At 40.9% G+C, this 144,179-nt stretch overlaps 1 protein-coding gene, 2 long non-coding RNA genes and 3 pseudogenes across 3 annotated transcripts; 2 read left to right on the forward strand and 4 right to left on the reverse strand.

The window, feature by feature from the left end:
- Positions 1–4,176: 4,176 nt before the first annotated feature.
- Positions 4,177–5,344, reverse strand: LOC139466607 (uncharacterized; annotated as a pseudogene).
- A 1,321-nt stretch (positions 5,345–6,665) lies between these two features.
- LOC139466634 (glutamate carboxypeptidase 2-like) lies at positions 6,666–15,702 on the forward strand (annotated as a pseudogene).
- Positions 15,703–27,954: 12,252 nt separating this feature from the next.
- LOC139467175 (N-acetylated-alpha-linked acidic dipeptidase 2-like) lies at positions 27,955–49,751 on the forward strand. The gene is made up of 18 exons (XM_071248897.1): positions 27,955–28,160; positions 29,606–29,759; positions 30,161–30,292; positions 34,594–34,716; positions 34,841–35,018; positions 35,829–35,925; positions 36,900–36,986; positions 37,313–37,398; positions 38,006–38,125; positions 38,389–38,471; positions 39,137–39,200; positions 41,624–41,691; positions 42,642–42,727; positions 42,992–43,079; positions 44,490–44,751; positions 47,145–47,226; positions 47,869–47,961; positions 49,577–49,751. The coding sequence occupies exons 1-18, from the start codon at positions 27,955–27,957 to the stop codon at positions 49,749–49,751; spliced, it is 2,184 nt and encodes a 727-aa protein (XP_071104998.1).
- A 6,733-nt stretch (positions 49,752–56,484) lies between these two features.
- On the reverse strand, positions 56,485–60,654 carry LOC139466599 (uncharacterized). Its single transcript, XR_011653617.1, has 3 exons — positions 60,601–60,654; positions 59,686–59,733; positions 56,485–56,713 (listed from the first exon to the last, which is right to left on the reverse strand). It is a non-coding gene; the product is annotated as an uncharacterized lncRNA (long non-coding RNA).
- A 6,331-nt stretch (positions 60,655–66,985) lies between these two features.
- Positions 66,986–109,866, reverse strand: LOC139467176 (uncharacterized). The gene is made up of 3 exons (XR_011653645.1): positions 109,773–109,866; positions 109,315–109,362; positions 66,986–67,122 (listed from the first exon to the last, which is right to left on the reverse strand). It is a non-coding gene; the product is annotated as an uncharacterized lncRNA (long non-coding RNA).
- A 12,274-nt stretch (positions 109,867–122,140) lies between these two features.
- LOC139467177 (autotransporter adhesin BpaC-like) lies at positions 122,141–127,327 on the reverse strand (annotated as a pseudogene).
- Positions 127,328–144,179: the final 16,852 nt, after the last annotated feature.

A 144,179-nucleotide genomic window follows, 5' to 3' on the forward strand; every position in this document is an offset into this window, starting at 1 on the left:
CAGATTGCTCAGACCACATTTTCAAATCATTCTCAGTTGTAAGGGAATCCATAAAAAAAATGTTAGAAATGTTTTGCTGCATGTCACTGTAGATGTCTTGCCATACAGCATAGCAGTACACACTAAGGTTGGGAGGTTTGTCAAACATCAGATTAGCCTGCTCTAACAACCTTTTCACCCAAACTGTTTTCCCTGAGGAAGATCCACCAATCACAGATATGGTGGTAGGTGTTTGTATTGGTAAGAGACACTTACGTTCCATGATCTCACTCTGAGCACAATAATTCAACTGTGACAATACAGCTGAGTTACTTATATTTAAAGAACAAACTCGAATGACTACACTAATTTTTTATTTCATTTTTTTTTTTTTTTTTTTTTTTGGGGGGGGGGGGGGGGTTACACATGTACAGTAGTATGTTACATGACACAGGTATGACAAGATAACAAACAATATCTAAAATAATTACAGATAAACTTTGACACATGCTCATCATTGTTAAAACGGACTTGCACATCAAATATCTGCACAAGGGTTTGAAGGGTAAGTTCTGTTTTGCATTTATACAACAAATGATATAAACAATAATGTCCACAAAGGTTGGATGATCAGGACTGTAACTGTCTTCTGTTGTGCTGGTATTGATTGACATAGGTTTTTAAGTACAAGTCAAAAACGGAATTCACTGGCTCACCCAGACTGTCAAACAGTTCCCCTGTATTTCCTTTGAAGTACATAGCCACCCAGTGACGACCCGGTCTTCCAGATGGTTCAGTATTGACAATGAGATCCACTCCACGTGCAAGCATGACTCTAGTTAGCACAGGTAAAGTATCTTTGTCAAACACACCTAAGACATGGTACTTTAAGATGGAGTCACTTTGAATAGCACATGCAAGGTCAGAGGCTTTCATGTTTTTTACTTCTCTAACACGTTCCTGGTCTTGTCAATTTCGATGAGGGAATTTCTTTCACTCAGAACAACACAACTGAGTGTTTCGGTGAGGGCGGATTTGAACTCGATTTCTAGTCGGGTGCTACCAGATTTCAACAGATTCAGATAGTCGGATTCACTGCATACTTTATCAATGTCGAAGACGAACAGGGCACTCCCGAGCAAAAAGTCGCTCCGAGTGATTCCGTTTCCTGTATTTTCTTTCCACAGACACATCCCATCGAACATCTGCACATAGGACTCAACGCCATCTGCCTGCATGGGACGTCCAGGGACACTGGCACCATTGATGTACAGGCTGATGTTTTTCACCATACTAGATTGGAAGTTGTAGGGGTTACCAGTGTAAGATCCATTCAAGCTGTTGCTGAGTACAAAGCCTACAATGTAACGATTAGCCATAGGATTCGACAGATTGTCAATGGTATGTGTCAGTTGAGTGGTGGGGATGCTTGTCACCTTGACTTCGCTTTTAGTGTAAGGATACAGAGCATTGCTGTCTTGAAACAAGGTGTTGTGTGCCAAAATAAGAGCTGGATTGACTTTCAGTTTACACACCTTCAGGTAGGTATCCAGAATTTCCACCTTGTAATCTTGACCTGTTTTGCCACTCATCAAACAGAACTGGGACGAGGAGCGATACAGCTTCACTGTCAAATCCACTCTATTGACTAAATGTCTGTTCATGTGAAAGATATCTTCATACAATGGCCCCGGCATGGTCAAGACTTTACTAGTATTAATGAAGCCGCCACAAGATTGCACTCCTGTATTGAGACCAGTGTAGGGATCAGTCGATTCCACATCATTGTTGGATTCAGACACATCTTTGTAGAAGAGTTGAGATGACAGCTGTGAAGTTTTAGCTTCTGTTCCATAGTTGAGTAGAGTTTTCATCATGCTCTTGTAAGCATAATGGTTGTTTGTGGAAGATACCAACTGATTCTGCAGATACACTGACACCTGGGAAAAGAAGGCCTGCAGAAACAAGTTGACAGGGACAATATGTTCCTTGTCATCAAGATCAGTGCAATATGTATGTTTCACCTTGAGCTTCACATGTAGGCGGGTACGGTTCCGGTCAATGTAATCACTTCCAGCATTCGTTACTTGAAATTCCAATGGTGAAGAAACATTGATTTGACTGAGTGGTCACACTTCATCAAAATAATGTTGATGGATGCTGGTCTGGTATGGTGGTAAAATAAACAGATTGAGAGAGGGCGGTATCAGTTCCTCAAAGTCTTTATCATTCAATAGTGACATGATTAACTGAAAACGTCGTTTTCTCGAACAGGGGTACACTGGAGAACCTTAGCGGTCTTTGATGGAATGTTATCTGTCTGACGGATCTTCTTTGGAGTGGTGATTTGGTCACCTGCAGCTCGTTTTAAAGATTTCTGTCGCTTTTCTTTGGCATTGGCTCTCTCAACAATATTCTGCGTCTCTGATGTTACTTCCAGTTTGATCTTGGGTTCTTCAGTCTTCACTTGAAGTCGTGTCGGGATCACTTTCACCTGTGGTTTACCATTCACTAAGGCAGATGTTCCTTTCATGTGTTTCTTGAAATAGTGGGTCCATTTGACATAATCGGGGACATACAAAGGTGTGGACTTCATGGTTAATCAACGAAGGGATACCCGTCTCAAGTGCAGTGTCACATATGTCACTTCCTTTAGAAATGAGTGCGACATGCCGTTACTGGCCTTTATACGCACCTCTATGTGTGGAGATTCTTTGACTTTAATCGTAATATTGTATTCATAGGCAAAGCTATAGTAAGGACCTTGTCTGAGATCAAGCCGTCTCAATAAAGGCAACTGCTGTTCACCTGCCAAAGAACTATCACACAGATTGCATAACACGTCCACACATGGATCATTCATGTTGGTGATGTCAAGTTTACCAAAATTAATCTCCGTTAAAGACACAACACAGAATCCATCAAAATTCAACCTTTGATTTAGTTTGACACGAAAATGATAAGGCGTATTCTCGTTAAAATCAGATTGTTTGGAGTCTGAGCTTTTCAGAAATATGTACCTTTCCATCAGATATCTTTCAGTTCACTTTCCTCCACATAAGAATCGAAGGAACTCGGCCAACCCATGCCAACCACCTCACTAACAGGTAGGTCTTCCCTTTCACACGTTTTCTCTTTAAAATCTTTTCTACCTGCCACAAGACATTTTCCTTTTTCTCCACCTTTTGTAACTCGTTGACATAAAACGTACCTTCTATCAGTTTATCATGAAAGTCTTTGATCTTATACTGTGCTATCTCTTGTCTCTTGTATCGTCTAGTCACCTTAAACAGCTCTTGAGTCCACTTCAGATCAAGTTCCTTACTGAAAGGTCTCCAGAGGTATGGAATGCGAACAAGATCCCCTACTTTAAATACAAATGCCTTTGACCTGTTGTGTTTGGAGCTTGGGCAGTGCATCTAAATAATACTTGGTGTTATTATGGGTCAAGTAACGTGTAATAAGTGATTTAAGTGTTCTGTTGAATCGTTCCACATAATTACTTTTGATATTTTCATTATGTGCAACAGTCAGAGTGATATTGTGTTTTTCTAAAAAATCTTTAAATACTCCTTTAAACTCTGATCACCATCCACACGCACTTTCATTGGATTTCGTTCCTGAATTATTTCTTTGAAAGCTGTCAGTACTGTCTCTGGTCTCTTATTTGTTAAAGGCAGGGCGAAAGCAAACCTACTTGGTATGTCAATAGCCACCAGTAAATAACGCACGCCATTATTCACCTTGCTGTAACGAGTCATGTCGGTCAAATCTACATCAAACATTTCATTTATAGAATTCACTCGAACTCTCAGCCTTTTGAATCTCTGTTTGGGTGGCTTGTGTAAACTGTAGGCGTCCTGTTTGTTCAGAAAACGTTTCACAGTGCTCAGTCTGAGATCTGGTTGACGAGCTAATTTCAGAACGCTATGAAGTTTCTCAGGACCATAAAATAGTAACTTTCTAACATCTTCTCCTGTTTTCTTTGTCAGCACCTTTCTCTGTTGTGGCTTCATGTTGAAATGAGAGAAGCACTGTAAACAGACACCTATTAAAGAACAACCATTTGATAACTATCAAAAGAAGACAGACAAAGATGTAAGCATAATTTATGTTTTATTCATAGTGTGAATATTGCTAAAGTACACACACACATTTCATTTTGGTACTGATAAAATAATATGACATGGAAACAGTCTACAAGCGTTTTTGCAACTTCAACATTTTTACAACGCATTGCTTCAAACCAGTCACCCATTCAGGTGATTTGAATGTATTGTCATGATAGTCCGTACACTGGTAAGGTACTAAATGGAAAGCAGGCATTGAGCACAGATGAGGATCATCAGTCACAAGTTTCATCCATTTTCCTATTACCGGTTCATTGTCCGTATTCTCAAGTGCCACGTTGAAGTATTTATTCACCTGCTCCAGCTCCGACATGCAACAAGAATGTTCTCCCAAAAAGATTGGATCACCTTCTTCATTAAACAAACAAGGAATACACATTTCACACACGAGCTGGCTGATCATTATACTCACTTCTAAAGAGTAACTCAACGTGAGAAGATCCTCTGCTTGTTTCAGTTTTGTAGCCATATCTACTTCATCAGCGTTGAGTGGTAAGGTTTTCATCTTCTTGATAATGACTCTCTTTGTTGTCTTGTATTAATCTTTAAATTTTCTCTTTGCATCTTTTGGGCATTCTTCCCTATCTTGAAACCACTCAGGCGATCGTGTTATGACTGGCTCATTTAGAGTGTGTGGCATCCGCATGACCTGCTTCCACGAGTAGAATGTAGTTTTCTTCCCTCTGTTCAAAATAGCAAGTTACATCACTGTAACACATTTAAAGCCATCAGTTTTCACTTGGCACTGTGTTCATTATTTCATTTCTAACCATCATTAAGATCTGACCAAGTCTATTACTGCCTTTCCATTTAGATGGATTAAGAATATTAGGGTCATGCAGTGATAGACCCATACCCCACACACGATCATATGAACTCGCTTCTACCAAGATCTTGGGAAAAGTGTCTACCAGTTGTTTCTTCAGAAAAACAGACTGTGTGAATTTAGCTGAAGATGCTGCATACACCACAATGGAACTCATAACATCCCATTGGCGTTGATTAAAACATCTCACACTTCTACCTAAACGTCTTTGTTCAGCAGCAGAAAAACACTTTAAAATCTTATGCGCAGTTTCCCAATCTCTGAACATACAAGCTTTTTTATACATGTAATACTGCTCAGCACAATTAAATGCTATTCCTTCGATAACAATCTCAGTAGAAAAATGTTGACTTAACACTGAAGTTCTGGTGTAAAAAAATACATACTTGTCAGTTGTTCGGGTTCCCATGATCAGATTCAAGATGTATACTGGCGTGAAGATTTCGTCTTGTTGACAAGATCGCTGTTTAAGCTCGAATGAAAGCTTCAACAGTTAAACACTGCTTAACTTCCATAAAGTTGAATTTCATTGGTGTACTTTGACTTCCTTTAGCGTGTCATTGGTTACTGAGTATTCACCATACATTCTATGAGTGGATGAAACGTTGATCCTGGAATGTTATTGTTAACTTCTATTGTGTGGTAGGTATTGACTGGCCTCTGTCGTATGCTTCACAAGAATGCTTTTGTTTGTTTATTTACTCTACGATCCATAGGAATGCTGCTCCACAGGAATGCTTTTGATGGAAATTCAACACTCCACAGGAATGCTTTTGTTGGAAATTCGACGCTCCACGCGAATGCTTTTGTGGGAAATTCTATGCTCCACAGGACTGTTTTTGTTGGAAATTCCTTGCTCCACAGGAATGCTTTGTTGGAAATTCCACGCTCCACAGGACTGCTTTTGTCCGGAAGGTAACAGGAATGCTTTTGTTGGAAATTCTTTGCTCCACAGGAATGCTTTTGTTGGAAATTCCATGCTCCACAGGAATTTGTTGGAAATTCTATGCTCTACAGGAATGCTTTTGTTGGTGCTCCACGCTCCACAGGAATGCTTTTGTCCGAAAGGTATTACTTTCTCTCTACCTAATATGTAGTCCAGTGTTTGGAGAGCATCTGGTTACTGGACCATATGTATCCGCACGTCCTGATTCAAAGCTGCTGTATTTTCCGTCTAATAGAGGCCCTACTTATGCTTGCTCAACCTGAGGTGTTGTTTGACATCAAACTGTCTGTACGTTAATGTACACAGAGATGTGTTAGCATAACGCTGATGCAAACAAACCAGTTTCACCGACGTCGGTGTTGAACAATGCTTCATATCATATCGAGAGTCTCCGCCAAATACCACAGTAGGTCTTTTTCTTCTCGTTGTCACATATATTCAGGACTGTTTTCCATTTCATCGTTCATCACCTTGACCATCAGAAGTATATGCAAATATATGCAGTTATCGTATTCGACTAAACTTGCAAATAGCTTTGAGAAAACCTGGTATCATCTTTATTTGACAGTGTGTCATAAACCACTATATGACCGTGTTTCATAAACACATGCTCATGATATCATCGGGGTGGTACAATCGATATTATTTATGAATGTGGAAAGTGTTTATCGCTTTTATTTGTGTTATGGGGGCAGTGCATCTCATATACTTTTTGCACCACTCTCTGATGATTGTTTAACCATGAATCATGTGATATTTTCGGTAACCTTTCCATTAATCAGCCATGCAGACTGTGGGAAAACGTTGGGTTCTTTTGGCCGCGGTGGCAGGGGTCGTGGCTTTTGTCACTGGCCTACTCATTGGGCTATATGCTCCGGCGAGAACTACGACTGAACATGGACCGGAGCCGGATAGGATGCTACTCAAACTATGCGTGCTGCTGACGCTGGTGTCAGTGAGAGACTCATCAGAGACATCGACCCTGCAAACATCGACATACATCTCCGGTGATGAGTTACATTCAGATGTGTGTTTGTTATTTAACGCCGCACTCATCAGTATAACAGCAGTATGACGGCGGTCTGTAGATAATCGAATCTAGACCAGACAATCCAGTGATTGACATCATGAGCATCGATCCACGCAATTGAGATACGATGACATGCATCAACCAAGTCAGCGAGCCTGATCAGACGGGGTGGTCACACGAGATACTGAGTTCAGCGCAACCTTGTGGCCTTATGTGACATGACAATGAACGGTTGTCAATGCCATTGTACAACAACAACATGTGACTATCGAGTGCCTAAATTTCATATTTGTATCTATGATATTAAATTAAATATGTCGACTTTATTAGGTACAATAAATTTACTAAAAATCGCAATTTTCTTGAAGAGTGTATCTGAACGACTAAGTAAATGTTATGGTATCTTAATAGGCTGGCACTATAAAATCGGCATCAGTCCGGACTAGTACAAGCAGCCACATGCGCACACGTGCCTGCATGTCGCTCTATAAGTGCAATAATCTTGGATGCGACGTTAAACCCCATCTCACATCACTTCACTCGTTTTCACGTACTATCGGAGGGAAAATGTGTGAATTAGAAGACTGCACAGTGGTATTGTCTGGCCACATCTGGCTGGCATGCCGGGTAATTTCCGTACGGCAGAGTACGTCAGGGATCAGTGGCTCGAACAAGGATATGACGTTCATATGGTGCCGTATAACGTACTTCTGTCATACCCGGATGACGATCACAACAACACGGTAAGTCTACGTTACATATGTTATGGAACATCTTCGATATATGTATATAAAATCCACATCCAGCGATACATCTTGATAAAACTATAGATAGTACAATATTCCCTTTGACTCAGAGTTCGAATAGATAAAGGGACCTTCTTCTATCCGTTTTAAAGAGGACTAACCTCGGCTTTTTTAATTCACGTACGTTAAATAACATCATAATAGTGTCTTGCACTACTTGTTCAAGGCGACTATGCTTGTCGTAGAAGACGACTAACGGGATTGGCTGATCAGGCTCGCTGACTTGGTTAATACATGTCATCGTATCCCAATTTCAGTGGATCGATTCTCATATGTTAATCACTGGACTGTCTGATTCGATTATTTACAGATCGCAGTCAAACAGCTCATATATTGCTGACTGCGCCGTTAAACAACAAACAAACACTACTTGTCATTTTTTATGATGTATGCCAATTTAGCATTTGATGATTACTGTCGTCACAGAGAGGCAGTGAATAAGTTTTCACCAAGGTATTAAATACTATGTCTAGACCAAGGTGAGGGAGGTGACTGCAGTGAATCGCTCCTACATATTGGGATCAGACCATGTGAATGGTTGGTTGGTTGTTTGTTGTTTAACGCCGCTGTCAGAAATATTCCAGCTATATGACGGCAGTCTGTAAATAATCGAGTCTGGATAAGACAATCCAGTGATTAGTATCATGCGCATCGATCCATGCAATTGGGATACGATGACATGCATCAACCAAGTCAGCGAGCCTGTCCACCCGATCCCGTAAGTAGCCTCTTACGACAAGTATGGTCGCCTTTTACGGCAATCATGGGTTGCTGAAGACCTATTCTACCCCGGATGTTCACGGGTGCCATGTGAAGGGATGCCTGAAAATCATGCATGTTGTAAGGACAATATGTCTACTTCTGACTGCTTCCAGGCAAGCCTTATTGCATCAGACAGCAGTGTGTTGTTCCAGTCAACGCCGAGAGAGATCGCCTTCTACGACGAGGAGACACACCCGAAGCAGTTCAACCATACAACGCCTTCTCTCCTAAGGGACAACCGGAGGTGACACATACATGTCGTGCAGCCGTATGGCGAAATATTGTTAAATGCGGGAATAACGTTCCCACAAAGTTATATCACTTTCAGAGGTAATCTCAAGGTTACATACAACCAATTGTTTTCTATAGAATTCTATAGTAACGTTGTATTTTTGTTAAATCACCCAGGAATGTCATACACACGTATGCACAGCCTGGCCATCCAACAGTAATAAAATCATAAAGTTTGGCTAGCTTAGCCAGCTCCTTTTCCAAGTACAAGAAGCGGAACACACCAACCCAAGTTCCGAACCAAATGCCATCTACTTGAACATGTCTTCAGTCACATTCAGCAAAAGTCATCATTTTAGAAATACCTGACTAACTATTGAAAAACATGGTCCAGTACATTACTGGATGGATGTACATTTAAAAAACAGCTTTATCTTATACAATATCATCAAATTACATCTGCCAGGTTTTCACACTGTGCGCTGGCTGGACAACTGATTCTGATTTGGTGTTGCACACTCAGTGTGGTCATGGGTAACAAAAGAATTCAGAAAGGTCAATTTGCTCGCTTACCAACTCAGCGATGTGTGATGCAGAGTTATGTCACGAAATAAACTGTCTTCCATGTCAATTTGAATATATTCGATTAACCTCAGCTGTTGGATGGAAGCAAGGATGACACATTTCTGAGCAACTCCTTTCTCACAATTAAGTCGACTTTTCTGTGCCTGTTCTAACACGGTTATCAAGCAAGTGCTGTACAGAGTATGGATCATAAGCGTATAAACAAGTATGAGGTAGAGTTCATACAGTAGAGTAGATTGGGTTCGGTTACGATGGAGAAGAGAAGCCTGTTATGTGCACATAATGTAAACAATCCCAACAAGTGAAGCCAGTAGTGTTGACAGGAGGATTACGACAAATGGCTGGTAAGCAGGAGGTATGTAATAGCCTTGGTCACGGTTGGTAGATTGGTGGGGCGGTCGGGTAGCCTAGTGGTTAAAGCGTTCGCTCGTCTCGCCGAAGAACTGGGTTCGATTCCCGACATGGGTACAATGTGTGAAGCCCATTTGTGGTGTCCCCCGCCGTGATATTGCTGGAATATTGCTAAAAGCGGCGTAAAACCATACTCACTCACTCACTGGTAGATTGGTGGTTGGAGTATTGTGATGTGGATTGCTTCTTGTAGTTTTCTGATTTTGAATTTTTGAGGGTTGGTTGTAACGGGGGTGTCACATATATGGTCTGATGAAGCTGACTTAGAGTCAACCATGGAAACTGAGCACTCACGTTCTTTAATTCGGGGTTTTAGGTTCCTTGATGTTTCGCCAATATAAGCATGTCCAGGATTATACGAAATGTTGCACAATGGTCCCGATGCATAGGGTTCTTCCTGTTGGTTAGATGGCTGTTTTCCAGTGGTTTTGATGGTGTTTTGAATACATAAGGTATTATTTCTCTTGAAATCTTGAAAAGTACATCAGTGTTGGTTTGTTTCTACAATAGTCTCCACATTTTATGGCTCATTTAGAGAAGGGCTGCTGATTTAGTGTGTGGGAGGGGGTGGGGGATTTCTCGGTTTTCCTCGTGATGCATTATCTGATGCACCAGCTGTTCTGGGGGAGCGGTTGTACTGTGTGAAATGATTCAGTTCACAATATCTGTTCTACCAAGCAACACTTTACCACTGACCCAAATTACCCCAAGTTTCACGGAGTACATTGCTGTAAAGAAGTTCTTCCATATATCTTCTCCTTACCTTATACTCCGACCTCTAAGTGCACAACCTACCCAACGAAGATTTATAATATTAATAATGTGATACTGGTCCTTCAGGCAGAACTTGTATATGCCAACTACGCCCGAGATGTCGACTTTGAGAACCTCACACGACAAGGTGTGAATGTTTCGGGGAAGATCGTCATTGCCCGGTACGGAAAGATATTTCGAGGAAATAAGGTACGATGAGTATCTTTGGTGCTAGTGAGCTGGGAGTAACCCGCTTTTAATCAGTTACACGAATTCGTGACAGATTAACGTCAGACACGACTCGGGTTCCATTCCTAACATGGTTACAATGTGTGGAACCTGTTTCTCACGGTCATATTTCTTAAATAGTTATGAAAGCGACGTAAAATCATACTCTCTCACCAATGTGGGAGGAAAGCCCGAAGTGACATAGGTCCAGAACAGCTTTGATGCTAACAAACCAAGAATGATATTCGAGGCGAATCGAGGATTCGAACCCACAGTCAGCGGTCTGACTCGCCTTACTAACATAACTTTGTACTGTGAATTGCGGTGCCTTGCTGTGGGACCAGATACCTGTATAGGCTGTTACGAGAAACAGCACAGACCACTACAGAAAAAACCCAGGCAAACTCTCGGGTGAAAGGAAGACCTTTATCACAGACCATGATTACCAGAGCGAGTGAATGAAATAACTCATTTGCACTGTTTCTTTGGAGCAAAGACATGTTTAATATGCATTACATGTTTTGTCAGGTCAACTTCGCTCATCAATATGGCGCCGTTGGAATCATCCTCTTCATGGATCCGGGTGATTTTGCCAAGGGAGACAACTTCTATCCTGAGAGCATGTGGCTTCCCCCTACCGGGGTTCAAAGGGGGAACATTGTCCTGATTTAAGGCGACCAGGCTACACCGGGATATCCAGCCACATGTACGTCTTCTTAAAGTGTAATTGAAGCTTCACGTGAACCAGTCTTGCACCAGTAGGATACGTGTGTGTTTGTTTGTTGTTTAACGCAGCACTGAGCAATATTCCAGTTATGTTCCAGCGGTCTGTAAATAATCGGGTCTGGACCAGACAATCCAGTGTTATCAGGAGCATCGATCTATGCAAACTGGGTTTCGCTGACATGCATCTACCAAGTCAGCGAGCCTGACTAACCGATCCCGTTAGACTCTAAACGTCCAGTTTCCACCCTTGCCAAACTGGGCTGGAATTTCTGGGCTCGGTCGTAGCGCCCACCAGTGGCTATTTCGAGCTATGTCCCTGCTATGCCCTTCCTATTGACCAATCAGATTCCACCTCTCATGTCACTTGCATTTGCTTCAAACAAAATGGCGGCTCCCAGTCTCGACGATCAAGAAAAATATTGTAACATAACGGATTTTACCTCGCGAATGTATCAAATCACGTGAGCACTTTATTAAAAACATGAAAATACAGTATTTGAAAAATATCTGTCGGAGTGTCAATTTTCTTAAAGGCCTATCTCTCGAAATATACATGTATGTGATTGATGGGCAGCCTTGTTTCATTACACACTATTAACCATGAATCAGTATCAACGTTTTGATCCTTAGCATATTGAGTAGTATTTGACGTATTTATAGTCTTTAATATGTCAGGGACTTGAGTGAGTGAGTGAGTTGGGTTTAACGCCGGTTTTAACAGTATTCCAGTTATATCACGGCATGTCAGCTTAATGTGGGAGGAAAGCCCTAGCTGATGCAGGTCTCAGACGTTTACCACTTCGGTGAAACCCACGAGCACGGGTATGGTGCTGACAAACCTAGAAACATAATCGGTGCGAACCGGGATTCCAACCCACAATCATAGGTTTCTGGCGTGTCTAGGGGACGCAACTCTGCATAGCGAATCGCGGCGTCTTAGTCGACTGGGCCACCCGTCAGGGATTTGAGAAGAAGTTGTTGAGGAGAGGGATTGGTGAACGCAAAAATAGTCTCTTATGAAGTTAGCAAGCAATCAGAAGCTTAAATTGAATGTCATGGTTTTCGTTAATCTGATAACACATCATTTTCAAAGGTTTGTTCTTGGAAAACCAAACGTTTGCACCTGGTTCTTTGCAAAGAAATCAAATTGCATGAGTCTCGGTTAAGGATTTTACGACCTCTCCCGCAGGGTACACGGCACGGATGAATGACGAGGAGCTGAAGATGAACCTCCCCCAAATCCCCTGCCACCCCATCGGCTACAGCGACGCCTACATGCTGCTCAGGTACCAGCAGCTCTTGTCTCTTCAAGTAGAAGCAATTCTTGTTGTATACGACAAACATTCAAGGGACGTAAAACAATTCGAACAGCTGATGTAAGTGGCAACTGATACATGATTTGTTATGTCTTTTGTCTGAAAGGGAGATGGAGGGAGATACAGCTCCAGCTGACTGGCAGGGAGGACTCAACATCACCTACAGACTTGGCGGGACTATGAAGGATGACAAGTAAGTGTATCACTCAACATCACCTACAGACTTGGCGGGACTATGAAGGATGACAAGTAAGTGTATTACTCAACATCACCTACAGACTTGGCGGGACTATGAAGGATGGCAAGTAAGTGTATCACTCAACATCACCTACAGACTTGGCGGGAGTATGAAGGATGACAAGTAAGTGTATTACTCAACATCACCTACAGACTTGGCGGGACTATGAAGGATGACAAGTAAGTGTATCACTCAACATCACCTACAGACTTGGCGGGACTATGAAGGATGGCTAGTGAGTGTATCACTCAACATCTCCTACAGACTTGGCGGGACTATGAAGGATGACAAGTAAGTGTATCACTCAACATCTCCTACAGACTTGGCGAGAGTATGAAGGATGGTAAGTAAGTGTATTACTCAACATCTCCTACAGACTTGGCAGGAGTATGAAGGATGGCAAGTAAGTGTATCACTCAACATCACCTACAGACTTGGCGGGACTATGAAGGATGGCAAGTAAGTGTATTACTCAACATCTCCTACAGACTTGGCAGGAGTATGAAGGATGACAAGTAAGTGTATCACTCAACATCACCTACAGACTTGGCGGGAGTATGAAGGATGGCAAGTAAGTGTATCACTCAACATCTCCTACAGACTTGGCGGGACTATGAAGGATGGCAAGTAAGTGTATTACTCAACATCTCCTACAGACTTGGCAGGAGTATGAAGGATGACAAGTAAGTGTATCACTCAACATCACCTACAGACTTGGCGGGACTATGAAGGATGGCAAGTAAGTGTAGCACACAACATCTCCTACAGACTTGGCGGGACTATGAAGGATGGCAAGTAAGTGTATCACTCAACATACACCTACAGACTTGGCGGGACTATGAAGGATGGCAAGTGAGTGTATCACTCAACATCACCTACAGACTTTGCGGGACTATGAAGGATGACAAGTAAGTGCATCGCTCAACATCACCTACAGACTTGGCGGGACTATGAAGGATGACAAGTAAGTGTATCACTCAACATCACCTACAGACTTGGCGGGACTATGAAGGATGGCAAGTTACATTGGTAACTGGGGGACATAAAAATTCGGTCGTGTTTCAGCCCTATAGCTGTCCGTGGTGTCAACGACAAGCTGATGACGCTGGAGAAGGCGTTTCAAGTCCACACAGGGCTCCCCAGCAGGAAGGAGTACAAGTGAGTGAAGAACACGTACATTGAATATGTCACTGTATCAGTGCGTGAGTGATGCGATGTGATTTTCTTTAGGCAATTAAGTACAAGTGAGAGAAGAACACGTATATGTCACTGTATCAGTGCGTGAGTGATGCGATGTGATTTTTATTAGGCAATTAAGTACAAGTGAGAGAAGAACATGTATATGTCACTGTATCAGTGCGTGAGTGATGCGATGTGATTTTTATTAGGCAATTAAGTACAAGTGAGAGAAGAACACGTATATGTCACTGTATCAGTGCGTGAGTGATGCGATGTGACTTTTATTAGGCAATTAAGTACAACTGAGAGAAGAACACGTTAATGTCATTGTTAGCGTGTCGTGCCAAACCGGATGCTCGATCGGATCGTCAGCGGACATCCAGCTTCATTGCCAAACCGATAGGAAATATATTCAAGTAACTGAAATATAAACAATCAAATTTATATTTGGAAAGCACTCTACCGGTAAGGTCTCCCTCGAAGTAATGATATATATCCCAGAGACAACAATAACTAATGAACAATGATACAACGTATATCACTTGGTAATTACATTTTCAATTCATAGTTTTCTCACACAAATTAATTACCTTAATGATCATACAACTAAAATGCCGAGGATGAAACAAAACACAAAATTAGATTGTTGTGTACGACTTGTGTTCTGTGTTATGGCATTGCAATGGGATTGTGGTGAATTGACACCATTGTCATATCCATGATAAGTGTTCTTGCCTGTGTTCCTATATTTCATTATCACTGTTCTGCTTGTGACGTACTGTTAAAACTTTTTGTTATTGATTCTGTTCTAATTTGGTTGTTCAGACTGTGATGTCATGTCCATCTGTTCTTGTCCGTGTTCCTTTAGATCATTGTCATTATGTTCTGATTGTTACGTCATTGCGCAATATCTGTTTTAGTTCATATAAACCATTTTCATGTTCTGATTTTGAAGTCATGTCCATACCATATTTTTTTCCGTGTTCCCATAAGTCATTGTCGTTATACCCGTGAAGAGACGGGGTAGAATAGGTCTTCAGCTACCAATGCTTGCCGTAAAAGGCGACTATGCTTGTCGTAAGGGGCGACTAACGGGATCGGGTGGTCAGACTCGTTGACTTAGTTGATGCATGTCATTGCCTTCCGATTGCGTGGATCGATGCTCATGATATCAATCAATGGATTGTCTGGTCCAGTCTCGATTATTTACAGACCGCCGTCATATAGCTAGACTATTGCTGAGTGCGGCGTTAAACAACACACAAACCTTCATTCATTGTCATTATGTTCTGATTGTAAAGTCATCTGTATTTGTCCGTGTTCCTATAGACCATTGTCATTTTTTATGTTCTGATTGTAATGTCATGTCTACGTCTGACCCTGCTTGTGTTCCAGGCACGTGTTGCTCTCCCCCAGCAGCGCCAACTACTACAAAACGACGACGTTCCCAGGGTTGGCTGACCTCCTCTACCAGATCGGGGACAACGCTACACGCTGGCGGGAGGTCAAAATCCACCTTTACCATACAGTCTGCAGCTCACATCTTGATGAGTTAATAATTAATTTAATCCAATTTACGATTTACGTATATTTTCAGATTACAAGCTTTTAATGCTAGTAAGTACTCATAACTTGTGATATCGTCAAAGTCGATATCAATATGTCGAGAATATTTGACTAATTCCCAAATCAGATCAACTGCAATGAAGATATTGAATCAGACAATGATTAAATGAGCTGTTCTCTGTGTTTTTAATATTGAATTTTGTCGTGCTGGACTGGTGGACAAAATGCAGATACAAAGGAAAACTCAATTTCTCCTGCCATGATTTATCCTTGGATTAGTATACATTTAAGGTAAATTAACATGACACATTATCAATATATTCATGGCTTAACAGGGAGTAATGTTCCATGGGTTCGGGCCCATTTCAAGTCTAGTTCTAGAGTGAGTGAGTGAGTGAGTTAGGTTTGACGCCACTTTTAGCAACATTCCAGCAATATCACGGCGGTATAGTCATTGACAGTAATTATTACAGACATGTCCGAACCACATGGTCTCAGGATATATGACAACAGAGTTAATCATTAACTACGAGATGGATATGAAATATAAGGTCGGAGGTTAACGAATGTTCTGCCTCATGACGCAAGACGGCAACAGATGTGCAGGTACAGTTGGTACAGCAGCTACAGTAACTATGCTCTAAGATCCTGAAGCTTCAGCAGAGCGCAATATCTGCTACTGTGTTGCACTATGTAAATAAAGCAACAAAACCTTTCCCAAAATCAAAAGACACACCTGTTAACAGATGCACCCATTGTACGAGACCGTCTATATATATATACTCACATGAGATTTGTTTTGAGATGAGATGTGTTTTAACACACGCCTTTGTTGGTGAGAATATAGCAATGTCTTCTTCATCAAGTCAAAGCCAAATGCCACACGAAGCATATAGACACAAGATTCTTCTACAAATTACATTCAGCAAATCTCTTTTCCGCTTGCAATTTGTCAACAAATCCTCTGCGTGCCCTTGTAACTAGACTATCAATGCTGCCATGATCTGATCATTCTAGAATTGCATTACATTGACACAATTGCAATGGATTGAGGGGTGTTGCTAAGAAGCGCAAATGACAAAGGTGAAGTGAAATGGGATTAACGTCGCGTCCAAGATTATTGCACTTATATAGCGACGTGCAGGCACGTGTGTGTGACTGTATATGGCTGCTTGAACTGGTCCGGACTGATGCCGCTTTATAGTGCTAGGACACTGAGATACCACGCCGCAGTTTACATGAATACCCCACTCAGACACAGTATACTGGCTCCGAGCCGACCACTCCTTGTTTTAGCCCATTAATGCCAAGCGCCAGACTGGGTAACAGCAGGTACCATCTTTTAACGTCTTTTGGTATGACCCCGGAACCTCCCGCTCTCCGGGCGGACGCTCTACCACTAGACCACGGAGGCAGTCCGCAAGTGACAAACGTCCGGTTAAGAATATATTCAGACTTTGAAAAGAAAGATCATTAGTTCCACTACAATATGATATGTCATCATCCTATCTGGTCTCCATTTGGTATATTGCTTGGGTGAGATCACTCGATCTCTCCTAGGAGATATCGCTACAATAATATCGTCACAATCAAATTGCATTACTAATCACTGCTGCTGAAGCTGGGGTGTGCAGCAAAGGCAAATCGGTTGCAAGCGACGAACAGCGATTCTCCTCAAAACGGGGCGCTCACATTCAGTCGCATGCAATCGTATCAATCGCTGACTGAGGTCGCTTCGTTCTCAAGCCAAAATGGCGGCTGAGTTCTACAGCGGAACAAGACATTTTTGACTGGATCAACCGGGAAATGGGCAAAGGAAGCTAATATCCCATCATCCTCAGTCTGTTCCACATCGTCAAAAAATTCATCAGCTCGTCATCGAGCATGTTCCATTATGTTCTTCATAAGAGCAAGGCAACCAAGAGTTAGTTGCGCCACCATTTTGGAAGAGTGCGCAAGCGCTTTGAGGCGTTGCAGACCCCGGGATAACCGATTAATTTGCTTACTCTAAGCGATTCGTGACTTGCAACGCGCCCCTGTTTAGCAGAACGTTTCACACTTCAGACACTGCTTACTGGTATCTGGACGTGAGCCAGTAACCTTGTACAATACATTTCAATAAATATTTCAAAAGAACAGTCTAATATACTGAAAATCAGTGTCTAACTGTGACGTAGCTAAGGCATTTTATAAGTTTTGGCAACTTTGGAGATATAAATTTCGAAACAATTTTGCGAGGGCACGAGGCCTAGCCAAGCGGGATCAGTAACCATATCTGTGCTTGTTGACCTCTGCGGCTTGAAACCGTCTCCACAAATTAAAATAGTTGGATTTGGCCGAAATATGTTTGAATTGTTACCTTGTTTCGTTTTGTCGCTGTGTGTACATCTGACTACACTTCTTAACGTTATGACAGGACAGAACGACTGTCAACAACGTCTGATCGTGGCCGTGACGTCTCATAGACTAGGGTTAAAGTAGCTTCCCTTTAACAAAGGACAGTTACTCTAGCGGACAGACCGATGGATGGCCGCGAAAGGCAATTAAAAAGAAGGATTGTTGTTTTGCGTATATTTTGCTTCGCCACTGTATAAGAAACAGATTTCATTTGGAACTATATTGGCTACTGTCACTGTCCTACTGACACTTCACTTACCCTGTGACGTAATAAATATTAATGCGCGCATTCCAGGAAAACTCGCAATGTTTCGGTAATGTTTGTGAGAGAGGGAAAGCGATTTTCAAGCACAGAATTAAAGAATGACATTATATGATAAAGAGGTTATCACGCTTGTGTGTTTGGGGATGGTAAATATCCTGTATTAGTAACAAACACTATGTATTTAGCTCGCCAAGGCTCGCTAAATACAATGTTTATTCCTAATGCAGGATATTTACCATCCCCAAGCACACTCGCGTGATAACTTCTATCTATTTTTAATATACTGATCACAATTTTTAGCCCATACAATGGTCTTAATCACCGCAGTAAACAACAAAAGCTTCAGTTCGGGTTTTACCTGAGTGGTGCGGATTAGTAAACCGTAAGGGACCAAAAAATCCGGATCAGTTTACCGGGACAATACAACTTGAACATATCCCCCACCAACAAGCGAAGCTACGATCATCTCATAATAGTATCATGATTGTAGGATACAAGTTATTTTGAAGAGTACATTATGTAAAATATGGTAATATGAATTGCTTGTTGCATTAATTGTGTCGCCAATGAAATCAAATCTGTCTTTACGAATCTCATATAAATATAAAATATAGCAAGGGCTTCACTCGTTCACTCGAAAAGCATCATTTCATCTCAGTCTTAGTTAACAGTATGTTCTCGCCGATTTTGTACGTCTAACCAAATAAACGCAAAACAAACTGAAATCAATTCTCAGTATTATTATATTTTTTGAGTTAAAGGGATTAACGGTGATGTGATTGGTTTATTTGCTGCTCACATTGTTAGCGTTCAATTTTTCTACAAACTTCTCAATGTAACGTAACGAAGTATAAAGTTCACCTTTTGACGTTTACACGTTTTTTTGACGGGACTTCTTTTTATAGGGAATCCGGGCGCTCCGGCCTTTACGTGATTTTAACTTGCTCTGCTCAAAGTGTTCACACTCCAGTAAACCAACAAAATATGATATTTCTTAAAAAACACTGCAGGTAATAAGGTAAATAGTCCTGGTAAATATTGGAAAATTCCATCACATCATACTTTTGTAATTCTCATGTCTAGTCAAAATGAAACTATTAAGAAACATCTATTGTTTGTATATCATGCAAGGGAATACAGAGACGCACAGTCTTTAAAATGTTGAGTTCTCATAAAATGGCTCTGTAAATATGCCATAATATTTCAAATGCGAACTTTCCCCAAATCACCAGATGCAGATATTATATCATTACTACCAGGTATGTGTCATTGTATGACATGTCTTGATTTTCGTTGGTCTTAAATCAGGCGAAATATAGAAAGATGGGATGAGATATTTTCAACATCCAATTCAAAGGTACCGGATTATTGTACCAGCAACTGGATCCAGTTGTTTGACCAAGTTGTGGAATACCTCCAGGTGAAGACATACCGTACATGTGTTTGAGCTGCAGCATACCAGAATGTAGAGACTATTAAAGGTTGCTAAAAGGCGTAATTACTGTATTAACAAAAGCACCAACCATTTAACTGTGGTTGGTGGGTTGGTTCTGGATCCAGGTTTCGGTTAGAGTACTGAGTACTGTAGCAAGAAATCCGAATCTTTATACATAGATCTAAATATGTAACAGACGAGGCGGTCTCATTGGTCCCCCATTGTTTCTAGTTCAAGTGGACGTATCAGATCATTGATATACCTGAAGATTACGTTCAAGTTCTTGGCCAACTTACCTTGTTCTGATTTTGTCATATGCATGCGTCGCGGAAACGTTCCCTTGGACGTTAGCACGACCATCAGAGTCGATATGAACCCTTGACTCGCCTGTGGACAGTATACTGTTCCAGTCTGTCCCCTGAGCCTCAGATGCTGTCTACACCAAACCTACACCTAGCGGTGACGTAGAAGCACTATTGGGCGTCGGGGCCGGATAGTGTGCTCCCTCAACTGGCTGCGTACGGTTCTGCCAATAATATGGGGCTCGGATTTTATAATAAAGTGTCCCCAAAATATTTTGACAATAATCATTTTGCTTCAGACCGTTGAAAATAAAAACAATTGACAGCCATAAAAATTACATTGTGTCAAGGTGTTTTTCTTTAACAACTATCAGGCTCATGGTTTTATATTAGAAAAAAATTCTGCTTTTGTAACTGTAGCTGACAGAATATCTAATCTCGGTACAAAACCCCACTTAAGTGGCATGGGTCCAAGAACCACCAACCATGTTAAAGGGTTGCGCAACATTGTCAGCCATCCGAACATTTTAAAGTTTATCGACACTTTTTAAGAGAGAACAACGGCCACACAGGCTGGTTGAAGCAACGTGGACACAATCTGCTCGGATAAGGGCCCTTTTCTTGGACCACGCAAATTGTTAAAAAAATTAGTTAAGGATATTTCTTACATGTTGGTTTGAAAGTTATTGGGTAGCTGCCAGCTAGTCTTGTTTCATTCTTACACATTAATGTTTTGGATTTTTGGTGTTATGGAATTCATTCAAATGGCTTAAATTAATGAAAACTGGTGATTTGTAAAAACTTATCATCATTCATTATCCTGATCCAAGGTTTTACCGTATTTGAACTGTGTTTATCAACATATCTCAAGAGTGAATGAGTGAGTTGGGTAACTTAAACAGTATTCCAGTTATATCACGACGTGTCAGCTTAATTTGGAAGGAAAGCCCGAAGTTATGCAGGTCACAGACGTTTACAACTTCGGTGAAACCCACGAGCACGGGTATGGTGCTGACAAACCTAGAAACATAATCCGGGCGAACCGGGATTCCAACCCACAATCATAGGTTTCTGGCGTGCCTAAGGGACGCAGCTCTGCACAGCGAATCGCGGCGCCACCGCCAACGCCAAGCTCCAGGGGTGTTGCTACGTGCAGTGATTCGAGTTAACAATGTTCGCATGTTTTAAAAATACATTGCAGAGACAATGAGAATGTTTGATCGGCTCATTGTTTATTAAACATAAATTAGGCCACAGTGCGTCGACAGCTACACAAAAGACATGCTGTAGAACTTCATGACAAATAATGTCTGTACGACACTTTTAATTGCTCTGAAATCGCGGCGCCTTAGACGACTGGACCACCAATGTCCCCACATCTCTTAAGAAAATCAGCTTTGACAATAGACTTGATCATGTTCAAATATTACGAATCCCCATTTATTTTATTTGTTTATTAAGCATTTCCTTTACACTTAGTACTAGTCTTGATACATGAAATTATTTAAATAGATATATAATGCGTGTTCATTTGTAAATCTCAACACCTGCTAACTCCCATTACGATTTCTAAATGTTTTGCGATTGTTTTAAATTATGCAGCAAACGCCTCAACCAGTGGACGTCCGTACATATCAGCGACGAAACGAATTCCATTGCCACAAGAAACCTCTGCTAAAAGCAGAGTCCATGGTATGATTCCGACTGTATCACGAGCATGTGTTTTTGAATCACTCTCAAATAGTGATGACACCGGGTGTTCGCTATGAGGGGCAATGTTCCCGTGGATATTTTCGATGTATGAATGATACAAGCGTCAACAGTAAAAAACGTCACGTTATTTTTTTTTAAAGAAGGTAGGAATTGTCAGCTGTCATTCTTCGGTCTGACAGAACCTTAATTGCTGTGACAAGATCACCTTGTTCGGGCTGGATGCATTTCAGAGACATGTATCAGCGTCACTCTTTACTCCTTGTCCCACTTAGAGAAGATCCGGGGTAGAAGAGGTCTTCAGCAACCCATGCTTGCCGTAAAAGGCGACTATGCTTGTGTTAGAGGCGACTAACGGGATCGGATGGTCAGGCTCGCTGACTTGGTTGTTGCATGTCATGGTCTCCCAATTGCGTGGATCAATGTTCATAATGTCAATCACTGGATTGTCTCGGTCAGACCGTCGTCATATAGCTCAAATATTGCTGAGTGAGGCGTTATACAACAAACAAAGGAAGGTATATCTTACGATACTTTGCAAAGTAACCTCATTTCAGATACTATCCTAATACCATAGCGACAGAACGGAGGCCTCTGATTGGTTGAAATGTAGATATTGTCTTATTTCGTTCTCTATCTGTATATGTGTTATGGAACCCCGACCACAATTCCATGATAGACTCGGAGAACATTTGTTACTATGGCAACGGAACGGAGGTTTCTAAATGGTAAAACTTGAGATTTTTATTCGAGTTCCTTCGAAAGTTGATTCACAATATATATCGGGTGGATTACATGGTGAGGTTTGGAAACGCAATGGTTCCAATACAGTGAACACTTGTTTCGTATAAGCATTCTACACTTTTCATGAACAAGTTTATGTTTTATTTGATGGGCATTTAGAAGTATGAAGAACAGGACTACATGACACGCTCTTATGGATAGAAACTTCTATGTATTCATGTTTATGTTTACAAGATGTTGACATTGTGGGATGTTGAGCTCCTGGCATGTTTTACAAGACATAAAGGTGTTGAGTCAAAGACTTTCTTCCTTTTAGCAACAAAACCATTTCCATATTCATAAGAAATATCTGCCCAAAACAGCGTCGATGATACGATTCCGACAATATCATGAGCGTGTGTTTAGGAACAAATAGTGATGATTCACTAAACAGGTGTTCGCGAAAAGGTGAGTATATGCTGCCCAAGAGGTGGCATCATCACAAACACATGCAAAGGTAAGTCAATTGTCACCTGGATAAAAACTCGGGAACATATGGTACAAACCAAAATAAATACATTCATTGAAAATCATTTAGTTACTGATGAGTCAAAGTTGAAAGTGTCCTCCACATGTCTACCATAAAACGTCTTGAAAGCTTTACTAGGCCCTCGATGCCAATCAGGCCTTCAATGCTGATCAAACAACTTCTGAGCAGGATTCGTATGACGTTCTTTCAAATCTAGGTAAAAAGTTCAAGCCCGTTGGTACCTCAAACCTGTGAAAGGTGTCGCCAAGGGTTGGAGCTGCAGGAATATTGCTCGACATGGAGGGAAAGCTGAAGTCATAACTCTTCTCATACAGCCTTGTGGAGACTGTTTTGTCATTTTTTATTTATTTTTTGCATAGATCTAAATATGAAACAGATTTGGCTGTCTCACTGGTCTGTGTCCCTTTATCAGTGCGTGAGTGACGTGATGTGACTATTATTAGGCAAGTCGGTTATACATATTCATGTATATAATTCCTCACTCGTAAAGGTGTACTGCCTGCATCACTTCCAGCTTTGTTCTGACATAAAACTGACACACAGCGGCGTGTATTGAAACCCAAACCTTCCAATCCAGGAAACGGGAATCATATGACGAGATGTATGGATTATCCTTTTGCAACATATCTGTATACATTGGTAGTTAACTATTCTGAAGGCGAAACTTTAACTGTGTTATGATTTCCTCTGCATCAGGTCACTTCGAAATACCTGTATGGTGAGTGAGTGAGTGAGTGAGTGAGTGAGTGAGTGAGTGAGTGAGTTGCGGCGCCTCAGGCGAGTGGACCAACCTCGCCCTAGACTGGTGGTAGTAGTAGCAACAGCAGTAGCAGCAGCTTTTACAGTACTAATAGTAGCAGCATTGGTAACAGCAGTTGTAGCAATTATAGTAGCAGTAGTAGCAGCAGTACTAGCAGTAGTAGAAATAGCAATGGTAGTAGCAGCAGTAGTAACAGTAGTAGTAGCACTAGAAGTGGTAGTAATAGCAGTCGTAACAGTAGTAGTAGTAGTAGTAGAAGAAGAAGCAGTGGCAGTAGCAGTAGTAGCAACAATAGTAGTAGTAGTAGTAGCAGTAGTAGTAGTAGTAGCAGTAGTAGTAGCAGTAGTAGCACTAGCAGTGGTAGTAGTAGTAGTAGTTGTAGTAGTAGTAGTAGTAGCACTAGTAGTGGTAGTCATAGCAGTAGTAGTAGTAGTGGCAGCAGAAGTAGCAGCAATAGTAGTAGTTACAGCAGTAGTAGCAGCAATAGTAGTAGTAACAGCAGTAGTAGCAGCAATAGCAGCAGCAGTAGTAGTAGTAGTAGTAGTAGTAGTAGTAGTGGTGGTAACAGCAGTAGTAGCAGAAGTAGAAGTCATAGAGAGGAACCCCACAAGTATTCTCAATAACCGCTATTATAAACGCAAGTCCCGCCCACAGGTTGGCACAGTGAGCGGTTTTCGTGGGACTGAATTCATCTCCTCTCCCCATTTGTGTCAACGTTATTTAGGAGCCACTGAAAGTAGCGCGAAGTGTCATTGGGAAAGTTTCCGTATCTCACGATCAGGAATACGCAACTGGACATATTTGCAGATACAATTGTAAGTGTTTGTTTCAAATTATGGATGCATGTTAGTATGCTTGATATCAAATGCAGAAATATAACTCGACCAAAGGCGCCCTACGTAGACACAGTTCATTGATACCAAGCCTTGATCTCTGTTGATTGATGGTTTGTGGCGGCGAATGTGGACTGCTTCTGCTAGTGACTGAACTGAAAGAAAACTCAAACAGAAGCAGTCCACATGCGCCGCCACAATCCATCAATCAACAGGGATAGAGGCTATATCATTCCATCCGCCTACTATGAACTCATTAAGCATTTATCAACCCATCACTGTGTACTTGATCCTGTTGAATTGGCTTTGTATTCAAATGGCTTCCTCATCATGTGTTTTCTGTTCATCATGTTGTTACAGTATCATCCTTCTCGTTCTCTGTCCGTCATGTTGTTACAGTATCATCCTTCTCGTTCTCTGTCCGACATGTTGTTACAGTATTATCCTTCTCGTTCTCTGTCCATCATGTTGTTACAGTATTATCCTTCTCGTTCTCTGTACATCATGTTGTTACAGTATTATCCTTCTTGTTCTCTGTACGTCATGTTCTCAGTCCATCGTGTTGTTACAATATTATCCTTCTCGTTCGTTGTCCGTCATGTTCTCTATCCATCATGTTGTTACAGTATCATCCTTCTCGTTCTCTGTCCATCATGTTGTTACAGTATTATCTTTCTCGTTCTCTCTCCGTCATGTTGTTACAGTATTATCCTTCTCGTTCTCTGTTCATCATGTTGTTACAGTATTATCCTTCTTGTTCTCTGTCCGCCATGTTGTTACCGTATTATCCTTCTCGTTCTCTGTCCGTCATCTTGTTACTGTATTATCCTTCTCGTTCTCTGTCCGCCATGTTCTCTGTCCATCGTGTTGTTACAGTATTATCCTTCTCGTTCTCAGTCGATGATGTTGTTACAATATTATCCTTCTGGTTCTCTGTCCATCATGTTGTTACAGTATTATCCTTCTCGTTCTCTGTCCATCATGCTGTTACTGTATTATGCTTCTCGTTCTCTGTCCATCATGTTGTTACAGTGTTATCCTTCTCGTTCTTTGTCAATCATGTTGTTACTGTATTATCCTTCTCGTTCTCTGTCCATCATGTTGTTACTGTATTATCCTTCACGTTCTCTGTCCATCATGTTGTTACAGTATTATCCTTCTCGTTCTCTGTCCCTCATGTTCTCTGTCCATCGTGTTGTTTATAGTATTATCCTTCTCGTGCTCTGTCCATCATGTTCTCTGCCCGTCATGTTGTTACAGTATTATCCTTCTTGTTCTCTGTCCGTCATGTTCTCTGTCCGTCATGTTGTTACAGTATTATCCTTCTCGTTCTCTGTCCGTCATGTTGTTACAGTATTATCCTTCTCGTTCTCTGTCCCTCATGTTCTCTGTCCATCGTGTTGTTACAGTATTATCCTTCTCGTTCTCTGTCCGTCATGTTGTTACTGTATTATCCTTCTTGTTCTCTGTCCGTCATGTTCTCTGTCCGTCATGTTGTTACAGTATTATCCTTCTCGTTCTCTGTCCGTCATGTTGTTACAGTATTATCCTTCTCGTTCTCTGTCCCTCATGTTCTCTGTCCATCGTGTTGTTACAGTATTATCCTTCTCGTTCTCTGTCCGTCATGTTGTTACTGTATTATCCTTCTCGTTCTCTGTCCGTCATGTTGTTACAGTATTATCCTTCTCGTTCTCTGTCCGTCATGTTGTTACTGTATTATCCTTCTCGTTCTCTGTCCGTCATGTTGTTACAGTATTATCCTTCACGTTCTCTGTCCACCATGTTGTTACAGTATTATCCTTCTCGTTCTCTGTCCGTCATGTTGTTACTGTATTATCCTTCTCGTTCTCTGTCAGTCATGTTGTTACTGTATTATCCTTCTCGTTCTCTGTCCATCATGTTGTTACAGTATTGTCCTTCTCGTTTTCTGTCCGTCATGTTGTTACAGTATTATCCTTCTCGTTCTCTGTCCGTCATGTTGTTACTGTATTATCCTTCTCGTTCTCTGTCCGTCATGTTGTTACTGTATTATCCTTCACGTTCTCTGTCCGTCATGTTCTCTGTTCGTCATGTTGTTACAGTATTATCCTTCTTGTTCTCTGTCCGTCATGTTCTCTGTCCATCGTGTTGTTACAGTGTTATTCTTCTCGTTCTCTGTCCATCATGTTGTTACAGTATAATCCTTTTCGTTCTCTGTCCGTAATGTTCTCTGTCCATCATGTTGTTACAGTATTATCCTTCTCGTTCTCTGTCCGTCATATTGTTACGGTATTATCCTTCTCGTTCTCTATCGATCATGTTGTTACAGTATTATCCTTCTCGTTCTCTCTCCGTCATGTTGTTACAGTATTGTCCTTCTCGTTGTCTGTCCGTCATGTTGTTACAGTATTATCCTTCTCGTTGTCTGTCCATCGTGTTGTTACAGCATTATCCTTCTCTTGTTATTTAACCTACCCATGTTAATCTCTCTCATATATGCAATTGCTTGATAAAGGTGTTAGGATCTACACCGAAACGTCGCTCTAATTGTAATAAAGAAGTTGTTCATCCATAGAACTTGTCTTACCTGTATGCAAGTGTTGTTACTATTTAATCCTTTACCTACCATATGCACTCTGTACTATGTTCATTATTCAGCCTTGCTTGACAACGGTATGAGTATCTGTACCGAAACGTCACCATTACAGTAAAATGAAGTAGCTATTATCCATAAATTGTGTCTACTTTGTCACCCGTCAACTTGTAAGAAGGCGCCCTGTCGACAACTTTTTTATTTACCTTTTCGATTTCTGTCATGTTCATCCTTCATTAAAAGGTCTCTTTTATACGACTTAATGAAATGCATGATAGGACTTATGTTCCAATTCACTTTGTGTTAACTACATACAGAATACAGCATCAATAAAACTCTCTGGTTTCCGAGGTGTAACCTTGATTCAAATCTACAAAGCACAAAAAAACAGACTCAACGCATGTCCCTTCGCCCAATACGTTCACGAACAAGAAAAGAGTTCACCTAAAACTTCTCGGGCTCGGTTCCAAATTCAATAAGCGTGGTTAATATACAGATGATCTCGAACTCCACTGAGAACAGCATGTTTATCTTTATCCGAATAGAAAGTACATATTTCACGCTAAAACCTTAAATGTATTCATATCATAACGATATCATAGCGACACATTAATAGTTGTTTACATTTTGGCATAGAATTATTTTGTATTATTATTATGATGAGTGGAATTAATCCTATTCAGACAAAGCCACAGATGAAATCCGTTCTACGGCGATGGGTCCTCGTGGTTGTCTTGGTGGGTGTGTCCTCCTTCGTTATCGGGGCGTTGATCGGGGTGTATGCACCAGCGAGATCCCCGACAGACGAGAAACTCAGGCAGTTGATACAAGAAGCAGATCCTGGCGTCAGCCAGAGACTGATCAGCGGGGTAAACCCTTCACACATTGACACACATCTCAAGTAAGTAGAATAGGTCTTCAGCAACCCATGCGTGCCGCAAAAATGACTTTGCTTGTCGTAAGAGGCGACTAACGGGATCGGGTGGTCAGGCTCGCTGACTTGTATGTTGCATGTCATCGTGTCCCTATTGCGTGGATCGATGATCATGATGTCAATCACTAGATCATCTGGTCCAGACTCGATCATTTACAGACCGCCTTCATATTGCTGGAATATTGCTGAGTGCGCGTTAAACAACAAACCAAGAAACAATCAGGTAATTACTCTGATTTAACGATATCACTTCCTGTAACATAAAGTGGCATGTCAAGGAAGTCGTATTCAATTCTGTACAAGAACGTAATGTGTGAAATATAACTATAGTAATAACAATAATTTATATAATAGTCCACTTGTCATGCGCTTATCCATCTTCTGGACAGTTGCCCACAGCGCTACACAAGAGTTTATTCACACTGCATTCTTTTTAATAGATGTGTTTTGAGATTTGATTTGAATTGATTTTTTGTTGTTTGACGCCGCACACAGCAATATTCCAGCTATATGACGGCGGGATTTGATTTGAAATGTAAGCAACAAAACCATTTCCATTGTCATAGAAGTATATAGTTTATTGTACTATACCGACAATATCATACTATATACTATATCGTAAGAATGTGGTTATAAATCACAATCAAATAGTAATGATACCATGTGTTCGTGAAAGGCTGCGTGAACGTGCCCATGGCACCCGTCACAAACACACGGAAAGGCAAGTCAACTGTTCACCTAAAAAAACACGGACATAAGTCAAATTAAGGCATTTCATCGGACATCAGTTTGGTCAAATTTGGAAATGTCTTCCACATGTCAACCACGAAACATTTTGAAAGCTTTTCAATGATATAGCTATGGAATACTGTAAGGGACATTCTAGCGATCTCGCATTCTCGCGATCTCGACCTTTGGAAACAAGGTAAATATGCCCAAAACACGAGAATGCGAGCGAGATCGCGAGAACGCGAGATTTGGCCAAAATCTCGCGTTCTCGTGATCTCGCATCCTCGTGTTTTTGGTACATAGCACTTTTTGTCAAAAGTCGACAACGCGAGAATGCGACATTTGGGCATGATGCAGATTCTCGCAATCTCGCAGTCTCGACTTGTCAAATTAGGCCACAAAATTACGAAATCGCGAGAATGCGAGATCGCGAGAATGTCCCTTACAGTATTCCATAATATAGCCCAGATAAAAAAAAAAACCGTTTGAGCAAGCGTTCGTGAGACATTTCCCTGGCGTTCACCGCTGTGATACATTGCTGGCTCATTGCTGAAAGTGGCGGAATGCTAAAAACAACCAAGTGCAGGCTATATAAAACTTTCCTTTTCAACAGCATCGCTGTTAATATGTGTGTATGGTCTGCCCTTATCAGCTACATATGCAACTACTGTTATTATTTAAAGGGAGTTGACACAGCATCCTCATCTGGCTGGCATGCCGGGTAATTTCCGTACGGCAGAGTACGTCAGGGATCAGTGGCTCGAACAAGGATATGACGTTCAGATGGTGCCGTATGATGTACTCCTGTCATACCCGGATGACAACCACAACAACACGGTATACTTTCACCAGTGGTATATATGTACTGTAATACCGTTTTGCTGCTCTGTGGTTTCTATGTCCTCTCTTTCCCGGTAAACATAAAAATATAATGTCATTCCAAGAGAATAACCATTCTTGATTATCAGGCGAAACGGATTCCATTTGACGTAAAGGGCATAATAGCTCTCAAAATTATATGAATGGACCACTGAAAATCAGTGATGACACCAGGTGTTCTCTCCTACCGGCAGCGCCCATTATTCACACAATTTGCATAAAAAGTAAGTATTTATTGCCTGACTATTAAAACATTCATTGAATTTTTAGAAGTAAACAACATTCTAAAACGTTTGTGCAATTTATATTAAAATTCCGAAGTTAACAAAGTAACTGAATAAACTTTAACACGCACCAAGGCCAGTCTGACTGCATCAGATGGAAGGGTGTTGTTCCAGTCAACGCCGAGAGAAATCGCCTTCTTCGAAGAGGAGACTCACCCTGAAGCAGTTCAACCATACAACACCTTCTCTCCCAGTGGACAACCAGAGGTGACATAATTCATATCCAGCTCCCTCATACATTTGAGGGGGTACAGGTGGCCTAGTCGTCTAAGACGCCGCGATTCGCTGTGCAGAGTTGCGTCCCTTGGGCACGCCAGAAACCTATGATTGTGGGTTCGAATCCCGGTTCGCCCCGATTATGTTTGTAGGTTTGTCAGCACCATACCCGTGCTCGTGGGTTTCACCGAAGAGGTAAACGTCAGAGACCTGCATCACTTCGGGCTTTCCTCCCAAATTAAGCTGACACATCGTGATATAACTGGAATGGTGTCAAAAGCGGCGTTAAACCCAACTCACTCATTCTTAAGGATGTCCACCTAAACCTTTGTTGTTTTCAATTTTCATTCAAAAACTGGATCGATGGAGCATTGCACACACATTCACGAAACTAATAAACACATAATAAATATGTTTTTACAGCGTGGATGTATCCATTTAGTAGTAGTAGTAGTAGTAGTAGTAGTGGTAGTAGTAGTAGTAGTGGTGGTGGGGGTGGTATTAGTATAAGTAGTAGTAGTAGTAGTAGTGGTGGTGGTATTAGCAGTGGGGATGGTAGTGATGGTAGTTGTAGTAGTAGTAGTAGTAGTAGTAGTAGTAGTAGTAGTAGTAGTGGTTGTGGTGGTGGTGGTAGTAGCAGTAGTGGTAGTAGCCCTCGTTACAAAATATCATGATTAGTCAAGTCTGACAAATAAGAATTTCAAGCTTTCCAACGATACCGAATACACCTTCCTATACCTCCAGACCTGGTCCACATTTTGACACCGGGAACCACTGGTCTATATAGGAAATGACACATCTGAATGTTTTATTGTGTTATTATGATATATAGAGGGCATCTTCACGTGACAGAAAGCCAGCTTTTATCATTTCCTTCATTTGCATGTTTTGGGCTTACATGACATGATCAAGTAGAGCTGAAATGGAAATGCTGACTTTTTGAACATAAGAGAAAGTATGTAAAACCAGATGTGAATGTCAACTCTACATTCCCTTGAAGCTCTCCAGTCGACGGGCACAAAGTCGAAGGACACCCACTAATGAAACTTGCAATAACTGTTTAACGAGTAGGCTTTGCGTATCATTTAAGTTGCGTGTGGTATAAATAAATGCTCAGCTTGCAAAATATCAACACTTTCAGTAGTTTATTTACCTCAAAAAGAAAACATCGCGAGTTAAGAGAGTATCGGCCAAATTTCTCGGCACACAACTTCCAGAAACGGCCATTGTTGACTTTTGGCACTTCACGTTGAGCGGCATGCAGTCCGATATTTTCTTTATAATTTTATCATTTTTCATATATCAATCATAATTTTGTGTTTACTGGCGAACAGAAAACACTCAAGTTCATTAATTTCTAAAAATTGGCAAATTTCTGTGTAATTTATTCAAAAGATCATCGATTGAACGGAACTTGTACGATCATGGCAACGGTGGTAAATATCATTTTGATACATCTAACTAAATGATCAAGAAATATGGACACGGATGTATAAATCTTTGTAAAAAGATATCATTAGATTTCGTTTGATAAACTTTCGGACACATTGACAAGCCGACCAACGTCAGTGACACGTTTGGGCGTGGCCTAACTCGCGATTGTTTAGTTGAACAACAAATACTGCGAATAATGACAAATATTGGATGATACGCAAAATCTGAACTGTTATACGTTCTAGGTAAACCATTCAATAGCAAAATAATGCAGTTTACGAAAAATAATCAAGACACTTGCAATTTTAGCTATCATTTCTAAAACCGGAGACAAGTTCCGCATGTGACACATCGAAGCAAAATATGCAAACGTTGATAAGCTATCAAATAAAAATTCCGAAATAGATACAAATTCAAAAGAAAATACATAATTTTCTATTTTTCGTCAAATAATAACTATTTATTGATCTGGATAGTAGTCTTCACTCCTATTTATTCAACATTTCTTCGTGATTGTCGCCATCAAATTTGTAAGTCTAAATCCGAAACCGTAATGGATTCCACGCTCGATGTTTTTAACATTATTTTCTGAAAACGACGGCAGCGGAGAGCCATATAACATATTGATATGCCATAATACTAACAACATAAAATTGTCATTGGTCTGTCATAGCAAGAAGGACGATTTAGAATATTAAGGATTGTTTTTAAAACGTTTACTCGCCCTCCGCAATCTTCAGAACGGATGAAAGTAGGTACAAGTCGACTGGATGAATGTAGGGCCTATGCGATTTTGTACCCAAAAGAAAATTGTACCCAATGTACTTGGTGATTTTGTACCCAAGAAAACTAAACTACTTCTGTATGATTATATTTTAATTATTTTGTCATGTTTATTGCAAGCAATGAGCAGAACATTATGATAAAACATTTAATCAAGCTCTAATTAACCTAAATGTACGTCGTCCTTGAGTGAAGTCAGTCCACATTGGCACCTCTCAAATTGATTGATTGTGATCAGATAGGAAAGTAAATAAATACATTCTTGTCAACAGAGGCCAGTAAATTGGTAAACCGTAAGTTAATTGTAGCGTTTTGACATCTAAAATTGTTCTAAAATCCAGCTAGAATCGACAAATGTATTATAAAAGGAAAACTATTCCATATTTAAGTAGAAACTTACACTGAAAATATGTATGTAGTATTTTATTAAGATATACATCACGCACCTGCGTATAACCTATCATATTCGTCTACTCACGTATGCTATCTTGAAACACGTTTTGTCACGCCTATTTTTGCGCACCTGTTGTGGAGGGTGATCGTTGCCGATCGACGATATCAATCGACGTTTTGCATGGGACATATTTATTATAGTGAAAACAAAATCACCAGCGTCTACATCGCAGATACATGAATGATATCTCTTTATATTAAACGTAACATCGAATTGTGATCCTTACATATCAACAAAAGTTCAAATAAAAGATACCGAGAAACTTGCATGTGGCGTGTTGATTCAGATCATCCTCTACCGTTTCCGGGTCACGGGAGAAGGCAAGGTCAAACGGATAATATAACTATATCGTCAAAGTCACATTGTTATTTTATAGTAATGATGATTACTGATACTAAGTAGTGATTTGTGTTTATTCTGTATGTGACAGGCGAAATATTTTAAAATTTGCTGTAATTGTTTTGCTACGAAAGATTATCAACAGACTACCCCTGTCTGTGACATCACATCCGGTGACCTTTGCACTTACTGAAATATTGCTACCAGAATTTACGATCTTTATATTGTTTTTCTCTCGTCATATTAAACGGTAAAATGACAATTGAAACATTCTTCGATTGAGAAGATTGTCAACTTTCGCCAAGGCATATATATTAAGGCAACGTAAACTTAGTTGATATTAAAATGGCATTAAGTTATGCAGAAGTCGGGAGAAGCGCGCCATGTTTGATTTTCATACGTCCGCTAACATCATGACACGGGATTTGTATTTTCGTATATCGTCAATATTTAAAGCAAGACACTTGAAATTATTATTGATGAATATGTGTAAGTCATTGTTTCTTTCCTGCAAGCTTTATAACATGACACGTTAGATTAACCCGAATGTTCGTATTTCTGCAACTGACATGATGACCTCGAAAACCATTTTTTGTATCTGCTTAACGTTTGCATAATAAATTTACTGAAATGATTCATAATTTACCAGGGCGTTGTCATTTGCCGATAAAAATATGGATTATATACTCAGTTAAAATTAAGAAATCGGAGATATGATTATTGGAATAAAGTTGCACAAATTTGACGATTTGAACAGGTTCCTTACATGACACACAAACCCCACCTTCAATAACGTAATTCAGGTAAGTTCAAGAAAAAATACAAATGTTGTGTTCGCTTTGGTCTTAACCTTGGTACGATTGAAAACATCAGGATATTTTTATGTAGTAACGTGCAAAATATGTCTTCAATTGGCCCTTGTATAATGAAACACCAACTGTTTTGAAATCGTCCTCCTTCTTGACATAGCCTTATGCTAAAGGAATGCACCAGGCTAAAGGTTATGTCAGCTACCACTACATAATTATATGTAACTGCTTCTCACTGTACTTCTTTTACTAAAACTAACACAATAATATATTTCGTATTCTCAAAAAACATACTTGTGGATTCCAACGTCTTTATTCTTTCAATGCGACGTTTCAGTTCAAATGCAATATTTGCACTGAAATACATATGCAAATAAATATGCTATCTCTTTTTTCCTGGTTTTGAGAATAACAGATAAGCTTTGCGCGTCCGTCGGGGTTGCATTGTTACTGGAAATGTCTTTCTCATTCAGGCTGAACTAGTGTATGTAAACTACGGTCGAGATGTTGACTTCGAGAACCTCACCCGACAAGGTGTGAATGTTTCGGGGAAGATCGTCATTGCTCGGTATGGAAAAGTGTTTCGAGGGAATAAGGTGAGTTTGTGACACTGTTCCAGGAACCATTTAGTTGTAAATCTTTATACACCTAGATCCGCATAATATTTTCATATTTCAAAATGCCACTAAAGCAATGATTCTTAGCATTTAGGGTTTATAGGTATACTTCGCTCATCAATATGGCGCCGTTGGAATCATCCTCTTCATGGATCCGGGTGATTTTGCCAAGGGAGACAACTTCTATCCTGAGAGCATGTGGCTTCCCCCTACCGGGGTTCAAAGGGGGAACATTGTCCTGATTAAAGGCGACCAGGCTACACCGGGATATCCAGCCACATGTACGTCTTCCTACAGTATATCTATTTTCACTCATGAGAATAATTATTCCTGGTGCACTATGATATGAGTAACATTCGAGAGGGACATTATGTTTTGTGTAGTTTAGGTCGCGCTCTCGACTTTAAAAGTATCGCCCTATTACGTGCCCGTTTGTTATGTTATGAATAAACCATCAGTGAGTGATAAAATAAAGTCAGGCAGAAGTTGACGACGATAGTATTGTACACTGATAACATAACATGAATAAAACATACACATTTATCCATTGTTCTTGAGGCTACACGACTGAAGAGTACATACTTGCATCTCGTATCTGAATCTGGTGGAGATTGCAGGGAAGAGATTCTAACTCACCAACTTTGCCATTATATCTTAACTATTACCCAATGGAATTACATTGGTAATGTTATTATAAAACCCAGCAAAGTGTTGTCAGTGTATTGCGACGCACGGTTTTAAATGACAACTAAAATATATACGTCACATCTGACATAATTAACATCGCTAACATCCTGAAACACTATACATGGTGAGGGTAATATCAATATCTGCACTTAACTTATCAAAATTGGATATTCACAAGCCATCATGTTAGACTAAAATAATCAGTTTCATTGCTCTCTTTATTTGAAAATGTAAAAAAATCATCTGGAGTTTGTTTGTTAAAGTCTTTGTTTTAGTATTTGTGTGTTTGTTTATTGGGAAATTAACCTCAGGTGAACATTATAAACATTATTGCTTTTATTATGCCTCCTGTCTCGTGAAAAAATGGAAAATCAAATTGGTCTGTATATTATCACTTCCCGCAGGGTACTCAGCACGGCTGAATGAGCAGGAGCTAAAGATGAAGCTGCCCAAAATCCCCTGCCACCCCATCGGCTACAGCGACGCCTACATGCTGCTTAGGTACCAGTTTCACCCGTCTCTTCAAGTAGAAGAAACAATTCATTGACAAGTCACAGATACACGGACACTTGGGTAGCCTAATGGCTAAAGCCTTTGCTCATCACTCCGAAAGCCCGGATTTTCGATTCTCCACATCAGTACAATGTGTGTGGCACATTCTTGATGCCTCATTATGTTGCTAGGAGCTACAGCGTCATTTAAGTACACTTTCACACTCACAGTTACGTACATGTCTTGCACATCTCAGTAAACCCTTTCTCTTTTCCATGTAAGAACCGAGTTCATTTAACGATTCTGACTATATCATAAGCATAAAAAAAATATTATGTTTATGAATCACTATTAAACAGTGATGATGCCAGGTTTTCGCGAAAATGTGAACATATCCTGCCCCTTGAGTGGCAACGGTGATAAACAGGAAAGTCAAGTGTTAACTTTATATTAACAGTTAGAGCATACGTCAACTTTAGAAATTGGAAATCTATGAGATTTCAAAGAACCTTTGAGACAGAATCGTATGACACTCAAATCTCAAAAGCCGACGAAGGCTGTCATTGTCAACAGTTGACAATGTAAACCTCCAGAGAAAACGCGGCCGAAACTGATTCCTTTAGAGCAAACGGCAAACTAGCGGTCAAATGTATATGAATGTATCACTGAAAATCAGTGATGACACCAGGTGCAAGGACAAAAAGGACAAGCATTTCCTGCATCACAGGTAGCACCCGCACTTACACATCATAATAACCTGCGATTATATAACCGACAAGCTGGTAGCTGTATGGTGAGTCTTGGGAGCTACAATCAGTATACTTACACCTTCATCCACACGTTCCTATATTTGAACAACTTGGTGGGGAGGTGGGGGGGATGTATAAGAAAACGAAACTATTGGTGCATCTTAAAAAAAGTCAAAGTGCTCCTGCATGCATAGTCATTATTCATTCTGTGTTATTGATGTTACACGTTTCCAGGGAGATGCAGGGGGATAGAGCTCCAGCTGACTGGCAGGGAGGACTCAACATCACCTACAGACTTGGCGGGACTATGAAGGATGGCAAGTAAGTGTATTACTCAACATCACCTACAGACTTGGCGGGACTATGAAGGATGGCAAGTAAGTGTATTACTCAACATCACCTACAGACTTGGCGGGACTATGAAGGATGGCAAGTAAGTGTATTACTCAACATCATCTACAGACTTGGCGGGACTATGAAGGATGGCAAGTAAGTGTAGCACACAACATCATCTACAGACTTGGCGGTACTTCACCTACAGACATGGTAAGGATGTCCGGGTTCTCAATGTAATATATACTTACACCATAACCAATGTCAACTAAAACGATGATTGTTATGACCTGAGGTTTTCAATGTATTTCAAGACGTGTCAGACTGGATGTGCGGAATCATCTCAAGACGGTTACAATCTACAACGTCCTGGCTACAATGAAAGGAGCAAGTGAACAAGGTGAGTGTCATCATATCAATGTCGAAGCAGCATTGGAAATCTACATGAAGCCTCCCGTTTACATGAAACAGTGATTGGAAATATTTTGCAATGCAAGGCTATTAAACTGACGTGCACCCATATTTGATGGTGGCTAAAACTCAAACAAAGCAAATGCCCATTCGATTGTGATGTATTTGATAAGAGTATAGTTGGGTTTGTTTTATCTTGCACGTGCAGTATTTTGGCGACTGTTTCAGCCTAGTAACAACTTGATAACGTCTGAAATGTTCTGATCAAATCCAGACTGAAGTGTATACTTTCGTTTATAGTCGATTGACCGATTCCGACTATGTCATGAGCATGTGGGTATGAATCATTATCAATAAACATGATACCAGTGTTCGCGAAAACGTGAGAGTATCCTACCCCACCGATGGCACCTGTCACAAACACATGCAAAGGCAATTCAATTGCTCACTGGTCTAGTGATTCATAAACACATGCTCATGATAGAGTCTTTCAATCGACTCTACTTACCTGATTTTTCTTATGAATATGGAAATGGTTTTGTCACTTTTATTAATCGAACATTCTTTTATTAACATTTTTCATTTAATATTTCCAGACCGTGTTGTGCTGGTTGGTAATCATAGAGATGCATATGTGTATGGTGGAACAGATCCATCCTCCGGAACCGCTGCCCTTTTAGAAATGTCAAGAGTTTACGCTCAGGAAGTGACAAATGGTACGCCTTCTATTTGTTGTGTAATGATATTGTTCATTCAACACGGATATTTGGGTTTTATAAGAATGTACATTAAAATGCTGTATCACTTCTATATCGAAGCTGTAGAATATTGCTTTTAGTTAATGATCCTAAGTATACGTGTTGAGTTATGGACACCTACACAATGAGTTGTTACAATGAGCGGGTTGAACATGTAACTTTCTGTTGTCAAATATTGATTCCAGATGTAACATAAATGCAATATTTTAACTATTGTGCAGGATGGAAGCCTCGACGATCTATCATTTTCTGCAGCTGGGACGCGGAGGAATTTGGTGTTGTTGGGTCGTACGAGTGGGTGGAGGTAAGAATGTTCTGGACAAACCAGGGGAGGTAAGCATGTACTGAACCAGCCTGTAGAGGTAAATATGTCCTGGTGGGGGTCGTACGGGGGAGTAGAGGTAAACAAAAGACTATTTCAATTACCATTAGAAATTTACCACTATAGGAATCTGACTCATTATATGAAAACATGTTCTTTACAAACGTACCCGTGAAGACCCGGGATGTAATAGGTCTTCGGCAACCCATGCTTACCGAAAAAGGCGACTATGCTTGTCGTAAGAATCGACTAAAGGGATCTTTACAAACGGATAAAGGATTTTCAACAACGGGTGCCAGAATTTGGTCATGTGAGGTTGGGTGGTATTTGATCTAGTGGGTGGTGGAGTATGGTCTGGTTTGGTAAGGCAGGTGCCCTGACCCCCAACCTAGCATTCGTCATTGCAATAGATGTGCACAAACAAAAACCAGACCCAAACACTTGTCAGCAGAGCACTGCATCCGCAATTCCAGATTAAAGGACGCAGGTCTTTACTGCCCTTGTTAAAGGGCTTTCTGGTGAGTCTATGTTCAAGGTGGTAGCAGGCTGAGACGGTGAAGAGGACCTGGTTCATTAATATTAATTCTATTGTTTTAGATTTTGTCATTTGCATCTTATTTACCTTACCATCACGCCTTCAATTGCAGGAAAATGTTAAATGGCTCCAGAACCAAGCGGTTGCATATATCAACATTGACCTTATTACAATTGGTACGTCCATTTCCGTTCCCCAATCGCATAGCTGTTACCTCTCGTGTAAACGGCCATGGCCAATCTGTATGTCACAATAACACAGATAAATAACCGGAATCAGCAAATGAACCGAATGCAACATGCAAAACCCCCCACCCACGATGCCCTGTAACAGTGATGACCCTGGGTTTACCTGAGCGACTGTTTATGTCCTCACCCTCAAGAAGCCCTATCATGGATGACGGCCAGGGTTGTTAAGCACGGTTGGTTGTAGCTGAGTGTCTACTCGGAGCTTACACACTGACGACGTTACACGCAAGGGGATCTGGATGCCCACTATGATCAACAGAGGCTGCAAACCTCTGGCTAAAAGAGACAATTAAGATTGACGTTCATACACAAGAATTAACCGACTAACCCGAGTTGGTAAAGGGTGGATAGGAAAGAGGAAGGACTGGGTGTGACATGACAATCAACAGAACATGTTGGCGGTGTATGGTAAGGGCGCAAGCAGCCAAGAAGGTGTGTGTCGTAACACATAGACGATGACTTGATCAATAATGGGTCATGCCCCCAACGACTGGCCAAACATTCGTTTATACGACAATGCATGGTCCGAATCAATCTCCAAATGACAAGTCGAGGTTGTCTTGTCCACTCCTCTTGCATTTGGAATTTGTGTTGGCGCGTTAGGTTTTGGTTAGTCAGTCAGTTGTATTCCTGGAACTAGCAGCATTTTAAGCTGTTAGAGTGTGTCCTTAAATGTAATCAGTACTCGGGCTAGTTATTATTTCAGGTTGCCTTGCGTCCCTTATAAACGTGAACGTGAATGTCTTGTGAACACGTAATCAATAACATCTTTTATTTTATTATTCATACCACCATCAATTCTGAAATTTAAACAACTCATATAAACTGACGTCCAAAAGAAACTTTACCAACTGAAAAAATAAATTTCAGACAAAGTATAATTTATTTTTCGATGAAGTCTATCTAAAACACATAACCTAAACACAACAATAGTGTATGCAGAAAAGGTTAATCGTCTGTTACATGTTTGCGAGATAACACGCGAAAAAGTGAATAAAACACGTGCACCACGGACAACTGCAAATGCACATGCGGGTAAAACGATTGCAACGGCAAGTCATAAAAAAAAAAAAAATGCCACGACTCACATTCGAACAACGTGAGCCTTGGGTATGGTACAGATGGGAGCTACCCACGTCCATATTATTCCGTGTTGCCGTTACCAACTTGATGCAACGTTACAGACAGACAGGGCGGACCGCTGACAGGCCAAAAACAGGCAGACGCAGGGTGACCACGCCCCCTGCTGACCGGTATTTGCGTACCTTGCACCTCCGAAATCGCTTCCAGACAGTGACGTCATCGGCGACAAATGCCTTAGGTCACAGGGTTAGTCGACAGACAGTGGCCAGGAGACTCAGAGCTCATGGAATCAGGGCTTTTAGACCATACAGAGGACAGCTATTGACAGCGCAACATCGTCGTCTGCGATTGAGATTGGCCCCGACTGTACGACGTTGGCAACGACGTGACTGGCAGAGGGTTGTCTTCACTGACGAAAGTCGATTCTGTATGTTTAGGGCTGATGGAAGACAACGTGTTTACCGCCGAAGGGGTGAACGAACGGCGGCGTGTTGCGTGCAGGAGGTCGTACCATATGGTGGAGGAAGTGTCATGGTGTGGGGAGGGATCTGTGGGCAGGACAGGACACCGCTGGTCATCGTTGACGGAAACTTGACAGCTCAGCGTTACATGGATAACATTCTTCGTCCAGTTGTCCTACCATTTCTCCAACAGCGGCCACGTGGTGTCATTTATCAGCATGACAACGCTAGAGCCCATACAGCCAGAATTGTCACTAACTTCCTCGCAGCCAACAACGTCAACGCCCTGCCGTGGCCTGCACGCTCACCCGACATGTCCCCCATAGAACACCTCTGGGACTTGATGGATCGTCGTGTTCGACAAGAACTGATCTCGGCCCTCCAAGAAGAATGGCGTCAAATCCCACGTGATCTCATCAGACGACTGACTTTTTCTGTGCCGTCGAAGAGTGTTTGCGTGTATTGAGACATTTGGTGGTCACACACGCTACTAATGACTTGTTATTGAACGTGAGCGATTGTTTATCTACTCTGCCTATTGTCCATGATTCTGAAAGCTCGAGTTTTGTTCCACACCCAACTTTGGGGGGCTCTGACGTCATTCTCGGTCGTGGTATGATTGTCATTTTCAGTGTTGATTATGTTGATATATTGATCTTCTCAATACACTTTACTTCATGCATATATGTTTTGTTGTTTTTGAGCAAGAGTGATTTCAAACTTTGGTAAAGTTTCTTTTGGACGTCAGTTTATATCATTCAGCGACATATGTTGAAATATATTATCCCCCACATCCACGTATTTCAGGAAATTACACAATAGCCGTGTCAGCTACGCCGACTTTAAAACAAGCAATTTACAGAGCAGCTAGAAAGGTAAGACGTTTTTCCCCATTTGGGAGTCATGTAAGTCACTTAAATTAAAGGTATAACCTCGAGGAAAACTAATGGTTGAGCGACAAAAGCATGCAAACAAGAACAGTAATTTCAATTTCAATCAATGCTAAAGAAGGTTGCATTTCCATAAAGGTCCATGGTGCTCTCTAGTCGATTAGAGACAAACACAAGTTAACACCAATGTTTTTACAGTATGGCTTTCATTGGGAGAGACCGCCTCCGTGGTCTAGTGGGAGAGCGTCCGCCCTGAGAGTGGAGGGACCGGGGTTCGATCCCCGGCCGCGTCATACCAAAAGGCGTTAAAAGATGGTACTTGTTGTTAACCTGTCTGGCGCTCGGCATTAAGTTGCTAAAACAAGGAGTGGTCGGCTCGGTGTCAGTATTCTGGGTATTCATGTTAAACTGCGGCACTAGAAATTGGCATCAGTCCGGACAAGCAGCCAAACATGCACGTCGCTATATCAATGCAATAATCTTGGACGTGACGTTAAACCCCATGATCATGATATGTCAAGAAACAGGTGATCGCGTTTCCTCGAGGACGGACGTCAATTGAAACTATACTAAAGGGGAATAAGTTCAATAAAAATATATTTATTCTTAAACTAAATCTTGCATCTCTCAAGAAATAATCATGAAGAAACTCACTCGATTTTAAGGTCGTGATTCACAATTTGGATGTTTGCGAGTTTGCTAGCTACATTGTTCTCGCACACGTGTTATTTATGTGAACAGCGCACAATGATTGTCTAGCTATCAGATGCAAATAAAAATATTTTTGTTTAACCGTAAATAACGCTTATCGCAATGCCACATCTCGCTGAAAATAAACACAGTATCATTTATTTGGAGACGTTATCTACAGCAGGACAACACTCATATTGAGGTTGTCCCCCTTTCCGTTTCTTTACACATCTCACTCATATCAGGTTCCCGATGCACACCAGGAAGGAAGGACGTTATTCGACGTTTGGCGGGAACGCAACCCAGACCCCCTGGACAAGGCTTATCCTCTGTAGGTTTTTCAAATCAAAGAAGTAATACACCCTTGAGGTACTTCCATACAATATCATCACTATTGCATGGCGTTATATATATGGCGTTGACATTAAAATATATATATATATATACATGCATCTTTTCTTTTTCTGTCGTGCATTTGAAACATAATTCTATCTTCTGAAAAGTAATATATATGATCAATGAGACAGAGCGCTCACATGTTCATGAGTATTAACTGATCCTGTATCATTCAAATTGTTTATGACCTTTGTTATAGTGTCAAGCTCCCAGGGGCTGGGTCAGACTTTCTGCCGTTTGAACAGGATGTCGCCATTCCGACAACAGACGCCAGCTATGTATTCGTGGTGAGATTACATACTTTCTATCAACATAACTTACAGGCTTCATCAGGATCTGCTCGACAGAAGACTATTGAGGTGGCCTTGACCTTGAGTGCAAACGGTAGGGTTAGACACCTGGTGTCAACATTACAGTGTTTAGTGCATTAAGACTCTTTAATTTTTAACTTACAGTTATTTGCCACTGTAATCATTATCCAGTGACTGCAATATCAATGTATGTACATAAACTGTATCAAATCTAAGGGAACATTATATGTTGTAGCAGGATCACTCAGGGCACTTGGGGTTTTATGCGTCCCGCGTTAGGTTTTCTGGTGATCCTGCTACAACGAATGTTACCGACATGTTTTAATGTCACATTATTAAAAAATAATACAAATTCAAAATTGATAGAAAACAGCTGTTCGATTGAGCTTAATTTGTGCAATGTAACGTGACTTCCAGTTACTCGTGAAAAGCGTGCGACTTTTTTATTTGGAGCGTGGAATAAGGGATTTACTCGGCCTCTGAGAAAACCACGTGCAGCCCTATTGCTCGTGGCGGGGTATACGAGATTAATTCCCCCGCTGAGAAATTTATGACCCTCCAAGGCGGGTTACACAGTATCTTATCAAGATCACGTGGACCAATCAGATCTCATCATTCTGACATGGAGGTATGATAATGTGTGGTAGCTCCACGTCGAAAATGAAAACCGGTTCCTGTTCATGGGGCCCGCGATCTGACTGTTGAAACCGGTACCAATTTGCTTTTTCGATCTGGTTTATCAAGGAGAAGGAACGCAGTTTTTAATTATACTTTGTTATATGATTTGTAAATGTACACACTGGCACACATTTCTATCAGATTGATCCGTTGCCACCACCAGCAACAAATATAGGAGCTGATAAACAGTCCCGGTAGGAATCAGGGACTATTGTAACCACTTAGAATGCGCCATGTCGGCCTAAGGCGACGCGATTCGCTGTGCAGAGATGTGTCCCTTGGGCACGCCAGAAACCTATGATTGTGGGTTCGAATCCCGGTTCGCCCCGATTATGTTTCTAGGTTTGTCAGCACCATGCCCGTGCTCGTGGGTTTCACCGAAGAGGTAAACGTCTGAGACCTGCATCACTTCGGGCTTTCCTCCCACATTAAGCTGACACGCCGTAATATAACTGGAATACTGTTAAAAGCGGCGTTAAACCTAACTCTCTCACTCATTCCTTATGATTATCCTTATAGAAAGGGAGTGGTGGCTGTATGACGGAAACCCGAGTTCACGGGCATACGCTCACTCACTCACTCACTCACTACTAAACATACTACATTTGGCTTTCAAAAAGGGCGTTGGGGGCACTATTGCTAAGACTATAGTAGATCTAGAACACAGTATGGGAATGCGTATAAAATGTAAATCTGTTCCCTCCCCAGGATCTTGGCAACAGCATATTCCGGGGCCTGTACCCCTTGTACCACACCCTGTACGACGGCTACCGCTTTGTGAAGATGATAGATCCACAACTCAGAGTGTGCCGTTCTTTAGCTGCACTGTATATCGAGCTCGCACGAGATCTCGTTGATTCTCATTTATTACCGTTTGATGTACGAGATTATGCAACAGCAATTGATGGATTCGTTAAAAATCTCTTCGCACGCAATCAGGATCAGTTTAGTCAGTGGAACATCACATCAGGTGAGTCAGACGTGAGCGGGGTGACTGTTATACAGTAAACTACGCTTATAACGAACACGCTTATAACGAACTGACGGATATAACGAACTTATTTATTAGTCCCGACCATTTCTTGTGTGTATGCTGTATATATGATTATAACGAACTACGGTTACTACGAACTAAAATTAGTGGTCCCTTTGAGTTCGTTATAACCGTAGTTTACTGTATGTTACATCTCAAGCTGAACGTCAATTACGTCAGTGACGTCAGGCCACATTTTTTTATTCTACAGAGAACGATTTATTTTGTAATGGAAGATTGACAGATTTATATTTCATAGAATGTCGATGATATCAAATATTTTTCTCCGATAAAAGCGGCAACGAATTTAGACAATTAAAGAAGTACGGAAGAGAAATAATGTGTGGGATTTTTTCGGTGTTTTTTTTCTTCATCGACAATATCTTCCAGAGATCATATCTTTAAACGACATGTTTATTTTCATTTAACACAAATCTTGAACCAAGTAATTAAACTGTACATGTATGGCTTTTTGTTCTCTCACAGGAAACCAAATAATCATCACACGAACGCAGAATATGAAAGAACCTTTTAATCATTTCCAAATGCAATACATTGTAATGTACCATTTTTCTTCCGCGATCGTCTTGATCAACATGACAGTCTGGCCATGGATCATGGTCTTCAGGTTGAGTTGCATCTGGTCCTCACTCGTGACTACATCTTTATCTCCCCCGTGAAGATCCGGGTTAGAATTGGTCTTCAGCAACACGCTTGTTCCCCGTGAGATCCGGGTTAGAACTGGTCTTCAGCAACACGTTTGTCCCCCGTGAAGATCCGGGTTAGAATTGGTCTTCAGCAACATGTTTGTCCCCCGTGAAGATCCGGGTTAGAAATGGTCTTCAGCAACACGTTTGTCCCCCGTGAAGATCCGGGTTAGAATTGGTCTTCAGCAACACGGTTGTCCCCCGTGAAGATCCGGGTTAGAATTGGTCTTCAGCAACACGTTTGTCCCCCGTGAAGATCCGGGTTAGAATTGGTCTTCAGCAACACGTTTGTCCCCCGTTAAGATCCGGGTTAGAACTGGTCTTCAGCAACACGTTTGTCCCCCGTGAAGATCCGTGTTAGAATTGGTCTTCAGCAACACGTTTGTCCCCCGTTAAGATCCGGGTTAGAATTGATCTTCAGCAACACGTTTGTCCCCCGTGAAGATCAGGGTTAGAATTGATCTTCAGCAACACGTTTGTCCCCCGTGAGATCCGGGGTAGAATTGGTCTTCAGCAAAACGTTTGTCCCCCGTTAAGATCCGGGTTAGAATTGATCTTCAGCAACACGTTTGTCCCCCGTTAAGATCCGGGTTAGAATTGGTCTTCAGCAACACGTTTGTCCCCCGTGAAGATCCGGGTTAGAATTGATCTTCAGCAACACGTTTGTCCCCCGTGAAGATCCGGGTTAGAACTGGTCTTCAGCAACACGTTTGTCCCCCGTGAATATCCGGGTTAGAATTGGTCTTCAGCAACACGTTTGTCCCCCGTGAGATCCGGGTTAGAATTGGTCTTCAGCAACATGTTTGTCCCCCGTGAGATCCGGGTTAGAACTGGTCTTCAGCAACACGTTTGTCCCCCGTGAAGATCCGGGTTAGAATTGGTCTTCAGCAACACGTTTGTCCCCCGTGAAGATCCGGGTTACAACTCTTCTTAAGCAACACGTTTGTCCCCCGTGAAGATCCGGGTTAGAATTGGTCTTCAGCAACATGTTTGTCCCCCGTGAAGATCCGGGTTAGAATTGGTTTTCAGCAACACGTTTGTCCCCCGTGAAGATCCGGGTTAGAACTGGTCTTCAGCAACACGTTTGTCCCCCGTGAAGATCCGGGTTAGAATTGGTCTTCAGCAAAACGTTTGACCCCCGTTAAGATCCGGGTTAGAATTGGTCTTCAGCAACACGTTTGTCCCCCGTGAAGATCCGGGTTAGAATTGGTCTTCAGCAACATGTTTGTCCCCCGTGAAGATCCGGGTTAGAACTGGTCTTCAGCAACACGTTTGTCCCCCGTGAAGATCCGGGTTAGAATTGGTCTTCAGCAACACGTTTGTCCCCCGTGAAGATCCGGGTTAGAAATGATTTTTAGCAACCCATGCGTGTTCCCAATGAAGATCCTGGTAACCTTGGATTTTCGTAGGAGGCGACTAACGGGATCGGGTAGCTTGGATGATAAATGTAGTCGTATCCCAACTGCGTACATGTAGATCGAGGTTCATGTCAATCACTGGATTGTCTGATCCAAACTTGATTGTTTTACAGACCGCCGTCATACAGCTGAATATTGCTAAGTGGGGCGTTAAACAACAAACAAACAGCCAAACAAACTATATGTATCAAGTCTGTCTCCCCAGGTGCAATCCAGTCTGCGGCGGACAACTTCACGAGGGCGTCACGTGACTTCCACGCGAGTCTGAGGAACCTCGATATGACAAAGTAGGAATATGCAAAACCATTGATCTAACACTTTTCTAGTGTCAAAATTAGTACGTTTCAAAGCATTTAAATATGCCCTCTCTCATTGTAACCAACTTGATGCTTGTTTGGGGTCCATTCTCACGCGCAACGGAAGCACTGGGGACATACCCGTCTTCTTCAGAACCCCACAGGAGTTAAGGGACGTACATATTATTTGCTTTGTTCCTGGCCAAATACCTCTGAACCACATACATAGGTGACTGGTGAACTACAGGGGTTAACATGACTGAACCACCTGTATTTACATGTGTAAATCGGAAAGGTATGCAATTGTGACGTGTTGCCAGCGCTTTAGCTGTCAAAGACAAACATGGCTAACTGGTGACCCAAGGGGTTATCAACTACTTTGATACCTGGGGGACATACATATTGTTGTGTGTTTCAGCCCTATAGCTGTAAACGGCATACATATCATACTGGTGACCCAATGGGGTTATCAACTACATTGATACCTGGGGGACATATATATTGTTGTGTGTTTCACCCCTATAGCGTCATGGCATACTGGTGACACTCATTCTGCCCTCGCAACCCCAAGGGGATTAAGGTGACACAGCTACATTGGTTACTGGGGGACATAAAAATTCTGTCGTGTTTCAGCCCTATAGCTGTCCGTGGTGTCAACGACAAGCTGATGACGCTGGAGAAGGCGTTTCAAGTCCACACAGGGCTCCCCAGCAGGAAGGAGTACAAGTGAGTGAAGAACACGTATATGTCACTGTATCAGTGCGTGAGTGATGCGATGTGACTTTTATTAGGCAATTATGTACAAGTGAGAGAAGAACACATATATGTCACTGTATCAGTGCGTGAGTGATGCGATGTGACTTTTATTAGGCAATTATGTACAAGTGAGAGAAGAACACGTATATGTCACTGTATCAGTGCGTGAGTGATGCGATGTGACTTTTATTAGGCAATTAAGTACAAGTGAGAGATGAACACGTATATGTCACTGTATCAGTGCGTGAGTGATGCGATGTGACTTTTATTAGGCAATTAAGTAAAAGCAGGATGTGATTAAATCGTTGGAATACGTATTACGTATACGATATAGCACATGCCTGTGAACTCGAGTTTCCTTCATACAGCCACCACTCCCTTTCCATAAGGATAATCATAAGGATTGAGTGAGTGAGTTTGATTTAACGCCGCTTTTAACAGTATTCCAGTTATATTACGGCGTGTAAGCTTAATGTGGGAGGAAAGCCCGAAGTGATGCAGGTCTCAGACGTTTACCATTTCGGTGAAACCCACGAGCACTGGTATGGTGCTGACAAACCTAGACACATAATCGGTAGAACCTGGATTCGAACCCACAATCATAGGTTTCTGGTGGGACCAAGGGACACAACTCTGCACAGCGAATCGCGGCGCCTTAGAAGACTAGGCAACCCGTGCCCTCTGATCATAAGGAATTCTATCAGGCATCATTTTGCCTACTGACGCGTCAAATTTGAAAATGTCCTCCACATGACTGCTATAAATTTTTCTTAAAGCTTTACTTAGTCCTTGATAATTCAACCTTTAAGGGATATGTGTCAATAACCCGATGCTTGATCGAATTTTCAGCTGATTAGGAATGAGTGTCTGTTCGTCCTTGTCCAAATGGCCAACCGACAGGAAATGTGAAAAATAACCCAAATGTAGTCATTTCAAATTTAGATTAGCAAAGTAAACTCTAAAATTATATCTCACTCGAAGTAATACTATGTGGACCAGAGCTGCAATAATATATATGATGAACGCTGGTAAAATGTTTCACTTGGTGATGAATTTGTTGTTTCAACAGAAAATACTTTCTAATGAACACACAATTAAAACATCAAGGGTGAACCAAAACGTAATTTTGGATCTTTGTGTACGTCTTGAGCTCTTCGCTACACGATTACAATGGATTGTTTATCATCATAACAGAACCACACCTATAATTCCACTTTTCCAATTTCTGTGTCAGTTCCTGTTCCTGCTAGAGTACCTGTAGGTCATTATCTTTATGTTCTGACTCTGACGTCATGTGCACATTTGATCTTGCCGATAGGCCATTACAATGTTTACATTTTGACGTTATGGCCGCTTCATCTTGTGTGTCTGTGTTCATTTGGACTATCATCATTTTGTCCTGAGTGTGACTTGTCCACAACATTTTTCTTGTCTGTGTTCCTATGTGTTCTGATGTCAAGATGTTCTGATTGTGACGCCATGTCCACATCTTCTACATCTGTTTGTTCTGTGTGTTCCTTTAGACCACTGTCATTATGTTCTCGTTATGACGTCATGTCCACAGTTGACCCTGCTTGTGTTCCAGGCACGTGTTGCTCTCCCCCAGCAGCGCCAACTACTACAAAACGACGACGTTCCCAGGGTTGGCTGACCTCCTCTACCAGATCGGGGACAACGCTACACGCTGGCGGGAGGTGAAAATCCACCTGTCTGTCCTCACCTTTACCATACAGTCTGCAGCTCACATCTTGATGAGTTAGAATTAATTTAATCCAAGTTTACGATTTACGTATATATTCAGATTCCAAGCCTGTAGTGCTAGTTAGCTCTCATCACCAGTGATATCGTTGAAGTCAGTATCTATTTCCTGAAAATCATTAACTTCCAAATCCCTATCAGATCCACTGATCCACCAGTGAAGATATTGAAACTTAAAATGATTATATTTGCTAATTGGCTGTGTTCTAATATTGATAAAAGTTGTGCTGAGAAGACAGATGAACCATTAAATCCAGTCACATTGGAAAACAATATATATCCTGCTATGACTTGTCATTGGGTGTATCATTATACAAATGTATAGAATTAACAAGACATATTTTTAACATGTGCATGACTTCCAAGGGGGGTTTCATGTTGAGGTTCTTGTGGTTTTCAAGAGGTTCCATTCTACGCATGATCATGACATTGAACCGACGACGTCCACAATCCTGCCTAGCCCTAACCTGAACCCCCGGATTCTTTTGCTGTAATACAGATGTGTGTTTTAGATGTTTAATTAAAATAAAAGCATAAGTAAAGTATTCAATTTGTATTAACTCAGGTGTATAAGGATAGTTCTTAATGTTATACATGCGGAAACAATCCCTGGAACCTGGTATGTAGTTGGAAGAGGTAGACAATGAAATGGAATATCAGCCTAAAGTAATCCAAATATGGACGATAGTTATTTAATTGTAAATTTACAAATCTTTTGGGAAATTTCATGTAGTACAGCGAAAATAAAGGTCGATTCCTTGTCATGTAATGTTTGTTTAATTCTTTGTTAAGTGAAAGCCCATGTCGCATATCAGTGATATATTGACGAATCGTCAGATTGAGCTACAACGCACAGATCTGCTGAGGTGACACGTCACTGGTTTGCTTTGAGACATGAATCATGCAGATGAGATATTACCTAAACTAAGCTTCCAAAAGTCAGTTCTCACTGTACCTATTACTCGTTTCCATGAAGCTTGAGGGCATATTGTCGGAATTACCCCAGTTAAAAGTTGAAATTTTCAGGCTCACAAAATGCTGATGTGTCAGTAGTGGAGTGTTTGGGATTTTACGTCTGGCTTCCAAAGTAATTGAATGAGCGATCAGCTCGTAAAATCACGTACACTCCGCTACTGACCAATATATGCACCATTCAGTTCGTTGAGATGTGAGTGTGACATCTACACAGGCTGGACAGACGACCTGTATGGGATTTTACAAGACGACTAGCCAATCAGCTAGATTCTGTTACGAACAAAGTCACCGGTCTATACTGACTGCACGGATATATTCCTTTATTTGCTATTGGAAGTATAACGTAATCGGATTGGACCTTTACTTCAGATAGTTATTATTATTTTGTAAATGATTACTTTCATATGGTATGTGGGAAAATAGAAAGTACTTCATACAAACACTTTGGGCCTAAATAAAAGCGACAAAATCCTCTTTCAATAATTATAATAAAGCTCTACTAAACACATATACGATTCCTACCACACCACAAGTATGTGTTAATAAATCACTTTCAACTTGTTCGGAGTTTCCAAAAAGGTGAGCGTATCGTGTTTCGGCGGTGGCACCCGTCATAAACACATGCAAATTGAAATCATATGTCTTCCATAAAATATTCCGAAAGCTTCACTAAACCTTTAGGCAAGAGTCGTATGACTCTGTTTGAAATCTTGGCAGTAAGAGCATGCTCGATTGTACCTCAGAAGTAGTGAAATGTAGACCCAAGAGCTGCTGGAATATTGCTCGTTATAAGAAGAAAGTAAACAAATGGAAATTTGTATTCCCACCTCTTATCTCTCGGGTAGCTTTAAAATATTTTGGCAACCCCACTGGTCTACTTTATTTGTAGTTCAGGCGGGTAAATGAGTGGAAGGTATTTGGTTATTTGATCATTATTGAACGTTATCAGACTATCGATATACCTGAAGGTTCACTTTGTTTCCTTGGCCCAAGTCTCCACTTTCCGATCAGTCGTCATACACAGTTGTAAAAGTATCAAGTCCATACCCATGTTTCAGCAGTACCAACAGAGGTCGCTTCAGGTCACGTGGTTATAGTGGCCATCAGATATGATACCTGTCATCCTTTAACGACCGTCCTTATCTGGTCCAGCCATCAGAGGAGGCGTTAACAATGCAATCTCCATGAAGAGCATCATCAAATCTGGGTAAACTGTTGTCCGTTGTTTTTTCTTCCAAACTGCAATTTATAATAATATTAGCGACAGTAAAATGTCAAAGCGGGTGATTGAGATAAGTTAAGTGTATTGTTAAGCAATTTTCAAGTATACATGGGCTCTTATTTCTTTAGATAAGATATAGAATATGTCAAAATTACTGCTGGGCGAAAGAGCGACGTTTTTATTGTATATTTGCAGTTAGAAATATGCATGAAACCTACTGATTTGTCCGTATCAACTGAATTTGACACTGGCATCCCCTAAATGTCTTCTTTAAACTTTAAGTTTAATTTATTCTCTACTGTACATACAGTTTCGATACGCTATAACGTTTATACAAATTCATTGTGGGCGTCGGTGCTGATATTTTACTGCCGCTTCTATCAGTAAAACGAAACAATTACTGGATGACACTTTATAAACTTTATTCGTTAATGTTCAAAGCCTTTAAGGATGGGTACATATTATCACGAGGGGTAAACGTGGTTTTATACCTCCTACGTGTAATTGCAGGAGGCAAACTGAAAAGTTTCAGAAAACAGCTGTTCGATTGAGCTGACTTTAACTTGTGCTGTGTCACGTGACTGTCATTGACTTCAAAGCAACGTACATCTTTTCTGCTTCGAGGCGGGGTATATGGAATTTATTCTGCCGCTCAGAAATATATGCCCATCCCATGCCGCATACATAGCCTTATATCATGATCACGTGAACCAATCAGTTCTCAACTTTCTCACATGAAATTAAGATAATTTGTATTATTGTAGAACACCCAGTTACCTGTAAAATATCCGCGACGCAATGTAGACTTATTGGCTTCTTCATTGTTAGCTCTGATAAGATAGGCATGTGTGAATTGTCCTCAATTCCTGTTAAGAACACACTTAAAGGAAAACGTTTTAAAAGTGCACCCAAAACGTCGTGTCAATATAAAATTCAGTTTCCTCTTAAGGAATCCAGCATACACATATTAACGCACCTACGTGATCGGTGCTGTACATATATAACTGTTTCCCGAAGGGATGCTATTATAAAGTCCCCCATGAAGGGGAACTCCTTCCCCCTCAGGGCAATGCGTACATATCATCAAAACACATTCTCCTCTAAAGTCTAGTGGCGGTAGTATATCTGTGTGCGTGCTGTAAACACACATCTATGATAGCTATTTGTCCAAGTAACAAAAAACATATGAGGAAAAGGAGGACATTCTTCGCCTATCGACCCAAAGGCAGTGATGCATGTACTGATGACATGAATTCAAAAGTCGAAATCCTGTTTAACATCCAATTTTTCTGTGTCATCCTAAGGCAAAAATTACAAGTCATTGTTCATCCGCAGATCTAAAGTATGCCTCTCGGCTTATATCTTTTTAGAAGTACTTCAAAGAGCCAATAACTAAATATATTCATTGGAATTGTGATGACTCCCATAACTGGAAAATAAGGACAACATTTCATTTACAAAGAATATAAAAGCGACAAAACCCTTTCCATATTCACATGCAGTATCTGTCAAAAGACGAGTCCATTGTACGAGTCCGCCTATATCGCGAGCATGTGTTTCACTATCACTATCAAATAGTCATGATACCAGCGGGGGGAACGGGTGGCCCAGTCGTCTAAGGCGCCGCGATTCGCTGTGCAGAGTTGCGTCCCTTAGGCACGCCAGAAACCTATGATTGTGGGTTGGAATCCCGGTTCGCCCCGATTATGTTTCTAGGTTTGTCAGCACCATACCCGTGCTCGTGGGTGAGTGAGTTGGGTTTAACGCCGCTTTTAACAGTATTCCAGTTACATCACGGCGTGTCAGCTTAATGTGGGAGGAAAGCCCGAAGTGATGCAGGTCTAAGACGTTTACCATTTCGGTGAAACCCACGAGCACGGTAGGTGTTTTAAACACTGATATAAAGAAAATAACGCATGACCTGAAGCATGTTTATGTACCATTGAAAACTACATACATATCTACATATCTATGTAATTGTCATACATATCTGCATAGGTGGAAAATTCACACTCTTTGACATGGGACTTGAAATATTACCCAATGAAATTACATGAATGGTGTTATTATACCGCCGAATAAAGTGCAGTCAGTTTACAGATGGTATTTGGGGAGTGTGACAGTCTCCCTCTACAGTCTATCTATATGACAAGAGCAGTCAAATATTGGTGCAGACTTCTTCATCGTGACACTCACAGATTACCTCGTCAAGCTACATTCACTTGAATGGGTGGGAGGAGGGACCAGGGCGACATCAATTAAAACCATGTTGCTCAGCTTAGGTTTGGTTACAACAAGAAATCGGCGATATAACATTATTCCTAAATGAATTTCAGCAAAGACTATCAGATAACCTGTATTGAACCAGGTACCAGCATCTTTTGTCTCCTCAAGTGGAACAAACAATTTATGCCATGTCACAGTTACACGGGCTGTTGGCTAGCCTCGTGGTGCAAGGGTTCTCTCGTCGTTATGAAGGTTCGATGCCCCACCTCGGTACAATATGTAAAGCCCAATTCTGGTTCTGTTGCTTGGATAGTGCTAAAATCACCATATAACAATACTCACTCAGTTACATACAAGTCTCACCCATGTCAATAAATATATAGGACATAACCCCTCCTGTGCTAAGAGCTATGTCCATTGTAGGATTCCGACTAAAACGCCTTTTGGAATCTTTAATGTTTTGTTTGTTTGTTGTTTTACGCCGCACTCAGCAATATTCCAGCTATATGACGGCGGTCTGTAAATAATCGAGTCTGGACCAGACAATCCAGTGATTGATATCAAGAGCATCGATCCACGCAATTGGGATCGATGACATGCATCAAACAAGTCAGCGAGCCTGACCACCCGATCCTGTTAGACAAGCATAGTCACCTTTTACGGCAAGCATGGGTTCCTGAAGACCTATTCTACCCCGGACCGAATCTTTAATGAGGCCATGAATGTTGTAACCTTGTTCAAGCATGAAGTCATTTTAGTTTACAGAAGTTATTATTTTAGATTAACACAAAGGTTAAAGGGAAGTACGGAATCAAGAAGCGACCAAAATTATTAATCAAGGTGAGATTGCTCAACGGTATGTCATTTCCAGTCCGAGGCCAGATGTTGTAATCAGTGTCATGCATGTAATCGAGACTATCTGTGCTGAATTAGGGTAACTTTATACCGCTATACATGTACAATAGCGTTTTACTTACTTGCATCAAACTTGCTTGGACTGCTATTATGCCCGGGCCTAGTACCCCTTCAAAAATACACCGGTGTAGAGGGACCCGTGAAGATCCGGGTTAGAATTCGTCTTCAGCAACCCATGCTTGTCGTAAGAACCGGCTAACGGGATCGGGTGGTCAGGCTCGCTGACTTTGATGACGCATGTCATTGTTTCCCAGTTCGTTAGACCGATGTTCATGATGTCAATCACTGGATTGTTGGTCCAGACTCGATTATTTACAAAACTTTGGTATTAAACAACAAACAAACAGTGTAGAAGGAGAGACATTACACTTACAGATATGTATACCTACTAAACGGCCGGGTAGACGTAGACACGTTTTGCCCAAAACATTACAAACAAAACACTGAAACCTTAAGGTCCAAAATACAACTATGATACCAGTATCAAATATATCACCATCGAAAACATTTTTTTTTTCCAACCACGATCAAGCGTTGGTGTATATTTTCATTTCCGGCAGTGTATTATACTTCAGTGATATGTAGACCTCAGGATGATGTCACCAACAGAGATCCGATGTAGAACAAACATGCCTATATCATATATGTAATTGTCAAATTGCGGGACGTATTAAGTCAATATTATATTTCGTTTCATCTGGGTAAATGTTTTAATGTTTTACTGATCAACGGTATTTGCAGACTTTGAATATGTAATTACTGAAACTGCGTTGTATCTCAGAGATACAGTTCTAAGGTAAGCTTACTGTTATACGGCTTACACTGCAGTCAACCAACGATTGCTTACAGAACAAGGACCATTGACGGGTTCGAACCCTGACCTCGAGTTGCAGCGCCTTAATCCACAGAGGCGTTTATGGCAGTCTGGGATACCTATGAAGTGAGGAGTGAGTGAGTATTGTTTTACGCCCCTTTTAGCAATATTCCAGCAATATCACGGCGGGGGACACCAGAAATATGCTTCACACATTGTACCCATGTCGGGAATAGAACCCGGGTCTTCGGCGTGACGAGCGAATGCTTTAACCATTAGGCTACCCGACCGCCCCGAGACCTATGAAGACCTCGATGTTACCCAAGAGGCTATTCAAGGATATTTCAGACTGCAGACTTCCTGTAGAATACGCGTACACTGTTTGCAATGGTCGCCACGACCTGGGGCAGGACTTACTGGGGCAGGACTTGTTGCGGCAGCAACACTGGTGACAACAGTTGCAGTCGCACATCGCCGAAATACCGTTCACGAAGACCAAACACACTTTGAATAAACAACAATAAAACATGGAGTTCAAATCACATTTCTTTATGATCTGGGGTTTGTATTTTATGAGGCCAGGTAATGGTAAAAACACGATATGTTAACTTTATGAACTAAAACATGTCCATATGAATGAGTATTTCAGTTTTTCATGAGGTGAGCCTCCGTCTTGTTTCCAGCTACAGATGCTGGACAGATAGATGGCATTATGGCGGACACTGGCTACTTCGACAGGACGTAGCCCAGCACAAGCGCCAAGGACCCGAAAAGGACGGAGAGGCCTTGGGTGGCGGCGGAGTTCTCAGGCTCTGAAAAACAAACCGAATACTAGTATACCACACAGTACATGTACTCATATTTACGCTCACATGCACACCTGGGTCCTTACATACGAAAGCACACTGTCACATACACACATACTCACGCATGCATACACACACATGCGCATAGATAATCACACACATATACACACGCATGCATACACACACATACGCACACATAATCACACACACCACGATACACGTACATGTGAATACATACAAATATGTCCTATCACAACCAAGTTGTATTAGCATAATTATCGTGAGATCAACAATAGAGATGTGTTGGTAATGTTATCAAAGTCGGATATTTCGCCCCGAGCAATTTCGACAATACCTTCCTTATGTGTGCGCACACGTATTATCCTTCCCTTCAATCAAGTTCATTCAACCGATTCCCCGAGAACTCACAATGAAAATTTATTTCAAATAGTATTCACTCACATACATGAACATGAGACAGGAGCCTACTGTGTGATTGTTCATGAAGCTGTGCATTGTAGTTCGAGGAAAGGAAATAGGCTGTATATCAAACCCCCCTCCCCACCACGAGCCCCCTCCTCCCATGTCGAGGTACATCACCACACGGCAAGTGTTCAGGTTGTTAACGAAAAGTATTTTATAAACAAAATTGGCATGTAATGTTTATTAATAAGATAATGCATATAAATGACTTCAAGTTGAGGGACTTTGCTTCATGCTAGTGTTGTGTTCGTGTTACTGCTAGTGTTACTGCTAGCGTTGTGCTGTGTTAGTGTTCTGCTCATGTTACTGCTAGTGTAAATGCTAGTGTTGTGCTCATGTTACTGCTAGTGTAAATTCTAGTGTTGTGCTCATGTTACTGCTAGTGTACATGCTAGTATTGTGCCAGTGTTACTGCTAGTGTTGTGCTGATGTTACTGCTAGTGTTGTGCTCATGTTACTGCTAGTATAAATGCTAGTGCTGTGCTCATGTTACTGCTAGTGTTGTGCTGCTAGTGTTTTGCTGATGTTACTGCTAGTGTAAATGCTAGTGTTGTGCTCGTGTTACTGCTGGTGCTGTGATAGTGTTACTGCTAGTGTTCTGCTGGTGTTCTGCTAGTATCCTGCCAGTGTTACTTCTATTTTTGCTCGTGGTCTTTATAAATTCCCACATCTCCAATACAGTAACGTCTATTTGGGTTATGAGTAAGCGGTGGAGCATAGTATGTCAAATCGTTTTTCATAAACACTAAGGCGGAATGTTATATAAAGCTGTCTACGATTCGGGTTAGTGTTAAATAGTTGTTTTTCGTATATTGTAATGTGTAATGGTAAGTGTAAAGGTGAGTGAGTGTTGTTTAAGGCCACTCTCATACAGTTTGTATCACTCCCATCATTGTAAGTGTACGTATTGTAAGAAAAGCATGTATTCCATGCTAAAGTTGATTTTTATGCAAGCCCCATGCATTTCACTACTAAAGAATGGGTATAAAAACATGTGCGGATTCAAAGGGCATTTTTTAGCATCGTGCTGACAACAACCACTCAGAAAAACAACAAAATTACGCAATTATTCAACATAACGAAATGCAACGCCTGTCCGAAAACGAGCGTCTGCGAGCCATTGGTATGCTTGAAGCAGGATCGAGTCAACGTGATGTTGCAAGACAATTTAACTTCCACAAAAACACCATTTGGTGTTTATGGCAACGTTGGCAACAGACGAATGCAGTCAGAGACCACACTGGGAGTGGTAGGCCACGCGTAACCAATAATCGACAAGACAACTGGATTCGAACAACACACGTACGAAATAGATTCCAGCCAGCAACAGTGATTGCAAGAAGCGCTCTTGCCCTTCGACGAATATCACAAACTGTACGTCGTCGCCTCAGATGTGCAGGGATAGTCGCCAGAAGACCCGCCAGACGTCCCATTTTGACAGGAAACCACCGCCAAGCACATCTACAGTGGTGCAGACAGCGTCTACGCTGGACGGCCATGCAGTGGGGACAAGTTCTATTCACTAACGGGTCTCGTTTTCACCTCAGCCACAGCGATGGACGGATTCGAGTGTACCGACGTCGAGGTGAACGTTACGTCAATCATGTCATGGAAGAAGATCGGTTCGGGGGCCGCAGCGTTACGTAATGGGGTGGGATTACAGCAAGACAGAGGACCCGTTTGATAGTGGTAGAGGGAAATCTCAATGGACAGCGCTACCGCGACGAGATCAACGGCCCTGTTGTTCTACCGTTTCTGCGTCGTCATGGCCCAGACATTACCTTTCAACAGCATATGCTATTCCACATTAGTAGATTATGATCACAGAATTACAACAGCATGTTATTCCACATTGGTAGATTATGATCACAGTATCACATAAATTGTTTCAGATTTGGTAAAAAACATAACTTTGCATTAAATCTTATTCAATGTCACAGGAACTTTTGTTGTTCAGTATATTTGAGTCTGTTCCCGGGAAACTAGCCCCTGAAAGTATTACCACGCTCCACACACTCACACCCTGCACCTCACACCCAATACCCCACACCCCACAGCAACAACCAACACACCCCTCACCCCACACTCACACCCTGCACCTCACACCCCATACCCCACACCCCACAGCAACAACCAACACACCCCTCACCCCACATACCTCCACCCCTCACCCCACACACTCACACCCTGCACCTCACACCCCACACCCCACAGCAACAACCAACACATCCCTCACCCCACATACCTCCACCCCTCACCCCACACTCACACCCTGCACCTCACACCCCACACCCCACATACCTCCATCCATCACCCATCACCCATTACCCATCACCCCACACACCCACACCCTCGACCCACCCCGTATAATATTTGAGTATATAGCACAACCAAAATTTTTATTTTAATTTAATGTTTTTTTCAATAATCAGTTTAAGTGGGTTATTAGGCTTAATAAAACAGAAGTAATATCAATAAAATACAATTTTGTTTACCTGAAGCTGCCTCAACGGGACTAAACGCAATGCTGATCACAGCAAATGCTGAAAGAGAAAAATATATGTTACCTCAAGTAATGTTTTTTGATATACTGATATACTAAACAACCTCAGGACCATCTGCCCTGCACTCCCACGTCTTACATGTCGGATCGGAGTTTGAAACATTATAACACCTCTAACGCTTTGTTACGTAATTATGTCTACAGTATTTTGGATCATCGGGGGAGGGAGGGGTGGCTGGGGGAAATATCTGTTCACGAAAATGCTTGGGAAACAATGTACATATATATTGGAAATGCTGACAGAAAGTGTTTACCCTTCCTTTTGGAAAATATGTATGACCTGTAGCGCTGACTTACAATTAATATTCTGTTTCAAACAAAACACCCAGTTACAGCCTTAGTTACAGACTGATAGTAAATCATGAATAATACAGATTTCATATCGCATTCAAAAGTCACATATGATCATGACAACGCATGAATATGGCACACCCGATAACGCATTCACACGCTCACGTGATAACAAATGCATATGGCACAGTTGAAAATGCACACATTTGAAACAAACGATCATGCATGGATACTTCAGTCAGCTAATAGTCGCCAATACATCATCAATAGGAGACAGTATATGTTGGATGAGAGTATTTCACAACAATTTAACAATTTGATATACAGACAGAAACTGATAACATTTGACACAAGTTGCTAACAGTCGTCAATACATCATCAATTTGATCACTCTAAAAGTTTGATGAGAGTATTTCACAACAATTTTACAATTTGATATTATAAAAACAACATCCACAACAATGTGCAGCAGAAGTATGGTTAGAGAACTTCAAACATGTAAACAGTCGATGTCATGAAAAGAAATAAAAGATAAAAGTATGACGTTGAAACCTACCGACAAGCAGGCACATAGCGAGAAGGGATTCCATCTTTGAGATCAAGTTGTAGCTTCAGACGACTGTGGGGCACCCGCAGCCCGCAGTCTGATTTATACAGCGGCGGTTGTTTTGTGTGTCATGTGATCAAAGATGACAAGCAGTATTTGGTTCTTTCATTCATTTGGTGTATAGCTTACAGCGTCGTGCGGAACCAATAGCACTGCCAGGAGTTTAGATGTGTCAGATTGAGGTATGGGTACTATCTGACAGTGTATATGCTTTGTGTGAACTCACCACAGTCACTGTGACTCGGCAGAAGTACAAAGTCAAATATATATAAGAGTACTTATATATACATGTATTGTAAATGGAATTAATTGATTGTCATATTTTCTAAGCTACATTCGTGTTGCCGTAAACGTATTACCTATGTCTGAAGCATTAGGAGCAATTCCAAACAAAAACTCGTGGCACGGTTCTGTATAGAATTGATGCATAAACGGTCCTTTGTTCCCCATATTGTTGCTCCCTCATGCGATTACAGCCCATACTTAAGAATCGTTTAATTTGATAAATGTTTTAAAACCAACATTGCCAAGAAATTTACATTTTGGTGTCACCAATCTCAACGCTCGTTCCCCCGACGCTGCTACTTGTATGATCAGCTTGTTGCTGTCGAGGTGTTCAGCGAGGACCAGACCAAGGTAGGTACATTGTTCGACAGTCCTCAGCAGGACATCAATGGGAAATATAGTCGCAATCTGATAACACAACTCTGTGGTTTCTGAAATGTTTCACTTATGATTTGTTTTCATTGACATGAATTCCATTCCGTTGGTACCACTGTGAGAGACACAGCATCAGATGTAGGTCCTCTGAAGAGTCTGCTAGGGGTACAACTCTGTAGAGCGAATGGCGGCGCTTTTGACTACTGGGCCACCCGTGTCCCCAAACAAACAAAGAACGAATGTGTGAATATTGTGAGCAAAAGGTATACAAACAAGTATGGGAATCATGCTAAGATTGTTTTGCTAAATTTGACCCCTGTTCTTACAGGTCTATGGATAAAAACAGTTGTGATTTATGGCATACAATGAAAGTGTTAAAATAATTCATTCACCGATTATGCGACAGAAGCCACACGTCCGGAGACCCCTTGTACCACACCCTGTACGAGGGCTATCAACACGAGGAGATCACAGCTGCTCCCGAGATCTCGTTGATTCTCACGATTGATGTACGAGAGCACGCAAAAACCATTGACGTAATGGTTAAGATTATGCTTGAACGAAAGTGGGATGGGTTTAGGCAGTGGAACACCACACCAGATGAGAGACATGCAATGATAGCAGAACACTTAGTTTTCATTTCGGTATTTGTCTTTATTACACCCGATCATCACTATATTTAACAGATCACTGTTATCACGTTGTCGGCATGAGGGCAAAGAGTAATTCAGTCAATAAATATGCTTTACTTCACGAGAATGCACAATACGATAAGAATGCAGCTTCAGCTTGCTTATGCTTGTGCGTTTGGCGTTTGTTTTAATGTCTCTAACCCACTGTTTTTTCTTTGCGATTTTACAGCGAACATGCTAAAACTAACATACCAAAGCAGATACCTCCTCAGAATATATACAGTGGAGTTACTGCTGAATTTACATCATGATTAAAAAATATTCAATTTGATTATAAATATTTAATTATAAAAAAAAATGTGATTTGGAACACACATGGGTTTGTTATCATTCGATATTATGTTTCAAGAAAACAAATCTAGATAATTATATTCCGGGTCTGTATGTAGGAATGTCAGTGAGAAAAAATCGTTGTTTACGGATCCCTCGGGACATGTTGTGTGATGAACACCTCGAGATCGGTTGACAACTTATATTGTTCTTTTAGATAAGATATTGAATGTGTCAAAATCGTTGCTGGACGAATGATCGATGTTTATTGGCGTATTTGCATTCAGGAATATGCACAATAAGAAACACACTATGCACCTATTGATCCGGAACTGATGTCGAAATCATGTATAACATCATAGGTTGCTGTCTCAACCTGAGGCAAAATGTACGAGCGAATATTTATCTACAGATCTTATTTATGCCTCCCGGCTTATCTCTTTGTGAAATTACTTCAAAGTGTCAACAACTGTTGTTGTACTTAATAAAGTCGATATATATTATCTAGTATCAGAGGGAAGCCCATTTCTGGTTTCCCCCGCCGTGATATTGCTGGTATATTGCTAAAAGCGGCGTAAAACCATACTCACTCACTCACTCACTCTCTAGTATCAGACCGCCTCCGTGGTTTTGAGGTAGAGCGTCCGCCCGGAGAGGGGAAGGTCCGGGGTTCGATCCCCGGACGCGTCATACCAAAAGACGTTAAAAGATGCTACTTGTTGTTACCCTGTCTGGCGCTCGGCATTAAGGGGCTAAAACAAGGACTGGTCGGCTCGGAGTCAGTATACTGTGTCTGAGTGGGGTATTCATGTTAAACTGCGGCATGGTATCTCAGTGAGCTAGCACTATAAATCGACATCAGTCCGGACTAGTACAAACAGCCACACAAACACACACACGTACATGCACGTCGCTATTTAAGTGCAATAATCTTGGACGCGACGTTAAACCCCATCATATCATAGATAGAAATATGAAATTTTGGAGCTCGATCGTCATGTTGTTGTACAAAGGCATTGGAAACTGTTCATTGTCATGTCACATAAGGCCACGAGGTGGCGCTGAACTCCTTGAACTCGCTGAATATCTCGTGTGACCGCCCCGGGCAGCAATCACGGCTCTGCATCTCCTCGGCACGAACTGGATAAATGTACGAATTCTGTCCTGCAGAATTCTGCGCCATTCTGCTTGTTACGCGTTGGCAGTTGACCTGCTGAACCACGGCAAAGTCCAGATTCTCCATTCTCCAGATTCTCAAATTCCGAGGCTGTAAGGTATGGCACCAACGCAAGCGTTAATGTCGATGGATCTGTTTCCCCGCCTCGCGAAGATGGTTCCTGACAGTCTGGACCGATATCCTTCTCAAACCAGGGATGCCTCCCACAGTCTCCATAGCTGTAGCATTGCGATGACGTAGGTGGAACAGTCGAATGTAGCGATCCTGTGCAGGGGTGGTAACTCTTGGTCGGCCAGTTCTCGGACGGTCTGCAGGGGAATTGAACTGTGTGTATCGGCCCCAAAGGTGGCAAATGGTGCTGTGGTTGACGTTGAAGTGGCGTGCAACAGAAGACTGCGATTCCCATCTTTGGATACGTCCTATGGCGATGTTCCGATCGGCAGCGCTGAGTCTCGGCATTTTCGAACTTGAAAAATGTTGACAATTGAATGACAAATTATTGGCTTATGCTTGCCTTTTTAGAGCCACTACCACGAGTTACGAATGCCATAACTTGCACGTGCATTTTGCTTTTCTGTTTTCCTCAATGGCATTTTTCAACAAGTGAAAACAATGCCGTTTAAGACATTGCAAATCGACAATGGCTGCGTTTTGACGCATCGTTTGTCGAATATCAGGCCACCAACATTTTCCAATAAAATATATCCACTTTAAATATCGGATTTTTTGTGTAGTAAGGTTCAGTGAACTACATAGTACCTGTGCGTTTCCTTTTGTGAAGAGTGTACATAGAAAGTGTGATGACATCAAAATCTGGACAACTGTATTTTTACAAAGAATACAAAAAAGCGGCGAAATCCTTTCTATATTCATATGAAGTATCTGTCAAAATGATATTTGTCCATTGTACGATTCCGACTATATCGTGAGCATGAGTTCATGAATCACTATCAAATAGCCATGATACCAGGTGTTCGCGCAGAGATGGGCGTATCCTGCCCACCGGGGTTCAGGGAGGGAATTTTGTCGTGATCACTGACCACCAGGCTACACCGGGATATCCAGCTGTCAAATATTTTCGTATCAACCTAAGACAAAAAGTCATTGTTTATCTACAGATCTACAGTATGAGTCTCTTTTATACTCTAAACAACGATTTATTGACAAAGAAAATATAAAAGCGACAAAACCCTTTCCATATTCACATGAAGTCTCTGTCAAAAGCCGAGTCGATTTACGATTCCGACTATATGGTGAGCATGCGCTTATGAATCCCTATCAAATAGTCATGATACCAGGTGTTTTGCGAAAAGGTGAGACTATCTTCCCTCATCGGGACCCCACCTAGATTCAGGAATAATATGGTTATCAGGGGCAACCAGCCTACACCCGAATATCCTGCTGCATGTTTGTCTTCCTACAGAACACATAGTTTCACTCAGGGGAATGATTCTCCGTGGTGTACTATGGACATAATTTGTGATATGGGTGACATTTAAGAGGCACATTATGTTTTATATATTTCCAGTCGAATATGTATTGCACGATCACATGGCTGATGGTCGTATTATGAATAGATGGTAATTCACCCACATTGACATCAGAACTATTAACCAATGAAGTCACATGGATGGTGTTATTATAACATGTGAGGTGTTGTCAGTAGACACATAGTCAGTTATTGCATGCATTACGATGTACGTTTTTTTAATGACTGAAATACACATTACCTCCGACATAATTAACATTGTGCACGTACCGTACCACTGTTCATCGTGAAGGTAATATCAATATATACAGTAGTTGGAGTAGTTGGAGTTGGAGTTAAAATGTTTCTTTCAGGAGTATTTGTTTCCTTATTCTTTTGCTTCCTGTCTCTTGACAAAGGGACCAATACAATTCTCAAAATCAAAAACATTATTTGGTTATATATTATCACTTCCCGTTTGGTACACAGCGCGGCTAAATCAGAAAGAGCTTCAAGATTTTTAGTTAAGAGGAGCTGAAGATGAAGCTGCCCCAAAAAACCTGCCACCCCATCGGCTTCAGCGACGCCTTGTCTCGTGGATGAGAAGAAACAATTCACTGCCATGTCACAGTTACAGGGCGGCGTGGTAGGTCAGTGATTAAAGCGTTCGCTCGTCACTATGAAGGTCCGGTTTTGATTCCCAACATCAGTCCAAAATCATCATGTGACCATACGCAATCAAGTCAAAAAATAAAAATGACAAAGCCCTTTCTATAATTCCTGCTAAGAGGTAATGGCTTCCATCACAAACACAAGCACAGGCAAGTCAATTGCTCACCTGAATAAAACGCACTAAGGAACATATGAAATAGGGAATTACATCGCACATCATTGACACTGATGCCTAAAATTTGGAAATGTTCTTCACGTGTCTACCATAAAACTTTTGAAAACTTCCCTGAGGCCACGAATTTTGTAACAACATCAAACATCAAACTTGATCAAACATGAAGTCATGTCAGTCTAAAGAAGTTGCTTTTTAGTTTAACGTCAAGGTTACAGGGTATGGTATCAAGAAGCGACCACGATTTCTATCAAAGGGAGATTGCTTCCCTGCCTGTCACCCATTTCCAGTCGGAGATGTTGTAATCAGTGTCATGTGTGTAATCAAGACAGTGTCCATTCATGTTAGACTGTGGTATGGTACGTCAGTGAGCTACCACTATAAATCGGCATGAGTCCGGACTAGCACAAGCAGCAACACATACACCTAAAACACACACACGCACACACACGAAAGCAGCGAACGCGCACGCACGCGCGCACGCGCACGCACACGCACACGCACACGCACACGCACACGTGCATGTAGGTCGCAATAAAAGTGCAATAATCGACATTAAACCCCTTTTCACCTCACCATTATCTATGAATGATTAGGTATAAAACAGCGTTTGCGGGACTTGCATCAAACTTGCTTGGACAGCTGTTATGCCCGGGCCTAGTACCCCTTCAAGAGCCCCTTGTGGCAGTCTGGGAGACCTATGAAGTGAGGAGTGAGTGAGTACTGCTTTACGCCGCTTTTAGCAATATTCCAGCAATATCACGGCGGGGGACACCAGAAATGGGCTTCACACATTGTACCCATGTCAGGAGTAGAACCCGGGTCTTCGGCGTGACGAGCGAATGCTTTAACCATTAGGCTACCCGACCGCCCCGAGACCTATGAAGACCTCGATGTTACCCAAGGGTCTTTTCAAGGATATTTCAGACTGTAGACTTCCTGTAGAATACGCGTACACTGTTTGCAATGGTCGCCACGACCTGGGGCAGCAACACTGGTGATAACAGCTGCAGTCATACATCGCCGAAATACCGTTCACGAAGACCAAACACACTTTGGATAAACAACAATACAACATGAAGTTCAAATCACATTTCTTTATGATCTGGGGTTTGTATTTTATGAGGCCAGGTAATGGTAAAACACGATATGTTAACTTTATGAACTAAAAAATGTCCATATGAATGAGTATTTCAGGACTTCATGAGGTGAGCCTCCGTCTTGTTTCCAGCTACAGATCCTGGACAGATAGATGGCATTATGGCGGACACTGGCTACTTCGACAGGACGTAGCCCAGCACAAGCGCCAAGGACCCGAAAAGGACGGAGAAGCCTTGGATGGCGGCGGAGTTCTCAGGCTCTGAAAAACATTACCATAAATATATTGAGATCAACAATAGACATGCGTTGTAATGTTATCAAATGTCCAATTTATATATTGACCTGAGCCATATCGAGCCTGACAGAAACTAATTCGTGAGTGTGTTGTCGTTGTCTTTCATTTCAATCATGTTCATTCAAGCGAATCCCCGAGGAGTCAAACAATGAAAATCAATTTCAAACTGACGTTCCCTTCCAATAGTATTCTCTCACATAAATGTACGTGAGACAGAAACCTACTGTGTAATTGTTAACGGCGCTGTGTAGTGTAATTCGAGGGAAGGAAATAGGCTGTTTATAAAACCCCTCGCCCCGCCACTAGCCCTCACATCCCATGTCGAGGTACATCACACAGCAGGTGTTCGGGTTGTAAACGAGAATTATTTTAAAAACATAATAAAAAGAGCATAATTTAATAAAACGTTTTCATTAACACTATGACGGAATGTTAATCAATGTTATCTTTTGATATGATTCGTGTCAGTGTACATTAGTTCTGTTTCGTATATCGTAATGTGCAATGGTACTGGAGGTGAGTGGATGAATGTCGTTTAAGGCCACTCTTATACAGTTTGCACCGCCCCCGGCATACTATTTAAGTACATAGCATACCCCATAATGCCATATTTCAATTTCATTTAAAATATTTCAGTAATCAGTTATATTGGAGACATTTTCTCCACCATAGGCTTTATCAGAGGCTTTATCAAGAAAATAATGGAATAGTTCGTTTACCTGAAGCCGCTGAAACGGGGCTAAACCCAATGCTGATCACAGCGAAAGCTGGAAGAGACAGATATATGAATTAATTGAAATAGTTTAATTTGATATATAAAATGCACATTAGATAATGCATCTATATGGCACATCAGATAATGCATGCATATGGCACATGAGATAATGCGTGCATATGACACATCAGATAATGCGTGCATATGGCACATCAGATAATGCATGCATATGGCACATCAGATAATCCATGCATATGGCACATCAGATAATCCGTGCATATGGCACATCAGATAATGCATGCATATGGCACATCAGATAATCCGTGCATATGGCACATCAGATAATCCATGCATATTGCACATCAGATAATGCATGCATGTGGCACATCAGATAATGCGTGCATATGGCACATCAGATAATCCGTGCATATGGCACATCAGATAATGCATGCATATGGCACATCAGATAATGCATGCATATGGCACATCAGATAATGCATGCATATGGCACATCAGATAATGCATGCATATGGCACATTAGACAATGCATGCATATGGCACCTTTGATAACGCATGTGTACGGTCCAATGGCATGGTTTAGTTTACGTTTGGCTTTAGTACATGTACATTGACACTCAAGCGTTTTCTATACAGACAGCATTTTACTCAACAGACAGAAACTGATTACATTTGACACAAGTTGCTAACATTCGTCAATACATCATCAATGTGATTACTCTAAAAGTTTGATGAGAGTATTTCACAACAATTTTACAATTTGATATTATAAAAACAACATCCACAACAATATGCAGCAGAAGGTGTGGTTAGAGAACTTCAAACATGTAAACAGTCGATGTCATGAAAAGAAATAAATGATAAAAGTATGACGTTGAAACCTACCGACAAGCAGGCACATAGCGAGAAGGGATTCCATCTTTAAGATCAAGTTGTAGCTTCAGACGACTGTGGGGCACCCGCAGCCCGCAGTCACATTTATACAGCGGCGGTTGTTTGGTGTGTCATGTGATCAAAGATGACAAGCAGTATTTTTCTTATCCTTTCATTCGTCTGTTGTATAGCGTGTAACTCTGTGCGGAATCAATAGAGGTGCCAGTCCGTTAGGTAGTTTTCGATAGCCAGTATCGATTTCTGCATGGGTATTATTGGAGGTGAGGTGAGATGAAATTGAGATAATATTGATCTTTAAAAACTCTATAGTCACCGTGACTCGGCAGAAATACCAAGTGATATATTGATAAGATTAGTTATAAGTATATGGAAACATTGTAGTGCTTTGTAAATGTTATGTGTTATTAAATAAGAGAGACAAACCCTTTCCACACTCAGAAGAAATCTCTGTCAAAGCATAGTCAATGTATGAAACCGACTTTATAATGAACGTGTGTTGGTGAATCACTGAGTGTCAAGTTATCATGATCATACCAGGTGTTCGCGAAAAGGTGAGCGTATCATGTCCCACCGGTGGCACCCGCCACAAACACATGCAAAGGCAAAACAATTCTTCACCTGAAAAAAGGACGGCAACATATGTTCAAGGTAAAAATAAGGTATTGCATTGGGCATCATTATTGTAACTGATGCGTCCATTTTGGAAATGTCCTCCACATTTCTGCCATAAAACGTTTTTAAAGCTTCACTAGGGCCTTGAATGGTGTAACCTTGATCAAACAACCTTAGTAGAAAGAGCATGCTTGACTGTATCTCAAAAGTTGTAAAATGTAAACACCAAAGTGATTGAGTTGAGTTTAACGTCGATTTGAACAATATTCCAGTTATATCGTGTCAGCCTAATGTGGGAGGAAAGCCCGAAGTGATGCAGGTCTCAGACGCTTCCCACTTTGGTGAAACCTAGAAACATAATCGGGGTGAACCGGGATTCGAACCCACAAACATAGGTTTCTGGCGTGCCCAATGGGCGCAACTCTGCACCGTGAATCGCGGGGTATTAGAACACTGGGCCGCCCGTGCCCCCGTAGGCACCAAAGGCTTGAACGGCAGGACAAGCTTGAACATAAAGGGAAAGTTGACCATTGGAAAGTTCTCATTTGTCTCAGCATTATTAGTTTTAGCTGTATCACAAGGGGCTCGTAGTATTAACCTAACGAGGAACGCATAAAACCATATGTAGCCCGAGTGATCCTGCTACAACGAATTTATCTTACCGACATGTGTTAATATGACAATGAAAGACAAATTCAAATTCAATTCATCCCACTTCAAACCTGGATTTAGATTGAATAAGTACCGCACAAACACACGTAATTCCAAATGGAAATCCCTCGGGTAATCTGGGCGATGCTACCACTAATTATACAGTGTAATAAGTTCATTAACTGGGCATCAAGATGACGACAAATGTACAGATGAAGGGCTATACCAGGAAACATGGATGACTACAATGGAATACCAATCGAATTACCCTCGCAATCCGAAATTCGAAAACGCTCCCACTTCAGGGATACTTTTATATAATTGACTTTAACCAACATGGGTACAATGTATTTCCAAATAACGACATCCGATGAACTTCCACCGTTCTCTTTGTCCGTTTGTGTATGTTGAAGAAATTAACTAACATGCGCCCTTTATTATATGGAAATCTTCATAGATCACGGGTAACCAATCATTTCTTTGATAGGCATTTAGAAGTTGGAGTACTAGCTTGATAACGGTGTTAGAACCTACACCGAAACGTCGCTCTTAATTGTAATAAAGAAGTTGTTCATCCATAAATTCTTATCCTTACTTAACCAATCATTGTTAATAAATTCGTATAGATATTGCCTCAAAACTGTCCTTACAGACGGTAGCCCAGTCTCTCGTCATGCTCAGTTGCGTCAGCGAACTAATCGACTTAGGCAGCCAGTGAGCCCTGGTAGGCAGTGTTAGACCGTCAGCAATAAACCAGAGATTAGTGCATCTCGTGAATGAGGATGATAACAAGATCTCCTTCAGTTGACGAGAAAATTATACGGTATTTAGAAAGAAAGCATAGAATATGTTTCTATTTCTAATGCAATTTATCCGACGTCAATGTAAGAGAATTCCCAGTTTTGATTATCCGCTGAAAGAGATTCCATTTGGCGAAAGGGCAAATAGATGTGAACATTATATGAATGGTGATAACACCAGGTTTTCGTGGAACGGACAAGCATGTTCTGCCCTACCGGGGGCACCCGCCATTCACACATTGGCAAAAACTCCTGCCATGCGACGGTAGCCTGTAAACACACCAGACAATCAAGCGATTTATGGACCTGTAAATACCCCTTCACAATAATGTATTTATTTTGTTGAAACTAAAAAAAACCCGATATGTTAATTTTGAAAAACGCCTGTCTTTTGAAGTTGACTCGATTAAGATGTATGCTATTGAGTTTTTGTTGAAACTCGGGTACTTCAGTCCACCCGCAGAAACATCGACCCAGTTCAAGTAAATATAAAACATCAATACAAGAGAATAATGCAAAAGAATAAAGCATTGTCTATCGAGTGTAGTTTGAAAGCCTTCCGTGGTGAAGTCGCGTTAAAGACTCACATGCTACATAGTTTATGTCTACGACAAGATATTAAAACGTGAGGTCTTTCAGTGACTGAGCACTTTTGTATCTGCTGAAGAAAAGGTTCCTTTATTGATTAGATTTCCGCCACGTTAACCCATTTCCTCGGAGAGGTCTAGACTCTAGGCCTCGTGGTTTGAGCGTTCACTAACCCCAGGCTCTGTGTTATGTGTCCTAACCCGACACTCTATGTTATGTGTACTAACCCAACACTAGATGTTATGTGTACTAACCCAACACTCTATGTTATGTGTACTAACCCAACACTAGATGTTATGTGTACTTACCCAACACTCTATGTTATGTGTACTAACCCAACACTCTATGTTATTTGTACTAACCCAAAACTCTGTGTTATGTGTACTAACCCGACACTCTATGTTATGTGTACTAACCCAACACTCTATGTTATGTGTACTAACCCAACACTCTATGTTATGTGTACTAACCCAACACTCTATGTTATGTGTCCTAACCCAACACTCTATGTTATGTGTACTAACCCAACACTCTATGTTATGTGTACTTACCCAACACTCTATGTTATGTGTCCTAACCCAACACTCTATGTTATGTGTACTAACCCAACACTCGATGTTATGTGTCCTAACCCAACACTCTATGTTATGTGTCCTAACCCAACACTCTATGTTATGTGTACTTACCCCACGCACAATGTTATGTGTCCTAACCCCACGCTCTATGTTATGTGTACTTACCCCACGCACAATGTTATGTGTACTAACCCCACACTCTATGTTATTTGTACTAACCCAAAACTCTGTGTTATGTGTACTAACCCGACACTCTATGTTATGTGTACTAACCCAACACTCTATGTTATGTGTACTAACCCAACACTCTATGTTATGTGTACTAACCCCACACTCTGTGTTATGTGTACTAACCCCACACTCTATGTTATGTGTACTAACCCAACACTCTATGTTATGTGTACTAACCCAACACTCTGTGTTATGTGTACTAACCCAACACTCTGTGTTATGTGTACTTACCCAACACTCTATGTTATGTGTACTAACCCAACACTAGATGTTATGTGTACTTACCCAACACTCTATGTTATGTGTACTAACCCAACACTCTATGTTATGTGTACTTACCCAACACTCTATGTTATGTGTACTAACCCAACACTCTATGTTATTTGTACTAACCCAACACTCTGTGTTATGTGTCCTAACCCAACACTCTATGTTATGTGTACTAACCCAACACTCTATGTTATGTGTACTAACCCAACACTCAATGTTATGTGTACTAACCCAACACTCTATGTTATGTGTACTTACCCCACACTCTATGTTATGTGTCCTAACCCAACACTCGATGTTATGTGTACTTACCCCACACTCTATGTTATGTGTACTAACCCAACACTCTATGTTATGTGTCCTAACCCAACACTCTATGTTATGTGTACTAACCCAACACTCGATGTTATGTGTCCTAACCCAACACTCTATGTTATGTGTCCTAACCCGACGCTCTATGTTATGTGTACTAACCCAACACTCTATGTTATGTGTCCTAACCCGACGCTCTATGTTATGTTTACTAACCCAACACTCTATGTTATGTGTACTAACCCAACACTAGATGTTATGTGTACTTACCCCACTCTATGTTATGTGTACTAACCCCACGCTCTATATGTATGTATGTATGTATGTATGTATGTATGTATGTATGTATGTATGTATGTATTGCACAGTGGAACTAAATATTTGAGCGTGGTTTAACATAAATGAAAACTAATCTAAATTTGAATGCCTTACCTTTTAATAAACTATGGAAGATCTATAATGAACTAAACGTGATTCTCTTAATAATGTGGCAATAAGATGAAGAAACTCAAATGAAAGAAACAAAATATTAAATACTAATACTAATACCAATACAAATACCAATGCTAATGCTATCCAGCTGAGAGTACGTCGGTGTATTGTCACTCTTCGGGAGTCCAACGCTAACTAACTGACGCAACTGATGGATGCTCGCTGACGTCTTATATCTGTGCAGAACCCTCGCTTTTCACGTGCACTCACAGCCATGCGATCTTAATGCATAGTGTAAATAAAACAGATTAGAATAGAAAAAAAACACTTATTCCGTTAAAAAAGCGAAACCTTTTAATGTCACCATTTAATTCCCCAGTTAATTAATTAATGGTAATGTTAATGATATACATCACTGTAACGGTAGGCCTATCAAATATATAAACGAGCAGTTTGGTACGACTGTATTGATTAACGATAATTCTATATCGTGCTTCACAGGGTTTCACTGGGAAACACGTTCGGCTTGACTGTGGAGTAACATGGTCATTTGCTAAGTCTTAAACTGAGGGAAGACTGACACCGTGACATAATATACTGTAGGAATGATAATGTTATAAGACACATATTGTAGGAATGATAATGTTATAAGACACATATTGTAGGAATGATAATGTTATAAGACACATATTGTAGGAATGATAATGTTATAAGACACATATTGTAGGAATGATAATGTTATAAGACATATATTGTAGGAATGATAATGTTATAAGACATATATTGTAGGAATGATAATGTTATAAGACATATATTGTAGGAATGATAATGTTATAAGACACATATTGTAGGAATGATAATGTTATAAGGCATATATTGTAGGAATGATAATGTTATAAGACATATATTGTAGGAATGATAATGTTATAAGACATATATTGTAGGAATGATAATGTTATAAGGCATATATTGTAGGAATGATAATGTTATAAGACATATATTGTAGGAATGATAATGTTATAAGACACATATTGTAGGAATGATAATGTTATAAGGCATATATTGTAGGAATGATAATGTTATAAGGCATATATTGTAGGAATGATAATGTTATAAGACATCTATTGTAGGAATGATAATGTTAAAAGACATATATTGTAGGAATGATAATGTTATTAGACATATATTTTAGGAGTGAGTAAGTGAGTTGGGTTTAACGCCGCTGTTAACAGTATTCCAGTTATATCACGGCGTGTCAGCTTAATGTGGGAGGGAAGCCCGAAGTAATGCAGGTCACAGACGTTTACCACTTCGGTGAAACCCACGAGCACGGGTATGGTGCTGACAAACCTAGAAACATAATCGGGGCGAACCGGGATTCGAACCCACAATCATACATTGTAGGAATGATAATGTTGTAAGACTTAATGTTGTCTCAGTAAACTTCAAATGACATTGACCTTCATTTTTGACAATTTCACCTGCATCTTGCGTCCTGCATCTCGTTAAAGTCTCGCGTGCTACTCTGTATGAGGACGCTGATGTTTAAATGTAAATTCTTCCACTGACTCAGCGCTTTTGTATCATACACCCATGCTGGAGAAATAGGTTTCCTTGGAGAGCTATAGACACCATAAAGCCTCATGGTATGAGAGCGGGCGTCATCCCACATATTCATTATGTTCACATGATGTGTGAGAACAGGGCCAGAATATTGTAGACGTAACAAATGAAATTTTGACAAGTCATGGAGTGTACTGTACGACTGTGACCAAACATGATAATTCTATACACAACATGACACATTATAGTGACTGCAGAAATAGAAAGTGTGTCAAAGTGAAACATTAATCAGATTACTTTTATATTATAATAGACGTAGTTTGCGTCTTGGTAACATTGCGGAAGTTTATATCAAAACTTTGATTCTCTGAAATATGATTTCAAATAGATTGTTATGTTTTCAAATGGATTCTAATGGAATATTATTTTCGGGTTAGAAACCATGGATTGGAAAAGTTTTGAGACTTTATTCTGTCAATAAGAAAACTACTCAGTCTGTGTTCAGCACGAAGCGATAGGTTCTCACCGTACATGTATATCGTGTAATCTGATCATATATATTGGTGAGCTATACATCTGCAAAGCAGTTGAGTATCAATTTTGCATTCATTCTACACTTCCATTTCTCTTTTTGAAATATCTTCATTCGACATTGATCGCATTTTGATGAATGTATATGACACCACTAATATCTGATTGAAGGTTTGGAAATACCCTCCACCTGTCTGCCATTTAACGTGTTTGAAAGCTTTAACTGAGGCCTTGAAACCCTGAGCACGAGTCATATGACGCTCTTTGATCTTCGACAACATTGCATGCTGAAATGTACCTCCACAGTTGTGAACTGTATAAACAGAAGGAGCTGGTGGAATATTGCTCGATATAAAGGCAAAGTTGACCATTAGAAAGTTGTCTTGCGTTCTATTGGTTAGTGTTTTTGACACTGATTGTTTTATGCATCTGAGTGTGAAACAGAGGTGGCGGTTTCACCTGTCTCACGTATGTCTAATTCAGGGGGGTAAATCGACCATTATTGAACGACATAAGGTTATCGACATACATGAAGCTTAAGTTAAACTTCCTGGCCATATTAATTTGTTTTGATGTTGCCAGTCCAAGGAGTTAATTCCAATTTATATGCATAAAGAGACAGATCAGAGGGTAGAGGTGTCCAAACGGATATATTGATTTCTCAGTAAACTTCAGATGAATTTAGCTTCATGTTTGACAAATGGTCATAAACGTTTGAAGATTAAGATGTAACTGTATCTATGGCCATTGCGTTGGACAACACATTCCAATGGATCAAGAAATTAAGTGTTTCGCTGAGTTTGTCCTTTGAGATAGTGATGTACAAAGTTGCAAAATAAAAAAATGATAAATATTTAATGTTATACATGTAACATAATATAACTTGTTTTTTTTGAGAATCCACAAGGCATTGATTCTATTTGTTTCAAATACTTTCTGTGAATATACAGAGAGTCCTTCCTTGATTGAATAAAGTATTAACGTTAGTCATTAAGACAGGGATTTGATGGTGCATTTGCTAGACCCAACTATATCTACTTCTATGTATGGAATCCAGTACCGTTACATGTCAGGCTAATGTGCCGAGTCATTGCCATACAGAACGTTTTCAAAAGAAATCTGGCTGATTGAAATACTTTATCAGGTTAATGTTGCTGTATTCATACTGGATAAACGACCACAGCCATAAACATTAAATCACCAGTTTCGATCATCCGTCAAAACAGATTCCTTTTATCGCGAGGCAAAGCAATGAATACTAAATCAGGTCTACTATTTCAATTTGGTATTATGTTGAATTCAGTTGAGAGTCTTTAGAAGGCAATTGATTGATTCGTATCAGACGTCACGTTTGGAATTGTCGTCATGGAAGATTCCTCCGATCCCACAGAAACATTGACCGTTGACACAAATACTGGACAGTTCATTGTATACGTGTGTGCCATTGAGGTTGCATGACTTGCATTTCTTAAGCTGTCATAGGTGGGTTAACAGACACTTGTGCTCAGCTGTACATTCAAGCTTGTGGTCACGGTTAGTGCACAACAGAATGTATCCCATCGCCATGTGTATCTGGTTGATTCATTACATTACAAGCGTGGCTCCGACTGCCGGGCTCCACAGCAAACTTCAATTTACCAATGTGCGAACATTTAAGAGCGTGCGAAAGATACATTGATATAACATCCCGGTTGATACTAAATCTCCAGGGTATTGAAATCCGATTTTCGCACACAATAGAAAATACATTAAAAGACACACACAGGCCAATTGATATTCATATTTCAGCGCGGTTTTTTGTGACGGGTACCACCGATTGGGCAGACTGAGCTCACCTTTTTTACGAGCAATTGGTGTCTTCACTAATTGATAGTGATTCGTGAACACGTGCTTGTGGCACAGCCGGAATCGTACAGCAGACTGCTTTTAGCAGAGATTTATTAAGATTATTGAAATAACGTTGTCGCTTTTATTTCATTGCACAATGGACCTCGCATTACACGTTTATTTGCAAATATTTGGATCAGGCTAGTAGGATCTTTGTGTCCTGAGACCAGCATCAGCACCCAGGGCTTCAAGTTGAAATATATCACTTTAGTTTAGGACCTGTCTACAAACCATCTTGAATGCTGCTGCAGGTATAAAAGCAAAATTGACATCCAACAATAGACGTGAACCCTGGATTGCATGTGTAAATTGGAAGATATCGTGACAATATATCAGTATGAAATTAATCCTTTATGATTAGCTGCGGTTGACATTTGTAAATTCTTGTGTCTTGAAATTTGTGAATCTTGAAACAGAACTTCCCATGTGAGTGAGTGAGTTTAACGCCGCTTTTAACAGTATTCCAGTTATATCACGGCGTGTCAGCTTAATGTGTGAGGAAAGCCCGAAGTGATGCAGGTCTCAGACGTTTACCACTTCGTTGAATACCCACGAACACGGGTATGGTGCTCACAAACCTAGAAACATAATCGGGGCGAACCGGGATTCAAACCCACAAGCATAGGTTTCTGTCGTGCACAGTGAATCGCGGCGCCTTAGACGACTGGGCCACCCTTGCCCCCACATAAGTATGTGACACTGAACTGTTGCTTATACGTATAGAGAGAGGACATGCTGGTATTCAATATATTGACATCCTTGATTAGTTAAATACGCACAAGGTTACCAGGAAAGGCGAATTTATTAGAAAGTCTAAAAAGCAGGGTTTTCAGATTAACGGAATTTGGTCTGACGCGGTGTCACTGCACGTGATGATTTCAATATCAGGGGTTTGCTTCACCGGACTTTACGTGGAGGAGGTTCTGTTTGAAAATGTAATTATTAACACGAGGGGGTGGGAATATTCCCGAAAATGACCGACGCAAGGAGGGGAGAAGTGTTTTATCCTACATATAAATAACCAAAATGTACAAAATACGAGAAAGAATTAAAGAAACGTCGGGATACATTATTGTCAAATATTAGCACAGTCGCGGTTTAATTAGGAAATACACGACGAGTATGAGTTACATATAATACATTAAAACACTGCAGGGACAATAAACAATAAGGGGCGAAGCAGTTCTCCTTGCAGTGTTTTATTGTACGATAAACAACGAGTCGATTATTTCTTTTATGAGAGGGGCGGTTGGGTAGCCTAGTGGTTAAAGCATTCGCTCTACACGCCGAAGACCCGGGTTCGATTCCCGACATGGGTACGATGTGTGAAGCCCATTTCTAGTGTCCCCCGCGATGATATTGCTGGAATATTGCTAAAGGCGTCGTAAAACCATACACATTCACTCCTTCATGAGATATCAACACTTTAAGGATGTTTACAAAATGAGCAAACTCTGCAAAATATTTAGCCCTATTTAAATAATCGAGACTCCTGGAATACAATCTGACCTCGGCAATGACGGACAAGTCTATTTTAAGAACAGGGGGGTTACGTTTGGTATTTCCTGGATATTCTCACACCTTTTCTTCCATTATCGATTGTCATATCTCTTCTACTTTGGAATGTGATCGTTCAGCCACCGCGGATATCTGCGTAGCCCAACTACATCTATTGGGAAGAACTCAATAGACACTCGCCTCTCAAAACTAACGTCGTCCAAAGACGTCATCAAGTTGCGAGCGCATGTTCGATTCTCCAAAAATGACATCATGATAGCACAATGTTTTATAGGGCGGTCGGGTAGCCTAGTGGTTAAAGCGTTCGCTCGTCACGCCGAAGACCCGGGTTCGATTCCCGACATGGGTACAACGTGTGAAGCCCATTTCGGGTGTCCCCCGCCGTGATATTGCTGGAATATTTGTTAAAAGCGGCGTAAAACAATACTCACTCACTCCTAACTTCATAGGTCTCCCAGTCTACCACAAGGGGCTCTGTGGATTAAGGCGCTGAAACTCAAGGTCAGGGTTCGAACCCGGCAATGATCAATGTTCTGTAAGCAATCGATGGTTGACTACAGTGTAAGCCATTTAAGAGAAAGCTAACCTTAGAACTGTATCTCTGAGATACAACGCAGTTTCAGTAATTACGTGTTCAAAGTCTTCAAGCAACGTTGATCAGGGAGACACTTAAAAATTGCGTAGAGGAAACGCAATAAAATATTGGGACCTCATCTTCCCCCTTGGTCACTTGCAATTAAATATCCGTCACTAATGGTGCGTGCCTAGTGGTTAAAGCGTTCACTCATAATGCCGAAGACCCGGGTTCTATTCCCGACATGGGTACAATGTGTGAAGCCCATTTCTGGTGTCCCCCGCCGTGATATTGCTGGAATATTGCTAAAAGCAGCGTAAAACCATATTCACTCACTCACTCACTCACTCACTCACTCACAATGTTTTATGGTGTAAAAACTACGCTTCATTCGTCATTGTTCTATGCGATTTATCGAGTGGCCATCGTATATTACAAATTCGATAACAGCGGGCAAGAGACATTCCGCAACCTGCAAGAAGACTGGTCCCCCGATGAATGTTATGTGCGAAAATACGACAAACCAATCAGAATGCGCGTATGACTTCAAATACTAGTACTTCGGTCAAAGAATACGTGAGGAAAGATTTTTTTATTTTACACATGTTGGGAAATACCCAAGATACAGTAAAATGTGTTCAGTCATACTGTATAATACAGTAAGTCCCGAAGTGTTTTAAAAGCATCTGGAATATATATCATATGTCGGGGAACTATATGTAAATCATTAAGCAACGAGTTGGCAATTCTTTCAGCTATGCCCGTTTGCACCTAGACGGTACCCAGTCGCAAAAATGGCCACGAGAGGGGCCCGAGTCGTTGTACGGCTTGTCCCGGAATAACACAAGTTGGTCATGAATGGGGCGGGAAAGACCGTGTTTCGCGTCGAAGACAACTAAAGTCAGGTTCGTGTAGGAATTGACAGCTTTGCCCCAGCTGTTCAGTGGGAAAACACTGGGTAAACTAAACATGGTATGTGACGTTGCAGGTTCGATCCACGTCTTGGAGTTTTTATGTGAAAGGAAATTGTGAAATGACACATATTACACACCCAATACAACATACAAGCATGTCTGACAATTTAAGTGTAAATAAAACAACAAAACCTGTTCCATATTCATAAGAAGTCTCTGCTGAAAGAGTTAAGAGTACCATTCCGACTTTATCAGGAGAGCATGTGTTTATGAATCACTATCGGATAGGGAAACCTCCCATTATGTCACACTTAAACGTAGTGCCTCACATAAGGTTACTATGAGACTGCAATTCAAGATACCTACCATACGATCGATAGGCAAAGGTGTCAGGATAGCGTAAATAAACATTTCAATTATCATAGGAAATCTCCATCACACCATGACGACAACAACGTCGAAACTTATGCAGATAAATATGCGACATGCCTCTATGGTTTGCTGAGGTTTATCTATTGAATGGGTGGTGTTGGCAAGGCTTATTTGACATTATGTCGAGTAGGCCACGCTGTTGTTGACTAAAGTCTGGTCTGTATAGATATGAATAGCATGTGAAAAGAGCACTGTACTCGTTGGTTCAATTCATCAGATTCCTCGTAAAAGCAAATCTGTATTGATTGTAGGTCAATGATGTATCACACTCACTCACTGACTCACTCAAATATGTACGTCCTGACACTCCGTGAGATAATTGATATACTGTTGAGAGTGGCGTGAAACCAAATTCCCTCCCTCCTTCACTCTTTCAATCACTCATTCACTCCTTCATTCCTTCCTTCCTTCACTCACTCACTCAAATATGTACGCCCTGCCACTCCGTGATATAATTGAGATACTGCTGAGAGTGGCGTGAAACCAAATTCCCTCCCTCCTTCACTCTTTCAATCATTCATTCATTCATTCATTCCTTCACTCACTCACTCAAATATGTACGCCCTGCCACTCCGAGATATAATTGAGATACTGTTGAAAGTGGCGTGAAACCAAATTCCCTCCCTCCTTCACTCTTTCAATCACTCATTCACTCCTTCAATCCTTCCTTCCTTCACTCACTCACTCAAATATGTACGTCCTGACACTCCGTGAGATAATTGATATACTGTTGAGAGTGGCGTGAAACCAAATTCCCTCCCTCCTTCACTCTTTCAATCACTCATTCACTCCTTCATTCCTTCCTTCCTTCACTCACTCACTCAAATATGTACGTCCTGACACTCCGTGAGATAATTGATATACTGTTGAGAGTGGCGTGAAACCAAATTCCCTCCCTCCTTCACTCTTTCAATCACTCATTCACTCCTTCAATCCTTCCTTCCTTCGCTCACTCACTCAAATATGTACGTCCTGACACTCCGTGAGATAATTGATATACTGTTGAGAGTGGCGTGAAACCAAATTCCCTCCCTCCTTCACTCTTTCAATCACTCATTCATTCATTCATTCATTCATTCATTCACTCACTCACTCACTCAAATATGTACGCCCTGCCACTCCGTGAGATAATTGAGATACTGTTGAGAGTGGCGTGAAACCAAATTCCCTCCCTCCTTCACTCTTTCAATCACTCATTCACTCCTTCAATCCTTCCTTCCTTCACTCACTCACTCAAATATGTACGTCCTGACACTCCGTGAGATAATTGATATACTGTTGAGAGTGGCGTGAAACCAAATTCCCTCCCTCCTTCACTCTTTCAATCACTCATTCACTCCTTCATTCCTTCCTTCCTTCACTCACTCACTCAAATATGTACGTCCTGACACTCCGTGAGATAATTGATATACTGTTGAGAGTGGCGTGAAACCAAATTCCCTCCCTCCTTCACTCTTTCAATCACTCATTCATTCATTCATTCATTCCTCCCTTCACTCACTCACTCAAATATGTACGCCCTGCCACTCCGTGAGATAATTGAGATACTGTTGAAAGTGGCGTGAAACCAAATTCCCTCCCTCCTTCACTCTTTCAATCACTCATTCACTCCTTCATTCCTTCCTTCCTTCACTCACTCACTCAAATATGTACGCCCTGACACTCCGTGAGATAATTGAGATACTGTTGAAAGTGGCGTGAAACCAAATTCCCTCCCTCCTTCACTCTTTCAATCACTCATTCACTCCTTCATTCATTCATTCCTCCCTTCACTCACTCACTCAAATATGTACGCCCTGCCACTCCGAGATATAATTGATATACTGTTGAAAGTGGCGTGAAACCAAATTCCCTCCCTCCTTCACTCTTTCAATCACTCCTTCATTCATTCATTCATTCATTCACTCTCTCTCTCACTTACTCAAGTACGCCCTGTCACTCCGAGATATAATTGAGATACTGTTGAAAGTGGCCTGAAACCAAATTCCCTCCCTCCTTCACTCTTTTAATCACTCATTCACTCCTTCATTCCTTCCTTCACTCACTCACTCACTCAAGTACGCCCTGCCACTCCGAGATATAATTGAGATACTGTTGAAAATGGCGTGAAACCAAATTCCCTCCTTCCTTCACTCTTTCAATCACTCCTTCATTCATTCCTTCCTTCACTCACTCACTCACTCACTCATGTACTCCCTGCCACTCCGAGATATAATTGCCTTAATTGCACCCGACGAAAGTTGTCTACAGAAGATGTTAAATTGTGTAAATACCTGGTGTACTAAATGGCGTATGTCTGTTAATTTGAAGAAAACACAAGTTGTCCATTTCCGGTCAAGAGGTTCCAGTATATCAGGTGTTACTTTCACTATCGGTGAAAATGAAGTGTGTTATACTCATGCATATAAATATCTTGGTGTTTGGTTCCATGAACACCTAGATCTTAATTTCACAGCCAAGGAAATAGCCAAGTCTGCTCATCGTGCCTTAGGTGTGATTGTGTGTAAATTCAAAGCTAGTGGAGGAATGGCTTACGATGTATTTAATAAGTTATATGAAAACCTTGTGCAACCGATTCTCTCATACGGAGCTGCTGTATGGGGCACACGTCAGTTCAGTTGTATCAATGCTGTACAAAATCGAGCATGTAGATTCTTTCTCGGAGTGGGCTGTAAGTCACCAAACTTGTCAGTTCGAGGGGATATGGGTTGGACTTCGCCTTATACCAAGCAAAAGTTAGAAATTTTACAACTATGGTCTACAAAACTGTGACAACATTCGAGTGAGTAGTAAAGTCCATCTATGGTCACGTAATAATCGTAAATCATGGACTAATAAGGTTTTTACACTTATCAAGTCGTGGCAACTACCTATTTTAGATATATTTAATTTAACACCCCCTGACATGGACTACATAAAGACTTGGCTTATATCCAATGATTACCACGACTGGCTACGTCAGCTGTGGAACGATCGAGGGCTTATGAACGGTAACAAACTGAGAACATATAGACTCTTTAAGGGCTCGCTTAACACTGAACCATATGTTCAACTTATAATGGACCGATCTTATCGAAGTACACTCGCCAAAATACGTACAGGAACTTTACCTCTTGAAATAGAGACCGGTAGGTTTTCACGACCGATTGTCCCCTTGGAAGAAAGGATATGTAAAATGTGTGACTCTAAAGCAATCGAAGATGAAATCCACTTTCTAACTGAATGTACCTTTTATTCTGATTTAAGATATGATTTATGGAATTATATTACCTCCTTGGAGCCCTCCTTCCCAACCTTTTCTCCACTGCAACAGACCTGTTATCTTATGAATACTACATGTATAAGTAAATCCCTAGCCTCCCTTGTCTACAGAATGTACAGGCGCCGTAAACTTTATATAAACTGTAAGCTTTTATTTTAATTACTTTTTATCCCATCCATAATGTTATGCATTGTCTTATATATGCACGTAGGTGTGTAGGCGGGTGTGTTTATGTACGTTAGTACACAATGCCTCTCATTTATATCATCTGTTGTATTTAATGTATGTTCATACTGTATTCAGTACGACACTTGTATGGCTGTATGTGTGTATGTATATATGGATCGATATGTGTATGGATGGATAAAGGTATGGATGTATGGTTGTATGTGTGTTAGTATATTTGGATTTAGGTGTGTTTGAATGGATATAGGTATGGATGTGTGTTAGTATATTTGGATTGAGATGTGTTTGAACGGACTTAGGTATGGATGGACCTGTGTATGTTTAATACGGATTGATTTATGTTTGATGGATATAGGTATGTATGTAGGTTGGTATGTTAGTATGTATGCTGGTTATACATGTAGGTGAGTATACACGATTGATGAATTAAGTTGTGTGTATATGGACGCATATGTGTATAGATGTATGACATGTATGAGATTGCCGTGAGTGTTTTGTATGAGATTGCTGCGAGTGTTCTGAATGAGATTGTTCTGAGTGTTCTGTGTGAAATTGTTGTGAGTGTTCTGAATGAGATTGCTGTGAGTGTTATGTATGAGACTGCTGTGAGTGTCCTGTATGAGATTGCTGTGAGCGTCCTGTATGCTTACCTGTTTGTATGCTTACCTGTTTGAATGCTTTGAGGGATTTTAATGCGAATGTGTGTGTAGGTGTATCGGTATGGGTGTGGGTGTGGGTGTGGGTGTGGGTGTGGGTGTATCGGTATGGGTGTGGGTGCGGGTGTGGGTGTGGGTGTGGGTGTAGTAATATATAAAGTTGCAACTAATTTTTCCTTTCTTTTTTTTTAATATATTTTAAATGTACCATTATGTAATTAGTGTCTCGTAGGCCAACTGGCCGGGTGCTGTTTTTTTAATGAAATGTTTATATGTCCATATATTTAGTACTGCAGCATGTGACACTTTAATAAAATAATTTTCTTCTTCTTCTTCTATAATTTAGTTACTGTTGAAAGTGGCGCGAAACAACACTCCCTCCCTCCCCCTTCACTCACTCCTTCACATATAAGAGACATAATTGAGATACTGTAGATAATTCATTAGTTCGACTGTTCACTCCGAGGTTCTGACGTAACCAGCACCACTTGCAGCAAGTACTCACTGGTACAACATGTTTGTAATATCATTTGATCATGTCTAAGAATTAGTCCTCAATATTTGTCTCCCAATTTGTACTTCCATCTCCGCCCCCCTCCCCCTCCCAGTTCCCCAACCGACGCTCACACCCCCACCAATACCCTAACCCGTAATACCTGCTGTATAACCTGTTGCGAACAAAGGAATAATTTCTCAATAACATTATATTTGATTATGGCATTAGGTAGTTTCTGCGTTTATTCATAAAGCCTCTGCTGGGACCTTATCTTCCCCCTTGGTCACATGCATTTTAATGTCCGTCACTAATGGGGCGGTCGGGTAACCTAGCGGTTAAAGCGTTCACTTATAATGCCGAAGACCCGGGTTCGATTCCCGACATGGGTACATTGTGTGAAGCCGATATCTGGTGTCCCCCGCCGTGATATTGCTGGAATATTGCTAAAAAAAAGCAGCGTAAAACCATACTCACTCACTCACTCACTCACTAATGTACTAGGCGCCCTTTGTCCCTAGCTTAACGAGCTGGGACTTTGTTAGGCGAGATTCTGCAAGGATACCGAGAGCGTACAGAGATCAAATTAGATATGTGTCCGTGTATACCAAATGTATTTCTTTGGGTTTAAGGCCGTGAAATGGAAAAAAGTGACACACAACTCATTGATTCGGCTCGTGTTTCTGTCGGTATTCTAAACGTATAGGTGCCAAACCCTCGTAAAACATTGAAACTCTTCACTTTCCTATCAATTTCTCTACCTTGAAAAAAGAGGAAGTTCCATTTCTAACGTTTGAAATTGTTTGAAAGTTCGAAATTGATAATTTCCAACTTACTCCAACTTACTCCTTACTCTAAATGTCATTAATGTGGTTTAGGTCGCTACCCCCCGTACATTTATGACATAACCCCCTTCAGGGATGATGGACTGGTATGGACACTGACGTAAATGTGTGCATTTCAATAACGTTTCCATGCATTACCGAACTAGTCATACATGTATATATACGCAAATTATTTGGAATACCACAACACGAAGGGACCGTATTTCCCAAATTTATCCATGCGAGGAAATGAACGTTTAATTTAAATTCCCGTAGCATTTGGCCGCAAAATGTGTATATATCAAGTAGGACATGAAATAAAAGAGCATCCAAGTGAGTATGAACATATATACCCTTGAAATTGTATATGACACGGTTTAGATGTATCCTGTGTTTCATACGCCCCTAAATATTCTGTCATAAGTAAACGGACGATTACCATATAAACAAAATTAACATTTATTTAAGTGTTTCGATAATATAAAATTGGCTCCGCCGTGTGCAGTATTCACGTGCACATATGGCGAGGGGATCCACTTTATCAAAAAGCATTAAGTGAGTGAGTATGGTTTTACGCTGCTTTTAGCAATATCCCAGTAATATCATGGCGGGAGACACCGGACGATGGGCTTCACACATAGTACCCATGTGGGAAATCGAACCCGAGTCTTCGGCGTGATGAGCCAACGCTATAACTACTAGGCCATCCCACCGCCCCCATAGACCACTGAAGTTTCCTGTGTACGCTGAGTGTTTGTCAACCGAACTTCATCAAAGCAATGCATTGAATTGCTATCAGGTTTTAACCGAATAGCTAATATGGAGTACAATGGTTGTGATTATGACGTAAAATTCTAAAATGTCCATACCACAAACGTTTACACCCAAACGCGAATCAGGAAGGAATACTAATAACGCTTTCCTCATTTTCCTTATTTAACACATTACGAACGACTGGTATAACCTGGGGTGGTGTTTTACTTCCGCCACTTTAGCCCTTGCTATCAACATGAAGGTCGCCCTCTTTGCCTGCCTCCCACTGGGTAAGTATCTCTATGTAAACCCTCATCCTCTTACACTGTTTGTTAATTATCGGATGACAGGGTATGTGTCGTCGAAGGCGCCGGATGAGTTGATTAGAATTACGTGGTTTAGACATGCCAGACACCTATGATTGTGCGTTCGAATACGATATTCGCCATAGTTATGTTTGTGGGGGTTTGTCAGTACCATACTCGCGCTAGGGGTTTCAACCTGAGACCTGCATCGCTTTTCGGCTTTTCTCACACATAAAGGTGGTACGCCGAGTCATTTGTCAATTTTCTTTTCTCAATGTTGATACATACTTTCTGCAGACTCACGCTGTACTATTTGTCTTATGTATCTATTGTCACACGTTGTCTAACCCGACAGATACAACACCTATTTTTGCCGTCTTCTCACATTGAGCTGACATTTGGTGATGCATCTGAAATACTATAAGTGGGAGAGTTAAAATACAGACCAGTACTTTATAGCAGTTGTATACAGTGCATCATTTGATACCACAAAAACAATATAGATGTTTGGGATTGTTGTTGCAGCTATTCTGTGCCAGACAATGGTAACGGCACAAAACAGTACCTCTGAAACCGCTAGACCAACAACGCCAATGCAAGCAGCAACGTCAACGTCAGCGCCACCGTCACCGCAAACCACCATGTCCAGTGATGGTAAGTTAGGCCAAATATATATATAATAATTCTCGGCCATCACTGCGTCATTTTTTTTCCAACGCGTCAGACAGTTTTATTGCTAAAATCGTATATTTGTCAAAGTCATCGTCTGTTATAAATATAAAGACTGACATTGCACAAAGAGAAGAGCTCATATCTGCCCAGATGTGTTTGTTGGTATTCTTGGTGGGCAAAATATTTTTAAAAGAATTCAATAATTCTTTTTCAATAGTCTTTTATTAGTCCTCCATAAGGCGACTATGCTTGTCGTAAAAGGCGACTATAATTGTCGTAAAAGGCGAACATGCTTGCCCTGCTAGATTAAACTGGAATGCTGCTAAAAGTGGCGTAGAGGTCATTCAATCGTATCAACTCAATTGCATCAACTCAGGTTTTTCCCCTTTTTGATTTACAAACACACTTCTGTTAAACATCCAGAAAAAACGAGTTCCCATTGTTATTTTGTCCTTTGTTGTAATGTAATGTATACAACCATATATTGATAACGATAACATTATTTCCTTGCATCGTGTTGGCTCGGGCTGTCATTTAATCTACTTCCGTCTATTCTTTAATGCAGTGAGCTGTGACATATAACACCTAATGAAGTTTTTAATTTGACTCAGTATATTAGTGTTATAGAGACCAATGTCCGGAGATTTCTGCGTACCACGATGTGTTCAGTGCTAGAATAGTCGAGTTGAATTCCATATTTTGTTGACGTTTCATATTTCCGAGTTCCAAGAGGTTGGTTTCAAAAGCTGCATTTTCCTACAGTGATTGATGGTAGCCATTATGGACTGTTTCAGGAAGGGAGGTAACTGTGTCACTGGTTCCCCTGATCGCCAGCTCTCTGCTGCTGCTCATCCAGTAACCTGTGCATGACGAACCAGGACGTCTGACCTCTTTCTGACTCTGACTGGCCCTGGTCTCTGACGTCTGTCAATGTCTGTGCCAGCTCAGGGGCGACAAATGTGCTTCTATGACGTGGGACAGCCGTGTGCTTAAAACACTGATAGTATCGTTGTCGTTATTCTTTCAAACAATTAAACATTTCTTTTGTTAAAAATATTTTCTTTGTCTTATATTTGGGCGATGGTACTTCAGTTATATCTGGAGAGGATAAATGAGTCAGGGATGCAGTGACTGAGAGTCAGCGATTGACTGACAAAGAGAGGCAGGGATGAGGAGAGAGAGGCAGCGGTGAGGGAGGGGGAGGCAGTGATGAGGTAGGGAGAGATAGTGACGAGGGAGAGGCAGTGATGAGGAGGGAGAGACAGTGATGAGGAGAGAGAGACAGTGATGAGGGAGAGAGAGACAGTGATGAGGGAGAGAGAGAGAGACAGTGGTGAGGGAGGGAGGGACAGTGACGAGGGAGGGAGAGACAGTGATGGAGGGAGAGACAGTGATGAGGGAGGGAGAGACAGTGATGAGGGAGGGAGAGACAGTGTGAGGAAGGGAGAGACAGTGATGAAGGAGGGAGAGACAGTGACGAGGGAGGGAGAGACAGTGATGAGGGAGGGAGAGACAGTGGTGAGGGAGGGAGAGACAATGATGAGGGGAAAGACAGTGGTGAGGGAGGGAGAGACAGTGGTGAGGGAGGGAGAGACAATGATGAGGGGAAAGACAGTGGTGAGGGAGGGAGAGACAGTGATGAGGGAGGGAGAGACAGTGATGAGGGAGGGAGAGACAGTGGTGAGGGAGGGAGAGACAGTGATGAAGGAGGGAGAGACAGTGGTGAGGGAGGGAGAGACAGTGACGAGGGAGGGAGAGACAGTGGTGAGGGAGGGAGAGACAGTGATGAAGGAGGGAGAGACAGTGATGAGGGAGGTAGAGACAGTGACGAGGGAGGGAGAGACAGTGATGAGGGAGGGAGAGACAGTGATGAGGGAGGGAGAGACAGTGATGAGGGAGGGAGAGACAGTGATGAGGGAGGGAGAGACAGTGGTGAGGGAGGGAGAGACAGTGACGAGGGAGGGAGAGACAGTGGTGAGGGAGGGAGAGACAGTGATGAGGGAGGGAGAGACAGTGATGAGGGAGGGAGAGACAGTGATGAAGGAGGGAGAGATAGTGACGAGGGAGGGAGAGACAGTGATGAGGGAGGGAGAGACAGTGGTGAGGGAGGGAGAGACAGTGGTGAGGGAGGGAGAGACAGTGATGAAGGAGGGAGAGACAGTGATGAGGGAGGGAGAGACAGTGATGAGGGAGGGAGAGACAGTGATGAGGGAGGGGGAGGCAATGATGAGGTAGGGAGAGACAGTGATGAGGGAGGGAGAGATAGTGGTGAGGGAGAGGCAGTGATGAGGAGGGAGAGACAGTGATGAGGAGAGAGAGGCAGTGATGAGGTAGGGGGAGACAGTGATGAGGGAGGGAGAGATAGTGGTGAGGGAGAGGCAGTGATGAGGTAGGGAGAGACAGTGATGAGGGAGGGAGAGATAGTGGTGAGGGAGAGGCAGTGATGAGGAGGCAGAGGCAGTGATGGGGGAGGGAGAGACAGTGACGAGGCAGGGAGAGATAGTGATATGGAGAGACAGGGATGAGACAGTGATGAGGCAGGGAGAGGCAGTGATGAGGCAGGGAGAGACAGTGATCAGGAGAGACAGTACATGTACATCGGGGTTACGTGTTGAACCATTTTTATAACTGTCTATACAGTTTCGTTATAAACAAATATGTTTATATTTTCAGGAAATGACTGATATACGTTTCCATAAACATACAAATAACCCACGCCCCATCGACTCCCAGAATGTGGAAAAATATATTGTATAAAGTAAATACGTGGTTATCAATTTCAATAGTTTGTTTTTGTCCAATTGTGTGTTTGCATAGAAAATTCATAGCCAAACACTTCCTGCAGGAAGTGAACAATACAAAAATATGCAAGCTCTTTAAGGTGATGTTCAGAATGAATGTATATGTGAATGTCAGTCCTTAGATTCAATGGAATACTACGACAAGCCTGTAGGTTTTATTCTATTTCATTCACTATTGCTCATAAGTTGTTTAATCAAGGTTACAACATTCTGGGCCCCAGTAGGGCTTTCAAAACGTTTTATGGCAGACACGTTGAGGACATATCAAAATTTGATGCATCAGTGACAATAATGATCCCTATCGTCTCCATATTTTACCATATTTTGCCGTGTTTTTAGGTCGATGAATTGACTTACCTTTGCATGTGTTTGTGCAGGATGCCACTGATGGGGCAGGATTCGAGAATGTTTGGTACACGTTTATCACAACTATTTGATAATGATTCGTAGACACATGGGGAATCGTAAATGTGCATGTTTTGGGATTTAAGTTGGGAACATTAATTTTGTGAATGGAGAGTGTTACTAGATAGTGATTCATAAGGACATGCTCATGACAAAGTCGGAATCGGACTTTTTTGTCGCTTTTATTTACAATACTCTGATACAGTTTTGAATACACTTATTACAAATTATGCATCTGCTGTAGCATGTAATATTTCTATCTCATTTCTGATTGTATTTATAGTTACGATATCACCTGCTATCTAAACTCTCGATATACTGAACATACCATGACATGCATTTCGCTATATATTGAATATAGAAGACTGAGCCTAGTTTACGTTATTTATCGTAACTACCTAAACCAAAGTTAGTTTCTTCCTAAGACTATCCTCAATGTACAGAAAAATGTGATTTCGTCTCTGGTATGGTTGCTTGTGTCAACTTTCACTTGAAGGTCCGGGATAGAATAGATCTTCAGCAACCCATGCTTGCCGTAAAAAGCATCAGTATTTACTTGGGCTTTTTTTCGGTAATGTTCCCACATGTCATAGTATGAGTCATGTATGGTAGTCCAATCTGTCTGACATGTTTTTATGACCAGTTTATGAAGCGACACACTGTCCAAACTGTTTCTTATGCACAAAAACACGTACTGTCCTTTTGAATGATGTTTGGCGTAAGTGACTTCCCCCCCCCCCCCCCCCCCATCTGAAACATCTTTGTCAATATAACTGATGATATATGTTTAAGTAAGGATAAATAAATACTGGTATACTTCCAGATATATGAGTCGGTCTACATGAAAATAATATGTTTACGCTTGGGTTGTTTCCTCTGATTCACTTGTGCACACGCTACGTGCAAAACCTCATGAAAACAGAGGGATAAATACCCAACGTAGCATAGCGACATTGTCCTGAAGTTGGTGGAATCAAACGCCACATCAACTGTCAACTGTAAAATTCAGAGTAAGAAGCATGGCAAAACTTAACGATTGCTGTCATTTATATGAAGTATAATTAATTTGACAAGAACGTGATCATGCTACAGTGCAATATGGTCTGGGCAGTAGAGACGTAGAATAATGTGCGATTATTATTTCATGATATTTTCCGGTGTTCATGCTCATTCACAGTTACAAATCAATATTATAACATTTGTATACGGTTGAAACGTGGACACCTATGAACGTTGAGACTATCGTTGCCACAACAAAACATTCCATTTTCGGCTGCCATGTAAAATCCTATATCCTATATCCTATAATCCGTTGCACGTTCAAGTACAAAATAATTCATTCATCTTGAATATAGTTTCAAAGGTGTGGTGCATTGCCAATGACAATTGTTACATGATTTACGCTTCACTTCAGTGCATTTAGGTGGAAACGTTTTACCAAATAGATCCGGTACTGAGGGTGGCCTTGCAGTACAATTGTTCGCCAAGCACGCCACAGTCTCGAGTTCCATCCCACCGGTAGACCTCAATCACTCCAGAAACCTTTTGGTTTGATTTGTTGTTTTACGCCGCACTCAGCAATATTCCAGCTATATGACGTCGGCCTGTATATAATCTAGTCTGGACCAACAATACAGTGATTGACATCATGAAGGTCGATCCATGCCATTGGGATACAATGACATGCATCAACCAAGTCAGCGAGCCTGACCACCCGATCCCGAAAGTCGCCTCTTACGACAAGCATGGGTTACCAAAGATCAACTTACATGTCTATGGAGTTAATGGTGACTAGATTAGTTTGTAGATTTGTATATTTAAGTACATATAGTTTGTGTACGTGAGTGAGTGTGTTTACCACTTTAGTAATAAGTAATAACGCTGCAGGTAAACCAGCTATCATCCTATATGAACTTATTTGTTTTTTGTAAGGTAACTGGATCGTGTTGATGTTAAAGATTTGAATAATATGGAAATAATAGTTTATGGAATTCTATCTGCGTCCAAATATGAATGGCGTACTGCTTCATGTGATATAACATAGCAACCTCTTAAATCAGAATTCACTTTGAGGTGTATGTATGCTAAGACGAACTGTCTCAATCTCGATGACCATCCGGGGCGCTGCTTATATTACACGAAGTGTGAACGCACAAATAACCAAACACACATGAAGTTAAGCTAACGTTGATACTTCATGTGTCCAGCATTGACAGAAACGGCGGATTGGTATCTCTCAAACACGCAAAACCCTTAACCCTTCTACATATATGAACACATAATTGTATGTGCATCTTTTGATTCACGCGCTCGGTGCTCTGTGAATCCTGTTATTCAAAGATGTGCCCAACTGGAGTATTAACTATCTCAGTATCCCTTCGAGACGTTGGTATACCACGTAGTTATATGCTTGTGATGATCAGATAGTCAGTGGTGTTGTGGTGTTTACTCCACGCTTCATTGCCATTTAGAGTGTGCTAGAAACTGATCCGAAAATCTACAGAATCCAAGTCGTACTTTGTCATGAGCCCTCCTCGTGAACAACGCTCAGTGTCGGCTTCCCACTGAATACATACGACCGATTAGTGGAGTCACAAAGTAGATAAGGGGGCTTAGTCGTAGAATACAAAGTATATACACATTCGTATAATTCGTGCTTCTGAAAGATTGTCGGTGTTAATTGTGGGAATGGTAGAAGTAGGTGAGCACTCACAGGTTGGTAAGGTGACTCCGGCCACGATTGTCATTTCGATTTATATTTGTGTGATTGTCAGTAACTTCAGTGTGTTGGTCTGTTGAGGATCACCGGCCACCGGACATCGAACCCCCGAGTACACACAGAATGTCAACAACCCTGGTGAACTGAACATTATACCTGTGGCAGCAAGGAACATTTGAGAGAACCAAATAAACGGTTATTAAAGTATTAATATGGAAGAGACATGAAGGTTAATTAGTATGACACTGACTCAAACTCTTGAAATAGATAGAGATTATTGTACAAGAATGTGTGTGATGTGAGTTTTACAAAACAAGTGTCAGAATTCTTGTATTTTCCCGGATGAGATCAAGGGCAATAAATTCTGACACGTTTCGTAAAATTAGTATGCCTCAACTGCGAGTGTGATAATTTCTTTATTACCCATTGTTTCTTAATCCTTTTGAGCTCCGCTTTAGAAACATGCACTGATCACAGTCGTCGTTGTCGAAAACCTCAATGTCGAATGACGTTAACAATACTATGTTATGACGTCGTTTCTGGTGTGACGTCATTCCCACCTTACGACACAATGCGATTCGAATGACGTCAACAATGCCGTCCGGATGATGGAAACAGTACACTGGTGCGCGAGACGTGTTCTAGTGCACATACGATGTTTATGAACTCGGTTATTTCTAACCTTATGTGTAATAAACATACTTACGTGGTCATTTCGGAATTGAAGATGGCCGACAAATTGACAGAAAACACAAAAGCCCTCAACTCTGTGCCCCTGAGAGTTTAATGGCCACACCGTACCAAACACCCCCCCCCCCCCCCCCCCCAAAGTGCAATCTCATAATCCTGTCATGCAATAAGCATATTGGTTACTGACACTTCAGTTCACGTTTTTTAACATGAAATGTATTTTGACTGCTTATTTACATATTACACATTCTGTAACTTGTAGGTTAATCTTCTTGCAAGTGTGTGTTTGGACCCGAGAAAGAAGACATTATCTGCTTGTATTAGACTAAAATCTAGTCTCTGAAATGAACATATCGTACATAAAAACAGTTGCTCAGTTATCTTAATAAAAATATAATAAAAAGGAGCCCAGTGACTCTCTTCATTTTCAGATACTGCAGTCATCTAGACTTGCCAAACACTATAGACTTGCATGGGCTGTATTTGATATATATTTGTATCAGGGTCGGTAAGACAGACTATGCTTGTATCTTTGGTGCGTTGAGTGAGTGCGGTGAGAGGTATAATTACTCACTGTAATACTATTTAACCTTTGATGGCATAAACATGTTCAGATGTCATACACTTCTTGTTCGAATGTCATAAACATCGTATTTATATGTCATATAAACCCTGGTCAAATGTCACATCTAGCGTTTTTAGTTACCGAGCCACTAGTTGTGAGAAAGTTGTCTACATCCATTCCACTTTTGCCAAAATCAAGTCCTGTAGGGAAGTATAAGGTTTCTTCGATGCCAAAAAGAAATTCAATTGCATATTCACAAGGGATTGTTATTTCTGTCTCCGATGCATTTGACTTAACAACGTGCGCTAGTCGTGCGCTGACTTGATTTGACATTTTCATTTCGATCAATCATTTGAAGCGCAGGTAAAATCGTTTCTAAATATGACCACGAGAAACTAAGTCTTTGAAAGCCATTTTGAAGTGACACACGCGAGGAAGAGAAATCAGGGATGTCAGCTTCTTTATGATGAGGAACACAACATTTAGGAGTATATACTTACTCCTTCATCAGGTTATGACTGCATTCGCCTGATGAAGGTGTCAGTGTATACACCGAGACGTTGTGTTCCTCATAATAAAGAAGTTGACATCCGTAAAACGAGATACCAGCCTTGTGTATGCAAATTAAAAGCCGCGTTACCGCCCTCGCCACCTGAAGTAGAATCATCGTGGTTATTAATTATTATTGATTATTTATTAAAGAAGATAGATGCATGTGTGCTTATATAAGCCCTTCCTGCGATACGGAATATTACTCAGGAACTGGTCGTCTATGTACTGGGGGTGACATTGGTCTAGGGACTGAAGCATTTGTGGCAGGCACCCTCGATTTTATGTCACATGTTTCCCACCCCGCTCCCAGCCATTACAAAACAAAATAGAACTGTCATTCATTCCTATACAGGATCCCTTCCCGTTCGCTTCACCATAATGCACGTTGATATACGGTAAAAACGCTTAAATTACTTCGTAATCAACACGCTCGAAAATGTACACTACACAGGCCTAGGGAACATGTTTAATGGATGGTAATATTATGTGTTTGATAAACATCAAAACCGATGTCAATGTACAAAAACGTTATTTCCATGGATATTGAACACTTTACAGGGATTGACATTCAACGCGCGACGGAAGCAGCGTTGTAAGCCGCTTTATCTTTGATGAGCAGCGAAGGTTTTAAAATTACCAGAGCGTGACTCAAGTGAGAGAGATACCGATAAAACTGAATGTACGATTTCGTACATATCCTGCTCTCAACACGGACAGAAGCCACGGACAGATGGCAAGGGTGGCCCAGTCGTCTGAGGCGCTGTGTTACCTCCCTTGGGCACGCCAGAAATTAATGAACGTGGGTTCGATTCCCAGTTGGCCCCGATTATGTTTCTTAATTTGCCAGGACTATATCCGTGATCGGGGGTTCACGAAAGTGGTAAACTTCGGGTTTTCCTCCCACATTAAGCTTACACGCCGTTATATAACTGGAATACTGTTCAAAGCGGCGAGAAACCCAACTCACTCACTCATTCACCAGGGACACCCATGAAATGAGATATAAAGTTGGAGAATGATGGTGGTCATTGGATCTGTATATATTGTTTTTGAACTTGGTTCAGGGGAAGAGGCATTACCTAAAGGTTACATCATTAACTCATTTCACCTCATAGGTCTTAAACTGAAGGGCAAAAGAAAGTATGCAATTGAAAACTGAAAGAACTGTTGTTAAATTTGAATATGTCTATTAACAATACACCGTGTTCAGACGTCATATGCTTCGTGCTCGGCTCGCATAAACGTTTTGATGCCATCATACACCCTGTTCAGATGTCATATATATCTTGTTCAGATGCCATATACACCACGATCAGATGCCATATACACCACGATCAGATGCCATATATACCGTGTTCAGATGCCCAATATATACCGTGTTCAAATGCCATATATACCGTGTTCAGATGCCATATACACCGTGTTCAGATGCCATATACACCACGATCAGATGCCATATATATCATATTCAGATGCCATATATATCATGTTCAGATGCCATATACACCGTGTTCAGATGCCGTATACACCGTGTACAGATGCCATATACACCGTGTTCAGATGCCATATACACCACGATCAGATGTCATATACACCACGATCAGATGCCATATATACCGTGATCAGATGCCCAATATATACCGTGTTCAAATGCCATATATACCGTGTTCAGATGCCATATACACCGTGTTCAGATGCCATATACACCACGATCAGATGCCATATATATCATGTTCAGATACCATATATATCATGTTCAGATGCCATATACACCGTGTTTAGATGCCATATATACCGTGTTCAGATGCCAAATACACCACGATCAGATGCCATATATATCATGTTCAGATGCCATATATACCGTGTTCAGATGCCGTATACACCGTGTACAGATGCCATATAGACCGTGTTCAGATGCCATATACACCACGATCAGATGCCATATACACCACGATCAGATGCCATATATACCGTGTTCAGATGCCCAATATATACCGTGTTCAAATGCCATATATACCGTGTTCAGATACCATATACACCATGTTCAGATGCCATATACACCACGATCAGATGCCATATATATCATGTTCAGATGCCATATATATCATGTTCAGATGCCATATACACCGTGTTCAGTTGCCATATATACCGTGTTCAGATGCCAAATACACCACGATCAGATGCCATATATATCATGTTCAGATGCCATATATACCGTGTTCAGATGCCGTATACACCGTGTTCAGATGCCATATACACCGTGTTCAGATGACATATACACCATGTTCAGATGCCCAATATACCATGTTCAGATGCCATATACACCGTGTACAGATGCCATATACACCATGTTCAGATGCCATATATACCGTGTTCAAATGCCATATACACCGTGTACAGATGCCATATATACCGTGTACAGATGACATATACACCGTGTTCAGATGCCATATATACCATGTTCAGATGCCGTATACACCGTGTTCAGATGCCATATATACCCTGTTCAGATGCCGTATACACCATGTTCAGATGCCATATATACCGTGTTCAATTGCCATATACACCATGTACAGATGACATATACACCGTGTTCAGATGCCATATATACCGTGTTTAGATGCCGTATATACCGTGTTCAGATGCCATATACACCATGATCAGATGCCATCTATATAATGTTCAGATGCCATATATATCATGTTCAGATGCCACATACACCGTGTTCAGATACCATATACACCGTGTTCAGATGCCAAATATACCATGTTCAGATGCCATATACACCGTGTTCAGATGCCATATACACCGTGTTCAGATGCCATATACACCGTGTTCAGATGCCATATACACCGTGTACAGATGCCATATGTTCACATGTCATACACCGTCACATAAATCATGTTTAGATATCATACAGACTGTGTTCAGATACCATATACACCGTGTTCAGATGTCACATATACCGTGTTCAGATGCCATATATACCATGTTCAGATGCCATACAGACCGTGTTCAGATACCATATACACATTGCCCAGATGCATCATATACCGTCTTCAGATGTCATATATACCGTGTTAAGATGTCATATATACCGTGTTTAGATGTCATATATACCGGGGGCACGGGGGGCCTAGTTGTTTAAGGAGCCGCGATTCGCTGTGCAGAGTTGCGTCGCTTGGGCACGCCAGAAACCTATGATTGTGGGTTCGAATCGCGGTTCGCCCCGATACGTATATAAGGTATATATGAGTGAGTGAGTGAGTGAGTGAGTTGGGTTTAACGCCGCTTTTAACAGTATTCCAGTTATATCACGGCGTGTCAGCTTAATGTGGGAGGAAAGCCCGAAGTGATGCAGGTCTCAGACGTTTACCACTTCGGTGAAACCCACGAGCACGGGTATGGTGCTGACACACCTAGAAACATATTAATCGGGGCGAACCGGGATTCGAACTCACAATCATAGGTTTCTGGCGTGCCCAAGGGATACTGCATTATGAATAACTCTGAAGGTTTGTCCTGCACATTCGACTCGTTTCTTCTCATTGTCCAACGTCAGCCATCTGTGGCCGCCATGGGAGTGTCCAGATCCACTAGGTCGAATGGTGTGTCAGTACGCTTTGCCTTCCCTTTGTCTTCACCATACCAATAAATGTGTATAGACGGTAAGAGGAGTCATATACATCCAGACCTCAAACAAAACATTAATTCAATGTAACGTGCACAGGCCTGAGGCAATGTTTAGAGCATTGTTAATATTCGATAAATATACAAACACGTGTGAAAAAACAGGCATTTATATGTCAATATTGATGTGCAGGACGCCCAGGGAATGCGATCTCACGAATGTTTTCAATAAACAACACACTCGCTTGTTATAAACCTACTAGAGCGCAAAGGTAATATGAAAAAGTATCTGATAAAACTGAATACATGTTTTTTATATCATGTTTTCAGAATGTTAGCATATGCGACGAAAGATTTGGATGGGACGTGGTGAGTCATTTGATCGTATAATGTATTTATAGATATAAAAGTGTTTTATGGGATTTCCATCATAAAAAAAACCAGAAGACATAAATACGGAATACATAATGTAGCCTGCACAGAATTCTTTCTGAACCAGGGGCACGGCTGGATCAGACTCAAATATTGCCTATTTTGCACCAGGATCCGCTGATTCAAGTTGTATTTGACTGCTCTCAGGTTTTAAATGTCATAGATCGATTTGCGCTACTCTGTGTTCCCCTCATAGTCTATCCGAACCTGAGATCGTGAATACTTTGTTACAGTTCGCCACATGTTTGTATTGCCATACAGCACCACAGTCCTCAGATACCGTCTCCCTTTTTAACACGGTCTATTTTTCCTGTGATATATATCAACATTAAGCTCGTGGGAACATTGATCGTCATATCAAGAGCGAGCGATCCTTTCCAGATAACGACAGTGAAGGGTGAGTCACGTCTTGGCGGTATTACAGACACGGGATGGATCGAGTTGCTGGCAGGAGCAAGTTATTGACAAATAAGTTTTGTTCCACGCGTATATGACGAGCACTGATGCAGACGACCCAGACCATTACGTTATGCCCTTACATCAACACAAAACCCCACCTCTATACGACTATTACCACCCATGCTTTATACGACTATTACCACCCATGTTATATACGACTATTACCACCCATGTTATATACGATTATTACCACACATGTTATATAAGACTATTACCCCCCCATGTTATATACGACTATTTCCACCCATGTTAATTACGACTATTACCACACATACTTTAAATGACTATTACCACCCATGTTATATACGACTATTTCCACCCATGTTATATACGACTATTACCACATATGTTATATATAACTATTACCACCCATGTTATATACGACTATTACCACACATGCTATATGCAACTATTACCACCCATGCTATATACGACTATTACCACCCATGTTATATACGACTATTACAACCCATGTTATATACGAATATTACCAACCATGTCACATACGACTATTAAAACCCATGTTACATACGACTGTTACCACCCATGTTATATACGACCATTACCAACCATGCTATATACGAATATTACCAACCATGTTATAAACGATTATTACCAACCATGTCACATACGACTATTACCACCCATGTTATATACGACTATTACCAACCATGTTATATACGACTCTTACCAACCATGTTATATACGTCTATTACCACCCATGCTATATACGACTATTACCACCACCCATGTTATATACGACTATTACCACCCATGTCATATACGACTATTACCACCCATGTTATATACGACTATTACAACCCATGTTATATACGAATATTACCAACCATGTCACATACGACTATTAAAACCCATGTTACATACGACTGTTACCACCCATGTTATATACGACCATTATCAACCATGCTATATACGACTATTACCAACCATGTTATAAACGATTATTACCAACCATTTTATATCCGACTTTTACCACCCATGTTATATACGACTATTACCACCCATGCTATATACAAATATTACCAACCATGTTATATACCACTATTACTACCCATGCCATATACAACTATTACCACCCATGGTATATGCGACTATTTCCACCCATGTTATATACGACTATTACCACCCATTTAATATACGACTATTACCAACCATGTTATATACGACAATTACCACCCATGTTATATACGACGATTACCAACCATGTTATATACGACTATTACCACCTATGTTATATACGACTATTACCACTCATGTTATATACGACTATTACCACCCATGTTATATACGACTATTACCACCCATGGTATATACGACTATTACCAACCATGTTATATACGACTATTACCACCCATGGTATATATGACTATTACCACCCATGTTATATAAGACTATTACCAATCCTTATACATGTATATGCGGCTCTTACACATCATGCTCTTACCAACCGATGCTGAAAACAAACAGGGCTCGGAAATCATTCATACCAGCCAGTAAAACTTTTTAAATGTTTATCTGTTTAACACTTTTTAATAGTTCGCTGTACTCAAATCCTATCCTGTCAGACCGCCGTCATGTAGCTAAAATATTGCTGAGTGCGGTGTTAAACAACAAACAAAACAGTATCCCTTTAATTAAAGGTTACTTTTACTCTGATATAAATGTATATACTTTAAACTTCCGTTCCTTGTCGTCAATGTGAATTAATTTTCTAGTGTTCAATTTTCTACATGTTTTTACTCGTGGTTATATTAGTAAGTGTCTTAATTCTTATGTCCATATTCTAATATTATATATTTTCTTTCTTTCATATTTTAGTGCTAATCAACTGTGCAATATGAATTTCCCTTGGAATAATAAAGTCCATATAACCATGTTATGTAAGAATATATATTACATCTTACATAAGAATGTATTACACACCATGCTCTGAAGTAAAAAGCAACAAAACCAATTCCATAATCATAAGGCATCTCTGCATAAAGCAGTGTCTGATGTACAATTCCGAGTATATCAAGATCATGTGTTTATGAATCACTGATAAACAGTAATGATACCAGGCGTTCGCGAAAGGGTGAGCGCATCCTGCCCCGCCGGTGACACCCGTCCCAAACACATTCAAAGGCCAGTCAATTGTTCACTTGAAAAACCTGCTTTACTAAGGCATTAGATGTTGTAACCTTGATCAAACAATACTTAGCAAGAATCTTATGGTCCTCCTTGAAATTACCAACAAAGCTGTATAAAACTATTACCACCAAAGTTGTATAAAACTACTACAACTATTCTGTACAAAACTATAACCAACAAAGTTGTATAAAACTATTACAACCATGCTGTATAAAACTATTACCAACAAAGTTGTATAAAACTATCAAAACCATTCTGTACAAAACTATTACCACCAAAGTTGCATAACACTACTACAACTATTCTGTATAAAACTATTACCAACAAAGCTGTATAAAACTACTTCAACTATTCTGTACAAAACTATTACCAACAAAGCTGTATAAAACTACTACAACTATTCTGTACAAAACTATTACCAACAAAGTTGTATAAAACTACTAAAACTATTCTGTACAAAACTATTACCAACAAAGCTGTATAAAACTACTTCAACTATTCTGTACAAAACTATTACCAACAAAGTTGTATAAAACTACTTCAACTATTCTGTACAAAACTATTACCAACAAAGCTGTATAAAACTACTTCAACTATTCTGTACAAAACTATTACCAACAAAGTTGTATAAAACTACTTCAACTATTCTGTACAAAACTATTACCAACAAAGCTGTATAAAACTACTTCAACTATTCTGTACAAAACTATTACCAACAAAGCTGTATAAAACTACTTCAACTATTCTGTACAAAACTATTACCAACAAAGCTGTATAAAACTACTTCAACTATTCTGTACAAAACTATTACCAACAAAGCTGTATAAAACTACTACAACTATTCTGTACAAAACTATTACCAACAAAGCTGTATAAAATTACTTCAACTATTCTGTACAAAACTATTACCAACAAAGCTGTATAAAACTACTACAACTATTCTGTACAAAACTATTACCAACAAAGTTGTATAAAACTACTTCAACTATTCTGTACAAAACTATTACCAACAAAGCTGTATAAAACTACTTCAACTATTCTGTACAAAACTATTACCAACAAAGCTGTATAAAACTACTTCAACTATTCTGTACAAAACTATTACCAACAAAGCTGTATAAAACTACTTCAACTATTCTGTACAAAACTATTACCAACAAAGCTGTATAAAACTACTACAACTATTCTGTACAAAACTATTACTAACAAAGCTGTATAAAATTACTTCAACTATTCTGTACAAAACTATTACCAACAAAGCTGTATAAAACTACTTCAACTATTCTGTACAAAACTATTACCAACAAAGCTGTATAAAACTACTTCAACTATTCTGTACAAAACTATTACCAACAAAGCTGTATAAAACTACTTCAACTATTCTGTACAAAACTATTACCAACAAAGTTGTATAAAACTACTACGTTTATTCTGTACAAAACTATTACCAACAAAGCTGTATAAAACTACTTCAACTATTCTGTACAAAACTATTACCAACAAAGTTGTATAAAACTACTTCAACTATTCTGTACAAAACTATTACCAACAAAGCTGTATAAAACTACTTCAACTATTCTGTACAAAACTATTACCAACAAAGTTGTATAAAACTACTACGTTTATTCTGTACAAAACTATTACCAACAAAGCTGTATAAAACTACTTCAACTATTCTGTACAAAACTATTACCAACAAAGTTGTATAAAACTACTTCAACTATTCTGTACAAAACTATTACCAACAAAGCTGTATAAAACTACTTCAACTATTCTGTACAAAACTATTACCAACAAAGCTGTATAAAACTACTTCAACTATTATGTACAAAACTATTACCAACAAAGTTGTATAAAACTACTTCAACTATTCTGTACAAAACTATTACCAACAAAGCTGTATAAAACTACTTCAACTATTCTGTACAAAACTATTACCAACAAAGCTGTATAAAACTACTTCAACTATTCTGTACAAAACTATTACCAACAAAGCTGTATAAAACTACTTCAATTATTCTGTACAAAACTATTACCAACAAAGCTGTATAAAACTACTACAACTATTCTGTACAAAACTATTACCAACAAAGCTGTATAAAATTACTTCAACTATTCTGTACAAAACTATTACCAACAAAGCTGTATAAAACTACTACGTTTATTCTGTACAAAACTATTACCAACAAAGCTGTATAAAACTACTTCAACTATTCTGTACAAAACTATTACCAACAAAGCTGTATAAAACCACTTCAACTATTCTGTACAAAACTATTACCAACAAAGCTGTATAAAACTACTTCAACTATTCTGTACAAAACTATTACCAACAAAGCTGTATAAAACTACTACAACTATTCTGTACAAAACTATTACCAACAAAGCTGTATAAAATTACTTCAACTATTCTGTACAAAACTATTACCAACAAAGCTGTATAAAACTACTTCAACTATTCTGTAACAAAACTATTACCAACAAAGCTGTATAAAACTATGACTAACCATGTTTCTGTTAATGTCATGTTCAGGTCTCACTTAATAGAGACGCCTAAAATAGGAATCAACATAACATACAGTGAACAATGATCATAACGAACTCGTAGGGACCAGTAATTTGAGCTTGCTGTAACCGTAGTTCGGTATAAGCATACATACAGCATATATACAACAAATGACCCGGGACCAAAAATAAGTTTGTTATGTCTTTCAGTTCGTTACCACGGTGTTTCTTTATAAAATGTAGTTTACTGTATAAACAATACATGTATGTATTCACCTATTACCTGGATGGATACTGTGTGTGAAAGCACGTTACTGTTTTATTTGAAACCAGTACTATTGCCACGTTTCTAGGTCTGTCAGCACCATACTCGTGTCCGTGGGTGTCACCAAAGTGGTAAACGTCTGAGACCTGCATCTATTCAGGCCACCACATTAAACTGACACGCCGTGATATAACTGGAATATTGTTCAAAGGGGCGTTAAACCCAACTCACCCACTCCCTAATATGCCTGTGTTTATCAGACAGTCAGGGTGTATAAAAAAGCTGTTCACTCAAAAAAGGTTCACGGATCCAAAACACACGCATAACAGAAGAAGAAAATAATAAAGGATATATTTGTCAGAAATCAGATTTATTCGTGATATTCATGCGGGCAACTGATGCATGGATCTGTAAGTGGACATAACGTTACAATTCTGTCACAACATGGCTACAGGTTCGAAGAATACACGTGATCAAAGGATGGGTGTCACTTCTGGACGTACAACATGGCTACAGGCTCGAAGAATACACGTCATAAAAGGATGAGTGTCACTTCATGACGTACAACATGGCTACAATCAGGATTAAGGTTTTGTTGCCCCTGCGTTGTGTCCAGCTACAGATCCTGGACAGATGACATCATGGCGGACACTGGCTACTTCGACAGGACATAGCCCAGCACAAGCGCCAAGGACCCGAAAAGGACGGAGAAGCCTTGGGTGGCGGCGGAGTTCTCGGGCTCTGAAATACAAAGTTTTGAATAACTAAACACAGTATTGAACATACCAACAAATGGTTAAATATCTATACTAAGTATTGAATACATGCAGTAAGAATTGAATATCTACTCTAAGTATTGTATATCGGTGGTAAGTATTCGAAACCTGCACTAAGTATTGAACATCTACACTAAGTATTGAATATTGGCATTAAGTATTGAAAACCTGCACTAAGTATTGAATACTTATACATAATACTGAATCTGTACTAGACACAGAAAGTACACTGAATGGTGAATGAGTAAATGAGCTGGGATGATTGTCGCTTTAAACAGTTAAGTCATACTACGACATGACAGTGAGAGGAGAGCCCTCAGTAGCCGAGGTGGTAGAGGTTGTCATTTTGATGAAACCCCCGAGCAAAGCTGTGTACTTACATAACAAGGTTTATAACCAGTCGATAATAATACATTAATCAGTTTATATTTAGTCCGATAATGATACATTACTTCGTTTATACTCAATCCGATAATAATACATTAATCAGTTTATAATCAGTTCAATAATAATGCATTAATCAGTTTATACTCAATTCAATAATAATACATTAATCAGTTAATGTTTAGTCCAATAATAATATTAATAATACATTAATCAGTTTATGCTCAGTCTGATGATAATATATTAATCTGTTTATATTCAGGCCCATAATAATACATCAATCAGTTTATAATCAATTCAATAATAATACATTAATCAGTTTATAATCAGTCCGTTATAATACATTAATCAGTTTATATTTAGTCCGATAATAATGCATTAATCAGTTTATACTTAGGTCGGATAGTTATACATTAATCAGAAGATATTCAGGCCGATAATAATACATTAATCAGTTTATACTCAGTCTGATAATGATACATTAATCAGCTAATATTCAGTCCGATAATAATACATTAATCTGTTTATACTCAGTTCGATAATAATTTATTATTCAGTTTGTAATCAGTCCGATAATGATACATCAATCAGTTCATATTTAGTCCGATAATAATACATTGATCAGTTTATATTCAGGCCGATAACAATACACTAATCAGTTTATACTCAGTCCGATAATGATACATTAATCAGTTTATTTTTAGTCCAATAATAATACATTAATCAGTTTATACTCAGTCTGATGATAATACATTAATCAGTTTATACTCAGTCTGATAATAATACATTAATCAGTTTAAATTCAGTCCGATAATAATACACTAATCAGTTTATACTCAGTCGGATAGTAATACATTAATCAGTATATATTCAGGCCGATAATAATACATTAATCAGTTTATACTCAGTCCGAAAATGATACATGAATCAGCTTATATTCAGTCCGATAATAAAACATAAGTCAGTTTATACTCAATCCGATAATAATACATGAATCAGTTTATTTTCAGTCCGATAATAATACATTAATATGTTTATACTCAGCCCGATGATAATTTACTAATCAGTTTATAATCAGTCCGATAATAATACATTAATCAGTTTATATTTAGTCTGATAATGATACATTTATCAATTTATACTCAGTCTGATAATAATACATTAATCAGTTTAAATTCAGTCCGAAAATAATACATTAATCAGTTTATACTCAGTCGGATAGTAATACATTAATCAGTAAATATTCAGGCCGATGATAATACATTAATCAGTTTATACTCAGTCCGATAATGGTACATGAATCAGCTTATATTCAGCCCGATAATAAAACATAAGTCAGTTTATACTCAATCCGATAATAATACATGAATCAGTTTATTTTCAGTCCGATAATAATACATTAATCTGTTTATACTCAGCCCGATAATAATTTACTAATCAGTTTATAATCAGTCCGATAATAATACATTAATCAGTTTATATTTAGTCCGATAATAATACATTTTTCAATTTATACTCAGTCCTATGATTATATATTGATCAGTTTATACTCAGTTCGATAATAATTTATCAATAAGTTTATAATCAGTCCGATTATAATACATTAATCAGTTTATATTTAGTCCGATAATAATACATTAATCAGTTTATACTCAGTCCGATAATGATACATTAATCAGTTCATATTTAGACCAATAATAATACATTTTTCAGTTTATACTCTGTCCGATAATAAAACAGTAATCAGTTTATACTCAGTCTGATGATAATGCATAATCAGTTTATACTTAGTCCGATAATAATACATTTATCAATTTATACTCAGTCCGATTATAATACATTGATCAGTTTATATTTAGTCCAATAATAATAATACATTCATTAGTTTATACTCAGTCTAATAATGATACATAAATCAGTTTATACTAAGTCCTATAATTATATATTGATCAGTTTATACTCAGCCCGATAAGAGTTTATTAATCAGTTTATAATCAGTCCAATTATAATGTATTAATAAGTTTATATTTAGTCCGATAATAATACATTAATCAGTTTATATTCAGGCCGATAATAATACACTAATAAGTTTATACTCAGTCTGATAATAATACATTAATCAGTTTATGATCAGTCCTTTAATTATATATTGATCAGTTTATACTCAGTCCGATAATGATACATTAATCAGTTCATATTAAGTCCAATAATAATACATTAATCAGTTTATATTTAGTCCGATAATAGTACATTAATCAATTTATACTCAGTCTATGATTAATTAATAAACTTAACTGGACTCTACTTTTTGCACATATTTCATATTAAATATAAGCAACAAACACTTATTCATAATAAAACAATATCAGGTAGGGTCCGTTGTACGACTCCGACTGTTCCACACGATTGAATATCAATACAATAATCTACAGCAGCAGTGAAATACCAGTCGATTGTTGAAAAGTTAGATCCTCTATCCCTGACTTATTTAGCCACAAGTCGCACCGAGTGAACTCAGGAGTATGTCATGTTATTGAAAGATATTGACTGCGGGATGACCCGAGCCCAGGGCTCCGTCCTCCCCCCTATCAGCAGGAAGTTTGTCAAAAAGTTAATAAATAACTACAACATAATTCATCACATAGTGATCAATTCGATGTGTACCTCGCTACAATAAGATCCGTTTAGAAATTAATTCATAGACCAACACAGACATGTTATTTCAATATTATTGCAAAGATTAGATATGCCGCAACCAATCACTACCACTCGTAGCTTTCCGTCATCGACAATTAGCCTTTCGGCTTGTTCCGGAATGACACCTGTGTCTACCACAGGTCTGGTGACAGTTTGAGTGTTGATCTAACATCAATGTAAGAGACGACCAGGCTTGGTCGGGAGTACTTCCGAATTACGAGTATATCTACTGGTGCCTTTGAAGTTGTTATATCACAACGCTTCGGACACACGGGCCCGGAGCTCGGGTAATTTCAGTATATAACTTTGTATCATTTTACGAGTAGTATCTATATCATAGTACGGTAAATAATATTTAACATTGTACTATGTCAAAGTATGATATTATTTAAAAAACGATTTTAGATATATCATTTGAAGTATTTCTATCGATGAAATCACGAAGTAGCTGCCTTACCTGATTCCGCCCAAACTGGACTAAATCCAAGGCTGACTAAGGCGAGAACTGGAAGCAGAAAATAGAAGTTAGTTGACAAATTCAGATATTATATTTTTCTCTTCTATATCGAATATACATTAGCATCGTAGATATCAAAGCATTCCTGTCGTTTAGATTAACTACGTAAATTCATATGAGTTGGGACAACAGTATGACGTCATTACACCGCAGTGATCGAGATTACCCCCTTTATCGTGTTCTGAGATCAAGTCACATATTGCGTATCTTTGCACACAGGATTACAATTGCTGACATAAATATCTTGATATCTAAAATAGTGAGATATTTTAAAATATATGTAGTGATATCTAGGAGGGGTTTAAAATGTATAATATAATAAGATGATACATAAAGTCAACCCAGAGTATCCCAGTCTCGATTATCCGACAGAAACATCCGATGACAACTATACCTACCAACAAGGAAGCAGAAGGTGAAAACTGACTCCATCTTTACACTTTCAGTCGACTGTGGGAAAAGCTCGAGGGGCTATCGCATTTATACATATACGCGATATTGTTTAGTCACGTGGCCATACATGACGAGGATGTGTCTTACCGTCGCTGCTCTGCCTGGTCTGTTGCAGCTAACGCCTCCCTTTGTCCTGTACTGTTTGCTTGAGTTAACTACCAATCTCATGGTGGGTTGGCTGTGCGAGCAGGTAGTGGGTGCGTCCATACATGTATAAAGGCGACACTTACATCAACTCGACACGATCACGAATCCTTTGAAATAATTATGTACATGTATGGTAGTGTGATGCATAAACCGGATTTTGTTCAAGTAGAATCATTTGTATCGGAATTAATTGAAACGGTTTATTTTTTTCTTTATTTTTTTTTCTCGCAGACATGATGTTAACAGAGCCCTCGACTAAACCACTTGTGGGTAGGAAAATCATGTACATGTTTGTTTGTTTGTTTGTTTGTTTGTTTGTTTGTTTGTTTGTTTAACGCCGCACTCAGCAATATTCCAGCTAAATGACGGTGGTCTGTAATCGAGTCTTGAACAGACTATCCATGATTGATATCATCAACATCGATCGGGATACGATAACATGCATCAACTAAGTCAGCGAGCCTGACCACCCGGTCCCGTTGGTCGCTTCTTACCACAAGCATAGCCGCCTTTACGGCAACCATTGGCTGCTGAAGACCTATTCTACACGGATCTTCACGGCAACCATTGGTTGCTGAAGACCTATTCTACACGGATCTTCACAGGACTGGTGAAGAAAATGTCTTTATTTATAAGCGGTAGAATCTCTACACTTGTACACAGGATATGTAATTCAAAATTAACATGTCGTTTTTAGTTTCAACACAATCGGTAAATAGTTTCAACACAATCAGCAAATACAATGGGGACTGACTTGGTTTCTGGTCCTTCATCGGTTTTGCTTGCAAGGCCGCTGTTCCATGGCAGGAGTCCTCCTGTAGTGTGGTACTCCGGTGTACAAGGGTGTTCCCTCCTGTACTACAGTGTTCCCCCCTGTACTACAGTGTTCCATCCTATACTACGGTGTTCCCTCCTGTACTACAGTGTTCCCTCCTGTACTACGGTGTTCCATCCTGTACTACGGTGTTCCCTCCTGTACTACGGTGTTCCCTCCTGTACTACGGTGTTCCATCCTGTACTACGGTGTTCCCTCCTGTACTACAGTGTTCCCTCCTGTACTACAGTGTTCCCTCCTGTACTACGGTGTTCCCTCCTGTACTACAGTGTTCCCTCCTGTACTACAGTGTTCCCTCCTGTACTACAGTGTTCCCTCCTGTACTACAGTGTTCCCTCCTGTACTACAGTGTTCCCTCCTGTACTACAGTGTTCCGTCCTCTACTACGGTGTTCCCTCCTGTACTACAGTGTTCCCTCCTGTACTACAGTGTTCCCTCCTGTACTACGGTGTTCCATCCTGTACCAGTGTGTTCCCTCCTGTACTACGGTGTTCCCTCCTGTACTACAGTGTTCCCTCCTGTACTACAGTGTTCCCTCCTGTACTACGGTGTTCCCTCCTGTACTACGGTGTTCCCTCCTGTACTACAGTGTTCCGTCCTCTACTACGGTGTTCCCCCCTGTACTACAGTGTTCCCTCCTGTACTACAGTGTTCCCTCCTGTACTACGGTGTTCCATCCTGTACCAGTGTGTTCCCTCCTGTACTACAGTGTTCCCTCCTGTACTACAGTCTTCCCCCCTGTACTACAGTGTTCCCTCCTGTACAACGGTGTTCCCTCCTATACTACGGTGTTCCCTCCTGTACTACGGTGTTCCCCCCTGTACCAGTGTGTTCCCTCCTGTACTACGGTGTTCCCCCCTGTACTACAGTGTTACCTCGTGTACAACGGTGTTCCCTCCTGTACTACAGTGTTCCCTCCTGTACTACAGTGTTCCCTCCTGTACTACAGTGTTCCCTCCTGTACTACGGTGTTCCCTCCTGTACTACAGTGTTCCGTCCTCTACTACGGTGTTCCCCCCTGTACTACAGTGTTCCCTCCTGTACTACAGTGTTCCCTCCTGTACTACGGTGTTCCATCCTGTACCAGTGTGTTCCCTCCTGTACTACGGTGTTCCCTCCTGTACTACAGTGTTCCCTCCTGTACTACAGTGTTCCCTCCTGTACTACGGTGTTCCCTCCTGTACTACAGTGTTCCCTCCTGTACTACAGTGTTCCCTCCTGTACTACGGTGTTCCCTCCTGTACTACGGTGTTCCCTCCTGTACTACAGTGTTCCGTCCTCTACTACGGTGTTCCCCCCTGTACTACAGTGTTCCCTCCTGTACTACAGTGTTCCCTCCTGTACTACGGTGTTCCATCCTGTACCAGTGTGTTCCCTCCTGTACTACAGTGTTCCCTCCTGTACTACAGTGTTCCCCCCTGTACTACAGTGTTCCCCCCTGTACTACAGTGTTCCCTCCTGTACAACGGTGTTCCCTCCTATACTACGGTGTTCCCTCCTGTACTACGGTGTTCCATCCTGTACTACAGTGTTCCATCCTGTACTACAGTGTTCCATCCTGTACTACAGTGTTCCATCCTGTACTACAGTGTTCCCTCCTGTACTACGGTGTTCCCTCCTGTACTACAGTGTTCCCTCCTGTACTACAGTGTTCCCTCCTGTACTACAGTGTTCCATCCTGTACTACAGTGTTCCATCCTGTACTACAGTGTTCCATCCTGTACTACAGTGTTCCCTCCTGTACTACAGTGTTCCCTCCTGTACTACAGTGTTCCCCCCTGTACTACAGTGTTCCCTCCTGTACTACGGTGTTCCCTCCTGTACTACGGTGTTCCCTCCTGTACTACAGTGTTCCCTCCTGTACTACAGTGTTCCCTCCTGTACTACGGTGTTCCCTCCTGTACTACAGTGTTCCCTCCTATACTACAGTGTTCCCTCCTGTACTACAGTGTTCCCTCCTGTACTACAGTGTTCCCTCCTGTACTACAGTGTTCCCTCCTGTACTACAGTGTTCCATCCTGTACTACAGTGTTCCCTCCTGTACTACAGTGTTCCCTCCTGTACTACAGTGTTCCCTCCTGTACAACGGTGTTCCCTCCTGTACTACGGTGTTCCCTCCTGTACTACGGTGTTCCCTCCTGTACTACGGTGTTCCCTCCTGTACTACAGTGTTCCCTCCTGTACAACGGTGTTCCCTCCTATACTACGGTGTTCCCTCCTGTACTACAGTGTTCCCTCCTGTACTACGGTGTTCCATCCTGTACTACAGTGTTCCCTCCTGTACTACAGTGTTCCCTCCTGTACAACGGTGTTCCCTCCTATACTACGGTGTTCCCTCCTGTACTACAGTGTTCCCTCCTGTACTACAGTGTTCCCTCCTGTACTACGGTGTTCCATCCTGTACTACAGTGTTCCCCCCTGTACTACAGTGTTCCCTCCAGTGCTACAGTGTTCCCTCCTGTACTACGGTGTTCCGTCCTCTACTACGGTGTTCCCCCCTGTACTACAGTGTTCCCCCCTGTACTACGGTGTTCCCTCCTGTACTACAGTGTTCCCTCCTGTACTACGGTGTTCCCTCCTGTACTACGGTGTTCCGTCCTCTACTACGGTGTTCCCCCCTGTACTACAGTGTTCCCCCCTGTACTACGGTGTTCCCTCCTGTACTACAGTGTTCCCTCCTGTACTACAGTGTTCCCTCCTGGTTCTACAGTGTTCCCTCCTGTGCTACGGTGTTCCCTCCTTTACTACGGTGTTCCCTCCTGTGCAACGGTGTTCCCTCCTCTAATACGTTGTTCCCTCCTGTGCTACGGTGTTCCCTTCTGTACTAAGATGTTCCCTCCTGAACAACGGTATTTCCTCCTCTAATACGTTGTTCCCTCCTGTACTACGGTGTTCCCTTCTGTACTAAGATGTTCCCTCCTGTACAACGGTGTTCCCTCCTCTAATACGTTGTTCCCTCCTGTACTACGGTGTTCCCTTCTGTACTAAGATGTTCCCTCCTGAACAACGGTATTTCCTCGTCCTTCCGCCCTGACGATCTTGGATGTGCGAAAGGTACAGGGTCAGTGCCCGAGAGCCATATGACCTTTACCGCAGTTCCTTGGCAATCACAAGAGAATGTTAGTTATTCACAGCTGGTATTCACTTTTTGTGTTGCTGGTCTAACCCAGTCTATTTGCCTTTTAGTTGAGAGACTTCGGCCGCAGGGCTTAAGATTCAGTCAAAATTCTGGTGCTTGAGATTTCTTTCTAGATCGAGAGTTAGTGACAACAGGACGAGAGGGTTGCGCACAAGACTAACTAACTTGGGGTCAAATCCTATGTTAAAAACCCGGGTTTCTTACGCCACAACCTGTCTGTCATTGGTCATCAACCCTCCCCAAATTACCTTTCCAACTTTTCAAGTCATTATTGATAACATTTCCCTATAAGGGCATTCTATGAGATTTCCGTGATGTCATTGAACAAAGGCACTGAAAACTGTTCATTGCCATGTCACATAAGGCCACAAGGTGGCGCTGAACTCAGTATCTCGTGTGACCGCCCCGGGCAGCAATCACGGCTCTGCATGTCCTCGGTACTGACTGGATAAGTGCACGAATCTGTCCTGTGGAATTCTGCTCCATTCTGCTTTTTACCGCGTTGGTCACTTGTGGGAGTGTATGCGGCGTGTTCTGACGTTAACGTACACGTCGATCGCGTTCATCCCAAATGTGGTCGATTCGGTTGAGATCTAGAGATCTCGACGGCCAGGGCAAGGCGTTGATGTTAGCATTATGGAGGTAGTCTACCCTGACATGAGCTGTGTCAGTGGAGCGTTGTCCTGTTGAAACAGTTCCCTCTGGCGGTGAATGATTGGAAGACGGTAAGGTTGACGAATTTGATTCATGTAGCGATTTGCTGTCAAATTTCCCTGAAACACAACCAAGTCAGATCTCGTGGTGTAAGATATGACCCCCCACACCATGACACTACCGCCACCGAATATGTCGAATTCACGAACACAATGTGGGGCCAAACGCTCATTTCGACGACCGTAAACACGTTGTTTTCCATCAACGGTGAAGAAGAAATCGTGATTCTTTGCTAAACCATACTGGTCTCCAGTTTCTCAAATTTCAAGGCTGTAAGGTATGGCATCAAAGCAAGCGTCGCTGTCGATGGATCCGTTGCAAAACATGGACGATAACTGGTCTTCTGGGTCGGATTCCAGCCCCGCGGAGATGGTTCCTGGCAGTCTGGTCCGATATCCTCCTCAAACCAGGGATGCGTCCTGCAGTCTCCGTAACTGAGGCATTGCGATGACGTAGGTGGAACAGTCGAATGTAGCGATCCTGTGCAGGGGTGGTAACTCTTGGTCGGCCGGTCTGAAGTGGAATTGAACAGGCGGCAAATGGTGCTGTGGTGGACGTTGAAGTGGCGTTCAACAGAAGACTGCGATTCCCCTCTTTGGATACATCCTCTGGCGATGTTCCGAGTCTCGTCATTTTCGAACTTGAAAAATGTAGACATTTGAATGACAAATTATTGGTTTATGTTTGCCTTTTTATAGCCACTACCACGAGTTACGAATGCCATAACTCGTACGTGCATTTTGCTTTACTGTTTTCCTCCATGACATTTTTGAACAAGTGAAAACAATGCCGTTTAAGGCATTGCAAATCGACAATGGCTGCGTTTTGACGCACCGTTTGTCGAATATCAGGCCACCAACATTATCCAACAACATATATCTAATATATATGGCGGATTGAAGAGTGTATTATGGAAACGAGTTCGTCGCATATATTTAGTTTCCTAAATCTATGTGTTTAGTATAGTCACGCAAGGATGCATATCGTGATGTACAAGCTGTTTACTCCCGGATATAACTTGGCCTGAGTTCATTAGATCCATACAATGTGGTTTCTTCGTATGCTATATAATTACATTCTCGGGGTACTTCCGGGACATTAGGCAGGTCGGTCGTGTCGATGAAAGACGCACAGTCATACCACAAGCTGTCTTCTTACACCACCAAAAAACATCTTCTTTCATAAAATTTCATGCTGCTATCAAATTATGTCATTGAAACGACAGTGGCTATTTACACGGTTCTACCCTTACAGCGCTGATGCAGAGAAGGTTTGTTTGTGTTCACCTGGCAGTTACACATGCTTCCCCAGGGTCATCCGAGCATCTTGGGGCTTGAATCGCAACAACTTAGTAACATGAGAGTTTGAGTGAGTGAGTGAGTATGGTTTTACGCCGCTTTTGGCAATATTCCAGCAATATCACGGCGGGGGACACCAGAAATGGGCTTCACACATTGTACCCATGTCGGGAATCGAACCCGGGTCCTCTGCGTGACGAGCGAACGCTTTGACCACTGGGCTACCCGACCGCCCCTGAGAGTTTGAGAACTCTCACAGTTTTATCGGTTATTATAATATTTGTTACACCTACTTTAACTGATGTCAACTTATTGCAATTGTAAAGACATACTTTAACGGAAGTATGTGTTTGTTTGTTTTTAGTTTTTTGTGTAACGCAGGTACATTCAAGCGGCATGACGGCGGTTTATAAAACATCGCGTTCGGAACAGTCAATCCAGTGATTGATATCACCGATCTATGTAACGGGGGGACGATAACATACATCAACCAAGTCAGCGAACCAGACCACCCGACCCCGTTAGTCGCCTCTTGTGACAAGTATGGTTGCAGAAGACCGATTCTAAACCGGATCATCACAGGGAGGGAACGTGCTATTAAAACATGCGTAGAACAAAATTAGAGCGACGCGCATTTAATTCGACCATCCACCCTGGTTGATCTTCAGTATAAATAGATATCATTATACGACTTAATTCTGTCATCGATCCTGGTTGATCATTAGCATAATCAGTTATCACTATACGACTTAATTCTGTCATGGATCCTGGTTGATCATTAGCATAAACAGTTATCACTACACGACATAATTCTGTCATGGATTCTGGTTGATCCTTTGAATAAAAAGATGTCATAAAACGACATAATTCTGTCATGGATTCTGGTTGATCATTAGAATACACAGTTATCACTATACGACTTAATTCTGTCATCGATCCGGGTTGATCAATAGACTAATGATCAACAGAGTTCATTATTGTATGTCGGATGCTCCGGAAACAACAAATGACGCCTCAGGTTTTTTAGTTGGAGTAAAGGTTAAATGAATGCAGGTGGAGGCAGAGATCAACCAGCACAGCACGGGGAGCGACTATGTGTCGTGATCACTGGGCAAGGTAAAATGGCCGTTAGCTATCAGTCAGACGGCATCTCCGTGGTCGGTATCCCCGCGGTTTACTTTCAAGGTCACGTATATATGAGCATGACTCTCTAATTCAGTGTGCATAAACAGATAACATACCGGGCAGTTATCGCTTGAGTGATCAGTTAGACCAGTCTGACTCGCTGCTTTATCGTGAGAGTGTCACCGTGAGCATTGTCCCTATCCCTTGTTGAACATACATACTACTCAACTTTCGAGAAGGATGAATTACTTTATACCGTTAAGGAACTGAACGGACCAAAGCTTATAGTTATTGTATGTTCAAATAAAACAGAAAATGCATCGATTCCATGATAATACCGAATCATATTCGTCTGACAACAGTCTATAGTAATCAGTCACCTTCTGTCTCCCCCTAGACGCTCGGAACATTAGTGTGCGTGTGCGTGTGTGTGTATGTGTGTGCGTGCGCGGGAGGGCGTGTGTTTGCGTATGCGTTCGCGCGTGTGTGCTTGTGTGTAGGTCTGCGTGTGCGTGTGCGTGTGCGTGCGTGCGTGCGTGTTCAATGTAGACGTCTCAACAAATATATTTTCTTAACTGACCGAGAAAGGAAAATTACTCTTGAAAATTGAAATGTTCCCAGGCTGAAACATTGCAAAAGTAAGATCCACATCCAGATATCCGTATCAAAAACGTCAACGTCTAGCAACCATTTCTGGTTTGTTTCGGTTTTACCACCATCAACCATGGGTGTATACTTGCTGTTACCCGGCACTTCAGTGTGGCTGTGTTCCCGACATACGTTGTTATTGATGTACATAATAGCTACACATGCATCGAGAAATACCAACACTATGAGCACTGTTAACTGTCGCTTTTATTGGGAAATGAGTCACTGTGTAGGAACTGAAGTCGGGTACGGACAAAGATAACCTTCTTAACATACGGCCGGCGAACTGCGTGAGACCTGTATTGTGAGTAGTTACAACTATACTCAACAACAAGCGTTCCTGTGACAACAATATTTTAGTGTATTTTTCAAACAAGTAAAGTTTGGTTTCAAATATTGTAGTACATGTATGGAATCAAGTCACAAAACGCAACTGCTACAGAAAAGCATGCATTTCATGCAAAAATTGACATTTATGCAAGACCTATGTTTTTCACTACCCAAGTATGGGTATAAAAACATGTGCGTTAACAACCACTCAGAAAAACAACAAACTTACGCAATTATTCAACATTACAAAATGCCACGACTGTCCGAAAATGAGCGTCTGCGAGCCATTGGTATGCTTGAAGCAGGATCGAGTCAACGTGATGTTGCAAGACAATTTAACGTCCACAGAAACACCATTTGGTGTTTATGGTAACGTTGGCAACAGACGAATGCAGGCAGAGACCATCCTCGGAGTGGCAGGCCACGCGTAACCAATAATCGAGAAGACAACTGGATTCGAACAACGTACCTACGAAATCGATTCCAGACAGCAACAGTGCCTGCAAGAAGCATCCTTGCCCTTCGACGAATATCTTCACAAACTGTACGTCGTCGCCTCAGATGTGCAGGGATTGTCGCCAGAAGACCCGCCAGACGTCCCATTTTGACAGGAAACCACCGCCAAGCACGTCTACAGTGGTGCAGACAGCGTCTACGCTGGAGGGCCATGCAGTGGGGACAAGTTCTATTCACTTACGAGTCTCGTTTTCACCTCAGCCACAGCGATGGACGGATTCGAGAGTACCGACGTCGAGGTGAACGTTACGTAATGAGTGTGTCATGGAAGAAGATCGGTTCGGGGGCCGCAGCGTTATGGTATGGGGTGGGATTACAGCAAGACAGAGGGAAATCTCAAAGGACAGCTCTACAACGACGGGATCATCGGCCCTGTTGTTCTACCGTTTTTGCGTCGTCATGGCCCAGGCATTACCTTTCAACATGACAACGCCCGGTCTCATATTGCTCGACTTGATCAGGAATCTCTTCAACAAAACAACGTGAATGTCATCCCCTGGCCGGCTCGCTCCCCTGATCTCTCACCAATCGAGCGCATGGGGGATGAGATGGATCGGTGCTTTTGACGTCAACCACGTGTTCAACGGACACTCCAGGAACTTCGAAACATGCTTCAGCAGATATGGACAGATATCCCACGGGACTTTGTGCGACGCCTGTTCCATTCCATGAGACGAAGATGTGCTGCTTGCATCACAACCAGAGGTGGGCACACACGCCATTGATTTGTAAATTTACATTTTGGCATGTTCATGTTTTTTTATGAAATCACGCATTTTCCGGAGTCAGTATGGCAAAGAAACCATTTGAATACTTACAGGAGTCTTTTATCTGTTGCAAACCGAAATTGTTTCAGATTTGGTAAAAAACGTAACTTTACATTAAATCTTATTCAATGTCACAGGAACCTTTGTTGTTCAGTATAGTTGTGTTCAGAAACTCACGATATCACTTGTTACACTTCTAAAAATAGTTTGTATTCATAAATCCGACGTCCGGGTAAACATGAAGCGTATCAGTAAACATGGTGTTTATAGATACCAACAAGTGAGATAAACGTTTTCCTCGTGGACGATAAAGATCACAGTGTGAGCATGTTATAGAATGTTATATTCCACATTGGTAGAGTATGATCTCAGTATTACAACAGCATGATTTGTTCAACATTGGTAGATTATGATGACAGTATTACAACAGCATGGTTTTTTTTCCACATTGGTAGATTAAGATGGACAGAATTATAACAGCATATGTTATTCCACATTGTTAGATTATGATCACATTATTACAACAGCATGTTTTTTTCCACATTGGTAGATTATGATCACAGTATTACAACAGCATGTTTTTTTCCACATTGGTAGATTATGATCACAGTATTACAACAGCATATGTTATTCCACATTGGTAGATTATGATCACAGTATTACAACAGCATGTTTTTTTTCCACATTGGTAGATTATGATGACAGTATTACAACAGCATGTGTTTTTTCCACATTGGTAGATTATGATCACAGTATTACAACAGCATGTTTTTTTCCACATTGGTAGATTATGATCACAGTATTACAACAGCATATGTTATTCCACATTGGTAGATTATGATCACAGTATTACAACAGCATGTTTTTTTCCACATTGGTAGATTATGATGACAGTATTACAACAGCATGTGTTTTTTCCACATTGGTAGATTATGATCACAGTATTACAACAGCATGTGTTTTTTCCACATTGGTAGATTATGATCACAGTATTACAACAGCATTGTTTGTTCCACATTGGTAGATTATGATCACAGTATAACAACAGCATGTTTTATTCCATATTGGTAGATTATGATCACAGTATTACAACAGCATTGTTTGTTCCACATTGGTAGATTATGATCACAGTATAACAACAGCATGTTTTATTCCAAATTGGCAGATTATGATCACAGTATAACAACAGCATGTTTTACTCCCAATTTGCAGATTAGAGCACTACTATACAATAAGAAATGTGTTTATAGATCACTGTGAAATACGCGACAAGGGGAGCACACACCGGTGGCACACGTCACAAACACATGCAAAAATCAGTCCATTAATCACCTGAAACAACATATTGTACAAGTCAAAATAGGGAATTGTATATTTTTCTTTACTGATGGCACGCACACTTACTCACTCCCACACTCTCTCATCTACACACACACACACACTCACACTCACACACACACACTCACACTCACTCACTCTCACACACACTCACCCTCAATATCATACATATTCGAACTCTCACACATTCATTCACGCTCACTCATTCACGCTCACACACACACACACACACACATACACACACACTCCAAACAGACACCAGACGCCGCACACGAACACACACGCACCCATACAAACACGCGCACACACGCACGCACATACGCACACACGCTCACCACACACGCATCGGACACACATACCACACACACATGCACCCGTGCACGTGCACACATAGGCACACCATCGGACACACACCACCTAAACACACGCCACATAACCCACACACGAGGCAAACACCACGCGCATATATGTCGCACACACCACGCACACATATCACGCTCACACACACCACACACACGCACAACACATTAGCACCACACACACTCACCACTTATACGCACCACACACAAACACACACACACACACACACACACACACACACACACACACACACACACACACACACACACACACACACAAACAAACACACACACACACACCACAAACTTCTTTGAGTGAGTAAAGTTTAAATGTTTTCGCACGTTTGTTGTATTTTACTGACGCTTCTTTTAATATTAGATTGCATTGGACTTAAAAACACTTCAACCATTCCTGAACACTTGAAGTTAACGTTATTTGGACATGTGAAGGTACTTTCTCCAACATCAGTTGCACTTGTCCTCCAAATCCACAGAGATCTTAAATGTACATGTTTACAAGTCAAAACTTAAATATGCCTTTACACCATAGGGGCACAGGTGGCCAAGTCGTCTGAGGCGCCGCGATTTGCTGTGCAGAGTTGCGTCCCTTGCAATTGGGCACGCCTAACCTATGATTGTTGGTTCGAATCCTGTTCGCCCCGATTATGTTTCGAGGTTTGTCAGCACCCTACCCGTGCACGTGGGTTTCACTGAAGTGGTAAACGTCTGAGACCTGTATCACTTCGGTCTTTCCTCCCACATTAAGCTGACACGCCGCGATATAACTCGAATACTGTTAAAAGCAGCGTAAAACCCAACTCAATCACTCACTCACATTTACACCATAATCGTTACGCCAATCTGAAAACCCTGCTTTTTAGACTTTCTAATAAATTCCCCTTTCCTGGTAACCTTGTGCGTATTTAACTAATCAAGGATGTCAATATATTGAATACCAGCATGTCCTCTCTCTATACGCATAAGCAACAGTTCAGTGTCACATACTTATGTGGGGGCACGGGTGGCCCAGTCGTCTAAGGCGCCGCGATTCACTGTGCACGACAGAATCCCGGGTTTGAATCCCGGTTTGCCCCGATTATGTTTCTAGGTTTGTGAGCACCATACCCGTGTTCGTGGGTATTCAACGAAGTGGTAAACGTCTGAGACCTGCATCACTTCGGTCTTTCCTCCCACATTAAGCTGACACGCCGCGATATAACTCGAATACTGTTAAAAGCAGCGTAAAACCCAACTCAATCACTCACTCACATTTACACCATAATCGTTACGCCAATTGTTGATATCTTATAGGGCTCGTTGTACTTAGATTAGGATTAAGCTCATTTGCGGTATAATACACTCGTTTGAAAGAGTTAGAGTGAGATATCTCTCCATAAGAATACGCAAAATACAACCGGCCACAGATAACAAATGTTCCCTCTTTTAAACACGTCAAACAGGTTGGGTTAGTCTGCCTGGGTTTTTGAGACCGACGAAGACATATTTGACCTGCCGAACAGCTCGGGGGGTATCTAACACGAGAATAAGGAAAACTGGAATGGTAATGATGAAGACAGCTACGTAGCCAATACTTGTGGATGAAGCCCTGTGGTCCGGGGCACTGATCTTCATCCGAATACTTCTGGAGAGTTTCTTCTTCTCCAAGGTTAGCGCTTTGGCAATAGCTGCCAGGATGGCACTAAGCTCCTCCGCACTCATATCAGTGACATTGTATAATCTGCAGACCCGGTTCTCATGAGAAGTGGTCTCTGAACTGTCTGAGATGTCGTCTGTTCTCCCGTGGTTGTCGTTTGCTGGCGAAGAGGTCTCATCTGTACTCTGAAGGTCGTTTGCTGGCGAAGAGGTCTCGTCTGTACCCACAGCATTGTCGTTTGCTGGCGAAGAGGTCTCGTCTGTACCCACAGCATTGTCGTTTGCTGGCGAAGAGGTCTCGTCTGTACGCACAGCATTGTCGTTTGCTGGCGTAGAGGTCTCGTCTGTACTCTGAAGGTCGTTTGCTGGCGACGGGGTCTCGTCTGAACCCACAGCATTGTCGTTTGCTGGCGAAGAGGTCTCGTCTGTACTCTGAAGGTCGTTTGCTTGCGAAGAGGTCTCGTCTGTACCCACAGCAGTGTGGTTTGCTGGCGTAGAGGTCTCGTCTGTACTCTGAAGGTCGTTTGCTGGCGACGGGGTCTCGTCTGAACCCACAGCATTGTCGTTTGCTGGCGAAGAGGTCTCGTCTGTACTCTGAAGGTCGTTTGCTTGCGAAGAGGTCTCGTCTGTACCCACAGCAGTGTGGTTTGCTGACGAAGAGGTCTCGTCTGCACTCTGAAGGTCGTTTGCTGGAGAAAAGGTCTCGTCTGTACCCACAGCATTGTCGTTTGCTTGCGAAGAGGTCTCGTCTGTACTCTGAAGGTCGTTTGCTGGCGAAGGGGTCTCGTCTGTACCCACAGCATTGTCGTTTGCTGGCGAAGAGGTCTCATCTGTACTCTGAAGGTCGTTTGCTGGCGAAGAGGTCTCGTCTGTACTCACAGCATTGTCGTTTGCTGGCGAAGAGGTCTCATCTGTACTCTGAAGGTCGTTTGCTGGCGAAGAGGTCTCATCTGTACTCTGAAGGTCGTTTGCTGGCGAAGAGGTCTCATCTGTACCCACAGCATTGTCGTTTGCTGGCGACGAAGTCTCTATACTCTCTGATGGAACTGACGTCATTTGCGTGGTTTGTTCCTTCTCAGAAGTCTGTTCTCCCTCACCGTCTAGACAACAGAAAACATAAGTGCACACCTACATCTCCACTTCTTATCTCTTTATTGAGTCTGAGTCATATTGCGATGAGAATAATATTTCCTTTAAACCTTATCCAAAAAGGACAGTTCACATATAGCTATCACATATCAGATAATTTAGAATATAGAATAAAAAAAGTTTTGATAAAGAAATTGACGTGTTATCATGAACATTTACTTTGGTTATGTTTTGTTATTATTATTTACAGATTGAAATTTTTAAAAAGCAGCAAAGAGGGGTTGGATGATCCTGGCACAGTCAGGTTGGTTAAGCTCATCATCAGCTCATGGCCCTTGCCCTCTCTACACGCAGCCCAGACAGCGAATGGGGTTTCTCCCAGGAAGAGATCTGCCAAGTCAAACCCACCCAGAACTTTTCGGAGAATGTGAAGACCCCCTAACACTGCAGCCTTCTGCATTACCCAGATTGTCAGAAGGGCTGTATTCCTGGTAGCAAACCTGGGTACTCTCCCGATGTCAGTCAACAGATTGGGAGGTACCAAACCTAAGGCACCGAAAACAATGGGGAGTCGGACAATTTGGCACTTGGGATGCAAGCGTGACATTTCGAAAGCCAGGTCTGCATTTTTGCCATGTTTTTCCTCAATATTGTCAATCACATTACTGTCAAAAGGGACAGAAAATTCAATGATATAAATGATTTCTTTGGATTCATCAAAAAGGACAAGATCAGGTTTGTTGCCTGGATACGTCTGAGGCTGTATACGGGCCTATTCCAAATAATTTTTGTATTTATCATTTTCCCTGACGCCCATATTCCGGCATATTCTACATATTCCGGGTCGTACCATGGATGAACATCAAGCATGGCGAAGACGGTAATACATTGATCGAGCCACCCCATCATGTCACTTAAGATACTGTGTTTGTACCAAAGCTGGGCATCCACTGACAATGTGTTGGACAGTCTCATTAAATTCATTACATAATCTACATTTCATATTTACATTTTGATACAAAATCACGCATTGAGGGAGTGGGAAGTGACTGGTCCTGAGCAGCAAACAGAAAGCCTTCTGTTACACTTTTCAGGCCAGACGACTTCATCAATGCAAAGGACTCTGCAGGATTATTTTGCATGTCATCCGTTGTGTATGCTAATATGCCAGTTAAAAACGGAAATTACCTTCTGGTGGCAAACAATTACTGTGAAGCATATATTGATTATAGACAAGCACAAACAACACCTTACCGGCCTGGACTACCGGCTCACACTGATGGGGGATCTGTGACCTGTCATCTTCTGCCATGAACTCGGTGGTATTCTCCATGTTAAATGACACTGGAATAAGGACAATGCTAGATTAATCCCGTGTTACAGGTCGTTTGTTTGTGTTTAACGCGACAATATTCCATGAAATGATCGAGACAATACAGTGATTGATGTTGTGAGCACCGATCCATGGCGTCAGGGTACGATGACACACAAGTCACGCAACCTGTCCACCCGATCCATTAATCCACCACCTGTTACCTGTGACGTAGTCTGACCAAGAATCCCCACGGGGTTGTTACAGCCGAAGACGAGAGACCATTTCAGGTTGTGTAATTTATATAGATTTGAGCTGAGATGCGATTACTGCTAAATCAAAGACACGCCGCTGTTGACAATGATACAAAGAATGGTTTCACATTACAGTAGTCGATATGTGACATCCACGTTGCTGCACTGAGTTCAGATATATGTTACATATCCAATACATTGATGGATATCTCTTACCAAAACGGGACACGAGTGGCCCAGTCATCTGTACAGAGTTGCGTCCCTTGGGCACGCCCGAAATCTATAATTGTGGGTCCGAATCCTGGTATGCACCGATTATGTTTCTAGGTTTATACACCATACCTGTGCTTGTTGTTTTACCAAAGTCGTACACGTCTACGACCTGCGTCACTTCAGACTTGCATCCACATCAAGTTGATACGCCGTGATATAACTGTAATACTGTTCACATCGGCATTAAACCCAACTTACACTTCATTCACTTTGACCAAATGCGATGAACATTGAATTCTGAACTAAGTGGAGGATCCCCGGAACATAACAATCTATACGGGAGGGTCGTAAAAATACATTTGATAAAATGATATAAAGTGCCTCCACTGTCCCGAAACAATTAGGGTAACCATCCCAATCCTGGGGACACTCGGATTGGGCCACATCAGACAGAACATGGACGCTCATCCCAGCACTCCCGTAAGAACACTCTGAAACAAGCACCTGTACATGTCGTCTCCAGAATTCCTTGGGGCAAATGGTCGTGGTCAGGTCGTATACTTGCACCCCGTAAAGCCAGGGAATGTTTCTAAGGTATTGGAACGTCATTGCAAGTTTCGCCATCGGGCATTTATATTTCTATAGTGAAAATACACTAAACTATGGTTATAACTAATTCAAAGGACCACTAATTCTAGTTCGTTATAACAGTTTTTCGATAAGCATATATACATCATATACACAGCAATTGGCCTGGACAACAAAATCAGTTTGTATATACGTCAGTTCTTTTCAAGCGTATTCGTTATAAACGTAGTTTACTGTATATATGTTTCATTTTGTCACTATGAATAGCGTTTCTGTGACGCGTTCACAAGTCTGCCGTAACAGGAAGATATCAAACGACGGTAAAGGTACAAAAATTTACCAGATTTGGTTTCTTCGATTTCAGTTGAGAGAACTATTGTTATCTCTTATTACTTTTGTGAAATGTGAACAAAAAGTATTTGAAAACTGATATACCCCGAAATACCTAACTAGTGTTATGCAACCTTATATATCAGAACTCATGAAAATATTCTCGTTTACTGGAATTGTAATTTTTTATATTCTAGTAAACGAGAATATTTTCGTGTTGATTACAGAAAGGGCAAAACTCGAACATTTAATTTATAATAATTTCCTATCGTCACAACGAGATGCATAAGTGTAGGTTTCCGTGAATGTGACGACTATACGAAATGATCCTAATCACTGTCGATAAGTACAGTATGTCCTCTCTGTACATGTTATAGAAAAGCACAGAAGTACCAAATTAAAATGCAACAGCTCAGCTTCAAGTCCTCATCCAACATTAAGCCGACACGCTGTGATATAACTGAAGCAGTGTTCAAACCGGCGTCGAACCCAACCCACTCACTACTTGACACACAGATCATCCTACCTTCGGGATTTGCTTTTCTCTCGCATATGAACGCATGGGTGTGGTCACAGTTGTGGCCATCCAACACAAAGTCGGACTTCCGGAAGACAAAACACTTGTCTCCGCTCCAACTTGAGGAGTCGCCATCTTGGAACAGTGCTAGTGATGTATTTGAGAGGGCCAGCTCGTTGCAGGTGCCCTCCCACTGTAGCCAGGACTGATTCCCCTGCAGTCCCACCCACGCATACACGTCCCACCTGTCGACAACAACAACACACACTTATAGTCCTCGCCACTGGAATATACTCACCGCCAAAAGAAACGCGAACCATAGAAACATTTAGAGAAATTTAGGCTACGGAGAGATGTTTCCAATGTGTAACACTTAATGACAAAACTGACAATCAGTCAAAAGTGTTACCACTGTGTCTTTATTCTTATAACAATATACTGCTCCTGATTTCCAAACTTTACACGCTGACCCTGCACGAGACAATCGGTGCATCTCGAGTCATGAATCTATGACGTCACATGTGATGCATTCATGAGCTTCGGTTCACACAACACACCAGTATGTTCGTTTATGAATCGATCCAATCTATTATCTCTTGAAAATGAATAATTCGTATAGGTATTCGCGTTTCGTTTGGCGGTGAGTGTAAAGTATCTCGATGATTAATTAACGAAGATAGCTGCTGATAGTTATCAAGTGAAAAGAAGCCATTCCGCCGAAATAATAATAATAATAATAATAATAATAATAATTACAGAAATGCCAAAAATTGCAAAGTCCGCTCTTCAAGAAATGTCCATTAGCCAAAACATCATCACTGAGTTTTGACCACGTGATTACAATCCGATTGAGAAGCGGCATCCAGGTGACTGCGAGCGACTATATTCAGCAACATTACCATCTGAACTGAAAAAAATGGTATATTGCTGGCACGTTGCTGGTATAGTGCTGGTTAAGAGGTGTACACCTTACACACTGACTCACTGACTCACTGACTCACTCACTCACTCACTCACTCACTCACTCGCTCGCTCGCTCGCCCGTCCGCCCGCTCGCTCACTCACTCACTCGTGGATCAGATCGGAACAGAAAACTACTATGATTGACTGACCCGGCTTCCCATTTGTCCTGGGTCAGCTGCTTCACCCTGTCCAGATGCTCCACGGAGTCCAGGATGGCCAGATTACCACCATATCCCCGACACACTCTCCGCGCGGTGTTCCACGACTGACGGAACGTAAAGAACACATACTCCATCCCTACATCTGAAACGTGACAGATGACAGAAGTTAAGTTATACTCACACATGACATAGGTCGAGTTATGCTGGGACGTGAGAGAGAGGTCGAGTATTACTGCAACATGCGAGAGGTTGAGTTATACTGAAACACGAGAGAGGTCGAGTTATATACTAAAACATGCTATAGGTAGAGTTATACTGGAACATGACAAAGGTTGAGTTATACTGAAACATGACAAAGGTCAAGTTATCTATTGTACGCTTCCGACTATATCATGAGCACGTGTTCATGGCAGGGGTCCAGTTATAATGAAACTTCAAAGGGCGAGTAATACTTGAGTTATCAAATCAAAAGATCGCAGATGATCTCTTTGTCTCTCATCAACTCAAAACTGGACGAACTTCTCTTCTATGTCACGAAAATCTTGACGAAATCTGTTAAAACCCCAAGGAAGTGGCCACAAAAAACGAGCACTACAGTTAAACGCAACCCTTATTTCGATGGATTCTGAAATATACCAAACTGTCTTCTCACCATACTCAACTCCTTCTATCACAGGGGCTCTATATGCATGTTCAGTTTGGATAATATTGTCAATGAATGCTACAGAGTCATTGAGAAATTTGATATACTTTCTAAATCATGATGACAACCGTTACAAACGATGAGTTGCTTGAACTTTGTTGTTAGTTAACTTTGGTTCAGTGTGACGAAGCGGAAGGGGCATTTGATAATGTTTGTCTGAGCTTTGATGAATACCGTCCTTCATAATCTTAAGAAATCTCATATCGTCATAGGACATCACGTTATCTCTGGTCTCATATCGTCATAGGACATCACGTTATCTCTGGTCTCATATCGTCATAGGACATCACGTTATCTCTGGTCTCATATCGTCATAGGACATCACGTTATCTCTGGTCTCATATCGTCATAGGACATCACGTTATCTCTGGTCTCATATCGTCATAGGACATCACGTTATCTCTGGTCTCATATCGTCATAGGACATCACGTTATCTCTGGTCTCATATCGTCATAGGACATCACGTTATCTCTGGTCTCATATCGTCATAGGACATCACGTTATCTCTGGTCTCATATCGTCATAGGACATCACGTAATCTCTGGTCTCATATCGTCATAGGACATCACGTTATCTCTGGTCTCATATCGTCATAGGACATCACGTTATCTCTGGTCTCATATCGTCATAGGACATCACGTAATCTCTGGTCTCATGATCCACAAAGTCTCGCTCGAGCGATCGGGAAAATTGAGATGTAAGTACAGTTTCTCTCGAAGTAGTCTGCAAGGATATCATCACTCTGTTCAAATTGCCACATGTCTCTTTAGCCGCCTCACAGCTTTGAGACAACTCATGCATGCATTGTGGATAACATCAACTGAACCTTAGGTCCACTTACTTTCAGTTTATCACACATGCCCTTCAGAATGAAGGTTGCGTTCGATTGTGTGTCTAATAATGCATACCTCAGTACCTCCGAATCTGGATTGTCTTCGTGGGTACGATCATTCAGATGGCTCACAGCGACTTTTCCATTGATAGATTTCACATGTGTCTCTTCATCCACTCTGATGTTTTGTCACCCTTCACTTCACCATATTCACCATGAAACACGGTAGGGTGTTTCCTGGAACCAACTTGACAAGTTTTTCTAGCTAGACAATCCTTTGAGCGGTGACCTCAGTTCAGATAACCAAAACATACTCCTCTTCGCATCACAAACGCCTTCCGGTCATTCATGGATTTCTTAAGAAATACATCACAATGTTCAAGATCGTGATCCTACCGTACAGGAGACACGACTTCTTCTTGAGTTCTGTTGACATAGATCTGCATATCCACAGTCTGCATATCTCTGAACTTATCTCTGTTTGAGGGGGGCTCTTTCATCTTGTCCTGCTTCGTATAAAGAGCACCCGTCACTGGTTCACATGCAATATTTGCTTCATCAGCAACAAACTTCACAAACTCAGCAAATGATGGATATTCGCTGCTTGACCTTCGTTTCACAACTACTCGACTCCACCTTTGGATCAAGGTTTCTGGCAATTTAGAAAATAGATTTTTCTTCTCCTTTTTAAAATCTAGTACTTTCAGAGTAGTTCTCGCTGCTGTCGAACATTGTTTCAAAAAGTCAGCATACTTTCCCAATGCAGTCCCACTTTTCCTCTCTGAAATCATCCCCTGAGATGACTTGATGACATTATCTTTCATCAAGCAACTGTTTTGCTTTATCATATGCTATGGGTGTTCTCATGAAAAAATATCCTTCAAGGTCATCTTTCACACTGCCACCAACGTATTTCTTCAGGTAATAAAGTTTCTCTAGAGGCTGAATTTCACGAGTTTCAATCAAGGTCTTCCATGAAGGATAGAAGATAGGATTGCCATAAAATATACCAGGTTCAGAAACAGGTAATCGACTCAAACTGAACTGGTCTGCAAAGGTCCGTGTCACATTGGCAATCTCATTTGCCGTGCCATAACACTGTCCATGTTCTCATTTTCTGTCCTCGAACCCCTAGTAACATAATCGGTAGTAGTAACATAATAAATTCTTCTGCGCCAAAGTTCAGTTTTGTAGAAGCAAAGGGTTGCCTATCACAAGCACTGTTCATATGTGTTCGTGTTTCCTTCGTGGGAACAGGAGTAGAATCAAGTCTTGACTGGCCTCCATAATCAGGTAAATTAACATGACCATGTTTAACAGGCTGCGTATCAGCGTTTGTAAGAATATCTGGTTCCGTTGCTTTCTCCTACCAGTACAATGACAAAGGTCGAGTAATTGAATGTACGGTTCTGACTATATCATGAACAAGTGTTCATGACAGGGTTCCAGTTATATTGAAACATTACAGATCGGGTTATGCTTACACATTCTGAAACATGACAGGTCTAGTTATATTGAAACATGACAAAGGTAACTCAACGGAAGGGTGCAGGGAATTAGGTGAACCAGGCCGTCACTTAGCCGTGTTTAAGGATTTCAATTTAAGTGCCTTACAACCTTCATACTTACATTCACATTCACTCTCAAACTTAAACTCACACTCACACGACTCATGTCACATGGTAATGTACCTCACATAAGTACGTGCGACCCAGCTCCTGGCACACTCACACTACTCAGGTACACATGGTAATGTACCTCACATAAGTACGTGTGACCCAGGTCATGGCACTCTCACACGATTCATGTACACATGGTAATGTACCTCACATAAGTACGTGCGACCCAGGTCATGGCACTCTCACACGATTCATGTACACATGGTAATGTACCTCACATAAGTACGTGCGACCCAGGTCATGGCACTCTCACACGATTCATGTACACATGGTAATGTACCTCACATAAGTACGTGCGACCCAGGTCATGGCACTCTCACACGATTCATGTACACATGGTAATGTACCTCACATAAGTACGTGCGACCCAGGTCATGGCACTCTCACACTACTCAGGTACACATGGTAATGTACCTCACATAAGTACGTGTGACCCAGGTCATGGCACTCTCACACGATTCATGTACACATGGTAATGTACCTCACATAAGTACGTGCGACCCAGGTCATGGCACTCTCACACGATTCATGTACACATGGTAATGTACCTCACATAAGTACGTGCGACCCAGGTCATGGCACTCTCACACGATTCATGTACACATGGTAATGTACCTCACATAAGTACGTGCGACCCAGGTCATGGCACTCTCACACTACTCAGGTACACATGGTAATGTACCTCACATAAGTACGTGCGACCCAGGTCATGGCACTCTCACACGATTCATGTACACATGGTAATGTACCTCACATAAGTACGTGCGACCCAGGTCATGGCACTCTCACACGATTCATATAAACATGGTAATGTACCTCACATAAGTACGTGCGACCCAGGTCATGGCACTCTCACACTACTCAGGTACACATGGTAATGTACCTCACATAAGTACGTGCGACCCAGGTCATGGCACTCTCACACGATTCATATACACATGGTAATGTACCTCACATAAGTACGTGCGACCCAGGTCATGGCACTCTCACACTACTCAGGTACACATGGTAATGTACCTCACATAAGTACGTGCGACCCAGGTCATGGCACTCTCACACGATTCATATACACATGGTAATGCACCTCACATAAGTACGTGCGACCCAGGTCATGGCACTCTCACACTACTCAGGTACACATGGTAATGTACCTCACATAAGTACGTGCGACCCAGGTCATGGCACTCTCACACGATTCATGTACACATGGTAATGTACCTCACATAAGTACATGCGACCCAGGTCATGGCACTCTCACACTACTCAGGTACACATGGTAATGTACCTCACATAAGTACGTGCGACCCAGCTCCTGGCACACTCACACTACTCAGGTACACATGGTAATGTACCTCACATAAGTACGTGCGACCCAGGTCATGGCACTCTCACACGATTCATGTACACATGGTAATGTACCTCACATAAGTACGTGCGACCCAGGTCATGGCACTCTCACACTACTCAGGTACACATGGTAATGTACCTCACATAAGTACGTGCGACCCAGCTCCTGGCACACTCACACTACTCAGGTACACATGGTAATGTACCTCACATAAGTACGTGTGACCCAGGTCATGGCACTCTCACACGATTCATGTACACATGGTAATGTACCTCACATAAGTACGTGCGACCCAGGTCATGGCACTCTCACACGATTCATGTACACATGGTAATGTACCTCACATAAGTACATGCGACCCAGCTCTTGGCACACTCACACTACTCATGTACACATGGTAATGTACCTCACATAAGTACGTGCGACCCAGCTCCTGGCACACTCACACTACTCAGGTACACATGGTAATGTGACTCACATAAGTACGTGCGACCCAGGTCATGGCACACTCACACTACTCAGGTACACATGGTAATGTGACTCACATAAGTACATGTGACCCAGCTCCTGGCACACTCACACGCACTGACTCACACACACTTACACCAGTCTTATACACATTCAAGGAAAACATACTGATACAAAAGTACACTGTGCAACAAACATCCATCCTTGTGAGCAAATAAATATGCATACAAGAGTGGACGCCAAGTATTAGAGTAATGACACACTCGATACAAGATAATGTGTCACAGCAACTAGAGACTCTCAGATCCACTTCCTATTTCAATACACCTTTTCCAAAAGTAAATACATGCAAAACACTACTGAATGCAGTGTGATCAATACTGACTGCACACCTAAATAACTTCACACTTATGCATGCTCACCGCTCTTATCACCCTGATCAATGTGCATCCTTGCTGCATCCCCAGCTCCATGGAAGTATAGGCGCAGGGGCGGCACAATGGTCCCAGCCCACTTGATCAAAAAGCTAATCTTACACTCCATCCAGTCTCATTAAATACGACCCGTGAAGATCCGGGATAGAATAGGTCTTCAGCAACCTATTCTTGTCGTAAGAGGCGACGAACGGGATCGGGTTGTTATGCTCTCTGACTTGGATGTCATTGTGTTCCAGTAATTTAATTCTCATGATGTCAATCACTGGATTGTCTGGTCCAGACCTTATTTTCAGATCGCCGTCATATAGCTGGAGTATTGCTGAATGCAGGCATCAAACAACAAAGAAATTAACTCGTCTGAGCGTACAAGGATCAGATATAACATTGAACATATTATTATTGCGAGATATAGTTTATACTTTATAGGCCAAAGGCAAAATTACGAAATGATAACAATAATACATTAAGCAGATGTTTGTAGCATGAGCATATCATATATCATAGTTTCCGACCAAACAAAAATTTATTATCATTATGTCTACAACTGATTATTAATTAATTAAACGTCTAGCTATCTCTATCTATCAAGCGATGTCACCTTGTAGTACATTATTGTCAGAACAAAAGATCTGTGTACATCAAATCTATTGAAACAATTGTAACTTTTGGCCGATTGAATTAGTTGAATATAATAGTTTATACAGGGCTTCTAAATAATAAATGACCAGAAGGCATGAATATGCAATACATTTTGTAATTTCATAACATCTAAGTATTTCTAAGAATAAGTGAATAAATCTGTTTTACATTTTCTCTATAAATTGTGTAAAGCATAGATTGTGTTGCCATAATTAATGCATTTAGTGAATTGTTAATATTTTTTCTGTCTAAATGCAAGCAATATGTGTTCATCACAAAAATTACCCTGCCTTCTGTATAGTTTCCAAGCCAATCGGAAGGTTACATCCACATATAAGCAGCGTAGTGACAATTACTTAATACATGAGTAATTGTTACAATATTATTCATAAGGTCACACCATGTAATTCAGTATTTTATGTATACCTCTTTGCAACTCTGTATCTGTATATTGTTTTTTCAAAACAATTTTCCCTTTTACTGCAGCACTTATGTTTTATGAATTGCATACCTTTGATTTTGTTTTTATGTCTTATCATTATTGCCAAGATGTATCCACAAAGAATACAGATTTATGGCGATATCGGATCCCCCTGGCGAAAGCCCCTTGTAATCTTAAAAAAGGGACTAGCAAATCCATTTACCAAAACACTTGATTCGATATTTTCAAAAAACGCTTTTACCTACTGTTGAATACTTGGTCCAAAAGTTTAGGAAGTTAATACATTATGTTTCAATTTTATATTCCACAGAATCAAATGCTTTTTCAAAATCAACTAACAACAAAAAACCTGGTATTTAGTAAGATTCAGTATATTCCATTACATCATAAATCATTCATGTGACCTCGCTAATACATCTACCAGCTACATAACCTAGTGAACCCCGTAAATAATTGAAGGCCAAACGTGTTTTATTCCGTTTGCAGTTGAAGCTGCAGCTGACTTATAAGATGTGTTAAGAATGGGGATAGGGCGCCAGTTCTTTGAAAATAATTTGGTTGATTTTCTTTTGGAATACAGGTTATCAATCCTTGTTTTTATGTGCGCCTAAGCTGCCTAATGACCCAATTCGTGTCCATAATGTCTGCCTTTGATCACTAATCAAGAGAAAGACTAAAGATTAAAACAATATTTAAAAACATATGTAAAAATATAAGGTTTGTCGAGTTGTTCTAAGATGGCTGACCTCTGTATCCATGTGTAAATACGCGTTTCAAGAGAGCACCGTTTTAATGAACTCTTGCAGTCATAGTAGGAGTTCTATATATATTTCTTAACGTCAATACCATCGGTCCAGTATGTGGAAAGGTAAAAGCAATGATGTTTGGATTACCAACTCTCGGTAGGTTTGACATTGCAGACATTCTACACTCGATAAGTATGGAAATAAATATATAAAGTAAACACCAGAGAAAAGCCAGTCTCGATTATTCTCTGAAATAGATTCCACTGGGCGTAAAAACTTCGTAATAGTACAGATACGTAATCGAGATAGCGTAGCCATGCATAACTCGAACCCGTGTAGAAAACGTAACTTAACGACACTGCCTAAATGTTACTGACATCAGTTGTTATTTCCAACAAAGAATAACATCCACAACCACATCCAACTCAACCCACGCACATACCACCCCACACACCTACACCCACACCCAGCCACCAACCACAAACCACCACCAATACCACTCACCTGACGCCAATTGTGTTGTAATTGTATTACAAAGAACACCGACCCACAGCCAGATGAAGCCAACCATCACAGAGTCTGTTGTCGGACTGACGTACACTGCATGTCACATGTGATGCATCTGACACAATCTGAGCAATCTGTGGTTGCCATCACTCAGACCTCTTTGGTAAATACTCACTCCAACAACACACTTCAGGGTCTGGAGGTATCAATAAGTTACATACAATGTTGGAAGAACTGCCAGTGCTTGTAGAGGCTGATTTCCACTCTGTTGCTTTTGTTTAATCAAACGAGATTGACAAACTCGAAAAAGACTCTACAACTGAGAATTTTTATGTTTGATTCTGTGTGTTAAAATGTCACCCAAGCATGCTTGTATCCGTTCTTACAGCTCTTGACAAGGTCGATACCTACATACCATCATTTACTTTATGTACAAAGGATGTTTTTATACATATGTACAAACATTGCCACATGCAATATTGACACACAAAGGCGGTGGGGGGCTAACGGTGGTTAAAGCTTCCGTACGTCTTCGATTCTACACTTGAGTACAAACTGTCAAACCCATTTCTGGTATACCATGTCGTGAAACTGATGGACAAATACAAAGAGGAGTATAAACTATTCTCACTCTCTTGCATATATTCGAGAACTCCTAACAGTGATTGTGGTGCAGGAAAGGCACCCGTGACAATGAGTAGGTAAGTGAGTTGTGTTTGTCTCATGACAATGAGTGAGCGAGTGAGTGAGTGAGTGAGTGATATGGTTTTGTCTTATGACAATGAGTGAGTGAGTGAGACGGGTGTGTCTCATGACAATGAGCTCCTGATTCCTCAAACATGCATAAAAGGAGAGGTGCCACGTCCCAGACATACGCAAGATTAAGTATTATTTAAATCGAAAAGGCTCTGAGTCTATTACATACCATACGCCTAAGCTTAAATGCATTTAGTGCAGTTTCAAGAATTGTTCTTTCATTTGGAGTTCCATTACATTCATATAGGCGACAGCTTTCAGGCACTTATTCAATACGGAGAAATTTGCCATTTATAGCTTCGTTACATGTGTAGTACATATGAAACGCTTACTGCCATACATATTCGTCTTTTAGTATTTAAGCATTTATACACTGAAATTATACTTCGTCGTGTTAATCATTTTGATAGAAAAGATACAATAAAGTTATGAAGCCTCATGCACGATCATTGCTAGCCATACACACCATATTCATAGTCTGTATCCAACTTTTGCCAACGTGATTTTGTGTTCAATTGTGATTGGTTGTTCTCAGTCTATTACACACCCTACACCCTACGGTTATACGCAGTTCTTGAGTTGTCTCATGCTCATCCAAACCACTCCCAGTTTCAAGAACTGTTCTTATCATATGTAACTCAAGAGCCATTGCAATATGCAACATGTTTCAAGCAGCAATTCAATACTGAATATTTCCTGTCTGTAGCTCCATATATATCATGACCATTATGCGTCCCTGACAATGTAAGCATTTATGCTCTAAAGTTCTATGTATTCATTGTGAAAGTGGTAAAACCGTTCAATGTTTTAATCGTTATAATGCATCACGGAGCTTCCACAGGCATTACTAGGCATATTCAGCAAGGTTACTCAGTGAGGATTGTGTAGATGGGGGCTTTTTCGTTTCGCCTACGTGATGTGTGCTTAATTGTGATACCTGAGGAATATAAGTTTCTTCGTGAGATCAAACCCTTCAACGTCTCAGGTATTCATACACAAAGGATCCAACTATCTTCCGGACAAATGCAAATGATTGTATTTTTCATCACATTACAGTTTAGCCTTTTGAAGTCGGTTAGCTTGTCTTCATACCCATTTTACTTTTACCGCAGATCATACCCCGCATTTGCTACACAGGAAATAGCCTCGAGAATGATTAAATTAGGATAATACACTACTTAAACAAGAAAATCGTTGAAAGATGGATATTAATCTCTACTGATTAGTAAACTTTACTAACCATTTATCACCTACTGGTCTAATTAGTAACCATTTACTAATTGTTAGTGTCTGAATGGACCATCAGATTCACTAAGTAAACTTTTCTATTTCTGTCAGTGTAGCCTTGCCAAATCTAGGCTAACATTATAAGACTCCCAATTTCAATTTTATCAGAATAGTTTACTTTTAACAATGGTTTGGTTTTTTTCATAAATGTCCATCACAATCTGACATTCCGAGTGAAGGTAAAGACCGCGAGCAGGATTTGCTGCTTGCTGGAAACGTGGAATGTTTGTGTGTATCAGCCGAAAACTGTTCTCTTCTGATTTGTGTGTAATCTAACATAAAGGTTTTGTGGGTACCAAACAGAACCTTCGCTTGTTAAAGGGTTTGTAAAGTCAACATAGCAACTTTGCAGATTTTAATACTTTAGGGCATACTTAATCACAAATTTCTGACCAAAATTAAATTTGATAAATGGAAATCGTTTAAAAAATAATACGATAAAAACGACACGCGAAATCGCCCAAGTTTTCAGATTCAGAGACACAAAATGAGCATATATCATCATCTATTAACTTCATTTTCAAAAATTCCTTTATGGTATGTACTGCTCAATCAATCAATCTGTACTGGAAATCTATTAGTTTAACATCATTGGTACACATTCTACGATAAAAGAAAACATTATTCCATAAAATTCTTTGATTAAGTTCATTTTCCCATTTATCACAAATCAGAGGAAAGTTAGTTGTAGCTGTAATAATATCATAATCATAATCATTTATCATAATATATTCTGGAGCCCTTTGGCCTGGCCGGGCCCGTGTGCGAAATACGCATCAGTCGGAAAGCGCACGTTAAATCTCCAAAGTAAGTAAGTAAGTAAGTAACAAACATTATTCCGTGTGCGAAATACGCTGCAGTCGGAAAGCGCACGTAAAATCTCCAATATAAGTAAGTAATACAAACATTATTCCATTGTGGCAAATGCGCAGGCTGATTTACTGTTTATTACCGCTTCTAAGAGGGATCGGCACTTGCATTTTGCCGGATACAAGTTCACGACCAGACGTCAAACTTTCATTCAACCAACCATCACGTTAACACAAAAGATGACTTTGCCATGAAGTACAATTATATGTCTCTGAGCATTGGGACGACGCCCCAAACCATCTCGAGGGGTAGCATCCAAATATCTCATTGCGTTACTGCAGATTGAGCAGGATGATACTGCTATCACAATCCAGGAAATTTGATGGTGATTATCCCTTGGCCACCGTTTGTGCTACTCAAACTGGATGTTAGACGTTAAGAAGTTTGTTACAGACATTAACTGTTATTTTAATTATTCACAATGTCATAATCAAAGGTCGTTTCACACACTCAGCAATGTATGCTATGTTATTGTTGTAGGATTAAGGAGTGAGTGTGAGTGAGTGAGTTTGGTTTTATGCCGCTTTTAGCAATATTGTAGCAATATCAAGGCGGGGGACATACGAAATGGGCTTCACAAATTGTGGAAGCGAACCCGGGTCTTCGAAGTGACGAGTGACCGCTTTAACACTGGATTTGGATTAACAGAAACAGCAACACGTTTAGATGCTTCCCGACGTATTCGTATATCTTCCAAGCATCAGAAGTCAGGCAATATATCAGCCAATAAAAACATTTGTCACGCATCGCTGTACCGTTGCGCTTGTAGCTTTAGGCCGCACTCCCAAATAGTTTTGTTTGGGAATCCGATTACGGAGCGAATCAACCACATACTGTATGGAATCAAACAAACGCTAACTAAAGTAAAAAGAAACTGAATGAAGGAGTGGTAAAAGCGTTCCTTATATACAAACAATAATCAAGCTTTGTATAGGCGGCCTAAACAAAATTGGTTTTTCCTTTGGATATATGAAATATACAACAATTTGTATAACTTCTTTCAGTGGCATTTAGAAGTTGGCGTGATGAAGTAAGACGAGTTCTATGGATGAACAACTTCTTTATTACAATTAGTGCGACGTTTCGGTGTAGATCCTAACTTGATCTACAACCTCAGATTAAAGGTTAAAACGTCTAATTAAGGAGCAATTAATGATAAGCGTGCCAGGTTTTTAATGTACGTGAGGTAATCATTACAATGCATATGCATGTCTTATTGAAGGAAAGGGGGCACGGGTGGCCCAGTTGTCTAAGGCGCCGCGATTCGCTGTGCAGAGTTGCGTCCCTTGGGTACACCAGAAACCTGTGATTGTGGGTTTGAATCCCAATTCGCCCCGATTAAGTTTCTAGGTTTGTCAGCACCATACCCGTGCTCGTGGGTTTCACCGAAGTGGTAAACGTCTGAGTCCTGCATCACGTCGGGCTTTCCTCCCACATTAAGCTGACACGCCGCGATATGACTGGAATACTGTTTAAAGCGGTGTTAAACCCAACTCACTCACTCACTCACTCTTAAAGGAAAACATCTGGTATATTCAGATAATTATGGACAGTATCCGAATTTCAACATGTTATTTCTATTTTAATATAAAAAAATGATTGCATCCTTTTGGATCGCAAAATGGTATTATAAATGCAATCCTTGTTCGTATCTCTGTGTATACAGTTGTCATTTTATGCGTTTTGACGCATTTACAAATGTCACATATGGTTTTGTGAGATGAGTTATTAACAAGGATTAGAAGGACGTCCAAGACTTGCTGGTAAATCGGAATTGCTGGTGCGAGGGTGTCGGGCTGTCACGTTGTTGATTGGATAGGGCACTGTGGCAGAGAATGTGAATGAGAGATTGTGGATGGCGGGTGCTGCCGGTAGGGCAGGCCAAGCTTACCCTTTTCTCGAACACCTGGTGTCATTACTGTCAGTGGTCCATTCATAGAATTTTTACAGCTACTTTGCCCTATATTCTCTTGCATTGACGTGTTATATTTACTTGAACGTGGTCGATGTTTCTGTCGGTGGACTGAAGTCCCCGAGTTTCATCATAAGCTCTGCAGCATATATCTATGAGTCATCTACAAAATAAAGGTTTAAGTCCCTCTATTCTGCAAAACGAATATATTTCCAAAACGTTTTTTTAAACCAACAAGTTTTGTAGTCTATTTCATAGCATACGCCTAAGCTAATATGCAATGAGTGCAGTTTCAAGAATTGTTCTTTCAATTTGGAGTTCAATAACATTCATATAGACGACAGCTTTCAGGCATTTATTCAATACAGAGTAATTTGCCATGTACAGCTTCATTACATGTATACTACATATTAACAGTTACGATCATATATAATTTAAGTATTAAAGCATTTATACACTGAAATTGTATCTATTCATTGTGAACAGTATACGCGTGATCGTTCAATGTGTTAATCAATTTGACAGAAAAGGTACAATAAAGCTATGGAACCTCATGCACGATAATTGCTGGTTATACACACAATATTCATAGTCTGTATCCAATTATTGCCAACGTGATTTTGTGTTTAATTGTGATTGGTTGTTCTCAGTCTATTACACACCCTACCCCCTACGGTGATAATACACAACTGAAATCCGAATTTCGGACAAAGGTGGATATTAATCTCTACTGATTAGTAAACTTTACTAACGATTTGTCACCTATTGGTCAAATTAGTAAACATTTACTAATTGTTAGTGTCTGAATGGACCATCAGATTCACTAAGTTAGTAAACGTTTCTACTTCTGTCAGTGTAGCCTTGCCAAATCTAAGCTAACAATATAAAACTCCCAATTTCAATTTTATCAGAATAGTTTACTTTTAACAATGTTTGTTTTTTTTATCAAAAATGTCCATCACAATCTGAAATTCCGAGTGGAGGTAAAGATCGCAAGCAGGATTTGCTGCTTGCTGGAAACGTGGAATGTTGTGTGTATGAGGCGAAAACTGTTCTCTTCTGATTTGTGTGTACTCTAACATAAAGGTTTTGTGGGTACGAGACAGAACATCCGCTTGTTAAAGGGTTTATAGGGGGGCACGGGTGGCCCAGTCGTCTAAGGCGCCACGATTCGCTGTGCAGAGTTGCGTCCCGTGGGCACGCCAGAAACCTATGATTGTGTGTTCGAATCCCGATTCGTCCCGATTATGTTTCTAGGTTTGTCAGCACCATACCCGTGCTCGTGGGTTTCACCAAAGTGGTAAACGTCTGAGACCTGCATCACTTCGGGCTTTCCTCCCACATTAAGCTGACACGCCGTGATATGACTGGAATAATGTTAACATAGCAACTTTGCAGATTTTTAAACTTTAGGGCATACTTAATCATAAATGCCTGACCAAAATTTGATAAGTGTGTCAAAAAGGACGATAAAAACGACATGCGACAAAAAACTATCCTCAACTAAGGGGATTCCCCTTTCTGGTGGTGAAAACGGGGTCCAGTCTGCCTGATGGTTCATTAATCCTACTTGCCCCGCATCTATTGTTATGGGTACACATTCACCCGTGCGTGATGATGGGTAAGCCATAGGCGATTAAGGGGATAACTCACATTTGACACAACTCGTTGTTGAATATTTCACAAAATATAACGTCACAACTAATCGGTGAACTCTGTACTTGCTGAACACTTTTAATACATATATTAGTGGGTGAGTGAACACATTAATCATTTAGTGCGAATTGGGCAATAAAAGGAATTACAGACAACAAACATTATTCCACTGTGGCAAATGCGCAGGTTGTTTTACTGTTTATTCCCACTTCTAAGGGAGCTCGGCACTTGCCTTTTGCAGGGTACATGTTCACGACCAACGTCAAAGTTCTATTCAACCAACCAACATGTTAACACAAAAGATGACTTTGCCATGAAGTACAGTTGTATGTCTCTGAGTTGTTGGACCACGTCCAAAACCATCTCATGGGTAGCATCCAAATATGTCATTGAGTTTCTGCAGATTGAGCAGGATAATACTGCGATCACAATCCAGGAAGTTTGATACCACCCAAAAAGAGGAAGCATCGATATCGAAAACTAGACCATGCCAGTGAGAGGGAGAAGAGACAACTTCTTGCCAACCAAAAAACAGTGAATGATTATTACAATGCTTTTATGCATCTGGACATGTAAATGAAAATGGTAAATGTGAAATTGGCCAAATAAGAACATATTTAATACAGTGCTCAATTGTTTAATATCATATATTTGCAATAAACGAATGCTGGATGAACGGGTGTAGATTGCTCAAACAAACACGATGGTGATTACGCCTTGGCCACCGTTTATACTACCCAAACTTGATGTTAGTCGTTAAGAAGTTTGTTACAGACATTAACTGTTATTTTAATTATTCACAATGTCAAAATCAAAGGTCGTTTCACACACTCAGCAATGTATGCTATGTTTATTTTTGTAGGATTAAAGAGTGAGTGAGAGTGAGTTTGGTTTTATGCCGCTTTTAGCAATATTGTAGCAATATCAAGGCAGGAATACAAAAAATGGGATTCACAAATTGTACCGAGTGGGGAAGCGAACCCGGGTCTTCGAAGTGACGAGCGAACGCTTTAACCAGTGGATTTGGATTAACAGAAACAGCAACACTTTTAGATGCTTCCCGACGTATTCGTATATCTTCCAAGCATCAGAAGTCAGGCAATATATCAGCCAATAAAAACATTTGTCACGCATCGCTGTACCGTTGCGCTTGTAGCTTTAGGCCGCACTCCCAAATAGTTTTGTTTGGGAATCCGATTACGGAGCGAATCAACCACATACTGTAGGGAATCAAACAAACGCTAACTAAAGTAAAGAGAAACTGAAGGAAGTAGTGGTAAAAGTGTTCCTTATATACAAACAATGAACAAGCTGTGTATAGGCAGCCTAAACAAAATTGGTTTTTCCTTTGGATATGTAAAAATATACCAAAATTTGTATGTTTTTGGATGTAATGGATGTTTAAAACAAACTGAGCTATAGCATTTCTTTTTTGTTGCAAGTGCAATGGCAGAAGGTATCAGACCTGGCGTACTTTTACCTTCCGGCTATCGAAGTGATTTAAAACGATGGAGAACATTGGTTAATTGCTTTTGTTTCTGATTAACCATAGCTGAGACAATGCGAAGCGGGAAGCAGGAAAGCGACAGAGCGAGAAATCGATGTCCCTTCTCGGCCACCATAGTCAGCTGCCATCTGTGACCTGCTCTAACAGGTTACATACATATATATTTGTCGCCAGATACCTCTGGCATCAGTAGGTTGGATGCTGCACACTAGACATGTCGAAACTAGAAGAGGTCAAGAAGGAGATTGCCAAATACGACTATGTTC

This window comes from Haliotis cracherodii, unplaced genomic scaffold (genome assembly GCF_022045235.1).
Source record: "Haliotis cracherodii isolate W230 unplaced genomic scaffold, xgHalCrac1.p SCAF_19, whole genome shotgun sequence".
Lineage (NCBI taxonomy): Eukaryota > Metazoa > Mollusca > Gastropoda > Lepetellida > Haliotidae > Haliotis > Haliotis cracherodii.

Excerpts from the sequence above, each read along its gene's own strand:
- LOC139467175 (XM_071248897.1), top strand. The coding sequence starts at position 27,955 with ATGAAATCCGTTCTACGGCGATGGGTCCTCGTGGTTGTCTTGGTGGGT. Across the intron at positions 28,161-29,605 it reads CACATTGACACACATCTCAA|GGAGTTGACACAGCATCCTC; the intron begins GTAAGTAGAATA and ends TATTATTTAAAG. Across the intron at positions 34,717-34,840 it reads AAGTGTTTCGAGGGAATAAG|GTATACTTCGCTCATCAATA; the intron begins GTGAGTTTGTGA and ends TAGGGTTTATAG.